At 41.9% G+C, this 108,951-nt stretch overlaps 3 protein-coding genes and 1 long non-coding RNA gene across 6 annotated transcripts; 1 reads left to right on the top strand and 3 right to left on the bottom strand.

Moving 5' to 3' along the window:
* Window positions 1–4,932: 4,932 nt before the first annotated feature.
* On the top strand, window positions 4,933–51,322 carry obscna (obscurin, cytoskeletal calmodulin and titin-interacting RhoGEF a). Its single transcript, XM_028587719.1, has 81 exons — window positions 4,933–4,972; window positions 5,062–5,328; window positions 6,154–6,315; window positions 6,467–6,571; window positions 6,665–6,931; window positions 7,144–7,413; window positions 8,388–8,654; window positions 8,809–9,072; window positions 9,185–9,451; window positions 9,763–10,032; window positions 10,177–10,443; window positions 10,638–10,904; window positions 11,507–11,779; window positions 12,451–12,714; window positions 12,864–13,123; window positions 13,605–13,845; window positions 13,993–14,262; window positions 15,815–16,081; window positions 16,253–16,528; window positions 16,805–17,071; window positions 18,301–18,567; window positions 19,201–19,467; window positions 19,551–19,817; window positions 20,263–20,529; window positions 20,762–21,028; window positions 21,207–21,473; window positions 21,722–21,988; window positions 22,165–22,443; window positions 22,582–22,839; window positions 22,991–23,257; window positions 23,576–23,842; window positions 24,125–24,391; window positions 24,673–24,939; window positions 25,166–25,432; window positions 25,711–25,977; window positions 26,649–26,915; window positions 27,197–27,463; window positions 27,704–27,970; window positions 28,213–28,479; window positions 28,609–30,846; window positions 30,933–31,005; window positions 31,106–31,200; window positions 31,300–31,412; window positions 31,521–31,721; window positions 31,834–31,916; window positions 32,215–32,388; window positions 32,703–32,877; window positions 32,985–33,083; window positions 33,290–33,454; window positions 33,949–34,107; window positions 34,188–34,365; window positions 34,643–34,756; window positions 35,676–35,843; window positions 36,420–36,522; window positions 36,617–36,746; window positions 36,850–37,056; window positions 39,715–39,887; window positions 40,468–40,598; window positions 40,679–40,791; window positions 41,602–41,770; window positions 41,943–42,030; window positions 42,121–42,321; window positions 42,422–42,482; window positions 42,573–42,650; window positions 42,740–42,912; window positions 43,062–43,088; window positions 43,214–43,366; window positions 43,893–43,938; window positions 44,040–44,117; window positions 44,293–45,512; window positions 45,618–46,036; window positions 46,244–46,372; window positions 46,490–46,612; window positions 47,299–47,466; window positions 47,670–47,775; window positions 48,183–48,422; window positions 49,198–49,421; window positions 49,534–49,548; window positions 49,786–49,882; window positions 50,366–50,515; window positions 50,630–51,322. The coding sequence occupies exons 1-81, from the start codon at window positions 4,933–4,935 to the stop codon at window positions 50,808–50,810; spliced, it is 18,945 nt and encodes a 6,314-aa protein (XP_028443520.1). The 3' UTR covers window positions 50,811–51,322.
* Window positions 51,323–51,534: 212 nt separating this feature from the next.
* guk1b (guanylate kinase 1b) lies at window positions 51,535–56,394 on the bottom strand. Its single transcript, XM_028588324.1, has 7 exons — window positions 56,283–56,394; window positions 56,052–56,093; window positions 54,158–54,254; window positions 52,798–52,936; window positions 52,374–52,458; window positions 52,207–52,292; window positions 51,535–52,041 (listed from the first exon to the last, which is right to left on the bottom strand). Exons 1-7 carry the CDS (start codon window positions 56,392–56,394, stop codon window positions 52,009–52,011), a joined length of 594 nt encoding a protein of 197 aa, XP_028444125.1. The 3' UTR covers window positions 51,535–52,008.
* A 2,120-nt stretch (window positions 56,395–58,514) lies between these two features.
* On the bottom strand, window positions 58,515–90,068 carry rnf220b (ring finger protein 220b). 3 transcript variants are annotated; one of them, XM_028587994.1, is made up of 16 exons: window positions 89,741–90,068; window positions 87,862–88,473; window positions 68,845–68,971; window positions 68,068–68,110; window positions 67,884–67,976; window positions 67,023–67,065; window positions 66,575–66,664; window positions 63,483–63,526; window positions 62,956–63,040; window positions 62,403–62,499; window positions 61,930–61,989; window positions 61,717–61,778; window positions 61,537–61,621; window positions 60,467–60,575; window positions 59,310–59,384; window positions 58,515–59,214 (listed from the first exon to the last, which is right to left on the bottom strand). In XM_028587994.1, exons 2-16 carry the CDS (start codon window positions 88,451–88,453, stop codon window positions 59,143–59,145), a joined length of 1,677 nt encoding a protein of 558 aa, XP_028443795.1. In that variant the 5' UTR covers window positions 88,454–88,473; window positions 89,741–90,068; the 3' UTR covers window positions 58,515–59,142. The 3 variants fall into 3 exon arrangements, with proteins under 3 accessions (XP_028443795.1, XP_028443796.1, XP_028443797.1); XM_028587995.1 differs by having other exon boundaries at window positions 61,717–61,775; XM_028587996.1 differs by lacking the exon at window positions 66,575–66,664.
* Window positions 90,069–90,119: 51 nt separating this feature from the next.
* Window positions 90,120–93,602, bottom strand: LOC114562017 (uncharacterized). The gene is made up of 3 exons (XR_003693423.1): window positions 93,563–93,602; window positions 90,635–90,702; window positions 90,120–90,202 (listed from the first exon to the last, which is right to left on the bottom strand). It is a non-coding gene; the product is annotated as an uncharacterized LOC114562017 (long non-coding RNA).
* Between the last annotated feature and the right edge of the window lie 15,349 nt (window positions 93,603–108,951).

The raw sequence follows: 108,951 nt of genomic DNA, 5'->3' as shown, positions 1-108,951 counted from the left end.
GACGGTCCGTCGCGCCTCTGCGTGCATCGGGGTTACTGGCAGGCGCCGCTCCTTGCGACCGTGCATTTGCGCGGCACTCAGACACTGCAAATTGTCACCAATGAAAAGGGAACTCCCTGCTGAGTTCAATGATACCTCACACAAGACTCTACCTTAAATAGGTCACCAGTTATGAAAGAGGGCATGGTTTATGCAGGCCAAACCATCACCAATGAAGAAGGAACTTTCTGCTGAGTTCAGTGATCTACTTTAAATGGTTAAAATGTTACATGGCCTGAGTAAGTGGGCGTGGTTAAAGTATAGGGGGCGGCTCAGTATCTGTAGACCACACATTATAAGTTTCATGTAAATCGGATGTTTTGTCATATGAGGCTGATTTTCTGTTGCCAGCGGGGGTCGCTATGACCAAAAGAACATTTTGGCCTAAAAATGTCCTCAGGCCTGGACTCTTCAATTGTCAGTTGGACAATTTACACTAAAGTTAGGACAACTTCTTTGTTCATCAATAAATGCTCAAAATGGCTGCCACACCACGCCCACACCGCTGGACGAAAAGTTTTTCTTTTAATAACTTTTCATCGTTGAGGTCTTTAGATGACACAGACCGAATTTGAAGTTGATCTGATGAAATCTCTAGGAGGAATTCATTAAAATATAGCACCTTGACTTTTAGGCCTACTTCCTGTTGCCACTAGGGAGCACTATGACTTTGAGTAAATATTGGCCTTTATATGTCCTCAGGGTTGGACTCTTATGAATACTAGAGATGGCCCGATACCATTTTTTGCTTCGCGATACCGATTCTGATACCTGAACTTGCATATCGGCCGATACCGAGTACCGATCCGATACCAGTGTGTCATATATTTTATTATGTTTTAACAGCTGTATACTACTATCCCTGTATGGATGTGATATGATTTCTATTTTTGTTGTCGGTCTGGCTCAGGTGAAAGTCTTTGTGAAACATGAACAAACATAAACAATGAATGCCACAGAACTTTCTTTTATTCTCCAGTTTGACAGTCAGTTATAACGGAAAAAGACCATAAATAAACTACTTTAACGTAGATTTTCTTTAGGGCTTTATTATGTGGTATCGGATCGGTACATAAACTCCAGTACTTCCCGATACCGATACCAGCGTTATAGGCAGTATTGGAGCCGATACCAATACTGGTATCAGTATTGGAACATCTCTAATGAATACTGAAATGTTTTGAGCCAACTGGACTCAAGTTACACCCACTTCCTGTTTCGATGGCGAAACGCACAAAATGGCCGCCCCACCATGGCCATGCCCTAGGACGAAAAGTTTTTCTTTTAATAACTTTTCATCTTTAACGTCTTAAGATGGCACAGACCAAATTTGAAGTTGATCGTATGAAATCTCTAGGAGGAGTTTGTTAAAGTACGACATGTGGAAATGGCCAAAATCGCACTAATTTCAAACTTTCAATTCAAAATGGCGGACTTCCTGTTTTTTTAACTTCCTAGGGGGCGCTAGCAAGCCATTTTTGTGCGCCTATTCCCGAAACCCTTAAAATACGTACATTTTCACCAGACTTGATGCGGCCGCCAATTTTGGTGAATTGTTGAGTATGTTAAGCCCCTCAAAAAGGCAATTAATTTGCCGGGAAAATAATAATTCCTTCAGTTTCAAAAGGGTCTTCGCCGCTGTTGGCGCTAGGGCCCTAACTATTGAGGAAATATTTTCCTTTGACATTGGTCCAGTATTAAACGAGATCGCTGCAGTCGGCAACGGCAAAACAAGCTACAATGTAAGTTAATAGGATGTCAATTGTCCAGCTTGTATTTACGTTCATAAAAGTGCTCGTTTTGCCACTGACAGGCTCAGATTAATATTAAGACAAGTGTCTGACAACATTATGGAAAGGATTTCTAAGGAGGTCGACTTTTCTGTTAAAGAGTAAGATCCTTTTTTTAAACATAAGAAGTCCGCGAAATTGCATTCACTAAACCCACCAGACTCCATCTAAATAAACAATCATTTTAGCATCGTAAAATGGGCATTTTAGAACATCTCTGAGCTCTGAGCAGTGCTTCCTCTGGCTGTCTTGAGCCTGCGCGTGTAGGGTGCACGACTAAACGTTAGGTCAATGTTTTCTTTCTTTCATTCCAATTTCGGTTGTGTCAATCACAGTGAAAAACAAGGACATTTCCGGGGACAGCTCCAGCCAGGGACAGGTCACCGAAACCGGGGACTGTCCCCGGAAAGCGGAGACGTCTGGTCACCCTAATCTGTCTGTCTATCTATCTATCTATCTATCTATCTATCTATCTATCTATCTATCTATCTATCTATCTATCTATCTATCTATCTATCGATCTATCTATCTATCTATCAATAAAGATTATCACCTCTGCAAAACCATTTGAGGGCGAGAAACAGAACACACTGTTTTAAATATGTGTTAAACATTTCTATATTCCTCTAACCACTGTCAGGTGTCTGGACTAGAGGACATGTGACACACAAAAGGGGGAGGGTTTCCAAACACAGATCCAGAGGCTTAGGTGGAGTGTTCAGCTGTTTTGTCGACTTCTAAATTCACTCAACACATCCTCACATTGCCTTGGTTCCTTAAACACTGCTCTATTTTTAGCTTATGTGCCCCATCAATAAGATGCTATACACGAGAAGGCCTACATTTCATGATATCAAGTTGGCCATTTTCACTGTGGCGGGATAGATTGGGGGCCTTCAGGTCTATTTGAGCGCAATCTTCAAAGGGGTATGACATCATGTTTTGAAATTAGCATTTAGCAATAAGCAAAAAGCATAGTGTACTTAAATTGACTCTTTCCTGCTCAAATGTCTAAGAAAGCGGCTACAGTAAAAGCTTTGTAATAAATTGGCTGCAGGAGATCTGTAAAATGAGACTGGTTCCCTTCTCAGTGACGACAAGTTGTTTTTTTGTGCCCCAAGAGATTATCCTGTCAAGTTTCACTCGATTTAGGAGTGCTCAGTGGCACATGGAGCTGTCTATCAAACTGAGGCGTACACAATGCTGGGTAGTGCTGGCTTTGTTCTGTCTGGCAGTCTTGTTGTTTTACTGTAATACAAATAAAAACCTCAGCCCAACATATTTTTGAGTTGGAGGAGCTAGAGGAATATTATCGGCACTGAAGGCTGCTGTGTTACTTTGAATGTTTTCTATTGAAAGCTTAGCAATCATGGGTAGCAAACCACGTTATACTCATGTCATTTGTGTGTCTTCATATTGTTTAATCTTTTGTGACCTTTCAACTGCAGCAGTGGTGGATACTCCCTGTGGAGATCCATGGACTTCGAATGGTCTAACCCAAGGTTTAGGACACTGACAGATATGGGTCAGAATTGCAAACAGCATGTGATTAAACTATACAATAATGGGATTAGTATAATGATAAGAAAACTACTTCGTCATTTTAGATCTCTGTTCAAACAACCTTCAAGTAATTTGCGCTAAGCTTGTCTCTCACTCATTCATGCACACTGGAAAACCATCAAACAACTACGCTAAGCATATTGTATACATTTTGATTGTTTTTGATTGTTCCATTGATGCTGGACATGAGTTGCCTCACACCATTAAAACCGAAGCTATCTTTGCCCTCATACTGACAGAAGGCTATTTTGGAGGTTAGCATGTGGGGAGAGATATGTCAGCTGTTCAGCCCTATGCTCCATCAAAGAAAGAAAAAAAGAGAAAGCGCTATAGGCTCTCTGCTTTGGGGACAGGGACGCAGCTTGCCAACCTGGGCATGCTTTCCTTTGGCTAAACGTTTGTTGTTAATCTTAAAGGCTTTGTGTGTAACAAGACAAGACTCGGACAGATCTGTTGCCATGGTGGATGTTTCTATCCCCTTTTTTCAGGTGAAGGTAATTTGTTTTTTTGTCATTGGTGCCACAAGAGGACATGCAAGGATTTATTCTTTCCAGAAAACTACAGTCTAAGTTGAAGGTTGGTGCATTGCTGCAGGTGATCTGACATGTTCTTGTGTTATTTTGGTAGTTTTTCTTGGCATTATCTCTTTGCTTGCATACTTTGATGGAAAATGTTTTAATTAAAGTTAAATCATATACTGCAGAGTTGTATTATAAGATACAGAAGTTTCACAAAAGGTCAAAGTCTTTCACTCTCAGCTGTTTTGAGTTTGCTCACCTCATCACTTTTTTATTTCCATGGTATTTTTTCAGCTTACATGTTAGAGAAGATCTCAATGGCTATCAGAACTGATTAGGCCTGAAGAGGTAATCTAGATAATGGCTGGCAGATTCAGTGAAATTGTGTGATGCATTACTGTAATGTGAATTTTAGCTGGTAGGTAATGAGAAAGAATGACCCTCCTCTTAGAGTACTTTGAAAACCTCATAATGATAGTGGGAGGAACCAACCTCCAAAAGTGTGTCACGATCTCACATATATCAATCAGTTTAGTGATTGGCAGTTCTTATTTGGCCTCTCGTTTGTTTTTTAAAGCTTTCCCTTCTTCTCAGTTCAGTGCATGCAGCCTGATGGAGGTGGCATCACAGCTGAGGTTATATTGGTAGTGCTGAGCTCAGCCAAGTGAGGTGACAGAGATTACTCTGCTCTTCAGTACTGAGGAGGAATGGCATGCTATTGCAGGGATCAACCATTTCAGAGTGATGCCATGTGTATCCATTTTGACATGCCAATGTTGCCGTTTTGGAAGTGATGGTTTTATATCATTATTGGCCTGAGAAGAATTTGTTTGGCATGTAAAATGGAGTTTTGTCTAAAACAACATGATGATGTGTTTACGGCTGAACCGATTATTCGTTTTCTTCTAAGCCATTACCTGATATATCTTTTCATCATATAATAGTTGTAGTCCTTCTGTGATAACTGTGGCAACAAGCAAACACAATTCCCCAATCACACTGAGAGAAGAGCAGGAGGGGGCATGGGAGACAATATACCTGGAGGAATTGTAGCTGCTGCAAGTAAGTTCTCTTTCACACACAAAGTGGTCATTTTCAGTGTAGTAGCAAATGAGCATTTGAGTCTCTAATGCTGCGTGTTTGTGTGCCAGAGAACCGTCTGCAGGTGGTGAAGGGGTTGGAAGATGTGGAGGTGTCTGAGTGTGAGAGCTGCTCCTTTGAAGTGAAACTCAATCTGGCCTATATCGAGGGTGTGTGGACCAGAGATGGGATGCAGCTTAAGTCAAAGCCCAACTGGCGCATCAGCACACATGGGAAGAAGCACTCCCTCGTACTGAACAGGGTGGCTTTGGGAGATGCAGGCCTGTTCTCTTTTCAGGCCAACGGCATTCAGACCTCATGCAGACTCAGTGTCACAGGTAAGGTGGCTAAATAGACCTGACTAAGGCCTAAATGTAATTAAAATATGACCGCACTCTTGTGTTACTACATCACGTAATAGGTTAATGTATACAATTACGAATGAGTAAATAAGTCATAATAAGAGGTCATATGTAAGAAAAACAGAGAGGACCATGTACATTGTGGAATCTTAGTTTATCCAATCGGGAAAAAATAATGCCTAAATGTTTTTAGCCATGTTAGTTACAGGGCTCTAGGGATGGTTATGTTGGTCAGTAAGTCAGCACATGACCACTCAGGACTGAAATATCTCAATTACTGTAGGATGGATTGCCATAAAATCTTTTACAGACATTCATGGTGCATCAAGGATGAAACCTTGTGACGTGTTTGATCCCCTGACTTTTCCTTAGCACCACTAGCATGTTGACATTTTTTTGGGTTGTATTGACATATCTCAACAACTATTGTATTAATGGTTTTGTATTCTTATACAAACATTCATGGTCCCCAGAGAATGAATTGTAATAACTTGGATCCCCTAAACTTTTACTAAGCACCATCATCAGATCAAAATTTCAATTTGTCCAATACATTGGTTTATACACCTGCAAAACTAATGTCATTCCCATCATGTGTTTGATGTTAATTAACAAACAAATGTGAACATGCTGCTACGTTAAACCAAGATGGTGAACATGGTAAACATTATTCCTGCTAAACATCAACATATTAGCCTTATTAATTATTATTATTATAATTATTGCTATAAGAGCGATCTGACAAGCAGATTCATCAAGTTCTGTTGGTTTTATAGTAATGGTTTGGTTATCTTCGGCCAGCTAGGGACATCCACATAGTTAAGGAGCTCGAAAATGTTGACACGATGGAGCGTCAACCTGTGAATTTCCTGTGTGAGGTCAACCAGGTGGATTTGGATGGTCGGTGGTACAGAGATGACTGCCGAATTCGACCTGGGGACAACATCAAGATCAGATACCAGGGTGAGAGACCAACTACATGGTTTCCAAGCTAAGAAGCTGTGTTTGAGTTGTCATAGTGATTGCACCAGGCAGTTCTTAGGTGTAAAGAAAATATAAAACCTGGTTAAATACATAAAAAAGGATAAAACATTTTCCTTTGATCTGATTGCAGGTAAAACTCACACCCTGTTCTTCAAGTCAGTCAGGCCAGAGCATGCTGGAGAGATCAGATTCACTGCAGAGCGTGTCTCTTCGTATGCAACTCTCACAGTGAAAGGTGAGTCACCACACTGTTTATGTCATGATTTAACATGGATTTATGGAGGGATTGTTCGCTTAAGGTTTACCAGCCTGTTCCTCCCTTCTTCAGAGCTCCCAGTCCAAATAGTGCGTCCTCTGAGGGTCAAGATAGCCATGTATCGCCACCGGGGTCTGCTGGAGTGCCAGGTGTCACGGCCTAATGCTCAGGTCCGGTGGTACAAGAACAGGAAGGAGCTCCTGCCCAGTAAAAAATACCAACTGATCAGCCAAGATGTCTACAGGCAGCTGACCATCGACAACGTCTGCTCTTCAGATGAGGACACCTACACCTGTGATGCAGGAGATGACAACACCTCTTGTCAGCTTCTCGTGGAGGGTAAGCTGCCTGCTGTCACAGCAATCAAATCAAATAAGGTTTATGGCCTACTAACAGTACATGTATGCATTCTTGTACCCAAAAACATGTGTAATGCCCATGTGCTCATGCATTTCTCATGTGTAAATTATACAATCAAGAGTGATTTTTGTAATGTTATAAGTCTGGAGTTGTATTAGTAGTGGTAATGTGTATTATGGCTGTACATGCAGAACAGGCTATCAGAATAGTGAGGGGGATGAGCTCAGTGGAGGTGATGGAGCCAGAGCCAGCGCTGTTCCAAGTGGAGACCAGCCTGAAATCAGGGAGGCCTCCCCGGTGGACCCTGAACGGTGAGGTGCTGGAGCCTAGCGCAGCAGTGAACATCGACAGGAAAGGCACCCTCCACAGCCTCTGTCTCACCTCCACAGAAAGCTCCATGTCGGGCCCTGTTCTCTTTGTAGCTGGCAAGAGTCGTTCCACTGCTCAGCTTACTGTCAAAGGTGAGTTGGCTGAACCTGGTCTGAGCATGGAAGAGAGACCGTGAATAAAGCACTTTGAATTTGTCAATGAGATCTGCATTCCTTTTGGATGAAATGATTAGAGCAAAAATAAATTATAGAGCAAGCTAGCTAGGCTAGCCAGGTAACATTATCTTAAAGGTCCCATGGCATGAAAATTTCACTTTATGACTTTTTAACATTAATATGCATTCCCCCAGCCTGCCTATGGTCCTCCAGTGGCTAGAAATGGTGATATGTGTAAACCGAGCCTTGGGTATCCTGCTCTGCCTTTGAGAAAATGAAAGCTCAGATGGGCCGATCTGGAATCTTCTCCTTATGAGGTCATAAGGAGCAAGGTTACCTCCCCTTTCTCTGCTTTGCCCGCCCAGAGAATTTGGCCCACCCATGAGAGAGAGACATCATGGCTTTCAAACGAGCAAAGTGGCAGTTGGTCAAGGCCACACCCCCACCCTCTCCACCATGCCCCCTCTCTCCTCCTCAATAGCTACAGACACAGAAATGGCCCATACTAAGGAAAGCTCATTGTGGGACTGGCTCTAGTGGCTGTAATTCTGCACCAAGGCTGAATTTTGGGAAAGAGACTTCAGATACAGTATTAGGGGACCACTAAGGTCTATATAAAAGCATCCAAAGAGCACCATGTCATGGGACCTTTAATAACGTTACCCAGTGAGGCTAATTTGCGAACGGATTATTACTGAAATAAGTCATACCAGTTTGGTCTATATCGATGACGTTCCACTTCCGGGATTGTTCAAGTCCCTATTTTTAGTCCAGATGTCTCACACCTTCTGCTTTCTTTGTGTTGGCATTCTAAACTCTGTTGATTTAGGAGGACTATGGTTAACCGCTCCTCAGATCTCTGCAGGGTGAATCCAGACAGCTAGTTAGACTATCTACTATATGTTTTGCAGGAGTGTCTCATTAAGCAGCTTTACATCTCTCCCTTCTAGAGCGACCTCTCCAGGTTGCCCGCCACTTGGACGATGCAGAGGCGAAGGAGAACAGCTCTGTGACTCTGAGCTGTGCGTTTTCCCCGTCTCCCAGGGTGGTGCGGTGGTTTAAAGGTCGTACGGCTCTGAAGACCTCGAACAAGTACAGCATGAAAAGGGAAGGGAAGCGAGCACAGCTGACCATTCATGGCTTGACAGGGATGGATGCAGGACAGTACCGCTGCATGGCTGGGGGCTCCCAGAGCACAGCTCATGTTAAGGTTGAGGGTAGGTTAAACATGGTTTTGGGAAGAAATTGAGGTGTGAGATAAAGTAATAACACTTTCTGTACTGGAGAATGTTTTTTTGTTTTATATTACTTTACCTCTGTATGTTAGTTCAGTCGATGATTTAGTGTCATTTATTTCCCCTTTTATTGAAGTGCGAACACTGAAGTTGGTCAAACACTTGGAGCCAGTGGAAATGGAGGAGGAGGGCATGGCAACATTCTCCTGTGAGCTCAACTATGTGGTCGCCAACGTGGAGTGGCTCCTTAACAATGTCCGCCTCTATTGCAACGCCATCAATAGGATCCAGCACATGGGCACTATGCACAGCCTCACAATAAAGACGCTGCGACCACAGGAGAGCAGGGTCACATTCAAAGCCGGCCTTCTCTCTGAGACAACCACCTTAAAGGTCAAAGGTCAGCTTGGGGAATAACTGAAGTGTATGATTAGTTTTTCCTGATGCTTGCATTTCTGTTTGTTCATTTATGAGAAACATGCACACTTTATGTATGCTGATCTTGGCTCCAGAGCGCCCAGCAGTGTTCCTGAGGTCTCTGGAGGATGCAGTAGGAGAAGAACAAGGGGAAGTCTGCCTGCAGTGTGACATTTCCAAAGAGACAGTGACCCCTGTTTGGAGGAAGGATGGTATGTTCCTTACCGCTGATGATAAACATGAGCTACTTCAGTTTGGGAAGTCCATGGCATTGATCATCCATTCCCTGAGCAAGGATGATGCTGGACTGTACACCTGTGACCTGGGCACCAGCCAGACCAAGGCCAAAGTTACTGTACATGGTGAGTAGTAGGAAAAATGTTGTTGGTTATTTGGAAAGTCTTGAAAATCAAGTGTTCACATTAAGTTGTCTGCCTTTTCACAACAGTGCCACCAAATTATTGATAGAATGATGAAAGCAACTTTCAGAGGGTCAGTTTTGAATTGTGAACCTCAAGTAACATTTTTTTTAAAACTGACAAGAAGGTACTCAGTTATTCTGTCATAAAAGTTGTTAAATGACTTTCTGTGGTGTTGCAGTAAATGTCTCTCTCACTGTAATGGTACTCTTTAAATATATATAATACTGATTTGTTACTATATCTGTCTACAGACTTACATATCACTATTGTTCAACGTATGAAAACAACAACTGTCCTGGAAGGCGAAAGCTGCACTTTTGATTGTCACCTCTCTCATGATCTCGATGATGAGCCTTCCTGGATCATCAATGGCCAGGTGTTGGTCCCCAATAGCCGCATCCAGGTTATCAACAATGGCCGTAACTATAGGATGACCATTAAAGATGCTATACTGACTGACGCTGGAGACGTGGTCTTTACAATTAAGGACTTGAGCTGTAGGACCATGCTCTTTGTTAAAGGTGAATACCTTGCTTTCTCGGTAAACAAGATAAGCACTGTTTTATCCGTGTTTGTGGGGATATCTGTCTCTGTGTTTTATTTTGAAATATGCCATTTGGTAGATGCATTTAAGCAACCAAGCTCTCCCCTCTCCTCTCCTTTAGAGAAGCCAGTGCACATCTTCAGGGAGCTGTTGAATGTCAAGGCGGTACCTGGTGAGGACGCAGAGCTGAGCTGTGAGATCACCAAACCAGAAGTCACTATCCGTTGGCTGAAAAATGGCCATTTGATCAGGCAGAGCCCAAAGTATGAAATGAGTGTGGAGAAGAACTCGGCGCGATTGGTGATCAAGAATACCACCATCAGAGACTCTGGAGAGTACTGCTGTGAGGCCGAAGGCATTGCCTCGCGTGCCAAGCTGGAGATCAGAGGTAGGTGAGGGCTTACGAAATAATCTTTTCAAATATGTTAGATGATGACTAATACAATGTAGTGTTCATGCTGTAGTGTAGTGCAAATCAATGCTGCTGTCCAGTGTTTTGTGCTATTTTGCAATGCGGGTCGGCGACTAGAGTAGAAAGTGTATAGCTTGACTCAATTTCCTAAACTTTATTTTTCCTTTCAGAACTTCAGCACACATTTGCGAGGGAGTTAAGGGACACACAAGCAGAGGAAAAGGGTAAAGTGACTCTGGAGTGTGAGACCAGGCGGCCAGCCAAGCGGGTGACCTGGTTGAAGGGCATGGTGGAGCTGAGGTCTGGTAGGAAGTATGTCATCAGGCAGAAGGGCGTGGTGTTGTCCCTAACCATCACTTCACTGGAGAAATTGGACACGGATGTATACACGTGTGATGTCAGTACCATGGAAAGCCGGGCACAGCTGACTGTGCAGGGTGAGAAGAACATAGTGAAGGGAACACTGGGGATTGCATCACTGTGGTTCAGGTCCATGGTAGTTGGTCTAAAGTTATCTGTATGTGGGCCCCATCAGGACGGATCAGTGTATTAATTGTACATTCAGTTGTAGGAGAATCTCTGGGATATTTTAGTCCCTTAAACTGAATGAGAAATTGATTTGCAAAGTAAATACTCAACAATAAAATGAAGGAATATACATGCAATAGCTGATATATGGAACCATACAGCCAGTGCATAATATGATAGAAGTTACTGCAACTCTAATTTATCATGCTACTGCTAAACGTGTTCTTTTCTTAAGTTTTTTTTTACTTGTAAATATCCAAATATACAAAAAATAATAGGCTACTCACTGAACATTAAAGTCTTGATTTCAAGGGCCTCAATCATTTAATTGAGAGATGATTTATACTAACAGAATTAGATACTGTATGTAAGAGAAATAGTATATCCCCACTGTGGCTATAAATGCTAGGCTAAAGTCCTTTGCCAAAATGATGTTGTTTAAAGCTAGTACCCACTGTATATGATGTTTATGGGCTTTATGACTTTTCCATCTCTTCCATGATTCTCTCAGGTCAGAAGGTGTTGATCCTTGATGAATTAGAAGATGTTGAGTGTCTAGAGGGCGACACAGTCACATTCAGGTGTCGAATTTGTCCCAGTGACTACATCGGGGTCAAGTGGTATCTGGACGAGACTCTGCTGTACACCAATGAGCTCAATGAGATCCAGATGTTGCCCGGAGGCTTCCACACCCTCACATTTAGACAGCTTGCCCGCAAAGACACTGGCACTATCTCGTTTTCAGCAGGGGACAAAAGATCGTACGCCTCAATGTTGGTTAGAGGTGAGGCTTTAATCTTAATGTGTATTTTCATAATAATAATGATAATAATAACTTTTATTTACATAGCGCCTTTCATGAAACCCAGAGGCACTTTACAGAATTACAGTGGCTATTCTAAGGGAGGTTGTAGGCCGTGGTGAACAAGTGGTGTTTCAGAAGATTTTTTTTTTTGAAACATCCAGGGATGCAGCATTTTGAATATTTGCAGGGTGTTCCAGAGGGATGGGGCTGCAACACTAAAGGCTCTGTCTCCAAAGGTACAGAGTCTGGTGTGGGGAAAGGAGAGCAGGCCAGCATCTGAGTTCCGCAGGTTTTGGGGTGGGGAGTATGGATGGAGGAGGTCGGTGAGGTACAGTGGGGCAAGGTAATGGAGGGATTTGTATTTGATGCAGGACTTAATTGGGAGCCAGTGAAGGTGGATGAGGGTTGGGGTGATGTGCTGCCACGTCTTGGTGTGGGTGAGGACCCTGGTGGCAGAGTTTTGGACATACTGGAGCCTGTCTAGGGTTTGGCTGGGGAACCCAGACAGAACTCCATTGCAGTAGTGCAAACGGGAGGTAATGAAAGCATGTATGAGGGTTTCTGCCACGGAGTCAAAGAGTGATGGCCGTAGTCGTATTCTGTTTTCATGTCACATTTTCTAATTTGGCTTTATTTCTTTATGTTACCAGAGAGACGTCCCACCATCATTAAAGCACTTGAAGACTGTGAGGCTATTGAAGGAGGTGGTTTGGTTTTGTCTTGTGTGGCCTCCAAGCCATGTCACATCCTGTGGTACAAAGATGGCTGCCTGATGTGGAACTCTTCAAGGTATTTTGCCAGTCGTTCCGGCTGTGAAGCCCGGCTGACGATTCGGGAGGTCTGCAACAACGATGCCGGAGTGTACGAGTGCAGTGCTGGATCTGTTACAACGAGGGCCGTTGTAACTGTCAAAGGTTATTACAGGACTGTTATTGCTTACTTTTAGCCAATATTAAATGCCAGAGGGATGTGACTGATTATATAGTATTATACAGGAAACATTTGTTAAAAGTCTTTAAGTATTCGTATCCATTTGTTTTTCCTATTTATTGTCTTTTTTTAGCCATTCCAGCAGAGTTTACCCAGTCTCTAAAGACTGTGGAGGCCAAAGAGGGGGAGACCGTGACCCTGACCTGTGAATACTCTCTGCCTGGCGTCCAGTTCCACTGGAGGAGAGGTTTTGAGAGTATCAGGCCTGGAGATAAGTACCTGATGAAACAGAGGAACACCATTAATTCCCTGACCATCAAAGCCCTGAAGCCTGAGGACTCAGGAGAATATACCTGTCAGTGCAGAGATCACCACACTACAGCAAGCCTCAAAGTACATGGTGTGTTATCAACTTTTTCTTACCTTCTTGTGCATTTTACCAAAAATATACAGTTTCATCACAACACACTTTTACAGGTGTATATCTGAAAGTCAATTCAACATTTTCTCACAGATTTGCTGTTGTGCTCTGCAGTAATATTTATGCTACTCAGTCTACCTCTCCTATGGCCTGAGGTAGTTGGCCACTTGTCATGAACAGCAGAAAATGGAGTCAGTTCACAAGACCATTTATACCTATCACTGCACATACATTTTTCAACTAGTTTGATTGTTAAATAGCTCCATTACACAGAGAGATGTGGCACTCTGTTATGGTTGGTTAAGATGCTTTATTGAGTGTTGTGGTTTAACATGTTTTTGCTGACTGACTGGAATACTTTGCACAGTTTCACCATTTTCATCTTCCTTCTAACTGTATTTAAAAAAAGTCACCTCTTGCTTTCCAGCTGTTCCCATTACATTTATACAACAGTTAAAGGACATGCAAGCAGAGGAGGGAACTAATGTCCTATTGCGCTGTGAGCTGTCTAAACCTGGAATTCCAGTAGAATGGAGGAAGGGATATGATCTGTTGAAGAATGGAGTGAAATACCAAATAAGGAAAAGGGAGACCAGCCTGGAACTTCTGATCTGGAAGCCTGTTCCTGAGGACAGTGGGGTCTACAGCTGTGTGTGTGCTGATCAGATGACATCTGCCACTGTCAAAATCACTGGTAGGACATCATTTACAAATAGGCTAATGGGTTTTAGAGATTATGTGGGTTTAGCTTAAAATCATTTCTACAAATAATGTTGATATTATCAATATTTCATCATCAATGAATATTTATCATAATCTATGGTCACCCATGACTCCACAGCTCTCCCAGTCACTTTCAAGCAGAAGCTGAGGAATGTGCTGGTTGAGGAGGGCAACACTGCGGCTTTACGCTGTGAGCTGTCAAAGTCTGGTCACACTGTGGAGTGGAGGAAGAGGGGGGATGAACTCATCCGGAGTGGAGAGAAATATCATATGCGGCAGAGAGACATGCTGATTGAACTAAGGATCTTTGATGTTACACCTGAGGACAGCGACATCTACACATGCATCTGTGGGAACATAGAAACCACTGCAACTCTGACTGTTAATGGTAGGTGTTTGTTATTGACAGTTTCATTGTGTTCTATTTTTTTCATATTGAAGCAGAAAGTGATATTAATATCAGATATGTAATGTTCCCTGTACGGTAACAGGTAGGTTACTGTCAAAAAGTACGTGACATTAAACATAGCAAAACAGACTTAAAAGAGCAATACAAAACGGATTTGAATTAGACAACTTGTCTATACAATATGTACACGAGCCTCGCCGACTGTGCATGGAAGCTTCTTTTGTCACAATAAAAAAAAAAAATTTATGAATTATAAATAAGGTTTTGAACAACTGAATACAGGCTGTAAATGTCGAAAGGCCACAAATAGAAAGGAGAATAGTTAAAGTAAGGCTGGGCAATATATCAATATTATATTGATATCGTGATATGAAACTAGATATTGTCTTAGATTTTGTATACCGTAATAATGTAAATGGCTTAAGTGTAGTTTTTTTCCTGGTTTAAAAGGCTGCATTACAGTAAAGTGATGTCATTTTCTGTCGTACCAGACTGTTCTAGCTGTTCTATTATTTGCCTTTACCCACTTAGTCATTATATCCACATTATTGATGATTTATCTAAAATCTAATTGTGAAGATATTTTGTTAAAGCACCAATTGTCAACCCTTTCACACATAACGCAATATCGACATCGAGGTATTTGGTATTCGATATCACGATATCTGATTTTCTCCATATTGCCCAGTTAAAGTGTAAAAATACCCTGGTTTTGATGTAGAATCATGCAGCCATTACAGAACTGAAAATATGACCGTTGCTATTGTAACTCTCCATCATTTAGCAAGATACTAAACTGTGCAACAGTGCAAAGCTCAGTCATTTAAAAGCAAAACAGCACATTGCACAATAATACATAAATAATTGAATACTATAAGTGTATTTTTTGGCAAAATGGAAGTTATCACTGTATTGACACTGTATGATTCCAAAGTTTCCAGTAAATTCCCAGAAAGATTCGGAGGATTCCTGGAAAAAAAGTGGGGGGAAAATTAGGAATATATACTTTGACAACAAACAATGAAGATATTTACTCTAACACCTGGTCACATTTGCACTTTGCTGCTTCCTGCAAAGCCATGCTGAATTTATTTATCCTTTTTTTATGCAATATATTTAATTTGATGTGCATGTTTTTACTGTGTGCACTGTACATCTGTGCCACAAAAGCAGAATTCCTACGGCCTTATGATTCTGAAAACCTCACCTGGGTTAGCTAACCCAATTCAGGAAATTGTGACTGTCACCCTTTTTAACAGCCCTTCTCAGCTGCAATTCATTTTGACGCTCACAACAGCTAAAAGTAGTAAGTTATTGCAATGAACTGGAATTTGCGAAGTGTTTTTGGCATATCATGGTGTACACAGTGTACGCAGCAATATTATAATTATGCAACAAGTTACCTTATGGTACCTTATGTTTTCTAATTGTTTATCCAGTTTTCTAGCATAGCTACATGTACTTGCTGTTAATTAAATTCTTGTGATTATTCATTTCTTTCTCATGACCTAACTTTATCTTTGCCTGTAAGCTCTTCCCATCAACTTTAAGCAAAAACTGAAGAACCTCCAAGTAGAGGAAGGACACAACATCACACTATATTGTGAGATCTCTAAAGCGGGTGTCCCAGTAGAGTGGAGGCTTGGAGGAGATCTGCTGGAGAACGGAGAGAAGTACCAGATTAAGCAGAGGGACTCGGCCCTGGAGTTGATCATCAGAGATGCTGAACCAGAGGACAGTGGGATCTACACCTGTGTTTGTAGAGAGCAGAGAACAAAGGCCACTGTTAAAGTTATCGGTATGTTCAATGTGTGAGATGAGTGTAATGAAGCACACTCTGTAGTTTCTTTGTTTATTGTCCATTGACCCTTTTTTAAAGTTTATTGAGCTACCTGTTAAGTGCTTCTTTAATGATCTTGCCTGTTTTCTGATTCACATGTATAAACAGTGTCTGTGTTTGGTTCAACAGCTGTTCCCGCCACATTTAAAGTAAGTCTGAAGAGCCAGGAGGCCGAAGAATATAGCAGTGTGACATTACGCTGTGAGCTTTCAAAGAAGGGAGTCGCGGTGCAGTGGCAGAGAGAGACTCAGGTGCTGTCCGAGGAGATATATCGAGGAAAGTATCAGATGAAGCTGGAAGGAAAGATAGCTCAGATGACTATTCTCAACGTCCAACCAGAAGATGCAGGGAAGTACAGCTGCATCACAGGAGATGAGAAAACCACAGCTGAAGTCAAAGTGAAACGTAAGTTTAAAGCGTGCAAAGAACAATTATTTAACAATATATTTAATTTCTCTTGCCCATATTACTGAAGTTGTGCACCTATGGCTTAGTGATACATAACTACAGATCCATTAGATTTCAAATGTCTACGTACATTTCATGTGGTGCAAAATCCCAAATCCCATACCTGTATTGCAACAAAATAAAAATCGAGGAGCCCGTTTGATTAAGACAAAATGGCAGGTAGCGAATGAATGCAATCAATAAATACAGGGTTTTCTAATATACCCCCAACAGCACTTCCTGTGACATTTAAACGAACGATCCAGCACCTGGTGGTGAAGGAAGGGGACAGTGGAGTGTTCTGCTGTGAGCTCTCCAAACCTGGAGCTCCAGTGGAGTGGAGGAAAGGCAGGGCAATCCTGAAGCCTGGAGAAAAATACGAGATGAAGCAGGAGGGACCTTTCACTAAACTGGTTGTCAACAACGTAGAGGAGAACGATGCTGGCAAATATATCTGCAAGACTAAAGACAGCCAATCGACTGCTGAGCTCACTGTCCAAGGTAATAGAAATTCAAATCTCCCCCACATGTTGGATTCATTATTTTGTGAAGCACTTCACAAAAGCAATTCTTCCTTTTTTTTTTATTGTCCCCAATATATTTAACAGAATCACCTGAGCGCAGACGCCAAAGAGGTCAGCTTTAATGTAGTACAATACAAAACAAAATAGACTTAATGGGTATGAGCACTGTGTGAGCTCCACTATGTAGCTTCACTGAACTCAATGTAGAAATTATTGTTTCATATCTTGTCCTGCTTATGGCTTAATGTCACAGTACTCTGTGTGTACTGTACATTACTTCTCATAAGCTGGGTGAAAAGATAGAGTAGATATATGGGATGTAGAATAGTTTGCAATTAGATACATCCCATACAATTCTGTAACTTAACTAGTATTAGTATTAGCTTTAAGTGTTTTTCATGTAAGTGATATTACATGTATGTTTAATATGTAATATCGATCATATAATAATTTTACTGTTCAGTTTTAACGGAATACTTAGTTTAGTTGAAAAAAAATATTTTGAGCATGACAAATTGTTTTGTGAGTATGCTGTGTCGCTTACATCACTGCTGCAATGTAACTTCCATGTAATATTTATTATTTATTATAATTGTTACCATGTTTCCATTTTAGCTGTTGCATTTAATGCTCTCCATCGATCCTTATTTGGTCCTTAATTCTCTCTAAAGCTTTAAAGGCGCTGTAGGGAAGATTGTGAAGATCCAGGACTTAGCCAACAAATTTGAACATCAACACCTTCTCAGTCCCTCCCCCCTTTCCACTAAAGCCCCAAATGTTCTCCTAAGCCCCTCCCCCCAAAAGGGAGAATGAATGTGTGTGCATGAGCAGTGACTGACACGCAGTTAGACACCCCCCCCCAGCCCTGATTGGTGCATCTAAACAGGGAGTGGTGGATTTTTGCAAATCGCACTACAGGCTGTAGGTGGAGCCAGATGAGCCAGATTTTTTTTTTAATTACCTGCTTCATGTAGTTCTACTCAAACATAGGGTCTGTTCCAGCAAATATGACAGAAAGTTAGTTTTATGAGTCTTACCTACTGCACCTTTAAGCTGCTCAGGCTGCAAAAATAGTTCTCATTTTGAGAATTCATTCTAATGGGATTATTCATTTTATTAAAGTGTAGGGTAGACTTTTTTTAGACTCTTTTAGTTGAGTTTCAATTTCATATAGGATCTTCTGTAAGATTTGACCCTGATTGACAGGTTTACCACCAAGTTTTAAGATGCCCCTAGTTAACCAGGAAGTGACGGAGGGCAACAGTGTGGCGCTGCGCTGTGAGCTCAACAAACCTGCCCCTTCAGTGGAGTGGAGGAAAGGAGGAGAGCTGCTGAAAAACGGAGACAAGTACCAGATGAGGAAGAAGGACCTGCAGGTGGAGATGAAGATTGCCGACCTCATTCTGGAAGACACTGGAGATTATACCTGTAAATGTGGAGAACAGAGTACCCAAGCTAGGGTCATTGTGAATGGTGAGTACTGCATACACCACAATAAGTTGCATTGTTCTGCTTGAGTGCACTCAAAGAGCTCATGAATACACCATATACCAAAAGGTAAAATATAAACATGCTAAATACAACTGAATCTAAGAGTAAAACAACACAAAACTAAATGCAAATTAGAAAAAGTTGACATATTAAATGTGGAGTTATTGTTTAAGTGGATTTCACCACTTGTGTAGGAGAAATACTGTACGTTGTGTAACATTTGGTTGGTTGAAAGTTGGAATATACTGTATCAGTACAGTAGGGTGACATAATAAGGGATTAACATGTTAGCAATTATAGAACAGCTTCCAAAAATCGTGGAAACTAATGTAAAACACCAAGTTCTCTGAAAGTAGTGATCCAGACGATCCACTGGTATTGTTTTACTTTGGTGGCATCCTTGCCATTGTACTTGGCAAAACTTTGAAACAGCGTATTGTCCCCTCTTTCTTTCTGTAGAGGAGGATGTTTCTGATGTTACCTGAACGCTTGTATGGTCTATACTGTATATGGTTGCGTTAACATGACTTTATCAGACTTTATTATTAGAGAGCAGCAAAACAGACATTAACATCTTTTCAATCATTTTGATATTTCTCCTGTGGTCTGCTGCAGAGCGGCCCATCAAATTCCTTCAAGAACTGAAGAATATTCAGGTGCAGGAGGGCAATGGAGTGACGCTCTGCTGCGAGCTCTCCAAACCAGGCACTCCAGTGAAGTGGAAGAAGGGAGACAAGGTGTTGACCAACGGAGAGAAATACCAGATAAAGCAGAGCGGCTCCACCCTGGAGCTCCTCATCAGGAAAAGCCAGCCTGAGGACAGTGGCACATACAGATGTGTTTGTGAAGACCTGAAAACAACTTCCACCGTCATCATCACTGGTGAGAACTATTACACATTATGTAATACAATTGCGCTTTGGCAATTTGCACATCTAATACAGCATTTTGCGTTCACTTTTCAGCGATCCCGGTGACTTTCAAGCAAAAGTTGAAGAACCAGGAAGCTGTGGAGGAGGGCAGTGTGACACTACGCTGTGAGCTTTCTAAAGCAGGAGTTCCAGTGGAGTGGAGGAAAGATGCTCAACTTCTGAAGGAGGGAGAAAAATATCAGATGAAGCAAGAAGGCAGGATGGCTGAGATGCTGATCAGAAATTTAACTCTCACAGATTCGGGGGAGTACAGCTGTTTTGTTGGCACTGTTGTGACTTCAGCTGACATCAAAGTGAGAGGTATGTTTCACTACAGCCATTCCATGGATAGACACTCTTCAGCTGGGAATTTTGTTTCTTAACCACAGTGAGACAGACCTGGTATTTCCTAAAAAGTAAACATGGATGTATTAATAAAACATATATTAATAATAATAGTTATTATTATTATTATTATTATTATTATTTATTTATTGTGTGGAAAATTGAGAGGTGTCCCAACCGGCAGCGTCATATAGCCGCCCATCAAGAGTCACTATTACAATCAATGCTTGCTCTTGCGGGGAATTGTTGGGTCTCTGTAAATTATAGAGTGTGGTGTAGACATAGACTGTATACAAAAGGTGATACCTACTCTACCTGTAAAGTGTCCTGAGATAACTTCTGTTATGATTTGACACTATAAATAAAATTGAATTGAGAGTGAGCTGTTTGTAATTTCAGATTTGTTGTGTTTTTCCCTCAGCGATTCCTGTAACATTTAAACAAGCGCTGGAGAATTTGGAGGTGAAGGAAGGGGACAGTGGAGATTTCTGCTGTGAGCTCTCCAAACCTGGAGCTCCAGTGGAGTGGAGGAAAGGCAGAGTCATCCTCAAACCTGGATACAAATACGAGATGAAACAGGAGGGACGTCTCACTAAACTGATTATCAACAACATGGAGGAAAGTGATGCCGGGAAATACACCTGCAAGACTAAAGACACCCAATCAACTGCTGAGCTCACCGTCAAAGGTAAAGTAGAAACCCTACGCTGAAAAAATTGATCTAAGCCTTTCTTAGCTATCCTTTCCCATTTGATTTAATTGAAATTGAAAGAACTTACAAGATAAGATCAAGTAAAATGATATTTAAACCAATAAAAGATGTAAAACAAATTAAAATTAGGAGTAAGAATTTCAATCAAATAACTGCAACTAATCATTGGAACATTTTTTAAAGAAAATAGCGGTTTTTCTCCTTGCAGCTCCTCCCATCACATTCAAGACAAAGTTAAGGAACCAGCAGGTGGAAGAGGAGAACAGCGTGATGTTGAACTGCGAGCTGTCGAAGCCCGGCCTTGCTGTGGAGTGGAGGAAAGGACAAGAGCTGCTGAAGAATAATTTCAAGTACCAGATTAAAAACCGAAACAGTAGCATGGAGCTAACCATCAAAAACACACAGCTAGAGGACAGCGGACCTTACAGCTGCATCTACGGCGACATCAAGACCACAGCCAACATCACCATTACACGTAAGGGAAGAAATCCAGGCATTTTGTGTTTTTATCTTATTAATAAGATAATCCTTGTAGAGAAATGTCACGTTTTATTTGCTTTCATAAGCACAGTGGTTTGATCTTATGCCAGTTAAAGGCAGGTTAACATATAAACAAACAAAAAAAAACAATACAACATGAACTTTTTCCACAGCTATCCCCCTCACCTTTAAAATGGGTCTGAAGAACCAGGAGGCCCCTGAAGGAGGCAATGTGACCCTTCGCTGTGAGCTGTCCAGGGCTGGGGTGCCTGTGCAGTGGTGGAAGGCTGAGGACCAGCTCTATCACGGGGGAAGATATCAGATGACATTGAAGGGGAGGACAGCCGAAATGCACATCAAAAACATCCAGCCCGAGGATGTTGGCGAGTACAGCTGCGTCTTGGGGGAGCAGAAGACAACGGCTGAAGTCAACGTGAGAGGTATTTGACACACTACCATTTATTTTACATCTTACACTTAAAACTTACATTGTGTTAAGTTGCATCGTTGTTGCTGATGATTTTTTTAAATATCCATCTATTGCCAATGCAGCTCTGTGTTCTCTGGTAACATTACTATTTCACTGTATTTATGTTGCTTTGGCAAGCCATTAACAGTAGGAGAACTTATTATTTTAGGTGTACATTCAATTTTTCCAACATAATGTCTCCTTTCCTTCTGTTCCCAGCGGCAGCATCCGTGTTCTTTGAGAAGGAACTGGAGAACCAAGCGGTGATGGAGGGGAAATCTGTGCTGATGTCTTGTGAAGTTTCCAGTGCTAATGTCCCTGTCACTTGGAAGAAGGACAACAATGTGGTAGAAGGAGGGCAATACATTTTAAAGAAGAAAGGCCCCACACACACCCTGGAGATCAAGAAACTGCATATGGAGGATGCTGGAGAGTACTGCTGCATCTCCAGAGGCAAGAAGACCACTGCCAAGCTGATTGTGAGGGGTAGGTGGTTACCGATAGAAGTTTATTCCTTATTTACTGATATATTTGACTAATTCATTTACAGTACAAGAAATGCGGCATGAACAAAACCAAAAGGCTATTCTCATCTAAGTTGTAAATATTTCCCATTCCATCTCTAAAAAGCAAGCTGTATATAGCTTCCTCTTCCTCCACAGAGCGCGTGCGGATCGTTACAGAGCTGCAAGGTATAACGGTGACAGCGGGTGAAGACGCAGTGTTTGTGTGTGAGCTGAGCCATGCAGACGTGAGTGAGGGTGTCTGGTGGCTTGGCTCCAGCCCTCTGCAGAAGAACGAGATGAACCAGATGACGTGCCAGGGTCGCCAGCACCAACTGGTCCTCACTATGACAACACCTGAGGAGACGGGCATTGTGGCATTTGTGGTTGGGGAGGAGAGGACCTCAGCACGTCTGCAAGTTGTTCCTAAGGCCCAAGGTATGCAGAAACATACGGAATAGAGGGTGTAATTTAAAAAAAATATGAATACTTCAGAATTCAGTACTGTGTAAGTTCAACTAAAATGATTTCCTCAGAACCAGACGGTCTAAAGTGTCATTTGATTTCACATTCTAGTTTTATTTGAGGAAAAGCCTAAAGATGTCGTGATCATGGAAGGAGAGACAGCTACTTTGTCCTGCACAACCTCGGATTTTACCTCCCCTGTTACCTGGAGGCGCAACCACATCCCTCTCCGAAACGGTGATAAATATGAGATACTTAAAAAGGGAAAAGTCAACCTATTGCTTATCCGTGATGTGGATCCCCTGGATACTGGCACATACTGCTGTGATACAGGAGATGTGCAGAGCAGTGCTATACTTACTGTAACAGGTAAAAATGGAAGTAATTTTGCTTTTAGATAGTGGATTAATGTTTCATGTTCTGATGAAAGAAAGGTAGATACTGTAAAATGTACCTTCCTCCTAACAGCCTAAATACTACATTATTACACCAAATGTCTCTTTTTGTCCTATTTTCCCAGAGCTCCCTCCATTCTTCCAAGAAGAATTGCAGAGTGTGGAAGTTGAGGAGGGAGGTACAGCCTCTCTGTACTGTGAGCTTTCTAAACTTGGAGTGCCAATTCAATGGAAGAAAAACAGGCTGCCACTAAGAGCCAGCAGAAACTACGAGATCAGGAAGAATGGCTGCCTCCTCCAGCTCCACATCAAGGATCTCAAACTTGAGGACAGTGGAAGCTACACATGTCAAGCAGGAAGTGCAGAGACCACTGCTATTGTGACAGTGAAAGGTGGGTGTGCATGTCACGGTGAACAATTACTAAATACACAACATTTAATGTACAGCAAATTTTAGTACATCAGAATACTCTCAGTCACAAAAAGTAATGTATTTTGTGAGTTAAGGTACTTTCCTGTGATTGTGTGAACTTCCTGGATGTCATTGCATTTTTTTAACATACTAATTGCCCCACGAATGTTCCTAAATGTAATCAGATTCAGTACATTTTGTCAGCACTGAATGTTGTCTAGCCCAAGTACAGTGAACCTCTTGCTTTGAAATATTGCATGTACTATTATTAACTAACATGCTGAACCTTTTTTCTTAGAGCTCCCTCCATTTTTCAAGAGAGAATTAAGAAGTGTGGAGGCTGAGGAGGGAGGTGCAGCCTCTCTGTGCTGTGAGCTGTCAAAACCTGGAGTGTCAGTACAGTGGAAGAAGAACAGGCTGCCTCTGAGAGCCAGCAGAAAGTACGAGATGAAACAAGATGGCTGCCTCCTCCAGCTGCACATCAAGGATCTCCAACCTGAGGACAGCGGCAGCTACACATTTCAAACAGGAAGTGCAGAGACCACTGCTACTGTATCAGTGAAAGGTGTGTGTGCATTGATTTGCATGGCAATAAAAATTCTGTGTAATCAGGATCTAAATCATAGAAAACTAAACCTAGTCATTTTTCAATGATTTTTATGATAGTCAAACGTCCTGAAAGTCAATATGATTTAATATGATATGGAGCAAAGTCCACTGATCTATCATATAAGTAGGCAACAAAAACATTAACATAATTTCTACTACTTACTTGCTAAACTTTGAAATATTTTTTACATTAAAAACATGTTACTTCATTATGGTCTGGCCCTCCTATCTTTCCCAGATCTCCCACCATTTTTCAAAGATGAATTGCAGAACTTGGAGGCTGAAGAGGGAGGTGCAGCCTCTCTGTACTGTGAGCTGTCTAAACCTGGAGTGTCAGTACAGTGGAAGAAGAACAGGCTGCCACTGAGAGCAAACAGAAAGTACGAGATGAAACAAGATGGCTGCCTCCTCCAGCTGCACATCAAGGATCTCCAACCTGAGGACAGCGGCAGCTACACATGTCAAGCAGGAAGTGCAGAGACCACTGCTACTGTATCAGTGAAAGGTGTGTATGTTTGGCAATGAGAAAGTCAGTGTTAGTAATGCATTCATTCAACCACAAACACCACCAAACATCTCATACAAAAGTTTTTTCCATTCCTAACCTATTTTCCCAGCGCTTCCTCCATTCTTTAAGAAAGACTATGTAGAGAATTTACACTGTAAATTTGTTGACAAGTCTTAACAGTGTATTTATAATCAAAGACAATTTGGTCCCCTTCCATTAAAGTTTCAAGGATTTACCATTATACTAAAGTTTTTTCCAATCCTTACCTATTTTCCTAGAGCTCCCACCATTCTTCAAGGAAGACTTACAAAGCGTGGAGGCTGAAGAGGGAGGTATAGCCTCTCTGTACTGTGAGCTGTCTAAACCTGGAATGTCAGTACAGTGGAAGAAGCACAGGCTGCCACTGAGATCCAGCAGGAAGTATGAGATGAAACAAGATGGCTGCCTCCTCCAGCTCCACATCAAGGATCTCAAACCTGAGGACAGCGGCAGCTACACATGTCAAACAGGAAGTGCAGAGACCACTGCTACTGTATCAGTGAAAGGTGTGTGCATTTGGAGAATTCTGACTTAAGTATTAGAACTGCATACATTTAATGTGTAGTGCTTTCCTGTACTTATCTGGTCTATCTGGTAGCCATTATGTTATCCTACCCACACACTTAGAAAATAGGTTTTCCAAAACAACAGTTCAAATTCTGTCTTTGCGATGTTTTGAGCACTGTTCCCATCACATGTACAATTGTGTTTTTTTCGTGTCCATTTTCCCAGAGCTCCCTCCATTCTTTAAGAATGACTTAGATAGTTTAGAGGCTGAGGAGGGAGATACAGCCTCTTTGTACTGTGAGATGTCTAAACCTGGAGTGTCAGTACAATGGAGGAAGAACAGGCTGCCTCTGAGAGCGAACAGGAAGTACGAGATGAAACAAGATGGCTGCCTCCTCCAGCTGCACATCAAGGACCTCAAACCTGAGGACAGCGGCAGCTACACATGTCAAGCAGGAAGTGCAGAGACCACTGCTACTGTATCAGTGAAAGGTGTGTACATTTGGCAGTGAACAATTTAGTGTTTGCTTTGCATGCAATAAGCACACAACAAAATTCAATGTACATTTTTCAGATTGTCTGAAGTTTCTGGAATGTGTTAAGTTGCTATCATTGCAATTCGGCCATCTGCATTGCAAGTTGGTAGAAAAGCTTTGATGTTTGTATTACCAAATGCATTTTCTTCCATTTGTTAAGTCTCAAGCATTCTCTGGTTCCACTTAAGATGTATAATTATGTTCTTTTTTTCCAATCCATACCCATTTTTGCAGAGCTTGTACCATTCTTTAACAAAGAATTACTAAGCGTGGAGGCTGAAGAGGGAGGTGCAGCCTCTCTGTGCTGTGAGCTGTCCAAAGCTGGAGTGTCAGTACAGTGGAAGAAAAACAGGCTGCCACTGAGAGCAAACAGGAAGTATGAGATGAAACAAGATGGCTGCCTCCTCCAGCTCCACATCAAGGATCTCAAACCTGAGGACAGCGGCAGCTACACATGTCAAGCAGGAAGTGCAGAGACCACTGCTACTGTATCAGTGAAAGGTGTGTGTGCATTTGGAAAGTTCTGACTTCATTAGAACATTTTAGTATTCTAACTGCATGCATTTTTTAGTGCTGAGTTTCAGAGCCTTAAACGGTCAGGTCCCACAGTACATCCTGGACCTTTTGAAGCCGTATTCCTCTGGCCGGACTCTTTGGTCCGCTGGCCAGAACCTGCTTGTAGTCCCTAAGACTCGTTATAAGACCCGAGGGGACGTGTCTTTTGAGTCGGTTGCTCCCAGACTGTGGAACGCCCTGCCCCTGTCCATGCGTCTGGCAGACTCTGTTGTCTCTTTTAAAAAGGATCTGTTGTCTCTTTTAAAAAGGATCTGAAAACATGTTTATTTAGGAAAGCTTTTGGTTGATGGGTTTTCATTAGTGTCACTTTAATTTTACATATGTATATACATTTTTATATTGTTTGTTTTACCTATTCTTTTGTACAGCACTTTGTGATTTTATCTGTGAAAAGCGCTTTATAAATACATTTTACTTACTTACTTACTTTATTATGCAATGCTTTCCTGTACTTATCTGGTAGCCATTATGTTATCCTACCCACCCACTTAGAAAATATGTTTTCCAAAACAACACTTCAAATTCTGTCTTTGCGAGGTTTCAAGCACTGTTCCCATCACATCACAATTGTGTTTTTTTCGTGTCCATTTTCCCAGAGCTCCCTCCATTCTTTAAGAAAGACTTAGATAGTGTAGAGACTGAGGAGGGAGATACAGCCTCTTTGCACTGTGAGTTGTCTAAACCTGGAGTGTCAGTACAATGGAGGAAGAACAGGTTGCCTCTGAGAGCCAGCAGAAAGTACGAGATGAAACAAGATGGCTGCCTCCTCAAGCTGTACATCAAGGATCTCCAACCTGAGGACAGCGGCAGCTACACATGTCAAGCAGGAAGTGCAGAGACCACTGCTACTGTATCAGTGAAAGGTGTGTATGTTTGGCAATGAGAAAGTCAGTGTTAGTAATGCTTTCATTCAACCACAAACACCACCAAACATCTCATACAAAAGTTTTTTCCATTCCTAACCTATTTTCCTAGCGCTTCCCCCATTCTTTAAGGAAGACTTTGTGGAGAATTTACACTGTAAATTTGCTGAAAAGTCTTAACACTGTATTTATAATCAAAGACAATTTGGTCCCCTTCCATTAAGGTTTCAAGGATTTACCATTATACTAAAGTTTTTTCCAATCCTTACCTATTTTCTTAGAGCTCCCACCATTCTTCAAGGAAGACTTACAAAGTGTGGAGACTGAGGAGGGAGGTGCAGCCTCTCTGTGCTGTGAGCTGTCTAAACCTGGCGCATCAGTACAATGGAAGAAGAATAGGCTTCCACTCAGAGCCAGCAGGAAGTATGAGATAAAGCAAGATGGCTGCCTTCTCCAGCTGCACATCAACAATCTCAAACCTGAGGACAGCGGCAGCTACACATGTCAAGCAGGAAGTGCAGAGACCACTGCTATGGTGTCTGTGAAAGGTGTGTACATTTGGCAGTGAACAATTTAGTGTTTGCTTTGCATGCAATTAAGCACAAAACAAAATGCAATGTAAATTGTTGAGTGTCTATAGTTTCTGGAATGTGTTATCAGGTGGTCGAAAAGCTGTTATGATGGCTGCATTACCAAACACATTTTCTCATTTGTTAGGTCTCAAGAAATCTGATTCCACCTAAAATGTATAATTATGTTTTTTTTCCAATCCATACCCATTTTTGCAGAGCTCGTACCATTCTTCAACAAAGAATTACAAAGCATGGAGGCTGAGGAGGAAGGTTTAGTCTCCCTGTATTGTGAGCTGTCTAAACCTGACATATTAGTACAATGGAAGAAGAACAGGCAGCCATTGAGAGCGAACAGGAAGTATGAGATGAAGCAAGATGGCTGCCTCCTCCAGCTCCACATCAAGGATCTCAAACCTGAGGACAGCGGCAGCTACACATGTCAAGCAGGAAATGCAGAGACCACTGCAACTGTGACAGTGAAAGGTGTGTATGTTGTGTATATTATGTGAAATAATCTGTGTTAGCAATGTAACACTTACACAGTAAAATGTAAAGTACTTTTGATTGTCTAAAAACCCTCTTGTACACATTTTGTTGCTCATAACCCACCTACATTATAAGTTGGCTAAAAGTCTTGATACTGTATGTATTCTGGTCTTAAACATTTCCCCATTACACTGAAGATGTATGATTTTTTTTCTTCTAATTTGCACCCCTTTCCCCAGAGCTCCCACCATTCTTTAAGGAAGACTTAGAAAGTGTAGAGGCTGAGGAGGGAGGTGCAGCCTCTCTGTACTGTGAGCTGTCTAAACCTGGAGTGTCAGTACAATGGAAGAAGAACAGGCTGCCACTGAGAGCAAACAGGAAGTATGAGATGAAGCAAGATGGCTGCCTCCTCCAGCTGCACATCAAGGATGTCAAACCTGAGGACAGCGGCAGCTACACATGTCAAGCAGGAAGTGCAGAGACCACTGCTACTGTATCAGTGAAAGGTGTGTGCAATTTAATAATACATTGGAAAAGTGACAGAAAAAAATAAGTTTACTCATGTTCTTTTTCCATCCAACCTCCACCACACATAAATCAGTTGTCAACAAAATGTGTTTAATTCTCTTATCTAGCACTAGAGCTGACTCCACCAAAGGCAGATCCTTCCACGATACTGCCCCGGGAAAAGGGCACTGTTTCCAAACCAACTCCTACTCCAGAGAACCAGAAGCCTGGAATCCAAGAGGCCAAGCCTGTTCCTCCAGAGCCCAAAAAGAGAGCTAATAGGAAAGCATCTATTACAAGTTTAGAAAAACATATGGAGCCAATTTTTGACCTAAAACAGGGCATCCAACCTGCAAGATCTATGGCGAAAGACTTTGATGTTGCACAGAACGTAACACAACTGGAGAAGCATGGGGAGAAAGACAGTGAGGTGTACAAGGAAATTGACAAGACAATGATACTACTGGAGAAGGATGATGGGGTTGACAAGGAGACGGAAGAGCCAGCAAGGCCTTTGGAAAGGGAGAAAGACGTTTTCATGGAGAAGAGACAACCAGGAACGAATTCAGAGAGATTACTCAAAGTTGACCGTAACGCAAGTCAGTTAGACAGGGTTCAGGGACACACTTTGTTTGAACAAAAGAAAAGGGGAAATGAAGTTGAAGAGAGCTCAAAACAAGCAGGAATGCCTTCAGAGAAAACAAGTGAAGTTGAGAGGAAGGAAAGCCATCCAGGAAAAGTCCTGTGGCAGAACAGTCAAGATGAAAAACAGCCTGTGAAACTATTAGATAAAAATATTGGTAATACAACAATAAAGGAACAAGAAGAGAAGTCCACAGTAAAGGAGGGCAAAGTAGAGGAAGAGGAACCTTTTAAACCACCAGTAAGATCTAAAGGAAAGGTAACAGGGGTGAAGGAGCCGCTTAAATATGTTCCAAAGGAAAATGAGGAGATCGTTGTCCAATCAGTAAAGCCTACTGTAAATGATTCTGAAGAAGACCATAAACAGAGAGACCATTTGAAACAACAAGTGGCCATAGAAGCAGAGAGAGAGGAAAAGCCACTAAAACTAGTGCCGTCTGTAAATCAGTTGGACAAACAGTTAGTCGAACAACCAGTAGAGGCTGCATTTGCCCCTCCAAAACCACCTGCGAGGATAAAAAGCAAAGCAAAGGGGGGAATGAAAAAACAATCATCAAGGGACACAGAGACAGATCAAGATGATGGACAGATGACAAGAGTTGTGGTGAAAACAACAGATGATCAGCCAATTAAAATGTCAATAGGGTTTTTGAAAAAAGAGGTTGAAGAGAAACCAATATTCGAGAGGAAACAATCAGTAACAACAGACACTGAGATGGTTGAGAAAATTAAGCAACCTGTGAAAGCTGCGGAGAAAGATGCAAACACTAAACAGCCGATCAAACAACCAATAAAACCCATGAGAAAAGAAGCTGAACTGGTGCAGGAAATGAAACTTGTAGTCGAGCCAATGAGAAGGGAGGAAGAACAACAAAGAACAAAGACGACAGAAGACATTCCTCTCCTCTACATTTCTGAAGATGAAACTTTCTTAGAGGCTTTGACTGACATACCGGCCAACCACAGCAATGTCCAGACCCCTGGTGCTTTTGTTGAGGGGTCCACCCAACCCGCTACTCTTCCTCCAATTAATGTACCGCAGAAGGCACAACCACCAAATGAAGGTACACCGGAGATTGACATCAGTGTTGAGGATGAACCACAAATGAGAGAGGCTGCAGTCAAGATCCAGGCTGCCTTCAAAGGCTACAAAACCCGCAAATTCATGCGACCTGTCTTTAAAGAGGTGTTTAAGAACCAGAGTGCAAATCTTCATGGTACAGTCACTCTAGTGTGTATTGTAGAAGGAAAAGTCAGCACAGCGCGCTGGCTAAAACACGGCCAACAAATCCTTAATGACCAGCGACGCCGGGTTGAGACTACAGAGAACGGTGTCTGCACACTGGTGATCAAAAACCTGACTACCTTTGACAGTGGAATCTATACATGTGAGGTGGTGAATACGTTTGGTGTGACCTCCTACAATGGAAACTTAACAGTAGTACAGCCTCAGAAGCCTGTTCCGGCAGTCCAAAAACCTGTACACCCTCCACTTGCAGCCATAACTCCTCTGCAACTCGCCCCGCCAAAGCTTGAGGCCCAGGCCAAAGCACAAACTCAGGATCAGTCTGACACTCAAACTCAGATACCCACTTCAGCTACAGTTGCTGCGAACTACGTAGAAAATGTGAGCGTCTCTCTGTGGGAGGCCTACAACCTGACGGAGGACACTCAGATGAGCCTACGAGAGAGGAGAGGATCCTCACTCATTGCTGCCAGCTCCAGTGAGTAACACGTTTATTTTTCAACTGTAATAACAACAAATATGGATTTACTTGGCCGTATATTTAAAGTATGGTGCTTCCAACAGTGTCGAGTCCCTCGGATTATGACACAGCTCCAGATGTGATGGAACCTGTTGAGACTGGCCCAGCTGTACCAAGGTCAGCGTGCAGAGAGAAGATTAATTTGTTACCCAACTTTGATTGCTAATCTTTATTATTGTGCTCATAAAGATACACAACATATGTAAAACTGTTACAGGGAAGTAACTAAAGCAGCGGACAAAGTGACTCCAAAAGATGATAAAGAACAGATGGCTCCTCCACAATCTCCGAAGAAACTACTGAAGGTCAAAGGTCAGCAATGTTGATTTCTTTCATTGCTGTTTTTAATGTTTTATCCCTACTAAGTTTCTTATCAGGTTTATTATAGCTATGTTCCTCTTTAATGTATAGGGGCTCACGAAAGTAGAATGAGGACACCCTCTCCTAAGCACCACCGCACTCACACACCCTTAACTAGTGCCGTCTCTGGATCAGAGTCAGAAGGGGAAGAGGATAGACGAGAGGTACTTGTCATATGACACGTGTGCTGTATTAGTCAAAGTAGTAGTAACATTGCCCATTTTACTTTATAAGCCTTTAAATATGTAACATATTTGCTTTTTTCACCTCAGACATTTGAAATGTATGTGGCTCGAGCTGATTGCAGTCCAAGCAGCGGAAAAAAGGACAGTTTTGTTCTGAAAGAGGGCCAGTTTGTAGAGGTCCTGGACTCTGTTCATCCGGACAGGTGGCTGGTGAGGACCAAACCCACCAAAACCAACCCTGCTCGACAAGGATGGGTGTGTCCAGCCTACCTGGAGAAGAAGAGGAAGGTAGGGTGTATAAATTCAGACATCAACTCCAATACTGCGTAAACATGTTTCATCAAGTAATGAGAAATTAAAAAGGCTTTTAATAATAACTAACTATAAGTCTCTTGAACAGGAGACCTTCCCGCAACTGAGAGCGCCTCAAGAGGATCTTGATGGAATTGGTTCTACTGGAGAAGAGTACAGGAGAGCTCTGAGGTCCGTCATTCTGCAATTATATACCGACAGGTTAAATAAACTTTGAGGAACATCACAAGGCACATTGCTGTTGGATATACATGTATTTGTAATTATATTTATTGTTTAATTGTATGTATGTTTATTACTATTTCTACTATTTGGTTATTCTTGCATGTATTCCTTGCAACACCTCGATAACTTGGCTTTTGTGATGATGGAGAACTTATTTGTGTAAATAACAAATCTTAGATGTGAACAGTAAAAACAAACACTGCTGCATCACATCTAATCTGCATTAACTTGCCTTTATCTTTAGCCAGCTGATCCAAGGCCTGATTGATGGAGAAGAGGAGTTTGTAAAGGAGATGAAGATGTTTACCTCTCACCAGCTGAATTATTTGGATTCTAGCCGCCACGTCCCCATTAACATCCTTAACCAGAAGGAGATCATTTTCAGGAATATCAAGGACATTGTGTTTCTGCATGAGAGGTAATGCAAGCACAAGAAATGCATTGTACTTGTACTGTGCATAACAAATGTGCTAATTTGAATGTGCAATTAAATATACATAATTATCAAATCATGCCACCTGTACGCATCCTCAATCCATAGAGTTGCGTACTGTACCTTTTCTCCTCTTCAACTTGTGTGCCTCCTCTTAATTTATTTTTAAGAAGAGATTCCGCTGTATTTCTCATACAAAGATTTGTGTGACCAGCAGTCTGTATGATGTTTTCGAATGTCCCTTTGTGTCCTTTTCTACTGTCAAACTCAGTCTGATGTTAACATTATTTTCTTGTCAGGTCCATCCTTCCCGGGCTAAGAGAGTGTGCCACAGACGACGATGTGGCTATGCATCTGATCAAACACACAGAGGACTTTGAGAAATATCTTCACTACATGGTGGGACAAGCACAAGCAGAGGCCTGCGTCGCTGTCAAGGCTGTCCAACAGTATTTCAAAGTATTCACAACATCTGTTTGTATTTAAACATAAACAAAAAACTAATGTCCTGAATATCAACATTATTACACTGATCTAATGTTCTTAATTTCTTTAATATGTCACTCATTACACTTCAGGAGTTACCAGAGTCTGGTAAGCCTGAAGATCCTGTCATGGATGTCCTTACTTTCCTCCAGCGACCAGTGGAGAGGATTCAAACTTACCAGGCTCTACTGAAGGTCAGCATATAGTTTTATTTAATTTATTTTTTACAAACTTTGATCATTAATGTCAGCTTGATAGTAGTAATGCCTGATATATATTGGTATATTTTTGCCTGTTTCTTTATCTTGTAACTCTCAAACAGGAATGTTGCAAATTGTAGTCTCTCCTTGAAAGTGTGTCATATGAATGCCTGACATGTAAATAAAAATGTTATTTGCAGGAGCTGATCAAGAACAAAGCCAAAAGTGGCCAGAGCTGCTGTCTTTTGGAGGATACCTTCTCCATGGTGTCCTGTCTACCCTGGAGGTCTGACAACCTGCACCAGGTGTCCCTCATCGAGAACTACCCAGCTCCTCTAATGGCCCTGGGCGAGCCCATGCGACAGGTAACTACAAATAAACTACATGGTTTCATATCCCGGTTAAGCTCTGGGTCCAGTATGAACATAAAAACCTGAACACCATTACACCGGGAACACACCGCAGGCATAAGCGTCGCGTATAGCACAGCTATTTTTATTTCTGCGCCCATGTTATCCAATCTGTCCGGTCCCACCGGGCGTGTAGCATCCAAGTATGCCCCCGCGCTGCAGCGATAGTTTCGCCGTCTCCTCTATTTTTTACGAGATACGCGAGCGTATGTGTCAAGCCAGGCAGTTAATCACATACAGGAAGACTACAGTGCAGCCGGATTCTTTACAAAAAAAAGAACATTTCAAAATAAAACACCTAGGTTCATGGTGATTTTGGGGGTCATGACTTCTCACAGCAAGACACGTGATCAGGCCCACGGAGAGAGAGACCGACGGAAGGTATAAATATCAGCCTTAAATGTGCACTCTGATAAAAAAAGACTCTTCACTTGCCGTCTTTCCTTCAGGGAGTCTTCACAGTGTGGGAGGAATCTCCAGACATCAAGACGGGCTCTAGAGGGCATCAAAGACAAGTCTTTCTCTTCAAGGAATGTATTGTACTGTGTAAACTTAAAAGAGACTCCACTATGAACAGTGACACCTTCACCTTCAAGAACAAAATGAAGGTAAGATCGTTTTAATACCACAATTTGCCACATGTGATGACAATTCCTCTTCCTTATTCTCACTTTTCAATCTCCCCTAGCTGAATGATGTGGACATAAAGGAGACTTTGGGAGGAGATGAAAAGTCTTGGGGGTTGTGGCATGAGCACAGAGGCTCAGTGCGGAGGTACACACTGCAGGGACGCTCCACCCTGGTCAAACTCTCCTGGCTCAAGGACCTGAAGGAGCTACAGCAACGTTCCAGTCTGCCCACTAACAGTAAGCGTTTCTTTGGGAAGGGAAGTACAATCCAGGCAATGTTTGACAATGAATCATAAGTTTTACAATATTACACTGGCAGCTAAGGGATTATTGATTATTATTGACTTCTGATATGAACTCTTTGGCTTTTGTGATAAGTGACCCAAAGGTTAAATCTCTTTGTCTCTTGTCCTGTGTTTTTCTCAGTGGTTCAGGGTCAAATTGATATGGCCTAACATTTTCATTAAATGCTTGGTGGGTGATTTCTGTATTTGTGTTTTGTGTCTATGAACAGGTCCACCAGTGTATGAAGCACCGTTGTCTGACTGCACAACAAAGATAGGACAGACAATCAAACTGACCTGTAAGGTCACAAGATCACCAAAACCGGTGGTCAGCTGGCTCAAAGGTCAGAAACAGCTTATTAGAATATGTAGCTACTGCACATAGTGTACCATAATGTTACACAGTGTTACAAGAAGCAGTTTTGTCTGCAATTACCCACTGTATTTTTTCACCTTAATTTATCCAATGATAAAGTGTACAGGCATACATGCAGTAGGTGATTCAAGGGAGGGTGAGGGGGTGCAAGTTAGAATCTATGGCCCCGACCATGGCTCTAACATATCAGTAACCTATCTGTGCTGTGTATAGGGCTGGGTATCATTCAAAAGTTCTGATACCGATACCAATACCATGACTTTGATCCTGGTTCCTAAAAAAACAATTTTATAAAACAAAAAGAAATGACAACATTATACATTACGGCACAAATCTTTTTATGTATTTTTCAGCTCCTACTACGTGAGCCCCGTCTCTGTGTAAAGTAGACTTTTTCCTGCGTGCCTCTACGACGTGTAACATTAGACAGCCAATAACAGACATTACATCTTGGTAGAAGCATGCTGCATGCTTATTGGCTTACTGACGCTGATGAGATTTACTCTTTAGGTATTCAAATTGGGTATTGAATGACGAGGCATTTTTTTATACTCAATTCTTTAGAGGCAATTCCGTCGGTGCCTAAAAAGTATTGCATTCGGTGCCTAAAAAAGTATGGAATTCGGTACCCAGCCCTAGCTGTGTATTGATAAATCCATGGCGCTGTCCGTGGTGCTGAAGTAGCAGATAGATTTGTAATTGCGGGTTTTTCTCTCGGCCCGGCTCTTCTGTCAGTTTCGTCTTGGATCTTTAATATCCTATAAACTATGTAAGTAAGGGAGGAGGGGTTTTAAAAAAAATACAGAACCAAAAGGGGCAGTTCGCTAGTATTGTGTGGTTTGGTTACAATTTGGTTTCACAGTAAAAATCTGATATCCACCTCTTAGACGGCCTTCCTTTAGAGGACGACCCCCGTCACATCATCATGGCAGACCGGTCAGGCACCTGCAGTCTCATCATCGACAGCCTCACTGCAGAGGACTCTGGACAGTATGCCTGCTATGCTATCAGCTGCATGGGCAGCGCTGGTACTCTGGCTAAGGTTGTGGTGTGCGGTGAGTCTATGGGTGCATCTAAACCATTTGAGTGTTGAGCCATGTCTGTTTGCGGGTGATTGCTGTACGTGCATGCACTGTCACAGAGTAACACAGGACAGCTATACTACTTACTACTACTACTTTATCATAGTACTGTGACTAAAATTACAATTACCAATACTACTACTACTGCCACTACTGCTATTACTGGTGCTATAGTGCTACTACTACTACCGATGCTACTTTTATTACTTATGCAATTATTATTTTTACTATAACTTTTACAACTACTACTACCACTGATTATAGCTGTCACGCTACTATTGTTTTTACTACAACTATTACTACTGCCATTGTGGTTTCTAATACTAGATTACTTCTACCTATTACTAATATCAATACCCTCACTAACTATTGTTACAACTTCTATTACTTTACTATTGTGTCTGCTACTTCTATTAGATCTACTAGTACTACTACACCTACTACTATTACTACTGCTATATTCCTGCAATTACTGTAACTGCCATAATTGGTCTATTTCTTATCATAGGAGCACAGATGACACTTTAATGTATTTCTTCTTCTCTCCAGCTCCACCCAGATTTGTGTATCGGTTAGAGAGTACTTGTCTGATAGAAGGAGAGAATATACAGTTTACCTGCTCCACACTTACTACTCCTTTACCACGAATCAGGTATGGCAACATGGTGCAAAAGTAACCACAGTATTGCTACATGATATGTTTGGTCATTGTGTGTTTCAAACACATCCACCTTTGGGTTTTGAAGGTGGTTGAAAGATGGCAGAGAGTTGACTGACCAGCAAAAATACGTAATCCTGAATGATGCTCGGAGTGGAATCTTGTGTCTGACGGTCATCAGTGCAACAGAGGCGGATATTGGACAGTACGAGTGTGAGGTATAAAACCCATAAAGTCTAGATTGTATGAAGATAGTCCGAATCATTGATATTAGAGATCTCCCTTTAAAATGCAGTATGTCAAATGTTTTGTGTCCTTTAGCTTTGGAATGAGTTTGGCTGCATCAAGTGCAAGGCAGGGCTGTGCCCCGCTTACCTACCACCGATTGATATTGAGGATGACCAACCACAGGACTTACCTTCTAAAGGTAGGACAGCCAGAGCCGCTAAAGGTAAATATCCTCCACACAGGATGGAAAGCCATGGCAGGGTTTTCATGTGGATCCTCCACACTTTCACCAGTTCAGCTGTGTTTGAGAAGGGATGAAGCACATGCCATTGTTTTAGTTCAGTTCACCTCACTTCTGATCCTGTCACCCTTTTTACTTCACATAATGACATCTCTTCACTTTCCAACAAACTGCAACAATTTGCATCAATTTCCACTTTCAACCACTACCACTCATCCATTATATCCAGTTGATGCCATTTTGAGATTTTACTCACATTTTCCTTTTCTTTCATTTCACACACACACACACACACTCACATCATAAATAGTTCCAACTACAGTTGTCACTTGACCCCCAGGAGTTATGGCATGGACTGCATTGTTTGATATTGTGGTATGCATGAGCTAAAAGCACCCTGACATGTTTTTTTCTTTTCATTTCTCATTTTTCTATTTCTGGTATTATTATTTTTTTCTAGCTAATTGAATTGATTGCATTGTTTTATGGGTATTCTTTGTTAAGATGCACATATTATTATATTATATATATTATATTTTTAATACATGTCTTACATCTTTCTAATACATTTCTTTTGTTGTTGTTCTTTCATATAACTAAGCCTATAGAAGTGTAAAACATAGCCCAAGTCTAGGGCTGCTCGATTAAGAAAAAAAAGCAGAATTATTTTGGTCAATATTGAAATCATGATTATTTAACACAATTACTTATTAACTTTTGGAAAGATGTTGCCATTATTGAACTTAAAAAACACTTTTTTTTTCAATTATTCAGTTTTTGTGATCATTAGGAGCCAAAATCTTATTCATAACTAAAATTTTGATTCATTGCACAGTGCACTAGCCAAGTCAAAGTATTCCAAGGGACATACATGAGCGGGTCCCCTGTATATTCTCTATTATGTAAGAGGTTCTTGGCAAAAAACAATTGAGAACCTTTGGTCTAGGTTACTTAACTTAAAAGCATGTGGTGATTAATGCATGCTTCATACTGTAAGTTCACATTGTCTGTGTCTCTACTGAATTCAAATATCATGATTAAGCCCGCTCACAAACTGCTACACATCAGACCCCTACCTAAACATATCTGACCTGACATCTGCACATTACCAACCTTAACCTTTCCTTTTTGGTGTTGAATATGTTTCACTGCTCATTTAATCTGTTCCTCTGACTAGTGGTGAGTGCCAAACACTGTGATATCTGTAAAAGTTAGTCACAATCTTGACAAAAAAAAAACTCAAACTTAATACCTAACATTAACTATTTCTAACAACCGTCTATTGCCATAACTCAGCGGGATCTAATGACTACCATTCAACATAGACACCATACTGTACTTCCCTGCATCCTCACCCATGAAAAAGACATTGATACATTTATTGTATGGAATGTTTTTGTGTTTTTCATCATGTTTCCACTTTCCACAGAAGGGATTGGGATAGACATTTTTTCCTCCATTAGGATCCAAAAATCAGACGAACGTTGAGGTGCCAGAAACTAACAGCAGTAATTTGACTACAGAGATAGCAAGTATCCGCCATTACAGTCATATTATGTTGTGATTTTTCAACAGTGTATTTCAGTCACATAGTGAATAAAAGTAGTAGAATACAGTAGAATAGGATATAGCCAAATTCAATAGAATTATTAGATATTGCTGAAAACCCACTGTAAGTTTGACATACAATATTCTTTATACAGGCTATAACGTTGGCTCCCTTAGATCAGACAGATCTCATGAAGTGGCATATGTATGACACGCCAATTCGTATGCCATTTTGGGCGTGTTATCAAGACGCATACTCACTTTTTAGCATGTTAATCAACGCTGTTTGTCCTCCATTGACTTACATTACCTTGCGATTGCGTGTGAATTTACACTGTAGCGAGTAGTATGAAAGGCCGAAAATCCGCGTAGGGAGGTTGGTCGGGGTGGTGGATGGGTCAAACACAGGACTTTCACCCAGGAGACTGGGGATCGTGTCCCGCGTGTCACATTTCCTAAACTCAACCGTCGCTTTCTTCTTCTACTAAAGCCAACCCTGTTCTCTTTTTTCCTAAACCCAACCCTTGTGTCACGTTTCCTAAACTCAACCGTCGCTTTCTTCCTTCTATGTGTAAAAAACGTGTATGTTTACATCCACTGTATACAGCGTAGACATACATGCGGATAGCTCAAAATGCGTACAGATAACACGCTATTTAGCTTAAGAAAGTGGGCGTGTAGGTTTACGCAAAGTCATGATGTCACGTTGCTTAGATATATGCATTTTCTTTTGGGATTTTTTAAAACCGGTTCACCATGTTTGCCCTTCCATTTTCCATAACATACATCTTTTTCCATTTTCCCTCCACTATTCCTAAAGCAGGAAGTTCCTCACATGGACTGTTCCATGTAAGTCATCACTGTCACGATAACAAATAACCATGCAACATTCCCCTTTCTCTTCTTGCAAACGCATGCCCAGCTAACTCTTCACTCCTACGAACACAAGATGGTCATGTGCTGGGCAGGTGTTCCCTTTGGAGTATGCATTCTCTCATGTCCTGTTGATGTGTTGGGTTAGTGGGGTTAAACTCTCACTTACTGAGGTAAGAAATGCATTATTTCTGTTCCTGGCTTGTAAGGTAATGTACTTTTTCACTTTTCCTTTTCCATTGATTCAGTAAAGTACAGTCAATGCAACATACTAATTCATCAAAATATATTTGAAGATAAATACTTATTTTAAGTGTCTGATCCATAAATTCCTGCTAAATACCATTTTGGTTTTCATAGACGCAGACTCCGAGGGCTGGTCCACTGCCTTCGTGAAGAAATGGCTACAGACGGATTTCGGTCCGACCTCTATTGCTAAGATGCTCTTCCCTCCTGGACACCCTGAACAGTAAGCAGTGAAGAAAGAAGTATTCAGATCCTGACTAATAGCACACTGTGTAAATACTTCACTACAAGTAAAAGTCTAGCACTCAAAACCTTACTTAAGTAAAAGTATTATCAGCAAAATGTACATTACCGGTACTTAAAGTAAAAATACTCATTGTGCAGTAAAATGTTCCCTGTCATTGTTTTACTATTGTATATGATGTTTCTGGATGAATATTACTGCTGCATTATTGTGTATGTTGCAGTTTACTGCTGTAGATATTTAAAGCTGTGCTAATTTACATATTCTGTAAGATCATTAGGTTTGTAGTGTTGCTGTCCTGTGAGAACCATGTATCTCTAAAAGTCAACATTTCATGGTGTCTTAAAACTGCCCTGTTTTTTTTTTTTTTTTCTTTGTGGCAATATATTTTCTAGCTGATCCAAAAGGGTTTTTAAAAATAGTTTATTTATCTTAAGAAGTAGGATAATTTTCTCAGCACATAAAGGAACACTTTGTCCTTCAGTTTATCACAAACATTCAAATTCAGCAAATGTGGAGAGGCATGGTTTTCACTTTTTTATCTTATCTTTGCCTCCAGAACTGAATGTAGCACTGAAGAGGCTGTTCCTGCCTCGACATCCATGGATCAGGCGATACAGCAGCCTGTGCGTTACCTCGAGGAAGAAGAGGAGATCTACATCTCAGAGCAAATGCAGGACATTACAGATGGTATTATTGTCTCTTTAACAAAAGAGTATGACTTCTTTCAACCTTTGTGTGATTACTAACTTATCTAATCTCCTGCTCAGCTCCTCCCTCCATCCAGGTACCCACTGAGGATCTGTGTGTAGAGCCTGGCCAACCAGCTACATTTACTGCCATCATCACAGGAAGGCCGACTCCTAATATACAGTGGTACAAGGTAGGAGCACTGTAGATTAGTCATCACCTAAACGGTTGGCTGCAGGAAGATAGTTGAGTTCATCACAAGTGGTTTGAAATGAATAGGTCAAAAGGTCAGGCCGCATAATAGATTTAAAGCAGTTTTTTACATAAAGAAATATTTAAAAAATCAAAGGATGTTTTTTTTTGAAAAAAAAGAAGCTTTTTGCAGTGTGTAGGGGGGTTAGTTGAGTTCACCAAAAGTGGTTTGACCTGAATAGGTCAAAAGGACAGGCCGCATAATAGATTTAAAGCATTTCTTTACATTAAAAAATATTTAAAAAAATTAAAGGATGGGTTTTTTGAAAAGGTTGAAAGGGCAAGCTGCATAATAGATTTTTCAAATGTGTCGAATATCCAACGTCCAATATAAAACCAACTTTATCACAGTAGTACGTAGTTAAAACAACCAAAGAGCTAATATAATAATGGTCAAGAGTCAGGGAGAAGAAAACACACAAAAAATACAAATAAATAAAAGATGTCTATTCCTGTAAGTATGTAATAAAAATAATACATATATACATAATACAGAGAATTGTCTTAAAAGTTCCTAAAAATCATCTCTAATGCAATATTCACAGTAAATAATCTGCTTAAAAGTCATCCAAATTGCTCACAAACGTCCTGCAGGAAAAAGGTTAGGAAGCACTGATTTAGGGGATAGAAAAAATATCATCTTCCTACTAAGTTACTTTTGTAGATACATTACATTACAAACATTTGACCAGCACTTGTAGACATGATAGCTGCCCATATTAAAACTTTGCTGTTTCTTCTGTGATTGGAGGATGGAGAGGAGCTTGCAGCCAATAATAATGTAGAGATAGTACAGCATGGCGCCCGCTGCACAGTGACCATCGTGTGCCCCGACAGTGAGGACAGTGGCATATATACCTGCTTGGCCTACAACGACTCTGGCCATGCCTCATGCCAGGCTGAGCTGACAGTGGAGGAAGGTGAGACAACAGCAATGCTGCTATGCATTATTATTTTAGTTCTATAGACAGATTCCTTCATCAGATCTAACTGCAATGTAGCTAAGGCTTAAAGCATATCACAAGATGATATTGCTGTAAAGGTTAGGAATACATGGTCCTGTTTTATTCAGATGTTTTGTTTTCCCTGCAGGCCCACTGGAGTGTCAGGAAAGAGAGGTGGAGCTCGGGAAGAGAAGGAAGTTATTCTCCGTTTATGATGTCCATGAGGAAATTGGAAGGTGAACCTGTACTGTTTATTGATGTAGTCCAACCTGCCCATGAGCCCTGTCAAGATTGGATATGATCAACGTCATCTCTCTGTGTTTTAGGGGAACCTTCGGGGTAGTAAAGCGAGTAGTCCACAGAAGAACATGTGAAGTGTTTGCTGCCAAGTTCCTGCCTCTGCAGAGCAGCACTCGGACCAGGGCCTTCCAGGAGAGGGACTTGCTATCCCGTCTGGCTCACCCCAGAGTTGCTTGTCTGCTGGACTTCTTTTGTACCAGACGCACTCTGGTGCTGATCACAGAAATGTATCCTTTCTGTTAAATGCTACAATATATTCACTACAGTGGGTTTGGTTTGTTGAGTTTGTTTTGTATACAATTAAGAGTTCTTTAACACCATTTCTAGCTGCTGTTCTCATGGACTTCTGGACCATTTATTACTAAAAGGATCAGTCCCTGAGAGAGAGGTGCAAGCATACATTTAGTCCCTACAAACTTATTTTTATCCTGCAAATATTATGTATGGTTTTTGACTAATATGCTATAATTTATTTTAGGTTCGGTCATACATCCAGCAAATCCTTGAAGGAGTTGGTCACATTCACAGCATGAACATTTTGCACCTGGACATTAAAGTGAGATTTTGGGGTCCAACATTGCACTATTGGCTATTATTTTTTTATGCAGTTCTTGTATTCTTCTATTTTTTTTATACTCCCTTCAGCCTGATAATATACTCATGGTGTATCCGCCCAGAGATGAGATCAAGATCTGTGACTTTGGCTTTTGCCAGGAAATAGACACATCCAGACACCAATACAGTATGTTTGGTACACCAGAGTTTGTTGCCCCTGAAATTGTTCACCAAGAACCAGTCACTGTGACCACCGATATTTGGTGAGTTTGGTGAACTACTAATCTGGCAAACTGAGACTTGCATCTATATTTAAATTAAAGCTAAAAGTAATTTGCAATAAACCATGTACAATTGTAAATAACAGCACAAAATAGGACATTGCATTAATATCTCTTATTCTCTCTGCTAGGTCTGTAGGTGTAATAGCCTATATATGGTATGTATCACTGCACTTTTGATAATATTCTCAAAATCTTCAATATACAGTTTATCCAAAAGCTGTGGATATGGCTTGAGTTTCTGTTTGTCTATTTACATGACGCTTTATCTTTGTCTTGATAGTCTGGTGTGCCGTTGCCCTTTTGCGGGACCGACAGACCGTGCTACACTGCAGAGGGTGGGGGAGGGGACCCTGAACTGGGATGCCCCTGACGTCTCCTCAAGGAGCCCTGATGCCCAGAACTTTCTCCACATGCTCCTTCAGCCAGATCCAGAGTAGGGAAGGTTTTATTATTGCTTACACTGCCACATCAATCCAGCCTCTCAAAGTCATCAAAGATATTTTCAAGTCCTCTTTCATTGGACAAATGAGTATGAAGGAGTCTTTTTGCATCAGTTATATCAATGCCATTTCTGACCAAATTTTTTATGTATTCTTGTGAAAGCTGCATTTAGCTAATTTTGAACCCTCACTGATCAAAAGGTAAGATCTGTTGGGGCTCAACCAAAAAACAGGAAAACAAACAATGATTGAAAAGTTACTGAAAGCTGCATAAAACTACATCAACTAGGCTGATCATCTTCGTGGCTGTACTAGCACCCCTTTCAATTAAAGACAGTTTTTTGAGTTAATGTTAATAAAGAAGATATGACTTATAGAATAACATTACATGTGTTCACCACCTCCAGTGGTTCATCACGCAGCTGCAGTGATGTAGTGGTGGACTCAGGTTGTGTTTAGGTGTGGTTTCATGGTGCAACATAACACACGTCTGACTACTCTCAATTTTCTGCTACCTAGGAAGCGACCATCTGCCTTTGAGTGCTTGAGCCACAAATGGCTCCAGGTGAGAGGAAATACAGCACAATGGGTGCTTTAATCGAGCTTCATTGGATTCAAAAACTTAGGAACACAACTAAACACACATCTTTGTAACTGTGTTCACAGGACGAACATGCAGGAGAAGACACGGATGAAATCAACACCAAGACTTTGAAAATCTTCATCTCAAAAAGGAAATGGCAGGTGAGTTACCTGACTTCATCAAAACCACAACATCTGGGGAAAAAAGGAAACGGGTTTCTTGTAATGTTGAATGTTCAATATGATTTCATGAATTGAAGTCACAGTAGATAATATACTGTCCTTTAAAGAAAACAATCTCTGTCTAAACCAGTGTCTCTCCCATCTATCTCTCCAGCGTTCGTTGACCTGCATTGGCTCAGTTCTCACGCTGAGGCTCATCCCTGAGCTGCTGGACGCTCCTCTCAGAGAGACTGCAGTGACAGTGCCCCGCGAGCCCCAGGAGCACAGCAGCACTTCTGTGAGCAGTGGCTCCTCATCGGAGTATGACGAAGCTGACTCTTGGGACTTTTTCCAGCACTACAGTCCGACTGAGGAGGAGGAAGAAACTGAGGAGGACTATGATCCTTTAACGGAGAGAGAGCACATCCCAGAGCCTTTTGCCAAACTCCACCTAGATGCAGAAGAGGAAGTGACATTAGGGGAGGAAGAAGAGGAGGAGATGGTAGGAAGGAGGAGTGTACTAGAGCGGAGTATGAGCAGGCACTCAGTTGCGTCGTCAGATGCGTCAGGCCAACAGACGCCTCACAGGGAGCGTAGGTTCAGCAAGGACAGCAGTCAATCTCTCTACCTTTCTGATGGAAGTGAGGGTTCAGGGAGTGACGGAGCTCGTATCCCTCGTGGCAGTGTCATCCGAAGCACTTTCTACAGCACCTCTCATCAGCTTTCACCCATGTCTGCCAGACACATGACATTACGGGACAAATTCCAGGTCAAAAAGCAGGAGAGAGGCCGCAAACCACTCCGGAGAAGCTTTTCTGGACGTCTCAACGAGCCTCTTATAGAATATGTGGAGGATGAGACGGAGACCAATCGTGGCCAAAGACGGGGATCTGTCCAGCCTACAATGCAGAAGTCCTGTTCCTTTGACAGTGGTGTTGGCCTCGCCCACACCAACGTACCCCCTCACAGGAGGAGCAGGTCTCTTGATGAGTATTCACGGCGATCTCCCAGCTCACCCAAGCGCACAAAGTCGGGTGAAGAAGAAGGCTCTCAAAGTCTAAAGGAAGATTTAACAGATGATGAAGTGGCAGGGAGAGGATTGTTGGCCATCCCGAGCCCTCGGCGACCCACAAGAAGAAGAGGCTCTGTTGCTCCAATACAAGGGACTGGCGTTCCAGGTGGATCATCTGTTCCCTCAAGTGTCCTTGCTGGAGACAGAATGAGCCCCAGGCTGGATCAGGAGCAGGCAGCGGGCGACACCTTCGCTGGCTCCCAGGGGTCTCTTGCTGAGTCGTCTATTTTAGAGCACGGTGGCTCTGAGTCTTCAAGCAGACTCGGCTCCTATGAGGAGCTTGAGTCATGGTCATCTCAGAGCGAGGCACAGATCAGGAGAGAGTGAAGTGTATGATGATCAAAGGGAGCCTCTGATTTCACCATCCCCACGCTCATTCCAAGAGGTTAAACCGAGAAGCTTATTTCCCCAGGCACCGCCACGTAACGTAACCGCACCCGCTCCAACCCCAACATATCCACAAACAGCAGGGGTCAGCCAGGGACCCCACTAACAGTGAGCCCCAGTCCCAGCCTCTCTTCTCTGCAGGCCCCAGAGAGGCCTCCCAGAGCCAAGGACAGAAAGGAGGGCTGTGGCCTCCAAAGGCATGCATCTGCTCCGGCCCTCGAAGCCCAGCCACCTACAGGAAAGTCCCCCAAGCTGGGACTGCTGAAGATCTTCCGCAGGCAGTCCTGGACCAGCCACTCATACTCCCAGCTGGACAACACAGAGTTAGGACCCACACTAGGAGAGATCATGAAGCCAGATACTCCCACCATGTCGCTGAGGAAGAAAATGAGAGCTTCAGCCTCCAGCCTGACCAAGCTGTTTTCCAGGTCTTCTAGTAAGGAGGATGTGAATAAAGGAGGTAAGCTATTACAAATAATGCTAATTTTATTTGATCAATTAACAGAAAATTATGTTAAGCAGCATCCATACTAAGGAAAATGCTAAAGATACATTAGAGATAATTTATTTTAATTTACCTGAGCTGTCACTAGTCTCTGTTATGTTGTATTGTACAACTACACTCATTTTCTTTTTTTTTTTTTTTGGTGTTTGTCTTTTATAACAGGGCCGATAGTAAAAGGATCAGCTCCCATCGCACCTGAAAGGCAGCATAAAACTGGTCTTGAGAGTCCAAAAAAGAGGACCTCCAAACTATTACCTTCTTTTAAAATACCTGCATTCAATAAGACCAAAGGTAGTGAATGAGCTACATTCTGTGGATTATGTATTTCCAGTCCGAAATGTCCTGAAAACCTGCTATCATCATTTTGCTACAAGCCTGGCTGTGTTTGTTCTTCTCCATATTTTCCAGATCTGCTGGCCCGTCCCAACAAGCCTGAAGTGCTCCAGTTAGATGGAGGTGGAGTCCTGCTGGTTTGGAAACCAGTCCAGTCCAGTAACCCTGTCAACTTCTGTGTGCAGTACTGTACAGAAGGTGGTTTCACAGAGTCAATACAGCAGCACAGATATTGAATTGGTTGTTTGTGTTAAAAGGAAACCAAATTAGTTGTTTATGTTAGACAGATATAATAGTTCTTATAACTGAAATATAAAATGTAATCTGTTTGCCTACAAAATGTTTCATGATGGAAGTTAAATTCCTTGCATTATTTAAAATCGGAGCATATTAATATTTTTGGACAAGCATCAGTCAATGCTGAATTTGGTGTAGATTGTCTTTCTGCACTTAGAAATACCAAAATATATCTCATCAGACATAAGCAGTACACAGTGTTTGGAATGATGCACTACATATTTCTTAGTCATAGTTTTAGATTTTTTTAAGTTTATGGAGCTGACTGCCAGTTAAAGTCCAATAGTGTGACTGTTTGGGTTTGGAACACAACACACAGTGATGACTATTATTCCTATCCTGACACAATATATTTAAAGACAATAAAGTTGTTGTTTTTTATATTTGAAGATATAAAAAGTTTTGCCAATTGATACTGGCTACTTTCCAGTAAGTCCATGCCGTATATACTTCTTTTACTTCCAAACTGACCTCAACAGTCATTTAAAATATCACTAATATCACAGTTGCATGGATCTACTGCAGGATTAAAATGTGCAGTAGGTGTGGATTTCAGAGTAAAACTCACGTGCCATGTGCCTTCTCAGGTGGGGAGTGGACGGTCTTGTCGGAGGATGTGACTGAAAGCTGCTATGTGGTGAAGGACTTACCCAGAGGAGCCTCTTATGTGTTCCGAATAGGCTGCATCACCAAGACAGGAGCAGGACCTTTCAGTGATGCTTCAGCACCTGTTGTTATGCCTACTCATCCTGAAGGCAAGACAAATACTCAAACATAATGTTACATATTTTCTGTTGAACTTTGTGTGATCTAATTCATGTGACAGGAATGGCCTCATTGGTTTGGTGTCTTCCCATACAGATTTACAGCAGTGATATACACATCAACTGTGAAATGTTCAAACAGCTACTACACGAAAGGTTACAGTATTTTTACCTGTATTTACTCTGTTGTCCAGAGATTCACATTCCTCTAATCCAGACTGAGTCACTGGGGTCAAAGGTCACTGGGTCAGAACAACAGACAACACACAAAAACTACAATTTCCTCTCTGAGATCAACAGGTGGGATTTTTAAGTAGAAGCTGCCATTTTTGAGCAAAACGATCTGTAACTTATCTTTTATGTAAATGTATTTTTATTTACTGTCATGTTTACTTTATTCTTTTGCACATGATAATGTTTTTCTTTTGGGCTTTTATTTTGAAATGTAGGTGTGACATTTCAGGTTTCTCAAGTCTGTCACGGTTTCTGATATTTCTGAATTTAACCTGATGTTTTGTGCTAATTTTTCAGTATTTTTATGTTTTTCCCCTATTTTGAAAAAATAAATAATAGAAACAATATTTAAAGAGATTGAGGATTAGAGTCTTCAGATATATTAGTAAAAGGATAGTATCATCTTGTTTCTACCACTTTCTCTTAGTTACTAATATGTGATAGAGTACCTCTTTTGTTTTGTTTTCTCTCAGGGGTCGTTTCAGCATAGTTACCCTGTGCAGGGATGCTGACACCAGCCAAGTGTTTGTTGCCAAGATCACCCCTTACCAGGCAGAGCAGAGACAATTGGTGCTGAGGGAATACCAGCTGCTGAAGAGGCTTCATCACCCTCACCTGGTGCAGCTGCACACCGCCTATTTCACCTCCTGCTACCTGGTGTTAGTGGAGGAGCTCTGTCCCGGCAGGGAGCTGCTCTACAGTCTGGCAACGAGGTAAAAGAAGCCTTGAGAAACATAAGCCAGCGACCAAATCGTTTGTGTTTGGATTGATAAACTAAGCAACAATATCAAGTAGTTCATTACAGTGGAAAGCCTCGATATTGGTTCTCTTTTTCAACTCTATATTTTGTCCTAAGGGGCCTGTAGGAGAGATAAACCAGGCAGAACTGATCACTATATAATTATAAAATAAGAAGCTCTAAAAACTAAAATAAGCACCAGATGTCCTATGAGAAATACTGCTTTAATTAGGGCCAACAGGCCAAATTTGGCTTTCTCAGACTTACTGCCACGCTGGTGTTAAAGAGAATGATTTAATGTAATCTAATGGACTATTTTGATGTAATTTAGACGTACGTTTTAATTTAAATTGAGATACACAAATCAAGGTTAACTGAACACTGTTTGTAGATGACCGATATGTGCCAAATGGACACTTACTGTAAGTGATCAATGTAATATCTATTTTAAATGATTATTATCTATATTCTGTTTCAGACCTATGTATTTTTAATGGATGCTTTATTGTGTGAATGATTTATTATTATTGTGTTTTTACGTATTTGATTATGTGTTTTTATGTACTTTGATCGTGTTGCTTTGCATGACTAGACTATGCACGGTGTCCAAGACAAATTTCCCAGTGATGGGACTAATAAAGTATAATAATAATAAAACCCGTTATTTTTGTGCAACCTGTAGCCATTTGTCCCTCACATACTGTAGTTAAGATTAACAAACCTGTCTGTCTTTGCTTGTGCCCTCTCAGAGATCTGTACGCAGAGACTCACGTCGCCGAGCTGCTGGTTCAAATTCTGAGTGCAGTTGACTACCTTCACAGCCGTCGAGTCATCCACCTGGACCTGAAGTCTGACAACATGCTGGTGGATGATTGCAACCACCTGAAAATAGTTGACTTGGGCTCGGCTCAGTCCTTCACACCCGGTCAGCCTCTCAACATCGAGCACATCCAGGGCCTGTCAGAGAGCAAAGGTACTGATGTATTTCTGGTTTAATTTCAACTAAATTGTATATGATTTAGAAGCTTGCATTGTTGTAGGTTCTTCTAATGTACTAAAGCTTTGACTGTCATGGCCTCCAACAGACTGCCGCAGCAAAGGTACACATTCTTTAAGGGAGGACGGATTGATGGATGGAAATAATTACGCCTAACTTCATCCACCTCAGCTGATCTATAGCCTAACAAATCCAAGTCCATTTTCTTATCTGTTTTTATCCATTTCTTTCTGGTTTGAGTCCTTTTACTAATTCAGGAAATTAAGCATGTAAATTGTGGCATTGCCTGTAACAGCACAACTCTTTATGAACAATATCCTGTTTCTGTCTGTTTTGTCAGTTTATATTGTCCTTCCTAAAGCTCCGGAAATCCTGGAAGGTCACGGTGTCGGGCCTGAAACTGACGTTTGGGCTATTGGAGTCCTGTCCTTCATCATGTAAGTATAGAGATATATAAAAGAAAGTACAGTAGTCAACCATATTCTTACTACTTTAAAATAAAAAATAATATATATATATATATATATATATATATATATATATATATTTTATTTTTTTATTTTAAAGTATATATATATATATATATATATATATATATATATATATATATATATATATATATTTGTAATTTGATAAATGTGGCTCCCACTTTTGGAAAATAGTTATTACAATATTATTCTGACATTTGTTTAAAGGATAGCAGGCATCATTGGATGGCAAATTAACACTTCTAAAGATTGAATCATCCACATTTTCTTTCTTTGGATAATCTTCTTTTTCATTATGGATTATGAAATTTAACAATGAATGAATCTTTTGTAGTTCGGTGATGCTGAATTATAAACTACTTTATTAATATACTGAATACTGTTCTATTTTTGTATGACATATGTGTTTTTTTTTTCTCGTTTCTTCACTAGGTTGAGTGCCGACAGCCCGTTCCATGCAGAGCACAGCTGGGAGCAAGACAGAAACATCAAGAAAGGGAAGATCCAGTTTGGGCGCTGTTACCCTGGTCTGTCAGAGGGAGCCTTAAACTTCATGAAGAGCAGCATGAATAACAAATCCTGGTAAGTGTGTCTCTTAAAATGTAGTTTGCATTAAAGATATTATTTGTGTAAAAAGTCATATTAGTAAAATAGGAATATAAATGTGTATATCCTAATATGATTACAACTTTGCAGGGGGAGACCCACTTCAGCCGAGTGTCTCCAGAACCCGTGGCTGCGTGCCCATCGTGCCCCACACAAAGGCCGACACTCCAAAGTGTGTTTCTCCACAGACAAGCTTAAAGATTACCTCAAGCAGAAGGAGGAGAAACGAGACCAGGTCCGCATCAAGCTTCAGGGTCCCTTCTTCCAGTAAGGCAACACTGTGGTGTGTGTTTTTTTTTACTAGCGGCTTTTCCTAGAAACTATAACCAACACATGTCATTTCAGCTGATAGTTTCCTGTGTGGCTCATTTCTAATTAGCTGGAGCCAGGCCAGATTATAAAAATCATTATAGTATCCTCTGATTTTAAAATTGTAATGCGTCTTAATGAATTTTCAAAGTGTATTTATCCATTAGCTTGTATATGTTAATGTGCTGCATTGTTTGTGCTTTGGTTTATATGGAAACATATCAGGGATGAGGTTTAGTCTAAGAGTGCATGAGTTGTAAAATTTAGATTTTGTGACACAAGAAACTGTTGTTTTACTCCTCAGTGTCAGGCAGAGTTTGGCCTTAAAGTGCAAACAGTTTTCTTGTAAATGTACACATTTTGCCTTAAAGTTATAATGTACAAATGGAAAATCAATTACATTTTTGAATGCTTCATAATAGTTAAATATTGGGTTAGTCACCCAACCGAATGAGTTGATAAATTAAAGATTAATTAAAAAGCACAAAAGTGGTCAAGTCATTGTCCTCACATTCTTTATTCAGACTCATTGGTACACAAACACACATGCAAATGTTTTAGATGTAATACATGCAGTGATTTTATCTCAGACGCATGGACTTCCTTCATAACAATTAAATAATATGCAGCATGTGAGTAACTATTTAAATACCGCTAACATAATATTAGTTATAATTGCCATATACTTAACTATGAGTGAATTTATTTATACTGTATTAGAATTCAACAAAACAAATAAATGAAGGTGTAAGTAGTTTGCTGTGAGTAGCTGACTGGTGGTACTGATGTGTACTCCACACTTTGGCTTATATAGACCAAATGTAGCACTGAATGTGGCAGTTGTCTGAGCAAGCTGGCAGAGATGTATGGGCTAGGATGTTCACTGCTAGAAATCAACCCATTGCTTTTTCTAAATCTAACACAAACCCCCATTCTCCTAGTCAAGAAAAAAACATCTTTCAATTCAGAGTCCCTCTTTTCCATCTTAGCATAAGTGAGAAAACCTCCGACCATATAACATAGAGGGTGAAAGAAAAACAAACTTTTCTCAAGAAGAAAGTTTCTTTCAGATGCGTTTGCAGTCAGTGAAGATGGAGTTATTCAGGCCAGCGTCTCAAGTGTTGGTTCTTCTATCCAGCAGCAGAAAGACTGTTTCCTTCCTATGATTTGGCCTCCTGAACTTTTTGGATATCCTGCTCAAAGAGAGATGATGATACTTTTCACTTTTTGTGCATTTAATTGATGCTCTTATCCAGAGCGTTATGAATATAAAATGGTCTAAGCAACAGCTGACAGACAATAGTCGCAAAGTAGTTGTCACATAAGTAAGCAAAAGGGTATTTTATAATTTTACTCACGTCACTGAGGATATCTTTCAGCTCTTCGTAAGCCCTCTCTAAGTCATCATTGATGATAACAACATCAAACACTCCGGGCTCGTTACCTACAGAAGAGAATTGGGTCAGCTGCAATGGTTGTCTTTTTGTTCAGCAACATGCCCGAAGTGAACTGCTGAGAAACTTACTGAGCTCCATATCGATGCGCGCTGCCTCCAGGCGTTTTTGTAAACTCTCCTCTGTTTCTGTCTGTCTGTCCCTCAGACGTTTTTCCTGAGAAAAACGATGAAACAAGACATTATCTTTCAACTGAGAGCTGCTCCAAAACAGCTGTCATGTCTGAAGTTCACACATTTTCCAAAGTTGTATTTATTTTATATTTTTATTTTTCTCAGACCAATTTGTGTCTCACTAGAGTTTTTCAAAGGAAATGTATATACATTTATTATAGCAATCAAAGTATGCAACAAAATATTTTTTTTAAATGCCGGTATGAGCATATTTGACACTCTTTGACAGCCTACTTTGCACAAGCAACAAAAGAGTATGTTAATTAAATAAATAAAAAATATTGCAATCACATTAATGCAATATACTACATTGGACATTTACCAGGACCTCCATGGAGGGAGGCTGGATGGAGATGTAGATGGGGTTCAGATCAGTTTCTTTAATCCTCTTCACACCCTGGATGTCCACATCTAAGATGCAGATTAGGTTTTTGGCCTGCACGTCTTCTATGGCAGCTTTACTAGAGAATGAATGCATTGTTACATCATAAAACCATAAAAAAAACAAGAGGCTCCAAACAACCAGGACTATAGATCTGAACATGGATGGGCTTGATAATGTCCAACCAGGTATTGAGAATGTAATCGGGTCATTTTGTGCATGTCACACCTAGTAACTAAGGTTAAGAGGATCGCTGCATTGATCCAAGAGTCGTACTAAAGGGAGTATGTCAGAATAAGAGGAAGAGATTAAAAGGCACATAAGAGCTGCTGAGCTGCAGCGTTGCTCTTTTTGACCTGAGGGGAGGTTAAAGCTCCATCTGTCACCAGACTATATCCTCTTGAAACCTGTGGCCAAGCCAGAGGGTAGTCTCTAATATAAGACAACAACAGTCTTACTTTCTACTAAATGAAGTTTAACCAATATCAGTGACACTGATACTATATTGTATTTCACTCATATTAGCTCAGCTTATATGTCAGAGTTTTATGCTGTGGGTGGATTTTGCTTCTGAAACAACATTTAGACCAATAGAAAACAGTGAAAGCATTCAGATTATGTTCTTTTTTGCAGATGAGCTGTTTGCTGGTAGCCTGATAAGCCAGACCCACATCAAGATGTTGGGTCTGGGAATTCACCATTGGCAGCGCTCAATTCGAGGGGCGGAATAAACGGTTATCTTTCAAATTCCCTCTGCACTCATAGCCAACCAGAGCAACGCTAGTTGATACATTACATTTTGGCTGTATCCGGTCGGCATAACTCCGACCACATCTTCCTTTTTTAAGAATGACTTCAGAGCTTAACTCCAAGTCTTCCAGAGTCGCGGCCAAAGCCGATTCGAATGATCGCTGTTCGCCATCAGCAGCAGCCATCTTCTTTGTTTTCATGTAGCAGGGAATTCCTTCTTATATACTGTCTATGGGGAATTGGCCTGACCAGAATTCGGTTTTTCCAGCTTGCAAGGCAACGGAGAGTTGCTAGACTGACCCTGGCTGCAAATTACATTTGCTGCCGCTAGGGTGCGTCTAGATTTCTAGGCTAGTTTGCTGGAACATTGCCCCTTAAATGGTCATTGAAACTGGGACAACTTTAGTCCTAAAAATGAATAATTTTAAACAAAGAAAATAAAATGTGTACAAAAAAAGACCATGCATCTAAATCATAGATGTTTTTAAGGTTGCTCCTGATTATGTGGTGTAAAATATGGTGGCATTCATGCAGAGCTGCAAATATTTACCTTGTTCCATACAGGTTGCCAGAAAACTCAGCATTTTCAATAAACTCTCCGTTGTCAATTCCCTCCTCCATGGCATCTTTTGTTGTGAAGTGGTAGTCTGTAAGATGCAACATTAATAATGAATCTAGCATCTGCCGTGAAAACTTACACAGCAGAAAGAAATGATTGAAGAGAGGTGATGCGAATCAAATGAACACCCACTACAGTTTAAAGTGAGTCTAGTTTCGTCACAATAACCAGGAACATCACAGGCACAAAAATAAAGAAAAGAAAATCCAGGCACAAAGGATAAACTTGTTTACAATAATATTTCTGCTTAGCTGATGGTGTGTGTTCAAGTGTATGATATTCTCCTCTGAGCTTGATTTGAGACTGTGTATGAATCTGCAGTCATTATCTAATGATAAAGCATGCAAAGATGAGAAATATTTTTTTTTTGTAATGCTTCTATTAGTATAACTGTTACAGAGCAAATTATATTGTCCATACCAGATCCATAGGCCTAAATCTTCATAACATCAAAACCTCTGGGGATCTAAAACAGCAGAATTTTAGAAACAAACACGTTACTACTTCTAACACTCATGGACACTGCGATAGCACACAATCATTAGCATTAGAACCTGAAGAGTCGGCTCAGACTGAAGTAACAATCTGAAGGGAAACGCTGGATAGAAAAGGAAGTGGATGTGCTGTAAATAAATCAATAATAAGCCTGGCAACAAGGCAGACATTATTTTAAACAGGGAAACCTGCAGTACATGAAATATTTCTACCCAAGATCAAACACTCAGTTATGCCCAAATTGAGCAAAATCCACTGTTTTTTTTCTAGATCAATAATAATCTATTTAGTGTCTGATGTTGTCAGTACAAATAAAACGCGAATGGCATCTTACAATAGATTGGCTATCCTTTCCAAAGTATTTTAACACATTACAGGGAAGTGACAGCAGTGTTTAAAAAGCTCAGATGGATCCCATCTAGTCCAAAGATAAATTCACGTTATAAATTCCCAGATTCCTTGTAAGTGTTACTTATTTGGCAATAAATCCTTTTCAGATTCTGAAATCTTTCACTTGGGATGCTAGTGGTTGGTTGCAAATCATCAATGCTCCATCAGCCACAGTGGGAAATGGGACAGGTTTTTATGGACACAAAACCTCACGGGACTGGAAATGGGAATCACTACCAAGGCATCACAGGGGGCTATTTTCAAAAGCTTTTTACTCCAAAGTGTAAACTGTCTGATTCTGATTACTTAAATGATTAAACATTTTTCTTCTCTCTTGTTTGTTTGTCACAAAGTTACTAGTTCCTACGAGTCCAATGCAGGGTGTGAGGATGATGAAAGTAACCCCTCTGCCTTAAAAACTGTGATCGGGAATCATACCGAGGTCACCTTTATCTGTAGTTTCTGATTTGTTTGCACACGACAATGAGGCTGACTTTTCTAAGTCTTCAGACGAGAAGACGGCTGCTACGGGCAGTAAAGTAGCCCCCAGAAGCATGGGGAGCGTGTTCAGCCCTATGAAGAAAGCAACAAAGGCAAGAAAAAGAGGTTTATCCCTTTATATCAAGGCAGTTATACAGGGGGGAGAGAAAACCATTTGTGCAGTTCACTTGGGAGTAAGAAATGTGTGTGTGTTTTTTTTTTTTATAGAGCAGGCAGGTATAGGAGGTGAGGAAATGTGGTACAGAAACAAAAAGCAAAGAGGAAGACAATTCTACACATTCAAATCCAAGTCCAGGGCTTCTATACAATGAATCACAGAGCCTGTGAAGGTCCTGAAAACATCAACCGAGGTGCTGAAAATATCAACCACCCACTAACAGATAGTGCAGATACCAAAAGGTGTCTCGAACCAGTTTGTTTTGAGCCAGAACTACTGTACCTTTTCCATCTTCCTCTCCAGGTCTAGGGTTTCGCGTTGTGTCTGTACAAGGAGAGGATTTCATCATTAGCTCCATCCAGAAATAAGTGAAAAACTTCAGTCTCAAGATTTACTTATGCAACACAAAAATGTATTGGAAGGTTTAGAGTAAGACCATCAAGCTGACATTCTGACTCCTCAGACAGGATGCAGAGACGGCAGCCAATAACCAGTTAGCGCACTCAAACATACGTGACACGCTGAATCCAAAGACGTCCTCGTGATCCTTCATTAGCCTCTTCATCAGAGTGCTCTTCCCTGCTCCAGAGGGGCCGCTCAGCACCACAGGCCTCGGTCCTGACATTGTTCTGAGACAGACGGACAGACAGACGGGGACAGAGGGAGCTCAGGTTTGTTTGTGCCAAGAGCAGATTAAAATGTTTGTGCCAACTGAATCTTTTCTTCTTTTCTCTTTTCTAGAATAGGATACAGGGCATTTGAAAAGTTTATTCAGAAAATGGTTTTCACCTTTTCATTTAAACACCATTTCTATTAAGTATTTTAAACTCCTCTTATACATTACTTTGCAGTGCTGGTAAAGCTCACCGACTATCCTGTCAACTGTATGTCGAAGGTGCAGTAAAGTTAATCCTTTGATCCGAGCTTCTTTTAACCACTACAACGTCAGGAAGAAACATCCCAACACGCACACACCAGGTTAAAGACATTTGCTCTTACATTATTGTGCTTTCTCCACTTATAGTTAATAAAAGACGACACTTGGAAATTCTACTTCCTAATCCCTTAATTGAAATATTTAAACACGTCCATGTCCTAATTGCTGACTCGTTAGACAGCCGGAGGCCCCAAGGTTAATATTAAGAGTGCCTGTTAATGAAGTCATGACAGGTCAGCCAGCAGGATCAATTGGATCTGGGCCAGGTGGCACAGAGGGTCCATGACAGGTGACCCGGTTACCTCTCCCTTCAACATGTTGGTATTAGGAATTATTCATGGCTGCACTTTTAGATAAGAACAGTTAAAGACATCAATAATATCATAAACTATTTATTGTTAGCCCCTTTTCTAAATCTGGTTAAAAAGTTATTAACAGATCTAAAGCAACATCTATTTTAGCCTTTGCAAAGTGTTGACCTTAATGCAAGATTACATTAAATGCACACACTGGTGAATAGCATTTCAAATATCTAAGCAGCAAACACTTAATGCACAGACTATATATATATATATATATATATATATATATATATATATATATATATATATATATATATATATATATATATATATATATATATATATATATTACATAGATTTATTTATATTATATATATATATGTGCAGTATGACAGGCTGTACTTTTAGCCGGACAATTTAAATGCAGTTTTCCTTTAGTTTTAGTTGAGGTTTGCATATGAACTTAAACTCACATTTATCCCATTAGTAATTATTAGAAATAGTTTATTGTGTAGTTAAAAAAATCCACCTTACCTTTTCTTCACAGCTCTGTACAGTTTGTGTCGTAGAAATGTTCAATAGCAGATGATTCTTCAGCCAGGCTCACTGTCAGTCTGAATTACCACCACCTCCCTCCAGCTCAACGACCAATCACTTGTGCATGCTGGCTTGTTTTTACCCACACCGCCCATACAGGTCACACCTTGAGTTCACCATGTGGGCAAGGTAGAAGGTGTCCATAAACAAATGATCATGCACGCTGCAGCAGAAGCTTTATTTGCATTTATTTGTTACTTTGTTTCTGCCAAAGACGTGTTGCTTAAGCACCATATTTTGGATTTTGGCTTGGAAAGGAAAAACTTTAGATAAAGAGTTAAATATACTGGTTGTCAAAATCTAACATAACTCTTCTACACAAACTTGGTCTAGAATCATGAAGCATTTGTTCTACCTATATTTATCCAGGATAGTTTTAGGAACGCCCTGTTCACATTTAGTAAGTTACACATATTCAAACCTGGAAGCTGTTGAGTGCAACCATATTCGGCAGCTCCACTAGAGCACGTCGGAGGATAAAGTGGTGGCAATGTGGGGAGTATATGCTCTGCTCTTACACTTTTCCCACTACAATGGAGTTACATTTTGAACACTGGAAAATAAATGACATCATCCTGCTATTATCTATAATGAATTGAGGATTTTCGTGGGGTTTTCCTTCTCTGTGATTGAACCTTGCAGCCTCTGTTCCTCACGCAGTAAAAGCTCAGCAGGGTTTAGTGTCCCTTGACTCCAGATGAGCTGTGATGGGCTCTGCCTGACTAATCCTGCATCGACCCACTTCTTAAAGGGCGAGTTCACCCCATAAGAGTTATCCTAACAAGGCTGTTGAGAGGCTTAAACAACACAAGATGCTAATCCAGACACTCATGTTACCCCAGCAGATAAAATATATTGTGAAACAACAACCTTTTAGACACACATTTTATTGTAGTAACATTGATAAAATTAGATGTAATGAGCCTTTACAAAGAAACATCAATGACAAAGACAAAATGAGCTTGAATGTGAGAATGTTTCCAACCTACAAGAGCTAAACAAATAAATGATTCAAGCAAAGACAAACCCTGTAGAGTAAATACAGTTGGGTTGTTCTACTAGTCAACATCATATACACACACGCACACACACACACACACACACACACACATCCAAACATACCGATCCAAACACAAAACTATGTACATGTGCTTTGCATGTGATTCAACTAATTTGTTTTCCTCACAAAAAATATTACAAAATCGATAAATATTGTCCCAAAGCCTTTTCTTTTCTATTAGTTTTTCAGTGCCTGAGCTCTCAGTTGGTTTTATATGCGTCTTCTGATCTGGTTGATGTTTTAATGTTGCAGCAGGAACATGGATATTGTACAGGGCTGTAAGGAAGGTCAAAGGTTACACTTGCTGTTCTTCAAATTGTCAGGGTTTAGTGGATCTTATTACACTGACAGGTAGGACCACGAAGGTGTGAGGAGGAGGAAAAGGGTGGGAGTCTATGACAGGCCAGCTGCCCACAAATCCACCCCTGATTGGTTAAAACAGAAGAAGCTCCTCTCCTTATTTTGTGAGTGGCTGCGTCACAGGTAGACCCGCCTCAGGTCTCCAGGTGAGGTGATGGTGTTGCACTGTGGACACAACTTCTTTGCTCCCTAAAGAAAAGATGAAATGAACGTACTTTATTAACACACTCTGATCATTTTACTTAATTTTCATGTTTTTGTGAATCACAAATCTGATGTTTTACCAGCGTTCGAAGCCAACACTCCTCACAGTGAACATGCCAGCACTGGATGGAGGTGAGAGGGGTTGTGTACATGTCCTGCAGAGAGAAAACACAGGTGATGAGATTCCTTACATGCAGTACATAAAGCTGCCACTAGATGTCCACGTGAAACTACAATAAGAGCATTTAAAGAAGCCCTTTCAACCATAGGAAGGGTCCAGCTGGTACGTTTAGTGATTTATCACACTATACTGTTCATGTTTTAATACACAATAAAATAAATATTGTTTTAGCAATAATCTTTATAAGTTCAAATCAAAATGAGCAAGGTAAGTCCATCACTTTAAAATCACATTGATGTTCCTCCTTCTACACAAAAGTATGGCTTTAGCAATATTAGTGTATTCACGAGAACAGGAATCTGATCAAAGGTCGACCTGGGCATAGCAGCTTGATTTTCTCAAAGAAATGTTCAACTATACTTTAATTGTATGAAGTTCATACGGGCTCTTCCTGTGCTGGTAGTGGAATAACTTTTTTCTCGATTAATCTGTTAATCATTTGCTCTATAAGTGAATAAAGTTATGAAAAATATTCATCACAAGTTCTCAAAGGCCGGCGATACAGCCGGAGCTTCGAATAGCTTCTTGTGTTCAGCCCAAAATGATGATATACAGCAGAGAAAAGCAACAAATTCTCACATTTTAGAATCTGGAATGAGCAAAATTGCCATAATTTACTCAAATGATGAATTGATTGTTAAAATATTGTCTATTCATTTTCTGTAGGTCTACTATTTGATTCATTGACTACTCATTTCAGCACTAGAGTCAAATAGTTTCAAAACAAAAATCTGATCCGTTTTAGAGCATTTACAGTATACACTATATCAATCTATATTAACATAATACAGAATTATAATTTCACGTCAAAAAACAGATTCAGCTGAGATTTTAGAATAGTATTACTTAAAGTGTTTCACATACAGTATCTTTAAAAATAATACATACAAATCTGTATCAAAGGATCAAAATATCATCATCACCACATTTTACAGTATGTTCCATTGAAAGAGCATGACCAATATTATTGGTATTACTATCACTAGTTTCTGCATGACTGCGCTGTTATCTCTATTCTGTGTCTGCTCTGTTGATTTAATTTGCCTTCGTACTCACCATGCAGATTAGGCATTTAAATCTGTCTCCTTTAGACAACTGTTTCTCCAAATCCCGTATCCGAGCTTTAAGTACATCCAAAGTTGTCAGCGTGGAATCCTCTGAGAGCCTGCGCACACACACACACACACACACACACACACACACACAAATGGACGGTAACAGGAGGGGAGATGGGAGGGTGCGTGAGTTAGGCAGACACTGGAAAGTCATTTATAAATCGAAGACAGATTAAATTATTCGCTGGCCAACATGGACACTGAGCATGAAATTTAGCAGCAATCACATTGCCTACATTCACTGTCTCATTTATCATAGGCAGAGGGTGTGTGTGTGTGTGTGTGTGTGTGTGTGTGTGTGTGTGTGTGTGTGTGTGTGGTGTCAGGGTCCTCACAGAGATAGACAAATGCATAGACGCATACACAATTACAGGATAGACTATATGTGCAGACATGTTGTACAGCGAGGCAGATGCATTAAGTGTGATGAAATGTGTACACGCGTGTCGCCTGCTATGACCTGGATTGATGATATCATCACATTGATATAGTATTGTGTATCAGGCTGCTGGGTGCAGGGGCAGGTAGTCTGAACTGATACAACACAGAGAGCCGGGCCGCCAAAATACACTTTACAGTAAGGGATGCTATCACTTCCTCAGCTCTGATTGGCTGATTCACTCCTGATTTTACATGGGATTTACTACACCCAACCTACCTTACTCTCACCGGTATGACTCGTGATTTGAATTGATTTTGAATTGATTTTTAACTTAGTTTCAGTTCTGGAATCCAAACCATCTGAGTCTTTATCAAACTTATTACACAAAAATATATATATACAACAAAATTTGGTTGTTTTTGTTGTTTCTGTAAATGATAAGTCTAAAAACAATACTGAACCCTTGTAACTCTTTCAATAAAACTGTAAATCACAACCTGAAGTGTGTTATCACTTACATTGAAAATGTTTTTCAGATTATAAGCAGTGGGAAGAGGATATCTCTGGTACAGGGAAACGTGACTTAAACATGTTTGCTGTGTATTGTAAGCTCTGAGTGACAAACTTACATTTCTATCTCAGAGTTTTTGCAGGTTTTAGGTAGAGCAGCTATGCTGCTGTCTACTTTCTCTCCACTGCTGGTAGATGGACTCCCTGAGTGAACAAACAAATAAGAGAAGCATCAACCTCAGATCCTGTTCTTGTACAATTCTTCCATTTTTTCCTTATTCAGAGTTTACTTAACTCACCATCATTTGACCATTTGGAAAATTCTAGGCTTACTCTGGAGTCATGTAACGTACTGCTGCTGCTGGAAAAAAAAACACACTTTTAAAAGCCAAAAAACATAAAAGATTGAAAGAAAAATATCTCGTAATAAATTATAACCAGTAGACTATGATCATGTTCATGTCTTAATGAATATCCACTGTGTATGAGACCCTATCAGGTGGGATACATACTTCACTGTTGTCTCTTTGGAGCTTTCTCCTGAGCAGGGGATTACATCTGTCTCTGTGTATCTGAGAACAAAGGTCAGGAAACAGAACAACACAAGGCTGACAACAAGCAGTGGTGAAATTTACAGTACATTTACTCAAGTACTGTACTTATGTAAATATCTGAGGGACTTGTACTTTAATATTTTCATTTTCAGCTTCTTTATACTTCTACCCCAATACAATTCAGAGGGAAATATTGTTTTTAGTTAATTTGCATATATATATATCAATTCAATTTATAACAACTTATTTTGTATTATTATGAGTTATGAGTACTTCTTCCACCACTGACAACAAGTAAGACACTTTATCTTAATTGAAATCTATTGAATCTTAAAAATTTAATCTACTTTATTTTAAATCCACCACTCGCTTTGTACTGTATTCTTTTCACTTGATTATAAACTCAAATATACTGCTGTGTTTAAGGATACTGCGCTCTGCCGTACTCCAGAGTATCATCTCCATCCACGTCCAAGTCTGCGTCGCTGTCTCGACACTCCTTCGTAGTCGTGCTCACCTGCACTGCACCTGAGGAGACATTTGTACAAGAACAATTACAACAACTTTTGATGGTTTAAACAACTGTGGGATAAAACCCTGTAAAAGGACAAAGTAGAGAGAGAGATAGAGTGGGCTGTTCTTATTTCTAAGGTCACAAATGATACAATACAATAAGGCAAATTTAAGTATCACAAAACGTTATGTGACTTGTTTCTGTCAGTCGGCGTGTGACCAGTCTGCAGGTCAGAGCTTCCTCCTCGGGTTAGAAGAACCGTTACTTTAATCTAACCTTCAAGGCATCCTGCTCCGCTGTAATCTGGACTGAAAAGTTCAGTGGTTTTTCAACTGTCACTCAGTCACATCATTCACCCTCCACTGAACAAGATCGCACACATGGGTACCTCAATGGCACACACACACACACACACACACACACACACACACACACACACACTTATGAGACACACACAGATTCATGCTTACCTTTAAACCCTCCCACTATAGATGACATCTGCATCCTTCTCTCATTCCACGCGTCCTGCAATGGTGCCAAGTCCGCTGAACCCTCCTTTAACACACACACACACACACACACACACACACACACACACACACACACACACACACACACACACACACACACAGACACACACACACACACAAATGCACACACAAATGCACACATAAACATAAAGTACACAATTTCACTGCCTCGATGAATTTGTCCATATGCGTCCTGTAGCCTCGAGCTACGTATCTGCTTCTGTGTTTTCATAGCTGTGAACCAATGCCGGCAGTGTTTTCACATGGATACACAGCGAGCTGACAGTGATCCTGATGCTACGTGAACAAAAGCAGTCAACAGTGTCACGGGGATCGGACCACCGACATTCTCTCAACCCTACACGTTTTATATATATATGTATATATAAATACTCATCTCTGATTTCAATAAAATTGTCAAAGAAACAAATATTTGTATCTGTCTTCTTGGGGGGGGAGGAACACACCTGTCCATCTTCTAGTTTCCTCCTCTTCAGCTTTCCGATCCTGACTGGGAACAGACATAAATAGATAGAGATGAGATGGTGATAGATACTTTAAAAGCAGGTTACAGTGACTCAATTCTCTCCACCCATCAAATATAGAATTCAGTTTAAGATTCTCATTCTCACATACAGATCATTGCACGGTCAGTCACCTGTAGATGTGGTTGACCTACTGTAACCCTATTTATCAGCACGCCCCCTGGTCCAATATGTCCAATATCCTGACTGTTATTCGCACCTAGGAGCTTTGGTTTTTTTTTTGAGTCCGTAGCACGGAGACTCTGGAAGGGTCTGCCTCCTCCGATACCGTCTGCTTTTTTAAACAGGCCTCTGCTCTTTATTTTTATGTATTACCTTGTGATTTTAATTGTACTTTGTTTTAATATGTATCATATTGTATGTTTTATGTAAAGCACTTTGTGATTTTTTTTTTTATCTGTGAAAAGCACTACATAAATACATTTTACTTACTTTTACATACTTACTTTAGTTGGTGTCTTAATGACTCTCAAATTGTATACAAACTGTGTATTGTCCCCACAAAAACATTAGGGAGGCCAGGCAGTAGTTTGTGTTAGAAGTCCCACGGAGAAAAGTAAAGGACTATATAGGGGGGAGGGTATTGTAACTTTTCTTTTGGCTGAAGGTTGTCTGGCTTTTTTGCGAGACCAAGGGAGGCTCTTTTTTCCTCATCCAAAATGTATACCTGTACATATCTAAGTATACATATTTACAGTCTTCCTTTGTGGTGTAGGTAATACTTTTATACTGTTTTACATCAAAAAGATAACTTTTAATGAGCCATGAAAGTTCTGTCTCTGTTTAAGGGTTTTATTAATGTGTACTTTGGTGGTGCATTGGAAGTTCCATTAAGATAGGATAAGGCTTAAATTCGGATACAAGAACAAGTTGCACCAATTTATTGTAGCCCTGTAATTAGGGCTGGGCGATAAAACGATAACTATATGTATCGCGATAGACACATAATCAATATCAATCGAAAATGCGGTCGATTTTTCTTCATCAGAAGAAACCAGAGGTTGTGAATCAAGTTTGGTTGCATGAACAAAGGCCCTCACTCTCTGGCAACCTAGCAACGTGGGGAGTGACACTCTAACAGCCAATCATGTAACAGTATCATGTTTGGTTGCGCAACATCGCTGTCTCGCGTTCTTCAATAACAGAACCGGCGTGGAGTGGAAAGTGAGTGCCGCAGCGAGCGAGGAAATCGTTGATAAAACAGGAAAAGTCAGAATGGCAGTTTTGGGGATTTTATAAGTCTGACCGTAGTCAGACCAATGTCGTCAGACCAACACTGGTACTACCATAAACTTGTTTTACCACTTCAGCCGCGCTCACACTTTCGAGCAAAGCCGTATTCGCCATCAACGTCCAACAACATCTGCAGCTGCAACACGGCACAAGCAGCAGACCACCATGGAGAGGTACTCTGCATCAGCGCCTTACTAAACGCTACAAAGAAATAACGGAGGCAGACATGCTGAGCACTGTCCAGAAGCCAGGTTACCAACCTAGCACTAAACCTGCAGAAAAATAGTTCCTTCTCAGGTTTCTTATATTTAGCTAACACTTTGCACTATTTTATGACACTTTAAACTTATATCCTGATACAGTTTTCAACCATATCGCCCAGCCCTACCTGTAATATTATTTTTGTAATATGATGTTGCAGGGATGGTGTTGCAGTTTTTGTTTCTAAGTCAAGAGGAGAGATCAAAGAAAGCATAGGGACTTGAAACATAAGGTTCAGCCCCTTCACCACCCCAACATTTTTTTTATTTTCAGTAAGTGTTTAATTCATTGCGACAAACAAAGAAAGAAAAACATAATTCATGCTATGCCACAGTGTGATCTTCATTTTAGAGTTTGAGCTCATTTCTTTACTTTTGCAATTTAAGTTTTTATTAATTTTCACATTTTGACAACATACACCAATGAATGTTTCAGGATCATTATGTCTTGTATTCAAAACATGTTGCAACAATATCAACATTTCTATTATGAGTAGTGTTAAATAACATCCAGTTCAGATTAACACATTTGGAACATAATGGGTGGTGTTGATGATGCGATACTTGAGCTCATCTGACAGCAACAACATAGTTTATATGTGGATCAGCCTGTAACACAATCACATAACAAGTCGACAACATTCACACACAGACCCTGAGGGATTTACGTAACCAACGACTGCAATGGATGCAAAATGTTACTCCCATCCCCATCCTGTCATCCCGCCCTCCTCCCCCCACTCTCCTCTCTGATATAAAAGTTAACATGGCAGAACACCAACTGCACCTCCTCTCCCACTGTGACCTGACTGACTGCAGATTGCATAAGGGACATTAAGTTTTAGGGCCCTCTAATTCCCGTTGGATGACAGTGGCCCCCCCAAGGGGGGGACACACAGAGAGCTGGTGGCCGTGACCTGAGTGCCGCCATCCTAGCGGACATAATGAGGGTTAAAGAGACGGTCATAGATGAGGAAAAGCTCATCAAACAGAGAGAGGAGAGAGAGGGAAAGAGAGAGAGAGAGGTTAATTAATCAACAGAGGAGCCCCCTCCTCCTCCTCCTCCTCCCTTCTCCTTTTTCCTTCCTGACATGTATTTAGAAGCTCATTATGCTGTCCTGTTATAAGGCCCAATAAAGGCTAACAGACCTCGACAGCACTGACAGTTTGAAGAGTTAGCTAAGAGCTGGAGAATCTCAGTGTTAATAATAACAGTAGTAAGATGTCTGTAGTGTCAGCCGCAGCTTTAATCTGTAAGTATACATGTCTGTATCAGTGCAGAGACACTGTTATATCACTTTTACAAGGGTTGAATGACTGCAGAACATGACAAGAAAAAAAAACACTTTCTAATCAGGGAATCCTTAATACAGGGTGTATCAGTTGTAAGTGATGCTTCTAAATCATTTACTAATCATTTGCTTCATAGATCGGTTTTAAGAGAGACTGGAAGCAAAACTCAACAGCTGCTCATTCTAGTTAAACGTGATGGTGAAAAAAGTATTTCTCTGTGTGTCTTACCAGCTTGTGTGCAGTCTAGGTGGGCTCCTGCGCTGTGGGGGCGTAATGGGGCAGATTTGACGTAGCACCTGCACCAGCAGAGGTCATCGACTGTTAACATATCAAGAGGTCAAAGTTGAAAGGTTAATAGCTCCTCTGCTCGTGTGGGCGCTAGGCCGGTGTGAGATGGTGTGGGAAAAAGGGTGATATCTGACCGACTGGTGAGGGGTGAGGGGACGGGGGGGTTGGACGAAACACATAACTGGTCGCATCAGTGTGAACATAGTAAACTAAAATGTTTAAAAAAAAAAAAAAAAAAAAAAAAAATATATATATATATATATATATATATATATATATATATATATATATTAACTCCTTATCTTAACTCCTTACTTATTTTTTATTCAAAGCCATTTAAAACAGCAGACCTGGAAAAGTCTAATGTACTGAGCGTGCATCAACATACCATTTAGTCTTGTGTGTCTGTTGGCCCGTACACGAAGAAATGTCTGCAACAATCAGAAAGGAGGACATCAGAATGTTTCATATTTTACACAACATAATATCTTTCATTCACATTTCTACTAGAATAAATAAACAGCAGCACAGTCGATGACAGTAACATATTAAAACACTGAATGTCTTCATTTCTTGTGCTTGACGTGGATAACACTGAACAGCTTTAAAAAGCGTTTTTAGAGGAAGTGCTTAACCGACTTTCTTTGTACGTTTTCCTCTTCAACTTATTAGACTTAATATTTTTTTAATTTGATATGTTTTTTTGTGTGTGGAATGTTTCTATTCTAAATTGAGGGTGTAATATGTTGTGCAGTTTATAAAGGCCTTCAAAACAAACTAGTGTTTTTGAGCTTTATAAGTAAAATTGACTTGACTTGCCTCCTGATGAACCTATTACTTTTAAGTGAGTGGTTGAGTGTTAGCACAGTATTTGATCAACCTCAGACCATAAAACTGATGAGTCTCCGGCACCACACCAGGTAAAAGACATGTTTTTATGATGCTGCTAACAGTGCTCTTATAGTGCGCTAATCAAAAGTATCAGTGCACAGGTGACGCATATAAAATTCAGATAAAAATAAAATTAAAATACATTTCAAAACATACTACTGTATTTTAATCCACCCTTACAGTTTAACAGTTTCCTTTGGCATTTCTGTATATCTTCAGAAAAAACAGGGTGCATTTATCCATTTTTACTTCAGAATTTAAGCCCCAGCGGAAATGCACACATATGTACAGTTATGCCACTGTGTGAATCTGATTCTCCTAATAATTTAATACTGGTTTAGTTATTTTTGAACCTCACCTGGTATCGGTCAGAGTGGACATCATCAGATGTGCGAGGGGGCGAGGTGGGAGAACCTCCTTCATGCTTGATATGAAGAGAGAGCGAGAGAGACTGGGCAGAAAAAGAGAAAGAACAGAGAGTCAAAGGAAGGATTACCGCTACTGTGTTCTCTTTTAAACACACGAGGATATCAACTGTTTACCTTCGGCGTCCTTATGAGGTGGTTGTGCTGCACTGGAGTGACACTGCAGAGAAAAGAGGCAAATAATGCAGAAGCTCACATGTTAAACAAGCACACACACAAATCAACTATGTTGGTCCTATAAAATATACAAACACGATATTGTCTTTCAAATGTCATCTCATAAATAACCTCTAGTTTTATCTTGTCTGTAGTTAACCTCATTTTACTCTTTCTCACTTTATGCCTATCACACAGACACACGCATGCACGCATGCACGCACACACACACACACACACACACACACACACACACACACACACACACACACACACACACACACACACACACACACACACATTTTCCCCGTGGGCCAACTTCAATTTGAAACCATTACTGTCCACGGAGCGGTCGTTAAGCAGATTTGGAGTGTAATGTCTTTATTGGAGGAATCATTCTTCTGGTTTAAGCAGCAGGTAATGTGTGTGTGTGTGTGTGTATAAACTTCTGGTCCTCGTGTGTATGTTTTAAACTGTGAGTGTGCGTAGGGCTCAAAGCAGCCATTAGCAGGACATTATCCACCCGCTGTGTGATTGGTTGCCTCAAGGCCGGAGGCTGTGATATGAAATATGTAAGGAACAATGAGGCAGCTTGTAAACACTGCACGCAGGTGACAGAGAAGACAGGAGATACCGCCTGGGGGAAATGAAGGTGGTGGTGTGTGTGTGTGTGTGTGTGTGTGTGTGTAAAGATTTACTGATTTATAATGTGAATGCTGTGAAATCAGATCACGATACCTGATTTGTATTTGGGCAAGTTTGGTCAACTCCTGCTCCATGTGCTCCTGCAGCTCTCCTGGTCGCAGGATTGACTGGCAGACCGGACAAACCGGGGCCTGAGCATCATAGAGACCCTTCACTTTGCCTGCATAAAAAAGAGAGTGAGAGAGTTGAAAGAGGTATTAAGGGAAAAACTGTATCATGATTTGTTCATGTTGCCTATGAAAAGACCCTATTTACTATGGAGGACAAACAAAAATATAATAAAAAAAAACATCAGATTTGTGCATTAAATTATTACTATATGTTTTTGTATTTTTATTTTAATAGATACCAGTCAGTAAAAACGGTATTAAGATGGACTTAAGCTGGAGATGACAACCATGACACCGCTGCTCAATAAACTCAAACTCATAGTTAGCATAGGCTTATTGTAGTTGAGAACAGCCTTCACTGTGTGTTTGTGTGTTCAGTAGACCTATATGTACTATTGACAGAAAGTGGCAGTGAGAGTAAAATAAGGTTACGCACAAACATAAACACACACATACTGACTGCTATGGCCCCCTGCTGTCAGTGTGTTGACATCATAGGCTGTCAATAGGAACATTACCCAGGAGGGCCACTCGGCCCATTGGGCCCCACTGATGGATTGCTGCCATAACCAGCCAGCTGGGAGCCTGAGGAGCTCTACTATATCAAGATTTTACCTAGTAGATGAGGTGATTTACTCCTGAAAGCCATCAATCACACAAAGAGAGCTAGTAGGCAAGATGCACCTAATTTCCCCTCTCTGCACAGTCAAGGAAAAACAAATGACAAGGCTGGCAATCACGATTTAACACTTTTTAATACAGAACATTACAAACAGATTAGTATTTTTGACAGTTTCTCAGTTTCCCCTCAATGTGGAGCATAGAGGACTGAACTTCCTTCAGGACCTTATCGCCCAAACACTTTTCCCCAGCTCCATTTCAAATGACGAGCGATATGACAAGCTCAGACGCCGATGTCTGTCGGCAAGTGCTGTGCCCTGACATTAGTTGAGCTATGAGCCCCCATAATGAGGAACCAAATAGGACAAAATGGCCTCTAAATAAAACGGAGTGGAAAATAGAAAGCGGAGTCAGGTGTCCTTGGGAGAATGACAGTTTTCTTGGTTTTACCCCCCGCCCCCCCTCTGTCTCTCACGCCTTTTTGCATCCCCTCGCGGAAGCCTAAATGACTTTTCCCGACACGCATCGAACGTTCCCGGGCTTTCTGCGCTCTGCCGCCCGGAACATGCAGGCATCAGTAAACAATGAAATCTCTGGGCTGAAATTGAATTTATAACCACATTACCTGCACAGATAACGTCTCTGAATGGCGCCGCGATAAGAGCAATGGGATTTGATTTTCAGGTGTTTTATTGGTCCACTTTTTGGATAAGCCCCCCTCCTCCGACTACAGCATCTCCCCCACCCTTCACCTCTGCTCCACACAAATATCAGATTTAATGGTGTGGAAGTGGGCTTGCTTGAATGTATGGATGGATGTGTGAATGTGTGTACATGCTTTTGCTGAAGCCTGACTCTGTGCTTGTGCTGTGCTCTCATAAGTGACAGTTGTTGGTTCATGACCACCTTTTTACACGTCTCCATCCCCCTGCTGCCCTCTGCCTCTGCCCACATAAACCCTGTCAGAATCAGTCAGCCTCAGCCCCTCTTTAGCCTGGGGGGTCTCAGACACACAACAGGGGGCTGTAAAACCTGCCTGTGGGGCTTGTTAACTGTTCCCTCACTACGGCAACTGGCTCGGATGGATTGGCCCTCTTTCGCCGGGCTGTGCAGACTTTGACTGGCTCATCTCCTAAAGGATTCACTCTCTCTGTGTCTCTGATTGTTTCCTTTTTCTGTCTTTGTGTCTCGCCAGTTCAGGACCTCCTTTCCTGGATGTCTAGCCTTTGTCCAGCTGCCATTTGCTCTCTTCACTTACTGTTCCCACTTGGGAGGAAGCTTCTTTGGCTATATTCAAGTCTTGTTCGATGAAACAAAATCAGAGAGGCATAATTTCTTCTTTTATCGCTATTTTTTGGTCACTTTAAAATTGACTAAACTATTTTCATAATCAGTTTACAATGGTGCTTTTATGTACAACTGGAAACCCTAAGAAAGGGATTGTCATGTAATTTTTTTTTATTTATGCAGCATATTTTCAGGAAGGAATCACACAGATGAGCATACATGATGAGCATGCCTGAATACAATCTCTCATCTCCCCGTGGATTTGAAGACAACACACCCCTGGGGCGAAAAACTCATCAGGGCGCTGCGATATCTCTCTGCCCTGTCCTCCCTATCAAGAGCATCATGAGATAGTAAAGTTCATGTTTTGAAACAAAACAAGATATCGCCATCCTCGTCGTCCCTATTCAATGATTGATGCTCAAATCCTGTTGTTCTGCATCAAGACGTGGACTGTGACCGTCTGTGTTCAGTGCTCGCCACTGCAACAGAGAGATCAGAATCCCGCTGACAAATCCTTAAAGCATTGAGTCCCCCTGAGGGCCTGGGTAATGGCCGATGCCAGCCCCCATATGACGGCTGCCAGTTCTGCTGATGCAGACGGAGCGGAGATGCCTAACGTGACCTTTAGTGAATGCCACATCACATCAGGCCTGGATGTCACCCGCTGACATTATGCTGGGGCATGAAAAGGCTGTTCTGCAGGGGAGACATGGTGACGAACGTCCCCCCGGTGACAAACCTGTGGACGTGGTATAATTCTGATGGACGTGAGGAGGATTGCATGGCTTTGAATGGCAGTGGACGTACAAGTGAGCATCCAGGGGAGGATGTGGAGCTTGTTTTGCGTTGGCGAGGTCTGTTTTTCTCTGTGTTCACTGGCGATAAAGTGCTGAGACAACTCACTCCAACTGGCATCATTATCCCAATCATCAAACAATTCTCTAAGCACATCAGAAATCCCTCTATAAAGTCATAACAAGCACAGACTCTATATAACCAGTAGGCATGTAGAGATTGGCGGGGGGAGAAAAGTTAACGCTTGGCGGCTAACACTGCAGTGGTGGGTTGTGTAGGCAGGTCCTTGGCACACTTTCAGAGGAGATGGAGGGCTATAAAAGCCATTGGCTCCTGCCACACCTGTACCCCACCCTATCCCTAGGCCTGCTTCCTATTTAAAAGCATCACATGCAGGATATTAGTCAGGGTTTTTTGCCGTCTGTGAGGTAGAACTAACCTCTGAAGCGGAGGGGGGAGAGGGGAAAGTATGCAGGCCGCCGTTTGTTTTTTATTGGGGAAATAATGGCCTATTGAGAGGTTGGGTATTTAATGGGCAACATAATAGGCCCTGTAGTAACACATCTGCTATGAGCAGAGTCATTTCCTCAGCTTTCAAAGGCTGCTGCACTAGCCTTTGAAACAGCAAGTTTAGTTGCTTTTGACTTACTACTTCTAGATATCTGCTTTTTATTAATTGCAGGATTGCTACACCGGTAATACACAAAATACAAATGTGCTGCTAGGCTCCATGTTCAATCCTAACCACATTCAATGGCCAATGAAGGCACACTCCCTCTTCTGGCTTGACCTCAAATCTCTCACTGTCCAATCTCATTCCAGCATCCTTCAAAAATATCCCTCCTACTTTGCAATCAATTGTGTTTAATGTATTAAAGACACTCACCACAACCACCGCAACCTTTGGACCTTGCACAAATCAATGCCTCGTTAGACCACTAATGATCATTCATTGACTAATAAGATCTGTATCAACCTCTTGTAGAACATTGATTGGCCTTTGGCCTCTGTAGTGCTGTGCGCATTACGTGGACAAAGGGAGACGGCAGCTGTAAGTCCTGGGGAGTCAGATGAAAAAGCTCCTGGTGGGAAAGGACAGGAATCCTAAACCCCAAATAGACTCATTCCAAAGCACCTCAGGCCAAAGCCCTTTTCTTCTGCCCTACAGATCAATGGACATAACCTCTCTGAAAACAGGTCAATCACCACACACACCCCCAATTTCTCTACCTCTCGTTCTTTCTCTCTCTCATCTTCTCCATTTGTCACTGCAATTGCTCCATCAGGTGCGGGCGTGACTCAGCACGTATGTGTCCAATCATCTTGTTGATGGAGAGCGGACAGGGTAGCTGTGTGTCCCGTTGACCATATTTCCCTTCTCAGGACCTTAGGGCGAAGATCGAACCCTGTCTCCGCTTCGCTCCATCCAATCAATCTAGCCCTCATTCAGATGCATGGCTCAATGATCTTTGATAGTGATTTACAGATTGGGGACAGGGAATGGAAGTCATGGGGGGAAGTTAGGACTGTCCTTCGGTATTCGCGATAATATGAGGCTACTTATAAGCCACCTCATATCCGCAGGTCTATTTGAAGAGATTTGTTCTGAAATATTTGAAAAACCTCAAGTCTGATGGGGACAGAGCTTATGAAGGCCAATTAAGTTCTTTTATTATTTTTGCAACATTAATGAACACTAGAAGTCCTCACAGGTCCACTTGGTTCTGTAACTGAGACCCAATCCCAGATCTGAGTTGGATGGGGCCCGAATTATACTCAGCCTAACTGGGTCAGGTAGGGTCCCATTTTAAAGGGGTGATAGAATGCAAAACCGATTTTACCTTGTCATAGTTGAATAATGACAGTTTAGTGGGTAACTAGGACAAACATAGAACCTCTAAATCCCATTGACACCTCTTTCCTCTGCAAATCCCACAATTTGAAACTGCCTCTGAAAACGGACAAATCTCAACAAGCTGCCTAGTTGACGTCAACTCGGCAGCTCCTCCTCATTTGGCTCTAGTCTCTCTCTTTGTCACACCCCAACATTTACATAGGCTACACAACTGACCTGAGATCAGTTAGTCTTCTGAATCTAGGTTGTGCAGATCTCAGAAATTGTATACATTGTTCATCTGCTATTTTACCATTCAATTCACTTCTGAGACTTTTTTTATGCAAGAAATCAACTATGTAGAGGTCAAATATGGGCCGTTTTACAAAAATGTATGTCTAATTGCAAATTTTGTCCGACTGTGTGTCGGAGTTCAGCGGCCGGTGCTGCCTGTGTTGCGGCCTCGCCGCTTGGCCTGCCTTCCTTCACAGACCCCGGCCTGCTGTGAGCTCGATTGAGCTCCATCACGGCTGGCAGCCCATGGCACTCCATACCCGCGCAAAGTCACAGTTTTTTGGGTGAATGGACTACCAAACGCCGCTGCCTGGACAGCACTCCAGGGCCTGCAGCTCCCCTCTTCCTGTTAAATGCCCGGTGTGTGTGAGTGAGAGCGTGGTCAGCGAGCTTGTTACACCAGCAATCTCTTACCACAGGTTCCAGTTAATCTTATAATGTGTGTAATTATAATGTGTTATTTAAACAAACGATTGGTGAAATAAACGCCTCTTGTCCGCGAGTCTCATTGATAGATGGATGGAGCTCCATCAATGAGAGCTAGCTAGCCTCCTCTTAGAATTCCTCTAAAATTCACAAAAATTTATAAAATTGAAATTGGGCACTATTGTTAGCTTTATAATACATTGGGGTAGAGGTTATACAAGGGGCGTGACAAAATTTAAACTGTAAATATATTCTAATTACGTCGAAAATGAAGCTAACTATCCGTGATTTGTAGCTTCACATAGCTAGGATTGAAGGGACAGTCGCAGATTACGAAACCCCTAGCTAGTGTTCACAAAAAATCATTAAATTGAAATCTGACACCATTGTTAGCTTTATAAGACGTTGGGGTAGAGGTTATATTAGTGGCGTGATGAAATTCAAACTGTAAATATTATGCCGAAAGTGTAGCTAGCTAGCCGCAATATTTTCCCATTGTAATGAATGGGACACATAGCTAGCTAGCTGCTCCTCCTAACAAGAACCTTGACATTCATAAAAATGCCTTAAATTCAAATTCAGACTGTTAGCTTTTGTTAGCTTTGTAAGACCTTGGGGTAGCTGTGATATAAGTGCCGTGACGAAATTCAAACTGTAAATATATTATAGTTATGCCGGCAGCCGACCGCGGAGTCCCGGTAGTGCAGTGTAATCCACAAAGGATGACTTTGCCCTGGGTATGGAGCCCAGCAGGCTGCCGCTTTCTCGTCAGAGTTTGTGGAGCTCCTAAAGTCCGACACGTCTTTCCAAATTTGCAATTAGCCATCAATTTTCGTAAAATGGCCCATATTTGAGCTTTATATAGTTGATTTCTCGCATAAAATAGTCTCAGAAGTGAATTTGGTAACGAAACATTGCAGTGTCTGGAATATGAGCTTCTGTCGCATCTCTAATGTTTGTGTATGGGGATTCGCTCAACCAATCAGCACGCATCTCTAATGTGTGTGTATGGGGATTCCCTCAACCAATCAGCGCGCGTCTCTAATGTGTGTGTATGGGGATTTGCTCAACCAATCAGCGCGCGGCTCATCTAAATATTCATGAGCATACCATATTTGGAAGAAAAGCTCTTGTTGAAAATAGGGCCAAAACACAGGGATGCATAAGGGCCAATAAAATATCAACCAGGCCATTTTCAGCCCAACCAATGGTACATACCCCATTAGAAGACCATAAGGAACAGTGTGAAATACCCTATATAATCATTTTATCACGCCTTTAATGTTGCCACTACCTGAGTGGATCCAAGCTAACTCGCTATCAGCAGGGGTGAGATGGTGGGTGTGAAATTTGGAAAAATTGGGAAAATGGCCGACGTGAGGAATAGGAAAATAAGTACAAAAAGGTAAATCTCTTTTGTTTTGCAAATAGTGGACAAAGATGACAAACAAGTTAGTTTCTCTGTAATTGGGTAAGGTCCTGTTTGGGCATCTTGGATCAGGTCTAATTATTGGTTCTGACTGTCCTTGGGTTTTTTGCTAATAAATTGGTTAGGGACAAGTTTTCCCAGGTTAGTTTTACATCTGGTCCAAAATCATGAACCCATGGAGACCTACCTGTTTCAAGTCCTACTGGGAACCTTTGTTGCATGTCTTTCTCCTTCTCTCTCCTCTCATTTAAACTGTTATCTATCTACTGTCAATAGTTATGATCCTCCAAAAGCTGAGATGTAATCAAGCTCATACTCTGGGCAGCAAATGCCAAATCCAGACTTTGACATCCGTTTGCTGACTGCTGTCTGTCAAAGTCAGCGCAATCCCGTTGGATCAAGAAGCTGCTGACAGCGGACAGCGATGGAAATGTTCACCGGTGGCCTGTCACTCAATCTGATGCCATCAACCTGCACTGGCAAGACAGACGGAAATATACAAAGATCCAACTCCGTCACACTGTATCATACTGTCAGCAGGACTCGAACCTCTCTCAACACACTTCAGGCAATTAATTGCCATAATCGGGTTAACTAAAATTTTACTTTAGTTCATTTTTGCCAGGAGGGAGAAGTTTTTTCTGGTGCAACTCAGTTACATATTCATCCCATTTAAGGGATTATACAGTCTGGTCTGGGTTTTAAAAAAATCTACCACACTTGGAGTTTGTTAACACGATTAAACCAAAAAGTATTGATCAAACTGAAAAACACAAAGTCCTTCTGTTAGCTCCTTAAAAGTTGCCATTTTGCAGTTAATGGGGACTTCAACGCCCTGCTTGTTAGCATTTTTAGCAGCAATGAAACCAATTGGCACAAAAAACTTCAAGTTTGTTGGGTCTCAATGAGTACTTTCCTCTGGAAGTAAGTAACTCATGAACTCAAGTGTAATCCTGCTGTGAGATATTTATATTTTATTTACAGGTGTGATTGCTGCAATATATTTTCTTTTCCTTTTGAGTTGAAGCAAACTTGTTAATTAAATTATAAACATTAGTCCTGTCATGATCGTCTCAACCACTGTGTGTGTGTGTGTGTGTGTGTGTGTGTGTGTGTGTGTGTGTGTCTCTCTCCCCTTATTATTCCATCGTTTCCTCATCACTTCTCTCTCATTTTCTTTTCCCCTCTCCCTCGTTCTCTCAATAAGTGGTTAATAAGGAGAAAATAAGGGGATCGCTCTGTTGCTTGCACCAAGTACTCAACTTTTCTAAACAGTCTTGGACAAACAGTGTGTCATTGTGTGTTGAACTCACTGAAGAGTTTAATTATACAAGGACTCATCAGTGGTACTACAACAACTATACAGACTATAAAAGTGAGTTCTACTATGTATTTGACCAGTTGTGATAATTTTCTTACAGCAGTATCCAAAACAAAGAGAGCTCTACTCCTGCATGCTATTTTTGGTGTTTTGTCATCGAGCGATTTTCTATATTTCCCAAAAAGCCTTGAAAATAAAATTCACACCTGAGCTTTTTGCACCAAGTAAGCGACTGCAGTGCCAACTCTGACACATTCAGTTCTGAAGACACAAGCACCAGCGCTCTGTCGCATGCTCTTAAACTCCCTAAACAAACATCACGCTGCATTTTTGGCAAATTCAAAACAAGACTTAATGAGAGAAAATTGAGTGCTTTGAGCACATTCACTAACAGTGCTTTTTTTAGCAAGGCAAAACTGTGGATTTATGTGTTCTTATTGCTGCTATCAGGTGCAAGAGGCACATTCTGAAAATTCAGATGAGCTTCCCAGATGGTGGTGAAAGGTTTTATGTATTCACATAGTTACAGCATGTAACAAAAAAGTCTGGACATAACTCATGTCATAATGACTCCAGATGAGTTTGCTGGGAAAATAAAGGACTAGAAAGAAGGAAATCCTTAAAAGAAAGAGGAAAAACAAAGACAACACCAAACACCTTCAGCAAAGCGTTGAATCACCGAGCATCAACCCTGACTAAAAGCACAGCGTGTTAAAATGGAAAAGTGTTGCTGTTCTGTGAAATCAGCATTTTACTTTTTTGAGATAAAATACCTAAAAGTTTTCTGAACTAACATTTCATTGTAGCAGTGCTTGTCAGTGTTTTGCCAGAAATCCATAACAATAATAAAATTGCACCATAACACTAAAAATGCCAGAAAATGCAAGACGTGAACGCGCGGACAGTTTTGTTGTCATTACTTAGAATTCCTCACGGGGGCGGCAGAAACTACGCACTATAGCTTTCACATGTTTTGAACTACATTTTCCTTTTCAGCCGGTAATTTGGGGCAGCTGACACACACTGTCCTGCTCTACCAAAGAAAAAACACCCACCTGCCTTCCCCTCACACACCTGTCCCACATACACTTTGTGCAGCGCAGGTGAGCAGCGGAAGCCTTAGCCATTAGGGACACGCTAATACACTTCAAACAAAATCTAAATTGTTGTGTTTCTTCCTGCAGAAAATATGCTGGGTTAATGACAAAAAAAGCCCCGCATTGGATCTCAATCGCAGTGGTAACAGGCCTCCAGTCAGAACTTTTCGGACACCACCCAACAGCGCCCCTCCCTCTAGCCTCATCAGCAGGTATCATCAGAGATAAAGCATCTGCCCCCCCTCCCTCCACTCCTCCAGATAACATCTGATACTGTCAGAAACAGTCATTACTGCTGCTGGTACATGAGGACCACAAGCACCTGGCGCTCTGTGATACACCTGTGTTTGGGTTAGTCACACTTCCTAAAGGATGTTATTGTGTCTGCCTGGATGAGCAAACAATTATGGCAGATGAAGATGGTTTTATCTTCAAATAGTGGAAAGGTACAGATGATTGAGCAGCTTATCTTTAGTAACCCACATACAAAGGAAAGGATGAATCGGGCATTTAACGCACTGAGCTTTGAGGATTACTTCATATTAAAAGGTGAAGACATCTCAGAGGAAAATTTGCTTTTATTTAAAAAAATATATATCTAGGGAAAGCATTTGTGTAAATGTAAAAATATTCTTATTATTTTTAGCATATGTTTTAAATTTTCCTAGAAAAGTTTCAGATTTACAGCACAAGGACCAGGTTACACTATAATTCACATAAAAGCATGAACATTGTATGAAACTATTTCTTGTGGTTGCCAACATTTTCTGTCATTTTCTGCCGACTTTAAGGATGTTACATTAAAGTTACTGCAAGATCTAATTTGTAAACTCTTTGTCATATGTAATCCAGAGAGGAGAGCGACCGGCCCTCATGTAACATAAAATCACGTTCAATACAACCAAATCCAACAACACCACAACCCGAGGCTCCCAAAATGATTGATGGCATTAGAACTAACTAATGCCATCAACAAAAAATGTAACATCATGAACCTCACAAGCAAATATTTGTTGCAGGGCTTTTGTGTTGGATTCAATTAGATTGTACAATATTCAAGTTATTGTGTCCCCTCCATGTGATGAAATCATTTCAATTGTGCATTACTGTAAAATATTTGCAAGTATGCTGTCTAAATGCTGAAATCTATTGGGTGATTTAAACTGCGAACAAAAGAGAGCAGTAAATCATTCTTTTAGTTGTTTTCCTTTGAGGATAAAGGGCACAGCATCCCTGCATACTGTGTGTGGTATCCCAGCACCAGACTGACTCCACTCTACCCTGAAGTCTTGTTGAGAGAAAGATATATTATGCTTTACAGTAATACAGCACTCTGAGTGGACGGGCGACCCTCCACATCAAATCAGAAATCACTGTTGCTGATAGTTTTATTGTGTATGTGTGTGTATGTGTGTGTGTGTGTGTGTGTGTGTGTGTGTGTGTGTGTGTGTGTGTGTGTGTGTGTGTGTGTGTGTGTGAGAGTAAGTGTGTAGGTGGATTTGTCAAAGAGCAAGTGTGAAGTGAAACTAAGACTGTGAATATTGTGCACACATTGTAATAGTTTGTGTGTGAGAAAGAGGAAGGGTGAGAGGGTAGAAAGGTGTGTATGTGCTCATGTACATATCATTTACACACACCGCCTGTGTAGCCCCGGTGAGTGCAGCGCAGTGTGAGCCCCCGTCGATACGCCCCTCCGATCTCCCCTGTCAGCAAACACAGGAGAACAAAGAGGCCTGTGGCAGCGCCAGCGGGTATAGATCTTCTCCCCTGTGTTCTCGCTCAGTGGGGTCACACAGGAGCCGCTCACAGTTCAATCTCCTCTACTTGACTGATCAGGAGCTTTGAGCCGCTGCTAATGAGACTGGACCCTCTCCAGTCTGCAGGACCCTGAACCAGCCCACCCAGAGTAAAACTACATCAAGTCCAGGAGTCCACTCCGATACAAGGAGCTATTTCAAACTGTCCAGATAAAACTAATTAAAAGCAATTATTGGTTATAGACATTATCAGTTAAAGCCCCTTATAGTCAAAGTTAACTTACACTGTTAGTACAGAGACACTGATTCTATGTGTGTGATATTGATTTTACACTAAAATATGTCTCAGACGAAAAAGAGTTTGTAAATACCCCAATGTATTAATCTTCAATCTTACAACAGTTATACCGCCATGAAGAGCAACTATGGATCACCATGTACAACTAAAATATTAAAGTGATAAAATACAAACAGGTTTTTTTAAGGCATGGAGAAATATCCATATTTTCCAAGGTTGATTTAAGCTGACTATATTTTGGTGGATATTCAATGACTACACATTTCTATAAATTAAAAGATAAGAATTGTATGTTTTTTGTGGACTGGAAACTTTTTTGTGACAACAGTATATTTATACTGTAATAGGACATTAACATTTCCTTTCAAATCTACATTGTGATTAAAAAAATCTGAATCATTACACATATACATACATATTTGTACATGCATATTTAGATGCTGATTTAAGGATCAGCATTATAATCAGTTCGGGTCAAAGACTTCAACACAACACCCAGCGTAGCATTTTTGTCCTATCAGAGCAGATTTAGAAAATAAATCGGACCAATATAAGATAAAATCTGGTGTAATTTTAGTTTGGAATGCAACACTTCATAAAATAAAAAAAACTTGCAGTTGATTTTCTACAATTAAAAACATTTTTCCATTTACTTCTAATAAAGTCTACAATTTTCCAATGAAAAACCTTTAAAATTCTAATGACATTTCTGGTAAAACTGCCATGGAAACTTGTTTGACACTTTCAGCTCACTCCGAACTGGATTGTCAGCGTTAAAGCTGCTGTATGACTTTTCTTATGTGAAACGCTGCTACGGTAGCATATCAACTTGATGTGCTATAATGGTGTCATTTGCACTGAAACAATCCACAGCATGTATCCCATAATCATTGAGTGATTGATTTGTAGTTGCACTAATAGGGTCACAAACGAGACAATAGGATGTGTAAAGCAGAGTCCCTGCTCTTACTCAGCCTCACAGACTCGCAGCGGGCCTGCTGAGCGCTGCCTGTGTGGTCTGTGGGGACAATTAGCACAATCTCCATACTAATGGCAGGCTGTAATGGACACTGCTGAGCCTGCCAGCCACTGTATGTGTGTCTGTGTGTGCCTGTGTGTTTGCATATGCATGTGTGTGTGTGATGGAATGTTTGCATACGCGCATATCCTTCAGTGTGAGTGTCTTCCTGTGTGTAGTTGAGCATCTGCCTGCCCTCTGGTGTGTGTGTTAAGTGCACATTGAGTTCCTGTGTGTGTGTGTGTGTGTGTGTGTGTGTGTGTGTGTGTGTGTGTGTGTGTGTGTGTGTGTGTGTGTGTGTGTGTGTGTGTGTGTGTCTGCCTTACCAGTGTATATGTAAGTAGCCAGTAGACCTGTATTTTACTGAGGTGGACCCCCCTCCCCCCCTTTGCTCGCGGCTCTAACCCTGATCCGCGGCTACTCATTAGCACCATAATAAAGAGTTGAGACGACACGTAAAAGGTTATATACTGCTGGACTGCTGTTTTCCTATCAATTATCAGGCCTGTGATTTATGGCCCAGACCCAATGCTATTCTCTGAGGAGAATTAGGGGAGTGTTTACACCCCTACACAGCGGGGTGAGGGGTCAATCCTGGCAAACTTTGACCTTTAAGGCAGGGGTGCACCGGCCCTGATGGGAGTTTGCAAACAGCTAAGCAGCACTGGAAGTGACTAAATCGATCAATGGAGCTTTAAGGATGCATGTGTAAGTAATCTGTACTGTTTCATGTGTTCCATGAAGTGTCACATGTATATGGTTACATTTCCTAGTTTCTCTCAAAGTGTCCGAATTCTAAATTTACTGCTTTTTAGAGTAAACTATTGAGTGTCTATTATATAGGGAGCAGAGAATGAGCAATTGAGTCCATAGTTTAATATTTTTGTTCTTTCACCCAAACTGTTCTCCTTTTCTTTAGATTCAAAAACATTACAAAAAAATGCACATTCTGTAATCTACAATGGCTGCCAATCCTGCTTAAGAAGCCATTGAATGATGTCGGGACGTCATGTATTTGGAAGTAAAGCTATACAACGCCTGGCATGCCTTTGACGTATTGGCTTTTGTCAAGCTCCTCCACAGCTGGGAGACTTGCAACAAGCACAAGTGACATGCTGTAATGAGGTCTGTGTGTGACACAAGGCAAACACACATACAACACACACATACTGTATATCATATATATATATATATATATATGCGTGTGTGTGTGTAAGGTCCTGGCTGCTATCCAGGCGTGCAGGATTGGTGTGGTCTTGCTGTCTGTCTGCACTGCTCCTCAGCAGCATGTGTTTAACCCCAGCATTTGGCCTCCCTGCCCTCTCTATCTGCCTGACTGATTTGTTAGGCTCCGGGGACAGGACGGAGGATGTGAGTTTGTGCGTATGTGTCCGTAAGGAACATGCATTTCACTCTACAGAAAAAACCCTCTGCCTTTACCCCAAGACTTTCATACACACACACACACACACACACACACACACACACACACACACACACAAAGGCACACACACATACACACACACATAAACACACACACACAAACCAGGTCTTTGATGTGAGATCAGAGGCAGCCGTGATGCAAGTCGATCAGGTGCGTAGAGCGAAGTAGAAAGAGGGAAAACGGAGAGAGGGGAAGAAGGAAAGATGGCCTCTGTTAAAACAAGGCTGTTGTTTTAACGACCCCTGGGCCCTGCACTCATTATGACCTTTTTTCTCTCTCTTTATCTGTCTGTCTGTCTCTCTCAACACACTCAAGCCTCCCTCTCTATCTTTACACAGAAGCAGCGCTGTTCGTGTGGGCCGATCACAGTAGGCGCTGGAGGCCGATGCAGCGAATACAAGATGTGCTGTGACTCATGTTTCGGCGGAACATTCTGTTGACCGTCTAACAGGTGCTGATGGTCACACAAAAAGACCCCCACGCATACACACACATACACACAGATGTCCCCATGCTACTGTAAAGGCCTACTGCCAGACTTATAGAAATCCTGTCTGTCTCTGACAAGCCGTGTGGTCCACAGCCTGACACGCTGAAACCTTTGAAGAATACATCGGCCTGCATGGAGACCGTAACACACAGATACACACACTGCATCCACAAACACACAATCATGTATAAAATCACAAAGACAACACGTAAATCTAAATACATGAGGAAAAAACCTCCATGTTCTCTCTCCACAGCCCTTTATAAGATGAAGGGAAAAGAGGTAAAAAGCCAAGAAGAGTTTCCCCTCCTGCCAGGATGAAAGCCTCTTTTACTTGGGAGAACATTAGGAGAACAAACTACCATCACAACAGGAGGGGGAACAGTCAACCCCGGCGTGCTCTCACATCAAACACAACCACCATTAATATTGTAATGCTTCCTCCCCGAGTGTTTGAAATCAAGAACAAGACTACCAGTGGGGTCAGTAAGACAGCTGGTTGCACATGTCACTTATTTGAGACAACGTAGCTTTAAAAACAGAACGAACAACACGCTGCAATATGCAATGCTGTCAGGTAAAATGACCAAGAGTTTTTTCCTTTAGATTTCTTACTAAAGTTTGTTTGTGACAGATCACACTGACACAAAATCACAGAACAAAAGGAACATAAAAAAGAGGCATAAGCATATGGTGAGTGTGACTGTTGATGCATGGAGTGCACATGCAAGTCCGCCTGATAAGAAGGAATATACACCCTGGGAATAATAGCGGGCAGGGGATACTATATGTGTATGCATGAGCATTGAGTGGTTGCTATTGATCTCCTGTGGCCCGCCAGTGGGATGTAAACACTGTGTCTTTCAACAGGAAGCTCCACTCAATACGAGCAGCCGTCAACGACTGCTACACAGAAAACACAGCGCACAGACGCCCTTATCAAATCAGCACAGCTAGAGTGTGTGTGTGTGTGTGTGTGTGTGTGTGCAAGGGAGCGAGATGTCAAAATAGCATACACACTTATATGCACAAATAAAAAAAACACGCGCACACACATGCAACGGCATCATTTTGATTATTTTACTGATTTAATGACCAAATGACCTCAAGCTCCTGACAGCAGTAATGTACTGAGATCTAAGTCAGATCCATCTAAACGTGTGCACGCAAGCATACACCCTCCTTCAAACACTCACACACACAGAGCATATAAGCTGTGTCTGGATCAAGCTTAAACCCATCAAACCTCACCACAGAGATAATCCATGTGCCAAATCTAAGATGAATCTATGTAATATTGATTCTTTTTCGGTCAAGCACTAGTCCGCTAACAACCTATGAATAACCGACCGAGGAGCACACTTACACTCTGAGCACATCTGGTGGAGAATCCTCAATGTGTGTTACGCTTTCACATTTTCCCTCTATTAACTTCCTGCAAGATTTCTTTTTTCGCTCAGGTGAAGATTTGGCAAGTCTCTCTGCCACTCCTTATCCCGGTGAGAGAAGTCTTCAACGGCCCCGGCCTTTGATGCACAGGTTTTGTTGGGGTGAAGAGTTTTGTCCATGTTAAATGCTAGTCTATTGAAGCTATCATGTGTCACCTTACCAAACTGGACACACACAGACTTACACAGGTGATACACAAGTAAATAATACTTCTCACATACATTGTGCATGTACGGCCTGTTGTACAGTTGAAGAGCATGATGTTTGGAAAAGCAATATTTGGAAATGTAATGGCTCTATCACACCTAGTCGAATTAAAATAATTAGTGCTGAAAAAAGGCAGACTTCACCTATACCATCTTTAGTTAAAAGTCACAAACTGCAAAAACTACAACTGAACGCCAGCTGGCCACTAAACATTTACTGTATGCGTGCATGCTTAACTGTTAATGTTGGCGACAAACATTTGTGAAACGGGGCGCTGCCACCATATACGCGTGAGCACTGCTCACAGATCGTTTTTGTGAAACTGTCTCCATGTAAGCCCATTATTTGTTTTAGAAAGAAAAGAAAAGAAAAGAAAAGGAGGTGAGAAAGCTGTGTTAAATAGGTGAACTCACTGATACAAAAGGCCACTGCCAATTGGACAACAGTTGACCATCTTTTTTGTTTGGTGGCCTTCGTGGATCTGTCTACTCTGCAGGTGAAAGGTTTTCACTTTTCTGACAGCCATAACCAGGAGTTTGGCGTGTAACAAGTATCACAACACAGGGGCTCTCAAACATCTGGCTCCAGTTATCACAGCTCTCACTCAGCTTTGCCACCACAGTATGATACAGACACACATGTTCACACACATACGCACACACACACCACTCCGTCATCGTCTGGCCACGGTGTGTTTTGCCACTCCGCTCCTCCGGTTTCCCAACTCGTGTTTCTGGTAAAGGGCCATTTTAGTTCCAGCTCAGGCCTGCGGCGGAAAGCATCTCCCTGAGGAAAATAAGCATGACTCGCTCCAGTGAAGACATCTGCCCTTTGAAAGCGAGCATGGCTGTTTGAACAGATGTCAGAGCACACCGTGCGTCTCAGACGTTCCCTGATAAAACAGAGACGAGTCTGGGAGGGAGAATCGACAGAAGACAGACACTAAATGGACAAAAGGCGACGTCCGCTGGCAATGATGGGAAGAGGTGCCCTCCCTGCATGTTGTGTAGACTGACAAGGAGCAGCGACAGGAACTACAGCACCTAATCACCTGTGCTAAGAACTGGAGACCATGTGACATGGCCTCAAAAAGTCAAATGCATTTTTTTTTTTTTTTTGAAAAGTTCGTTTAGAGGACAGCTGACATAAGCAACGTCATTTTACTCCAGGTTCAAAATTACTTCTATAAAGTGCAGCTATATTTAGTTGACCATTGGCGGCCACAGTGCCCAGGGAACTCCAGCTTTGAGGCCAGTGCTTTGCTTAAGGGAAGTGTCAAGATTATTCCTAATATCTGACTATGGAGGCCAAAGCACTTGGAGTAAGCCCATACAGACACAGGGAGAACATGTAGCCCAACAAATAAGGTCATTTCAATTATGAAGTAAACTTAAAAAGTATAAAAGTAGGTTTTTAAGGTTTAGTTTGTATTTGCATTGGCATTGCTGCAGTAGTATATGCATACAGTAGACACACTCTCACAACCCAAGAAGATTTCAAGCTTAACAGTTAAGACTTTTGGTCCTGAAGTGACTGTCTGTTACCCAGTCAAGAGGAACAAGTGTATGTCAGACTTAGAAAAGTGCTGGGAGCTCAATTGCATTAAAGCTCTTAGTTTGCCTGAGCTCCAATCTAATTGGATAAAGCTGGAAAAGCAGCTTCCAATGTGCGTGAATCAATTTTTTTTTTTTTTTTCTCAAACTCATTTTTTTGGAGGAGAGTTGCTCCCCATGTTCCATCCCTCCTCATCTTTTGTCCTTGTCAACATTCCCCAAATGAGATTCCCAAAATCAGGAGGTGAGGGGAGCATGCATGCACGAGTGCACAGAGCAAACATTGTCAGACAGACACACCTCTCACACCAGCATGCTGGCTGGCATCTCTTTCCTTTCCTGTCCTTATTAAAATTCCATATTGAGATTCCTTCCTGCCACTCCGCCTCCCTGGCCCTGTCACTCAGCCACCAACCAACGACAAAACCAGCAAATTTTAACAAAGACACACACACATATGCATAGAGAAACACACGGCACACAATCCAAACTTTTCTTAAGACAACTCGTCCCTGCTCCCGCCCTTTATGTGGGGGATGAAAGTTTCCTTTAGGTGATATGTATGAGAGCGTGTATCAGCGTCTCCCTCTCCTGCCTTCGCCCCTCTCCATCTCATGCCCCCCCCCTTCTCATTGTCATTATTTTCTATGGTGTCCCCCTCTGATCTGCCGAGCCTTTGGGTGCTCTCTCTCCTCTCTCTGTCTCTCTCTGGTCCCTTTCATCTGTCAGGCGCTCCCCTTGGCGACCGTCACTGAGGGGGTTTGATTTCCCATCATGCCTAGCATTGCCTCCCTGACTCCAGCTCCCTCTCTCCCCACCCCTCTCCCTCTGAGGCGAGTGTTGTGCCCCCGCGTCGTTGGGCAATTATCCCCAGGAGTAATGAGGAGCGGCTCTCCCTCTGCGGTGCACTGACTGACACCTCTCCCACTCATTTGTCAACAAATCAGACGGCTGGTGTGGGCGGCCATATTGAGCTGAGGGTTGTCGTTGGGAAGCTCAGGCTGAGGCGCATCGCCGCGTCTCTCTCTCTCTCTCTCTCTCCCTCTCTCTTTTTCTCTATCCTCCTCCATCCCTTCCTCTCTATCTCTGCCACCTCGTTATCTCTGACAGGGTGTCATTCGTTCCAACTCTCACTCCTCCTATGTCAACCTGCCACACGCTCCGATGTATTTGTGTTTCTCAGCCGCCAAGAAAAGTCTGACTTCCAATAGGCCTAATGGTCATATGTGGCTAATGATCACTAAGCAGAATAAGTGACACTATTCAACTTATTTGTGTCAAAGTTGATCACAGCCAGCCGCTGTGAACACTTTGTACAACTGCGATGAAGACCACAGTGCAAAAGGGAAAATATTTTCACATACAGTACGTCTTTACTCACAAAGGCTCCTTTCAATTTGTCACCATTAGTCGCTGCAGCTGTAGAGGATATGTGAATCTCATCTGCCGTGCCATGTCAGGCTGAGCAAGGTCTTTGATGTGCCAATTAAAATGTACGGTTCAATGGATACGAGATGTGAGATGAGTGACAGTGTGTGAGCTTTACATGTGTCATGCATGTTTACATACCAAAACGTGCATCAGATGTGTGTTTCTGTGAGCCGAGCGTGTACTCACTGTGCTCTTTGCGCTCCTCCGGGCTCGATGAAGCCTCTCCATCAGACAGCAGGCCAGACATGGAGAACAGCTTCCTCCCTGAGTCCTCCACAGCTTTGAGGGAGCCTCCTGGGGAGCCAAAGTCAAACTCCTTCCCCTCCACCTCCGGAAAGCAGCTTTTCAGCCTCTTGGCAGGGGTGAAAGCCGACTGGTAAACCCCCGACTCCCTCTCCTCTTGTGGGGAGGAGAAAGGTCGGAAGGCGCCCACCCCGCTGTGGTTGAGCATGCTCAGGGTGGAGCAGTCCAGGTTCGGTGGAGTGAACTGGTGGTGCAGGTGAAGCAGGGAAGCTGGGAAGTCTCGGGAGGGAAAGGTGCCTGACATGGGGCCCTGGCGCTGATACATGGAGGTGAAGGTGTAAGAGGCTGAGGGGAAGGGGAGGTGAAGGTCCTTCTCCACGGAAGTGGGGACACCGAAGGGCCTCGGCGCTTGGCAGGGGACGGAGGCGTCTCGGCCGGCCTCCGCAGTGGAGGCGAGAACCATCAGGGCGGGGGAGGCCAGTGGAGTTGGCAGGTAGGAGGGGCTGTCCATCTTGAAGGGGCGGTGGAGGTCCATTCACCTCCCTGTTAGTGGTCCTGAGGAAAAGGAGAGCAAGACACACGGGTCAGTCAGGTGGAGAAGGCTGAGCTACAACAGGACATGACAAGAAAATACAAATAGTTTCAAAAGATAATCTATTTTAGGTTCTTTTTTCTGTCAAATGTGGCATACAAAAAGTAGTAATTTTCTTTGTACCATTACTGGATTGTAATATTTAATTTGACTTATCATATGAATAAATAGAAAGTTTGATCTAGACTAACAATTTTTTTCTTCATTTTGTTAAGTTTAGAGGGAATTTTTTTTATGATCCCCAACGCCAAAAAACACATCCAGTTGCAACTCCAGAGGCATTTTTACAATTACAGTTTTGGACTAATTTCAATGGAAAAGAGTTGGAGGAGGCCTACTGTGACTGTTAATAATTACAACGGAATAAATTGCCAATAAAACACACACGTAGTCGAAGCCTGCAAAAGATACATTTGATAGTGAGGTATAGCAATCAGATTTGGGAAAATCCTTCAAACACGTTCAGAATAAAAGAACGATCCCTGTTTTTTTCTCTCTGTATAGAATGAATTGTCTCAGTAAATCAATCAATTGCAAATAATGTTAATTGTGTCCAATAAAATCAAATGTGAGGTGGGCCTTTTTAAGTAAAATAAGCATCCAGGAATAAAAGATTTTCAACATGTCTGTTCTAAAATGTGAAACACCAATCTGCACATTACCACCTAATGATTAAGTGAGTTTATAGCTTATTTAAAATAATACGAAACGGTTTACCAATAATATATTAGAATCGGGGCGGGGGGAAAAACAGCGTCATCTGGTTCCCTGTTACTTAAACTGAGTTGTAAATGATTGGCATTTCTTGGAAAAGGCCGAAATAAGAAAGTAAAGTTTAGGCCGCCCACTGATTCACCTTTGTGAACTGCGTCAGTGTTTTCCAGTTAGTGAACCTTAACATGCTACTTTAAGGAGAAGAATTAAAGTTTGCACAATAGACTTAAGATACTTCACCTAAAGAATAAAAAAAAAAATTGTATATATATATATATATATATATTAAAAAAAATTCAGCGACTTTTTACACAACCCTGTTATAGCCTATAAGTATTCCAATTTTCGAAATCTTTACATCGTTTCAAACCCGAGAACAAAAGTTCCCTCACTTCAGAAAAAAATAAGCTTCTCATCCGACAGAACACACGACAATCAAAAAAAAACAATTAAAACAATTAAAACAAATGAAGCTGTAATAATGTGTGTTATTACGCGGCATCAGCCGGCACTTACCGTGTAGGAAGCGAGATTTATTTCGCCGTCAAGCAACTCTCTCCCTCTCTTTCAACTTCTAATTTCAAGGCACTTTCTCCCGGTCGCGCAAGAAAGAGAGCAAAGAAGAAGAAGAAGAAAAAGAAGAAAAAGAAGAAAAAAACTGCTGCGGGCAGCGTCGGCTCTCCCAGTCCTCCTCTAGATGTTCCGAGTGTTAACAGGGAGTTACGGCTGAGACGTGTGGAGTTCAGATAGGTGTAGTCGCTGCGTTTCTGGGCTGGATCAGGGCATCAGTGAGTGGACTGGCTGCAGGTCGCTCTGACTCGGTTGGTCTCTCCTTCATGCGCTCCGTGTGACAATTCCCCCCTCTCCCTCTCCTTCTTTCCCTGCCCTCTTTCTCTGTAGCCTCTTCCCCCTTTCTCCACTGCTCTCTCCCCATGAGACGCGCTGCCTGCGATGGACACATTCAATTTCTTGCCCTCGCTGGATGTGTTAGAGTGAAATTGAATCAAAAGATGAACACAGTATTCAGTTTTGCCAAAGACAAAAAAAAACAAGGTAACTTTCTTCCATAGATATGCCATACCATAATAGAGTAAACAAAAATCTGGATTCTTAATAAAACATAGTCTATCCTTTCTTATAATGATACATTATAAGTTTCACAAGAATTACGCCTGTAAATACCTTGAAATTTGGAGGACAACATCCACCATACATATCTATATTAAGGCCATACATGCACTATATGAAGACTTTTCACCATAAAATGTTTAAATTCAGTGCATTAGGTAGGCTGTACAAGTTAACCCACTGAAGTCATCACTTTCAATGTGTGTGTGTGTGTGTGTGTGTGTGTGTGTGTGTGTGTGTGTGTGTGTGTGTGTGTGTGTGTGCGTGTGTTACTGGAGTTACCCTTTCCTCGGTGGCTCGCTGAGCCTGTAATGTCTCCAGCATGTCTGATTGACACTTGGGAACATTCCCTTTTGATGAGACACAATGCAAACCAATGGTATTATTTGTCACAGATAATCTGCTTTCAACTCCAACACATTACACACAGCGTAATATCTGCATTATTCATATCTGATTTCCAGCACATTGTCAGAAAACACATCTCAGAGCGCCACAAATCAGCCCAAATCACTCTTAATTTGTTTTTATCGGTATTGGTATTGCTTAAAGACTTTTTGAAATAATGTAATTGAAATAATTCCTTATTCCCCCGAGCCAATCCAGAGGCTTTACACTGCTAATCTAATGTGACACGCAATTTCCGTCTCTCAGACGATTGCTTCCCCTCAGGTCCCTGTCTTTAATGAACAGCCATTTGGCTGTGAGCCTGTGTGTGTGTGTGTGTGTGTGTGTGTGTGTGTGTGTGTGTGTGTGTGTGTGTGTGTGTGTGTGTGTGTGTGTGTGTGTGTGTGTGTGTGTGTGTGTGTGTGTGTGTGTGTGTGTGTGTGTGAGAGATAGTAAATGAGTGAATTGGGAATATCACAGCCAAGAAGAAGACACAAGGAGGAGGCTTGTGGGGAGACATAGCTCGGAATCAGTGGGGTTCAGCGTGTCAACTCAGCCTGACAACAAACTGGATAATTGGGATATAAAAATAAATATGGACTCTCTTGCCTACATTACAAGACTGAGGAGAACCATGATTTAGCCTGGACACTTCATCTGGCCCTTAAAATGATCCCTGAGATGGAGCTTTCCGTGTGAGCCGCTTCCTCTCACACCTAAAGACAGCCGGTTGGTGAGGAGGTGGAGGGCCAGACAGCAGATGCGGACCTTTAAATGGACACATAAACCAGAGTCCAGACTGACTCTGTAACAGTCTTGCCCCCGGACCAATATGGGAGAGTGTAACATATGTCTTCCTTGTGACAAGGCAAGGTCATTAATCCGCTTAGGGGGGACCCTCTCCCTCACACATTGTTTTGGGGTTAGACTACCGAATGCCACCACATGCCACCACACACACAAACTCATAGTCCAGGGTTAGATAAGACTGAATTCTCAAATCCAATCTGCTCAGGGCAAGGATAAGCTTTGTTTTACTATTATTATTATTATTATTATTATTATTATTATTATTAATAATAATAATAATAATAATCAAACAAGGAAACTGGGATTCTACTCCTCTACCAAGAAAAGCCAAAAAAAAAAATATCCTAATTGCCAGGTGATCAGTAAACACACTCGCTACAAGTGGCTCATTGACATTCTGATTATTATTTCTACCCTGTTCCTCCAATTTGTGTGCTAGTGGCTGTGGGTGGTGTATAGTGGATGATGATGGGTGTGTGTCCTGCAGGCTCAGTGAAGTGTTAATGATGTCCCCGCTGCCTCAGCCAGGTTATGGCACAGGGGCCGTTAGCCGCCCTGGGTAAACTGCATGGCTCCCAGAATAAATTGCCACCCGGAGCTACGCAGGCTGGTCATCCAGCCAATTACAGGCCTGCCCGCTCAGCTGAGGATGATGGGATACGATGTTAATTGTATGTCTTCATTTTCTGGCAGGAGGTGAGTCACTTGGCTTGTCTTTTTGACTGCCATACGCACACGCACATGCACACGGTGCGTAACATCATAATGTATGCTGTTTGTGCTTTGATTCAGTCTCTTTTTTGTCTTTGTTCTGTTTATCTGCGTGGTCACATTCCTCTCTTCTATCTCACAGATTTGAGTTTTGAATCATTTTCAAGCATTTTAATGTCATTTAACTTTTACAGTTTAGTTTCTGTGGTCTTCGGTGTAATTCCCAAAAAGTAAGAGATGAGTTGAGGCAAATTAAATCAACGTGATGAGAGTTCTCCACTTCTTTTATTACGATGCCAGGGGTCATCAGCGGAGTCTTTTAACTTTCACAATGTGTAATTGGAGAGGTGAACAGTAAATAGTCATGTCTTTATTTTTTTTACTCTCCTCCTTTCATTCCCGGTTCTTGTTTTTGGGGCATGGAGTAAACTAAGTTACTGCTGTAATCATTTCCACACACCAATTAGTGATAATTACCTTTTGCTGTGAGACTCACAATCTCCAATTACAGCACATTGCCTTCAAAATTCATACGATATCCCCTAATCAAAAGCAGAAGAGCAGGGAAATGAAAAAATAAAGATTTATTTGTTTTTTAAAGTGATTGTGCCTGCTGGAAAAGCTGAAGAGAGATGTGCCAGACTCAAAACAAGTGTACAGGACAACAGAGTGCCCCAGCAGCAGCCTCGCAGTGGCAGCAGCAGTTGTGGAGATAAAGAGTGCTCAGTTCTCTGGAGTCAGTTGGGTAGTAGTTGTGCAGCGGAGTTCAACACTCTCCTCAGTATATCAACATAGAGACTGTCTGGTAGCAGTGCTATGGAGAGAGGTTAGCTACTATATTAACATAGGGAGAGACAGCGCCAGAGCAGAGCAGTCTGCCAAAGACTGAGCAGTGGAAGTGAGACAGAGAGAGAGGCCATCGACCAGACAGCTACAAGATGGAGTGGAAGGGAACGTGTGAGAGATGAGCTGTCGAACATGTGACAATGTTTGTGTGCGTATGAGGGAAAGTGGAAGTGTGTGTGTCTGTGTGTGTGTGTGTGTGAGAGACAGCTCCCCAAAGCAGCCAGTGAGTGTGAATGTGAGGAGGAATACAGAGAGGTGCATTATGGTCTCAATCATTGATCGCTTCCTCCCAAGGGGGCTAGTGACTGCCCCTCACCACACACACACACACACACACACACACACACACACACAAGTATCCTGTATGTTTCCACATTCATAGCACACCCGTGTCGGTGGGCCAATACTGTTTGCATGTATTCAACTTTGTCTCTATAGGGCACCTGAGTAGCTCACCTTGTAGATCGCCCGCCCATATATAGAGGTGTACTTGGTGGCGTGGGTTCAACTCCAACCTGGGCTTAATGTTGTTCCACCTCTCTCTCCCCCTTCATGTCTTCAGATGTCCTGTACAAATAACCCCCCCCAAAAAAAAGTTAAATTCCTGAATTGAATTGTTTCATCAACAGAACACTGTTTAAGTGGTTGTAAAAGAGGTAAAATATTCAATTAGGATAAATCAATGAATTCTGTGTGACTTCAGAGAACATACTGTCCATTACATTGTAAATTAAAGCATATATTTTTCTTACTTTCAACAAATCCCATTAAAAGACCAGAATACCAGAATGTTGGTCTTCCTGTATAATGGTTAATACATCTTTATTTATTTGATTAGGACAATGCACATTATTCAACATTTCTGTAAATGCACCAATGTTAACCAGTCAGCTAATTTTCAACTGGAGTCCTAGTTCTTTATAATGGGAAGAAACCCACACAAGCACAGGGAGAACATACAGACTCCACACAGAAAGGGCTGGGGCGACCTGGGAGGCAGAAGTGCTAACCCACTGAGCCACCGTGCCGATCTTTGAAAGTGGGTCACAAATTTAAAGTCTCACTGAACATGGTGCGATGCAAAATGTACCCCTATTCATTTTCTATGTGATGCAAGTGAATAATTCAGAAGGCATTGTGGGATTCCAGGTGACCCAGGACTAACCAATGGTATGAACAAAGAGGGGTCAAACGATTTGGGGGTGAAAATGAGGACATTTGCATGGAGGCACCAAAAAGTTTAGTCTTCAACTCCAGTGGATGAATGTCTGAAGATCATCAAGATCGAAGATTACAGACGCAAAGTTAAAAAAAACAACACGTGAATTGTTGGAGAAAGTGATTCATTGTTTGTTTACACAATGTTTGCTAGGCTAATTTCCAACTTGCAAGCGTTGACATGCGCTCAGCGACGAGCAAAAAAGTAACAAGTAACTGAGGCAATCGTCCACTGTGTCTTCACTAAACAGCAGGAAATAATGCATTTGATGGGGACAATTCAGCTGTGGATTATGATACATTTGATGTGCATGTGAATATTTACAGACAATGGATGGGGGACTGACTAAAAATTAACTGCAGTGTTCATGTTTGCCTAATGGAGCGGGTTACCCAGCGCAACATTGTGGCTTATTTGTGTTATAAAGCAGTAGAAAGCCTGTGCACCAGTTCCTTTTCTTCCACTCACCTTCATCTTTAGTCTTATGTAGCCATGAGGTGAAGAGTAAAGTGCAGTGACAGCATGTGTCCTCAACCCACCATCACCTCCACTTCAATCTGCACACATAAACACAACACTGCCCACCACCAAACATCACACCCTTTCCCCTCCCCTCCCTCTCCGCCTCACCCATCCAGCCAGCCAGCCCGGGCCCCCGCCCTTTTTCCTCTCTCACCGCCACAAGGCTGACACTAATGTGACACTCTGGAAAATAATTACCAACAAACGCACTGCTGACTGCAAACAGCTCGCTCCCCTCAGTGGACTGTCACTAGTCATTAGTCTGAACCCTGGGAGAGGACAAGACCACCGAGAGGGGGGACGATGATGAGGAGGGCCATACCATGTGAGGAAGGAGGAATTAAAGAGGAGGAAGGGAGATCTGACAGGTGAGATAGAAATAATCTGCTTTCCAGTTGTAAAACATGTAAAACAATGTTGTAAACTTACATGTCTGGTGGAATTGCAGCCGGATCTTCGGGCCCAGTCTTCATCATTGGCCCCCTCTGGTGGTTTACATTATATTAACTGTGGGATGACAGCAACACCTGGCCCACCTTGTCCAGGAGAGTAACACAGACTGTGTTAGCACAGACTGTGTTAGCACGCCCAGTATATTGGTTCCTATTGTGGGCAGCGTCCCTCTGATTTACCTCTGAAACAGCTTAGTTCGAGGGATTTAAAGAGAAAGGGACACCGGAGTGGGACCTGAAGAGACAGTGAAATCCAACATTTAAGGGTTGAGAAAGCAGAAAAGAGCTTTGTTTCTGGTAAAGCAAAGAAGTAAAATGAAGAAAGGGCGCTCAGTCTGAAAGCTGTTCAAGGTGGCAGCAATTCCAACACAATTATCCAAATGCCACAGGGTACATCAATTCTTTGAACACTGACCCCCCCCCCTCCTGAAGACCATTATTTGAGTTGCCTTGGGGAGCAGCCGTGCCAGAGAGAGATTAAAAAATGTTAGAGCTCTCAATACATCTGCCTGGCTATTTTGATTGGTAACTTAACCCCTGACTCCTGAGTGAAAAAAGGCCCGTTCTCTAAAATATTGTCAGCAGGCTGGAGTGTAATTCCTGTATGATTCAGGCTAATGAGCCGGTAATAGGTCCTGTGTGTGTGTGTGTGTGTGTGTGTGTGTGTGTGTGTGTGTGTGTGTGTGTGTGTGTGTGTGTGAATGAGAAGGATATTACAGTAGCGAGGAGGGCAGGGGTGGAGGACTCTCATTGTTTCATAATTTGTGGTTTAATTTCTGAGCAGAAACTGTTTCCTCTCTTTAAAAACCAGCAGGGGCTTTCATTGATAGTCAGTTTCCACATAAACAGGCAGACTTGATTGAAATACGTGTTCACACTTCTCATTCTGAAGTCAAGGCAGTAACCAAGAGCGAGAGACAGGGAGTTTGAGAGAAAGTGAAAGTGTGTCTGTCTGGTGTGTCATCCAGCCAATGGCTTTATCCAGCCTTATCCTGAACCATGAAACCATAGTGCATGACACCCTTCTATGCTCTGCACAGATATGGCTATTCACTGTTAGCACAGAGATTTGACAAGCCAGACTGCTCTCACTCAACAGCCTGGGTCAAATGGATGACTGTCACAATCTTTTCATCTTTCTCTCTCTCTCTCCCTCTCTCTCTTTTTCCTCTCTATTCCACTCTGTGCACCCTCCTTTTGCTCCCCACTTGCCGCCAATCTCCCAACTTTGCCTGTTCAAATTGACAAATTCAACCAGCTACAAAGGGATAAATGAAATAGAGAGAAGAGGCCTCTGAAGGGGATAATCTTTGCAGAGGGAAAGATCAGGTTGACTGGGAGACAGGCAGGTGAATACATTAATCTGTTATTCACAATGTAAACATTCAGATGTAAATGTTTCTTACCATAAACAGTGTGTCAAAGTTAAAGCTTTGAGAAATCAATTAATAGAAATTGTTATTTGAATTTTACAGAAAAGTGTCACAAGAGCACATTATGTGATTAGGAACATTTGTCACGCTTAACGTGACCAGAGGACAGTGGTGTTGTATGTGTGTGTTTGGCGCATGCATAGAAGGCTATCAATGTATTAAAGTGTCTATTCAGATTATTTGCTTAAAGGTCCCCTTTGGAGTTTTTGATCTCTAGTAGCGCTATGGAGAAATGTTATTATGGGTGGTTCCTCCCACACACACAAGCTAGCAGGCGTCGCAATTACACTCTGCTTTTTTTTTTTTTTTTTTGCTGAACTACATATGGTGGCTGTAACCTGCAAAGAAGCGTAGCAATGTGCCAACAGGTCAGTGAAGAGGAAGAGTACTAGCTAGTAAATAAAACACATTTTAAAAAATTGGCTTTGAAAATGTTTTATGAGGAAGGAACTTTTTGGTGAGATATACTGAATTTCCACCTAACTTTTGTTTGTCACCTTTCAGTAGAAGTACCAATACAACAATGTGAAACTCAACTATTAGTGTATTTCATTCAAAGTCCCATTAAAGTAAAAGTACACAAGTATTATCCGCAAAACACACATAAAGTATAGTGAGTAAAAGTACGCAGAAAAAAACGCCCCTGTGAGTGATATATTACTACATATTACATCATTTTAATGTTAAAGCTGGTTGCGGTGGAGCTAATTTGAACTACTTTCTAAACAAATTAATCTTGCATTTAATTTCATAAGGTCACCATTTTGACATGTAAAATCTTAATCTAAAAAGTCACTTTATCTCAAAAAATAAATGTAGTGGAGTATTAAAATGTAAATACTTAAGTAAAATACATGTACACTTAAAAATGTACTTGAGTATACTATATGTACTTAGTTACTTGCATAATGTAAGTAGTGTCTTGTAAACGCATGTGGTTTTGATATATGACACTCAAATAAAAGTAGGCATTTACTCATTCCCTCTAAATGGAATTTTGCCACAGCATTATTTAAATCTCCACCTAGCAAACCTTGTACTATGTTTCCTTTGTCTGTGCTGTGGTGTGTCACCTTTGTCTATGTCTATCAACCATGAGTCCCATGAGGCCCTTTCATGCAGCCTGTGGTTTTGTGTGTGTCAAAATCCTAATCACCACACACTCCCCAGCCCCTTCCACACACACACACACACACACGCACGCACGCCGCGCACACACACACACACACACACACACACACACACACACACACTATCGGTGTTCAGTCAGGTAAAGGTCTTTCAGTCGTGCTCTGTGAGTGGCCTCTGCTCAAACAGATCAATAGACACTGGCACGTCCCTTCACCAACCAAGAGAAAACAATTAAAAGTCATCGATCCTGTGCCAGGCTCCTCCATGAATATGCATGTGTCCTTGACCTTCCCTTGGAGAGGAAAAGAGAGAGACAGATAGACTGACAGACAGGTGTAGGAGCGCTCTCTTTTTCCCTTTCAGTTGTAATATTAACTGCTTTGTGATTGTGTTTTGTGTAGCCTGTATTGCTCTTTTCTCTGTGAATCCGCTCGCATCAAATCTTTGACATGCCTCGCAAGCCTGCATGAGGCGAATCGTCGCATTAAAGCCTGTGAAACCAGTTGCTCTTTTATAAACTTGTTTTAGGCGCAGACTGCTCTTTTCTGAGCCGTGTGAAGAACAGAGATCAAGTGGTCCCCTCCAGCTCTCCCGCTGCCTGCCTCTTTTCTAATTGCAGATGTGTGACATGCACATGGGGGCGTCTCCATGTTAGCACATCACTGTGCCTGTCCTGACACATCTTGTGGTTACAACAGCAGGGGCTGCAGGGGACAGCCCTGCCCTGTCCCCCGTCACTGGGGATTAGCATTAGCATGCTAACCGGACCCTGGGGGGAGCACTGTGCTATGGGTCAAGCTGACAACTGTCAACAGCCTGCTTTAATTAGCTGAGCCTGGTCATCAAGGAGCTATGCTAAGGTTGACTCTATATTCAAAGTCCTGTCTACTAAGAACATATTCTGCACAGTTAGAAAAGTATCACATTCTCTTTTGATTGGTGGCAACTGAAAGGATTCAAGCATGACAGGTGTTGCAGTTGTGTATAAAAATATGAGTGTTCCCCCTGGATCTCCTCTAATCCATCAGTCATCATCAATCCCCATACCTCCCCGACCCAGCCTCCTTTTGCTTTAATATTGTACATCAGGAGTCAAGTGTGTGAATGCTGACATGTCACAATGGCTGGCTCTTAACCTGACAGTATCAAGATGGCGTTGTCATAGGCCCGGAGACGAGGTGAGAAGCAGAGTGTGTGAGAGGTAGAGTGTATCGTCAGTCAGACAGTGCATTATCCAGCTGTTCTGTGGCTGTCTACCTTTTTCTATGGCGGGGTAATGGGAGTGTCACACACTAGCAGACAGTTGGAGTCTCACTATTCAGCTGAGAGGCCACATCCATATACACTGCCTGTTAACTGACTGCCAACGCTGCCGAGGCTGTCCTGTCTGCCCCGCAATGACTGTCAGTGGCAACCTGGAGGCTGGCTGGCGTGACTGTCAGCGACTGGTCACAAAGCATTTACCTGCTGACAGAATTGCAATTAGTCCAGGGAATGTTGTTACTGGGAGAAAGAAAAAGAGAGAGATGGGGGAGTTGGAGAGGGGGGAAGGCAGGAGGGACAGGTATAGAAGAGAGGGAGGGGAAGGGGCGGATAGATGGAGAATGAGAGGTGGGTAGATAAAGAGGACAGAAGGTGTGTTTGGGGGTGGAGGGGAAGAGATGTGGAGACAGCAGCAATGGAGAGTGACAGGTGAGTAGATAGAGAAAGGTAGAAGAGGATTGTGAGATTGTGGACAAGTTTGATATCTGAAGCACCTCTGTGTGTGTGTGTGTGTGTGTGTGTGTGTGTGTGTGTGTGTGTGTGTGTGTGTGTGTGTGTGTGTGTGCGTGTGTGTAAGATTGGCCTGGCCCATAGCGTTGTATCAGGGGAGTGTGTCTGCCTGTCAGTGGCCCGGGTCAACATACATTTACTTAGTGACACAATTCTAATGAATCGTCCCAGTCATATCAACGCATCACACACATTCATGCACGCACGCACGCGCGCGCACATGCACACACACACACGTTCGCCAATAACTTCCTAGAATAACTAATATGTAACCATCTTTCAGCACCATGGACAGCTCTGTATGTCTTGTCTATCTGTCGCTTGAATTTTAACACATCTGCATTTTCCCGGCACAAACATTTGCACCAAAGGAACCAATGGTGGCCAGTCCTCTGGAGACACATGGCTGCATAACACACTGCAACCTGCACAAAGCCAGCACCACTCTGCTTTCTCTCAAACTCTGGAACTCATCACCATCCACTAATGACCTCTCTCCCTTTCTCTGCAAGCTAGTAACGCTCGCCTCCCGCCTTTCACCCCCATCTATCCCCATCCCACACACTCTTTGTGTGTGTGTGCTCTCTGCCTGATAAGAGAGTGGCAGGGGCTCCTCCCTGGCCCCTAAGGGAGAAACGGAGCGTGACCGAAACTGTAGTCCCAAACCAAACACAACTGGAAATTGGTCTATGGGCCAGGATCAATAGTGAATTAGCCAGTACGCTAGTTCTATGGAGGGCTGCTCAGCTCTGATCTGATGATCCATAGTAAAAGGCCGCGAGTGGAGACTTGAGATGAGCACAGAGGAAAAGAGGACGTCAGGGTTGTAATGGTGGCCAGTGGTGACCTACTCAAATTGAAGTGTCTCTTCAAGTACCTTATGTATGTAGAGCATGACTGTCCTCCCAAGAGCAACGACAGCTGCAGTCATTCCAGCAAATCCCCAAAAATATGTATTTACATTCAAGTGTCCCCGCCCGTCAGACACCGCCTACCAAGAGCCTGGGTCTGTCTGAGGTTTCTTCCCAAGAGGGAGTTTTTCCTCGCCACTGTCACACTGCTTGCTCTTGAGGGAATTACTGTAATTGTTGGAATTGTTGGGGCTTTGTAAATTATAGAGTGTGGTCTAGACCTACTCTATCTGTAAAGTGTCTCGAGAGAACCTATGTTATGATTTGATACTATAAATAAAATTGAATTGAATTGAATTGAAGTGACAAAGACCTCTGATCGTCCCAGGAAGTATGACTATAGTCTATTGGAAGCAAAGAAGGAAGTAATTATAGAGCCACAAAGTCCATGTAGGGAGGAGGTTGGGGGTGGAGGGGATGGAAAGAGGGTGTATTTTGGCATTTTATTTGGAGGACTTGTTGGAATCTGCTTGATGTAAGAAGTATGTTTAGGCAGTAAGAAAAAGAGCATTTTTGTGCAGCATGTTACCATAGTTAAAGTCTGACAAGAAATGATAAGAGTACTACAGTAATTGCACTTCCATAATGTAGGGGCATTTGTGACAGACATTAAAAAAGGACAATCAAAATCAAAGCAGCAGAGTGTAAAATATTCTGCCTTTTAGTCCCTGGTATGGGTCAAGCTCCAATTATGCTGGATCCTACACTTCCCATAATGCCACTCTATAACATCTTTTATTAAAACATCCCTGCCTGCTCTTTCACGGTCTATTTTCCCAGTTTGTATCACAGGCTACTCCTAATGACTTATACATTTAAGTTAATGTAGCACATCAGTGGAGAGAAACAAATGTGATGGAAAATATGTATAAATGTTGACATTAAAACAGAAAAATTTGAGTCAAATCTTTGAGGTGCAGCATTTTGTCTCTGCAGATTGTCTTCAAGAAGCCCTCTCAGGCCACAGTCATTTCTAGGGATGTGTTTTGTCGCCTGGTGCTGTTGTAGTCTTTGTGGTGCAGGTGTGAGTGCTCCACTAAACTAACCCTTCTGTTCATCACTGCCTGCCCTGATCCCAAAGGGGTGTGTGTGTGTGTGTGTGTGTGTGTGTGTGTGTGTGTGTGTGTGTGTGTGTGTGGTGATTAATGAGCAGCAGGGCCTGATGGATTGTCCTGATCACAGAAGGGACACCATGTTGAGGAGACACACACACACTAAGTGGGGCTATAGGCTGCTGTACCAACACACACACACACACACACACACACACACACACACACAAATATATGCATACACACAAAACCATACATTTTTTTGGACATGTAAGCACATACAGTACATGCACCCAAACACATTGTCAACCCTGCTACACACACATACACAGTTAACCTCTATCAGTCTATTACATCAGGAAGAGTCATCTCAAGCACATATTTCTATCTGCTGCCTCATGCACCTGCAGTACATGCACACACACACACACACACACACACACACACACACACACACACGTGAGCACACAGACACACACACACACACACACACACACAGACACACACACACACACACACACACACACACACACACACACACACACACACACACAACCTCTTGCACCTGGTCCGGCTGACAGAGTGAAGAAGTTTCCAGAGGTGAATATGTGACCCAAGTGGGCAGACACCATCATCATCTCATCTCTCTCTTGAAGCTTGTGATGTGGTCACGAGATGAGAGGTGTTTCGGCAGCTGCAGGTAAGACACAGGCAAAAACACACACACACACACACACACACACACACACACACACACACACACACAACTTACAAAATTACTGTAAGGTAGCTTCTTCCCTCAGGCCTCAGCAGGGAACACATGTAACAATGCTCCTCTTGTTGCCTCGTTGTCATGGGTGCTTCTTTGCCTGGCGAAGTGCGTTATTGTGATTTGAATCCACTTCACGACGCTTACCGTTTGACTGAGTTCTTAAGGTGATTTACATCGATAGAGAAGGGCTTTCTGGGGTCCAGTAAACCGCATTTGGAATATCCCATTTTGAAACACAAACACATGCAAAGGTGTGGCCACATACACACACATGCATATTCTCCCCCAAGCAGTCTGATAAGGTTGTCTTATCAGAAAAGAAAGGGGAGGGAGGAAGAGGGGGTGGCTGTGTGATAATGGCTTTCACCAAATCTCTCCTCTGTCACAGATTAAAATGCCTGCTTGGAGAGCATTAGCAATCTTTCTTTTCATCTGTCTCCTCTTTTTTTACCCTCTGTCGGCGAGTGCCATCGGATTTCTGGGCCAATCTATTGTCACAGGCCTGCCACACATACAAGGAGAAGTCAACCTCAATCTGATAGGCCATTGTCTTATTCTCCCCATCGCTGATTCCTGCTCATGGTATTGATCGCAAATCTGTCTGCCTCACATCTCATCACATTGCTCTGTGTGTATGTGTGTGTGTGTGTGTGTGTGTGTGTGTGTGTGTGTGTGTGTGTGTGTGTGTGTGTGTGTGTGTGTGTTCTTGTTTAACTATATTTGTGGGGTCCAAAAACTGGGAGTCCAGTATACTTGTGGGGTCCTGACAGCTTTGTGGGGCCAAAATGCTGGACCCCACAACTTTAAAGGGCTGTTTGAGGGTTAAGACTTAATTTTAGGATTAGGGTAGAAGGTTATGGTTAGGGTAAGGGTTAAGATTAGGCATTTAGTTGTGATGGTTAAGGTTAGGGTAAGGGGCTAGGGAATGCATTATGTCAATGACGGGTCCCCACAAAGATAGTGCCACAAACCTGTGTATGTGTGCGTGTGTGTTTGTGTGTGTGTGTGTGTGTGTGTGTGTGTGTGTGTGTGTGTGTGTGTGTGTGTGTGTGTGTGTGTGTGTGTGTGTGCGTGTGTGTGCGTGTGCGTTGGCGTTTGCATGTGTGGCTTTGTGTCAGTCTGATGGAAGATGTGGTCCAATTGGAAGAATATTTTTCATTGGGAGAAACTGCCCAAATTAGAACTCTGTTCTGTAATTTTACAGATCTGTAGGTGGCTGGACCGCACGCTGGAACTATGTAGAATTGAACCCAGTGGACTCCTAACCCAGTCACTCCAGGTATCAAGAGATCCCAAAAATGGGGAGAAGAGGCCACTCAAAACTAACTGTGACATTGCACAGCCACCTTTCCAGTAACACCCCCTCCCCAACCCCCCTGCCAACCTTCGCCTCCTCCTTCTCCTCAGTTTGCGCCTCCTCCACCATGCCTCACAGGCCCGTCTGTCACCCCTCTATAATTATGAGGAGTGAGAGTAATGTGTTGCAGTATGAATAGGATTGTCGGCCTGATTGTGATGTATAGGCTTTCATTACCATGTCCAGGCCTGTGCCCTACGCCATGTAGGAAATCCTATTTAGGCCCTAATTTGGGAGCCTCCCCGACCGTCCCGCCTGATAGCAATCACATACAGTAATTGTGTGCTGGGGCAACTGACAAGAGTGGAGGCTCAGACATAGAGATAGGGATAGAAAGAAGGATAGGAGGAGGAGGGAGGAGGCCCTGACAATGATATATATGCATAGTTTGGTACATTATTCAAGTCATCCTCTGCAGAATATGTATGTTTTTGTGTATATCTACTAATTTTAGGGTGGTTTGTTAGCATGGGAATAATTTAAAGGCACTTACAGTAAGACTGGAGATATTCACGTATAGGATTTGATGTGATTTCTTTTATAATGGACAATTGGGAGGGCTTCCCCCTTTCCCCTCTCTCATTCTACTTCAACAATGCTACATAGCTAATTGGGAGGAGAGATCATGCTAACTCAATAATTATGATTTATGAGACAATCTCTAGTGGATATCGCGCATTCTCCCCTGATTTGATGACAACATGTAACCAGCCCTCTAGCAATCAATATTTGTACATTTTCCATGTCTAAGTTGTTAACTTTTTAAATATTTCATTAGTTCCTATTTAGAGGGGAGTGATTCTCTGCACCAACACTTATGCAGATCTGACTCCACTTATAGGCTTGTAGATAATGAATGTCTAATTGACTCATTTAAATACTGTTTGCCTGCAGGAGGGCCTTTGCATTAAATGTTTGATTGCCCTCATATTAACTGTCATTAATCCCCTCTGCTCTTAATAAGGACTTTATGAGGCTTTCTTAAAACTTCTCGCCTACCTCACTATTCCCTTTGCATAATTAAGTAGAATATTCAAAAATATGGAAATGAAGCAGCTCTCAGGATTTGACTGATGGTCTTTGTGCCACAGAACTCTAATTATAGGCAAACCTTTGCATTTTCTGTTCTGCATTGGGCCATGGTTCATTAGCTCAGGTCAATGTGGGTCGATACAGTTAACTCTTCTGTTTAATATCTGACTGGAGCTTGCTTGTTACACTGCACACAGCATCTGATCAAACTGATAGAAGTTCTTATACCTGTTGTGTTTACCCACACATTTGGGTGTGGCACATTCAGGCACTGTTGTGTCCTGTAAAGGAAGATGTACGGCACAGAGCCAACTTTTGACAGCCATTACAAACTGTCACAGCGCCAGAGTGGGTGAGAGACACAAACTTGTCTGTGTTTATAGCTTAACTGATCCTCTTATTTCTGCTACTCCTCCAGTCTCTCTGCTCTGTCCTAATCTCTCCGGGGGTCTTACTAGCCCAGGATGACAAATGGGAAGGAGAGGCCAGCCAAGCGTGGGCTCTGTGGAGAGGCTCAGGCCGGGGGTCTCACTAAGTCCCCTCAGCTCCGCCCTGGATCATCTCTGACATAGTCTGCACTAACCCCAAGGATGGAAAGGCCACACACATAAACCCAGGTATTCATAAAGGACACTATATATATATATATGGTGCCACACATGTAAGCATACTCACAGAGAAACACAAGAAGAGATAAACATCAGTACACTGCATGAGATAGATTTGTCTCACAGAAACTTCTAGCTGCTACCTTATATCACACACACACACACACACACACACACACACACACACACACACACACACACACACACACACAGGGCAGGTATGTGAATGTCAGCTCAGAACTGGTGTTACCTGATAAAAACACAGCAAGCTCTATTTTAGTATACACAGTCCCGCTCAATAAGAGCATGTACTAAATGACTGCAATGTAATGATTGGCTGTGTGGCTGTACTCAGAGCTGTGACTCCGACAGCGCATGAGAATGTAATGCGTTGAAGCCTCTTTCTCTTCCCCCCCCCTTCTCTCTCTCTCTCTCTTTCTCTCTCTCTCTAGCTCCATGCTCCTCTGCGCCCCACTGCCTCTCAGCCACGGGATCAGCTGCAGGCGCTAATGAAACGTCAGTCAGGTAATTGAGGCACTGGTGGTGGCGGGCCAGCCAGGCAAGCAGTCAGCCTGTGTGGGTGACAACACCGGGACACTAGCAGCTACAGGATCTCAGCAACCCCCTAGGAACTGCTCCAGGACCTAGCGGAGTGGAAAACATTGCATTTATGCTGACATTTCCCCATGTCTTCCTGTTTGTGTTAGGGAGAAATTTGAGCAATGAGCGGTAAGGTGTGTACAGGTAAGTTGAGTCGTCAACTTAACCAAAGATTGTAAACCAGCATGCTTGAAAGCTGCTGTTAGAGGGGAGGCTGTTCTGCCAGCAGCCCCAGTAAAGAAGTCAGAGGTTAAAATCTTTTCTTATTGCACCCCAGAGTGATGTTACCATCCCTGTGGTCTGCTGACCTGCTCAGCACCCCCAGTGAGTTATGGGTAATGTTTAATTCCCCTGCCGTGACAGCTGTGGATCCACATGGTAAATTGGATTTTTTTTTTCTTTGTTAGAATTGTGCTTGTGCAGGTAAAGAGATGGACATTCGCCGCTGCATTGGTTTGCCGAGGTAACTCTGTCACATACTGTTCAGAGGCCTCTCTATCTCTCACTGACAAATCAAATCAAACCGGTTTGCTTCTGAGGGCTAACGGTAGAACAGAGCGGAGCTGATCTGTCCAACCTGGTCTCATTTATAGTCCGCATACAATCACAGCTCTGACCTAAACAGACACACTCTGCTCACCCCTATATGACTCCCTTTCTTCATCATGTTAGCTCAGATAGACAATAAAATAAAAGTCCAAACTTGGACATGCATACATGTGATTTATACTGTACAATTTTATGGTTAACCTTCTCTTTTGTGTGTTGTCACCTGATTTAGAAATATTTCGGACATCCTTAAAGCTGCACTAATCAAGATTGTTTTTTTTACATTTACAATGAATCAAATGACAATGGGTTATGTGAAAGGGGTAAAACCACATGTGATAAACCCACAAGAGAATTATCACCCAAATCTACAGTTCCCTTCTTTTGGTTCACACTCAAACACACTGCACAAGACCTGCTCAGCACCAAACAGCAGACACCGTTAGCGACTAGCTGGTGAACATTGAGAGTGAGAATTTAGCAGCTAAAGAGCCTGTACATTTTCTAAGGAGTTGGTAGAGAGACTAAAAACACAGATAAAAGGAGAATATTCCAAATGAATGCTAATGTTGCTCTGTATCTGCGGGATGTGGAAACAAGTAACACATATTTCACCTAAATCCACCTGGTTTGTCTTTTGAAAACTATACAATCACCTATCTCCTATGCAGCTCCTTCTTTTCAAGGTAGGACACCTTGAAAGACACCACCACCTGACCGGAGAAGTTCCCAAGAGCAGCACAGTACTGTGGAATAGGAAGTCTAGATTTAGTCCGCTCTACTCCACTCCACTCTCTTCTGCCTCCCCGGGGCTTTAATGTGGAGAGTGGACAGTGGGGTTAATGCCTAGCTGTAAGCACTGCTTAGTGCCAGTGATTGGGTTTGTGTTGTAGCAGGCCTTCCCCCACCAGGAAAAAAAAATCTAGTGGAAATGTCTTCCACTGTCCAGCCCTGTGGCCAATTGTGATTTTCCAACCTGCGGTTTTATCTTCCCTCCGCTTTGTTGCAGCTCAGTGTCCCAGAGGACACAGGTGAATTTGATGTGGAACAATGATTAAAAGTTTTTTCCCTCAAGGTGACCTCAATAGGAGGAGGTGAAAGTGGGAAACATGGAGATGAGAGAGGGGCACGGAGGTGAAAGTTTGTTTTGGACATTTGCTATGGCCCATATAGTAAGTGCTCAATCCCGAGCTTAGGAAATAAATTATCCAGACCCAGTCCTTACACTCGTTTTACACCATTCCTGCCTCTTCCCCTTGTAGTAATCAGTGATTATATGCGACATGATGGGTATAAAGCAGTGTGCCACACAGCACAGAGGCATTGACAATCTAATCATTGTCACATCAGTGATTACCTCAAGGTGTGATGTATTTGAATAGGGTTCTTCACATCTGCTATTACCTGCCTCTTCCTGCCTTATGTGCCTCAGTACACATCTTTTCTCTTAACTGTGTGTTCAATCACCACCACCAGCATCGCCGCTGGTGCGGCCGAGCGACCCCTCGACAGTGACGTATGCCAGCGATTAGCCTGGATACAGTTCAATTATGATAAACAGCCAGTGCACCTCTTAGGCCGTGATTAAAGCCTGAGCCTGGCCTTGATAAAGAGATCCCATCTCAATGCCATCACAACCACATTATAAGACACTCCACCGTGGTGTTCTGCCTCATGCTTTTCACATCAGTGTTGCAGAACGTACACTGTAGCCAGGATGGAGCTCATGGCAGATGGAGCTAGATCGGACCTGCTGGGGGTCTTTATCATTCACGTGGCTGGTGATGCATCCCTGCCCACCTATTTTCAATTTAGACTAGTATTTATTAATAACCTCCACTTTCTTTAAGCCTATCTTACAAGATACCTGCCATATAACTTAAGATGGGTTTAGATATTGAGAGATAGAGAGGGAGAGAGAAGCCCAAGTTCTGATAAATGGATGAGCGGTGATGAAAAGAAGATATCAGAGGAGCGTGAAAGGAGAGAGGGGAAGAGAGCAGAGCATTAATCCACCAGGCCAGTAGAGAGAGGGAGGGAGAATGAAAGACAGAAAGAAAGGGGAGAGGGAGGGGAGGAGGAAGCAAAAGAAAGATAGCCTTTCGGCTGTGTTCTGTCAAGGGAGAAATTACACATTTACGGAGGTTTTTTTCAAGCAACAACGGGTTCCATAGATCAAACCACTGGATTTATGAGCCAATTTTCAACATGAAATATAGACACGGAGAATCCATTTTACCCATGTTTACTTGCCTTCTCTCACTCTTCTCCTCTCTCTCTCTCTCTCAATCAAACGGCCTACAGTGTGTAGATGGGTTTATCCCTGTAACTTTAGAGAGCTTATTAGAGAAGTAAATGAAGATGTTTTGATTGTAGAGATGACGCAGCCTCCACTGGATGTTGTAGAGTGATTTCACCTATGACCGTTAGGAAG

Source organism: Perca flavescens, chromosome 9 (genome assembly GCF_004354835.1).
Source record: "Perca flavescens isolate YP-PL-M2 chromosome 9, PFLA_1.0, whole genome shotgun sequence".
Classification (NCBI taxonomy): Eukaryota; Metazoa; Chordata; class Actinopteri; order Perciformes; family Percidae; genus Perca; species Perca flavescens.
Note: the sequence above shows the minus strand (reverse complement) of the source record. Positions and strands in the feature narration are given on the sequence as shown.

Coding starts and splice junctions, on each gene's coding strand:
- obscna (XM_028587719.1), top strand. CDS start 4,933: ATGGGAGACAATATACCTGGAGGAATTGTAGCTGCTGCAA. Junction 35,844..36,419: donor GGCTAAGGTTGTGGTGTGCG/GTGAGTCTATGG, acceptor TCTTCTCTCCAG/CTCCACCCAGATTTGTGTAT. Junction 50,516..50,629: donor AGCATGAATAACAAATCCTG/GTAAGTGTGTCT, acceptor ACAACTTTGCAG/GGGGAGACCCACTTCAGCCG.
- guk1b (XM_028588324.1), bottom strand. CDS start 56,394: ATGTCAGGACCGAGGCCTGTGGTGCTGAGCGGCCCCTCTGGAGCAGGG. Junction 56,094..56,282: donor CTTTGGATTCAGCGTGTCAC/GTATGTTTGAGT, acceptor CTCCTTGTACAG/ACACAACGCGAAACCCTAGA. Junction 52,293..52,373: donor GCGCATCGATATGGAGCTCA/GTAAGTTTCTCA, acceptor TCTCTTCTGTAG/GTAACGAGCCCGGAGTGTTT.
- rnf220b (XM_028587994.1), bottom strand. CDS start 88,453: ATGGACCTCCACCGCCCCTTCAAGATGGACAGCCCCTCCTACCTGCCA. Junction 61,990..62,402: donor CTGGAGTACGGCAGAGCGCA/GTATCCTTAAAC, acceptor CTTTGTTCTCAG/ATACACAGAGACAGATGTAA. Junction 61,622..61,716: donor TTCCAAATGGTCAAATGATG/GTGAGTTAAGTA, acceptor TTGTTCACTCAG/GGAGTCCATCTACCAGCAGT.